Source organism: Pongo pygmaeus, chromosome 13 (genome assembly GCF_028885625.2).
Source record: "Pongo pygmaeus isolate AG05252 chromosome 13, NHGRI_mPonPyg2-v2.0_pri, whole genome shotgun sequence".
Classification (NCBI taxonomy): domain Eukaryota; kingdom Metazoa; phylum Chordata; class Mammalia; order Primates; family Hominidae; genus Pongo; species Pongo pygmaeus.
Genome location: NC_072386.2, coordinates 126,923,550 through 127,061,269, shown reverse-complemented (window position 1 = coordinate 127,061,269; position 137,720 = coordinate 126,923,550). Strand labels below are relative to the sequence as shown.

General features: G+C 58.2%; 3 protein-coding genes across 5 annotated transcripts; all 3 read left to right on the top strand.

The window, feature by feature from the left end:
* The first annotated feature begins 7,868 nt into the window (after positions 1–7,868).
* Positions 7,869–60,889, top strand: CCDC187 (coiled-coil domain containing 187). 2 transcript variants are annotated; one of them, XM_054500661.1, is made up of 27 exons: positions 7,869–8,278; positions 8,673–9,154; positions 11,814–11,912; positions 14,309–14,410; positions 19,271–19,405; positions 19,926–21,085; positions 21,518–21,612; positions 25,245–25,870; positions 26,352–26,445; positions 30,227–30,339; positions 34,972–35,048; positions 35,399–35,506; positions 36,676–36,800; positions 36,934–37,025; positions 43,465–43,541; positions 44,074–44,207; positions 45,500–45,587; positions 47,680–47,856; positions 49,015–49,166; positions 51,486–51,631; positions 52,300–52,385; positions 52,676–52,745; positions 54,828–54,964; positions 55,349–55,458; positions 55,934–56,010; positions 56,534–56,902; positions 57,440–60,889. In XM_054500661.1, exons 1-27 carry the CDS (start codon positions 8,136–8,138, stop codon positions 58,855–58,857), a joined length of 6,492 nt encoding a protein of 2,163 aa, XP_054356636.1. In that variant the 5' UTR covers positions 7,869–8,135; the 3' UTR covers positions 58,858–60,889. The 2 variants fall into 2 exon arrangements, with proteins under 2 accessions (XP_054356636.1, XP_063506121.1); XM_063650051.1 differs by having other exon boundaries at positions 44,080–44,207; positions 55,346–55,458; positions 56,534–60,889.
* Positions 60,890–65,024: 4,135 nt separating this feature from the next.
* QSOX2 (quiescin sulfhydryl oxidase 2) lies at positions 65,025–104,790 on the top strand. Its single transcript, XM_054501894.2, has 12 exons — positions 65,025–65,373; positions 83,975–84,075; positions 85,974–86,022; positions 86,760–86,865; positions 87,019–87,109; positions 88,940–89,085; positions 91,543–91,677; positions 91,899–92,028; positions 93,967–94,089; positions 95,399–95,549; positions 99,243–99,431; positions 101,416–104,790. The coding sequence occupies exons 1-12, from the start codon at positions 65,046–65,048 to the stop codon at positions 101,961–101,963; spliced, it is 2,097 nt and encodes a 698-aa protein (XP_054357869.1). The 5' UTR covers positions 65,025–65,045; the 3' UTR covers positions 101,964–104,790.
* A 1,337-nt stretch (positions 104,791–106,127) lies between these two features.
* On the top strand, positions 106,128–114,236 carry LHX3 (LIM homeobox 3). 2 transcript variants are annotated; one of them, XM_054501892.2, is made up of 6 exons: positions 106,128–106,206; positions 110,377–110,548; positions 111,319–111,521; positions 112,143–112,294; positions 112,382–112,550; positions 113,467–114,236. In XM_054501892.2, the coding sequence occupies exons 1-6, from the start codon at positions 106,128–106,130 to the stop codon at positions 113,883–113,885; spliced, it is 1,194 nt and encodes a 397-aa protein (XP_054357867.2). In that variant the 3' UTR covers positions 113,886–114,236. The 2 variants fall into 2 exon arrangements, with proteins under 2 accessions (XP_054357867.2, XP_054357865.2); XM_054501890.2 differs by lacking the exon at positions 106,128–106,206 and adding an exon at positions 108,075–108,168.
* Positions 114,237–137,720: the final 23,484 nt, after the last annotated feature.

Sequence of the window (137,720 nt, the reverse complement as noted above, 5' to 3'; positions counted from 1 at the left end):
AGGGCTTGCTGGGGACTCTGATGGCCCCGCCCTCCCCTGTTGTCCTTGGGTAACACAGCAGGGGCATGGGCGGGGTGCCCCAAGTGCGTGCCTGCCCCTTGCCAGCCAGGGTGGGGTCATTGGTTTTGCCTGGAGACCCTTCCCCTGCTCTGTCCCCCACGGCCCCTCAGGGCCTAGCAGGGTGGAGCGCCCCAGGTGTGTGCCCCACCCCATCCTGCCCACAGCAGGGCTGGGGGGCCGGGGGGCAGGGCAGCGTACAGGTGAGGCCCCTGGTGAGTGCTGGGGCTGCACAGGGCTCTGAAACTTCCGGGGAGGAGCCCGCACAGACGCCTCAGGGTTTCTCTGGCAACAACGTCCCTCCCCTCCCTGGAGGTGCCAGGTCCCAGGGTTCTTGTGTGCTCAGGGCAGTGGCCTTCGAGTCACAGGTGCCTCCCATGACGGACAGGGAGGCCTGGGCCTTCCAGCGGGTGAGTAGGGGGCTTTCTACCTGAGCCCCACCCAGTCCTTCCCAAGCACCAGCAGAGAGGCCGGGGGCTGGAGAGCCAGCGGGGTTGATGGATGGGGCTGAAAGGGGACAGGCTGGTGAAGAGGGGCTTAGATTTGCCTTTTCCAGGAACTTAGCCGGGAGAGACCAGCCCACACTCCTCCATCCAGCTCCCCTGGGTAGGGGAGGGGGTCTTCCCACCTAGGGGCTCCCTCTGAGGGCTTGGGGCCTCCTCAAGGCAAAGCCAGGCTATCCCCAGGAGAGGAATTTCTCCTTCCCCACCCACTGGGCTGCCCTGCCTCTGGGCTCAGGTCCCACGTGGGGCCCTGGGATGAAGTGGTCATGTAATGAACTCAGTTTCCCCATCTGTGAAATGGGGATAAACACTGCCCAGCCCCAGATGGCTGATGCCTGGTCCTGCATTTGGTCCTGCTGGGCAGTGTGTGGTAGAGGTGGGGGCAGCTGGCTGACGGAGGCTTACCGCTGTACCCCCACAAAGGGGGCCCAGCTGACCGTTCTGCACCCCGAGGCGGGGATGTCTGTGGCTCCTCTCCTGGTGGCATCCCATGCCGACCGCTGCCGCGTCTCAGGCTCCACAGCTGCATGGTTGCCTGGGAAACATGCTGGGCACAGGGCTGGGTGCCCGGGCCACGCAGGCTTGGGAGATGTTGCTATCCACAGCGGCCCTGGGGGGTGCCGGGCGGCCTGCTGCGGGGACTGCCGCCCTCACGCTTTGCTGCCGTGGCTGTGGCCTCTCCTTGGCAGGGGGTGGACGGTGTCTCCCAGCAGCTCTGAGCCACCCCTGTGTGCCGTAGGCCAGGGCCTTTTATTAGGGGCTGCCTCACCACACTTGGCGGCTGGCCGAGGGCGTTGCAGGGGCTGGGGCCCAGAGGGTGGGGGGTGCCGGCAGCTGTGACCCCGGGTCCTACCTGTCACTCCCCTGAGGGCCACTCTCCCTGTGATTTCTCTCCACCTCATCTCACCCCTTTCAGAGTTTCCGTCTGGCTTCCCCCATGGCACCCTCCCCTAGGGTCTTCACAAATCGCTGGCTGTTGTGCCACCTCCTTCCCACCCTTGCATCTGCCACCTCCATGTGGCCCAGTCCCCCCATGCCCGGCTGAGTCCCAGGGGAGTGGTTGGTGTGTGGAGCCGTCTACAGCGTCATGGGGCAGCCAAAGCTGGAGGGGCAGGTGCCTGGACTCAGTCACCCTAGCAGCCTGGGCTGGCCTTGCCTGCCCTGCAGACCCGGGCAGGCGTGTGTGTGTGTGTTGTGTGTGAATGTGTGTACGGTGTGTTTTGTCTGGGTATTCGCATTGTGTGATGTGTGCATGTGGTATATATGTGATGTGTGGTCTGTGTATCGTGTGCCTGTGTGTTATTTCGTGTGTGTGCATGGTGTGTGTGTGATGTGTGTATCTGTTTTGTGTGTGCACTGTGTGTCTGTGTATCTGTGTGTGTTGTGTTTGTGCGTCTCTGTGTGTATGTGTTTGTGTGTGGTGTGTGTGCACTGTGTGTGTATCTGTATTATGTGCGTTGTGTGTCTGTGTATGTTGTGTTTGTGTGTGGTGTGTGTACTGCGTGTGTATGAATCTGTGTGTGTTGTGTTTGTGTGTCTGTGTGTGTGTTTTTGTGTGGTGTGTGTGTACTGTGTGTGTGTATCTGTGTGTGTTGTGTGCGTTGTGTGTGTCGTGTTTGTGTGTGGTGTGTGTGCACTGTGAGTGTGTATCTGTGTGTTGGGTTTGTGTGTGTATGTGTTTGTGTGTGGTGTGCGTGCACCGCGTGTGTATGTATCTGTGTGTGTTGTGTGTCTATGTATGTGTTGTGTTTGTGTGGGTGTGTGCTGTGTGTTGAATATCACAGGGGGCATGTGCTTTTGGGTGTATGGGTCCCCAGGTGCCCAGGCATCCTCGTCCCCTGCGGATCATTTCCCCGCACCTGGGTCAGCCCCTGGAGAGCTGGCGCTGCTGGAAGGGCTTCTCTTGGGACGCTGGAAACCTGCCCCTTTCCTTGACGCCTGGTGGCCTCAGGGCATGGCTGAGGGTGGCTGGAGCCTCCGGCCAGCCTGGTGTGTCTGCTGCCGGGGGCCACTGCTTGGCACCCAGGGCTGGGGCTGAGGACGTGGAGGCTGGGTGCCATGCTGGGTGCCGTGCTCATGTCCAGGCCTGTGCTCGGCTGCCGTGGCTGCGGAGGGCTCTGTGGTCTCCAGCCCTGGGCCCCGCGAGGCAGGGGCGTGGCGGGCACCTCTCCTTCACAGCCCACTGGCTCCGTCCCCCGGGCCTGCCTGGGCCTGCCCGGGGTTTGCTTTTCTAAGGCGAGGCGGTGCCAAGTAAACAGTGTCACTAATTAGAGCAGAGCTGCTACCAGCTTCCAGGAGGAAGCCCCCCACCCTGCCACCCACCCAGCCCCACCAGCCAAGACCGCAGCAGTAGCGCGGCATATGCCACAGGCTGGAGAGCCAACAGGCTTCCATGGCGGCAGCCGGCTGCACTTGCCGTGGGAGGTGCCACCTGCAGGCTACATCTGTACGGAGCTGGGCAGAGGTGTGTTGTGTGTGTTGTGTGTGTTGTGTGGTGTGCCTGTTGTCTCTGTGTGTTGTGTACATTGCCTGCATGTGTGGTGTGTGTGTTATGTGTTTTTTCCATGTATTGTGTGTCCTGTGTGTGGTGTGTGTTTGTGTGTGTAATGTGTGTATAATGGATGTTGTCAGTGTGTGAGATGTGTCTTGTCTGTGTTGTGTGTTCTCTGTGTGTGTTGTGTGTGTAATGTGTGTTGTGTGTCTGTGTGTGTGGTGTGTGTATAATATGGATGTGATGTGTGTTGTTTGTGTGTGTGCATGATGTTGTCTGTGTGCAATGTGTGTTGAGTGTCTGTGAGTTTGTGTGTCTGCATGTGGTGTGTGTGTCTGTGTGATGTGTGTTGTGTATATGTGTGATATGATGTGTTTGTGAGTGTTGTGTGTGGTGCGTGTGTTGTCTGTGTGTTATGTGTGTAATGTATCTGTGTTGTGTGTGTTGTGTGTGTTGTCTGTGTATTATGTGTGATGTGTATTGTCTGTGTAGTGTTCGTATGAAGTGTGTGTATTGTGTGATGTATGTGGTTTCTGTGTGTTGTGTGTGTTGTCTGTGTATTGTGTGTGTGATGTGTATTGTCTGTGATGTGTTTGTGTGTTGTCTGTGTGTTGTGTGTGGTGTGTTTCTGTGTGTTGTGTGTGTGATGTGTATTGTCTGTGTGTTGTGTGTCTGTGTGTTGTGTGATGTATGTGGTGTGTGTTTCTGTGTATTGTGTGTAATGTGTGTTGTCTGTGTGAAGTGTGTGTTGTGTGTCTGTGTGTTATGTGATGAGTGTGGTGTGTGTTTCTGTGTGTTGTGTGTGTTGTCTGTGTATCGTGTATGTGTGACATGTATTGTCTGTGTGTTGTGTGTCTGTGTTGTGTGATGTGTGTGATGTGCATTTCTGTGTATTGTGTGTGTGATATGTGTTGTCTGTGTTGTGTGTATGAAGTGTGTTGTGTGTGTGTGTTGTGTGATGTGTGTGGTGTGTGTTTCTGTGTATTGTGTGTGATATGTGAAGTGTGTATTGTGTGTGCATTGTGTGATGTGTGTAGTGTGTGTTTCTGTGTATGGTGTGTGTGATATGTGTTGTCTGTGTTGTGTGTGTGAAGTGTATTGTGTGTGCGTTGTGTGATGTGTCTGGTGTGTTTCTGTGTGTTGTGTGTGGTGTGTGTTGTCTGTGTGAAGTGTGTTGTCTGTGTATCGTGTGTGTGATGTGGATTGTCCTTGTGTTGTGTGTTTGTGTGTTGTGTGATGTGTATGGCGTGTGTTTCTGTGTGTTGTGTTTCTGTGTGTGTTGTGTGATCTGTGTGGTATGTCTGTGTGTTGTGTGTGGTGTATGTCTGTGTGGTGTGTGTAAGATGTGTGTGTTGTGCATTGTGTATGGCATGTGGTGTGTGTGTTGTGTGTCTCTGTGTGTGATGTGTGTTTGTGTGTTGTGTGTGTTGTGTGGTGTGGTGTGTGTCTGGTGTGTGTTGTATGTCTGTATTGTGTGTGCTGTGTGTATGGTGTGTGTTGTGTGTGGTGCATGCAGTGTGTGTGTGCTTTGTGTGTGGTGTACATGTTGTGTGTGCTTTGTTGTGTGTGGTGTGTGTGTGCATGTGTATTGTGTGTGGTGCATGTAGTATGTGTGGTGTGTGTGTACTTTTATGTGTTGTGTGTGTGTCGTGTGTGTGTGTGCTGTGTGTTGTGTATCATGGGGAGGCATGTGCTTTTGGGTGTGCGGAGCCCACAGTGCCCAGGCATCCTCAACCCCTGCGCGTCATTTCCCTGTACCTGGGTCACCCCTGGGAGCTGGTGCTGCTGGGAGGGCTTCTCCTGGGCCCTGGAAACCTGCCCTTTTCCTTTCCTGGGCGCCGAGCTGCCCTTTGAGGACAGAGGTGCCGTCTTGGTCCCTCCCTGGCCTCCTTTCTTCCCCCGCCCCAGCCCCAGGGTGAGCACTGCGTACTCCACGTGTCTTCTGACCCCCAGGAGCCCTAGCAGCCAGGGCTGACTCTCCGCCCACTTTACAGAGGGGAGGACTCGTGCCCAGAGGGTTGAACGACTGGCCCGCCATCACCGGCCTCGGAGACAGCCGCGTGTCTGGGCCAGTCACAGCTCTTGGCCTCTGGGCCCCACCGTCGCTGGGAAGGGGAGGTGTGTGGCTGTGGGGGGTTTTCATCCCAGCCCCTCCCGGCCGCGGAGCCACCCCCATGCAGTGGCTCTGCGTGATGCTGGGACCCCAGGTGGCTGCTGCTCTTTTCTGGTCTTGGGGACATGGAGGGTGTGGGACGGCTTGGCACGCCCGGCCTTCTGACCCTGCTGGGACCCTGAACACATGACTTAGGCTGAGCCTCATCCCCTGGTTAAGTGGGGGTAGCACCTGCTTTTCTCTGGTGGGATTGCCCTGAGACGACGTAAGATAAGTCATCAAGCATTTGCCACGGCGCCCAGTGCACTGGGGGCCCTGGAACGCTCTTCCAGCGATAAGCATCTGCACGCCAGTGTGTGCCACGGGCAAGGCTACTTCCTGCCCCCAGGGGACCGTCCCCCCAGGGAGGGAGGCTCAGGAGGGGTGGCAGAGGTCCCAGGAGGGGAACTGCATGTGCCTCACTGAGCCGGACTGGAGCATGGTGGGCGGAGGTGGAGGGAGCAGTGTGGCTGCGGAGGGGCCAGGAGCCGAGGTGCAGGGTCTGAATGGGTACGGATCCAGTTAGGCCCGGAGTGGGGTGCGGATGTGGCTGGCTGGGCCTGGCTGCAGGGCTCCCGTGCTGCTGGGGACAGGGCGGGCCTGGCCTGCCCAGGGGATACCCCTTGACTCATGCTGCAGCCTCTGCCCAGTGGCCTTCTCGGAGCCTTGCTGCTCCTGCCCACCCCATGCAGAGTAGCCCCAAGCTTCATACCCCAGCAGGCGTGAGTCTCCTGGGGGCAGGGCAGGGGCGCCAGCCGGTGCAGGCTGTGAGCAGTCCCTGTGGCACGGACAACATCCGCAGAGGGTCCTGGACAGGTGGACCCGCCTTCGGGAGCTGACGTGCGTCTCCTGATTCAGAGCTGCGTCTAGAAGCCTCAGCTGGTGACCAGGCCAGGAAGGCAGACGCTCCGCTGTGCCCCAGGGCGGGTGGGGAGGAGCAGGAAGGAAGCCGGTGGTGGGGGCGACTCGCAGGACGTCGCGATGCTCTGCTCACTGGGTTTGCTTTTCTGCTCCCAGGCATTTGCTGTCATGATCTTGTTCCTAGTCACAGCAATGCATTTCCATGGCTGTGCCGCTGCATTTATGATGCAGCTTCTTCCAGAGCCTCCAGGCAGCTGCTGAGTGGCTGGGTGGTTTTCCTGCTCATGGGAAAAAGGGAGCCACCAGACTTGGCCTCTTCTGCTCAGGAGGACCCTGCCCCTGTCCCTTTATGGGAGCAGGGCTGAGAGCCCAGGGCCACAGCTGATTTGGGAGCCTAAAGGCCTGGCAGGCAGGTGGCAACCCATCGGCAGGGGGGCGGCAACCCATCGGCAGGGGGGCCAGGCCTGTGCACCACTTGGATGGCCCTGGGGTGCAGAGGCTGCAGAGGAGTCCCCGGGCAGGGCGAGGCTCTGTAGGAATGGAAGGAGGCTGGAAGTGGAGCTGCCTTCTGGGTGCCTGAGAACCGTCCAGGCTCCGACGGTAGGGGGACCCTGTGGTCACACCACTGGTTCCCTGAAGCTTCCTGTAACATCCCAGACATGCTCCCCAGGGTGTAACAGCCCGAGGCTCATCCTTGTCCCTGCCTCATCACAGGAACGGGCTCATGCCCTGGCGCTAGGAGGGTGCAGACAGGCCAGGTGGGGTTAGAGGTGCCCACACCTCACATTACACGCAGGGCCTGCCTGCCCTTGGATGACTCCTCTCTGCTTCCCCTCCGAGGCTGCCGGCGACCAGGGCCCCGTTCGGCTTGGAACCTCCCCTGGGCCCCGTGCCTATGTGGGGCTGGGCTTGGGCGGCGTCTCCAGGCGTTTCCCTGGCGGTTCCAGAGGACAGGTTCCATAGAGTGAGCCTGGAGGAGAGCCCTCCATCCTTCAGGCCTTCCTAGATTTAAGAGGTCTTTTGCCGCAGACCCCCCTTCTCTGGGGCCACTTGGGAAGGGGCACCTTAAGGGACATTCCTGGAACAAATCTGTGCTCATGATCACTGCAGCTCCGTGCCACGGCCACCTCCCTCAGGGATGGACTCACCAGGGGCTCACAATGGTGAGCAGTGGGGGAGGGTCCCCAGGCTCCGAGGTGGCACTGCCAGTGGGGGTGGGGAAGGAGCTGGGAGGGAACTGGGATCTGAGTCCGAGTTCCCCCTCAGGGACTGCAGAGCCATGTCCTCCCCACTACACTGCCCTGTCACGGCCCCACTAGGATGTGCAGGGGCCGAGGAGGCCAGCGGGGGCTCCTGACCTGGGGCAGCACCTGGCATCTCTGCCACTGTCACTGTGGGCAAAGGGTGTCTTCTGGCCTGCACCAGGGTGAGCCCAGAAGCCAGCGCCCCTTCCCCTGCCCAGCCCCATGGAACTGAGAGATGGTGGCTGATGTGTTTCTGTTGGGATGTCTGGGCTGGGCCCCACAGCTGCTGGGACCTCTGTGCCTCAGACTGAATTGAGCCTGACCCTGACCTGGGGTTAGGCCCCGCCCCCACCAACCAGAAACTTGCCCAACACTGACCCCACAAGCCCAGCCCGGCCCCATTCCCTCCCTGCATGTCATTCTGGGCCTGGGCGGACTGGGTGGGGCGCCACTGAGAGCCCCATCAGGAGCTGAAGGCCAGAGGCTCTGTCGCTGAGTGACAAGGTTATTATGCTGTCACGGGGCCAGCCGGAACTCTCCCCCACCCCACCAAGAGACAGCTCATTAGGAAGGCTCCCAGCTGTGGCCAGCCCAGGGCCGGGCTGCCCACCGTGCCAGCCCAGTTTCAATGACCCACCTGAAGGTTTCCATCGTGGGCCAGGGGACCTGCACAGGCGGGCATCCGGAGCCAGGCAGTGGCCAGCCCATCCCGGGCAGGGTCATAGGCGGGGCTGCAGGCCTCGAGGCTGTCATGTGAAGGCAGCAGCGACCCCAGGCAGGGCGGGCCAGGTTGGCCTTGCACCTGCTCTCCCCTCGGCCCTGCGGCCATGCCAACCCTGGTCGTGGGCACGCTGCCCACCTGCCTGGGGGACACACCTCAGCCCGGCCACAAGAACAGCCAGAGGCAGGGGCCCTTCTCCCATGGGGCCCCAGGGAGAGCAGCCGACTGGGAGGCTGTTGCCAAGCCCAGGTAGCATCTTCGTGGACTCAGGTGGGGGGCTGCACTGCTGACAGGTGCCATGCCTGCCCCTGGAGGCAGCGGCTCTGTGTGAGGTACAAGGGCGTGGGGTCAGAGTGCCGTACCTGCCTCTGCGCATGCCTTTGGGCAGGCAGCCCGGCCTCTCTGAGACTCAGTTTCTCCGTCTGTAAATCGGGCCGATCACATTACCTACCTCAGAGGGGTGTGGTCAGGGCTCGAGAGAGAATGCTGGGGCTGTCCTCAAGGTGGGGTGTATTCCAGGCCCTCCTCTCCACCTCCAGTCTGTGGAGCAGGAATGCCCGGGGAGGTGAGGCCAGTCTGAGCGGCTCTGCTCGGCACCTCTGCGCCTGCATGTCTGACCAGCATGTCTGCTGTTCCCTCCCAGGCTCCACGCACCTGCAGCTGAGGATGACGTGGCAGCCCTGAGGTGGCCCGGGCCCTCCCAGCAGCCGGACCCACCCTGGGCAGCTCCCCACGTGGTCGGGTCTGACGACCTCGAGGAGCCAGACCCCTGCGGGAAGGCCTGTAGCCTGCCCATGTGGTCCACAGGCCCAGAGGCCAGGGATGGGGACAGCTCGGTGTCATCGGGCCGCCTCTCGTGCTCTTCGGGGGGCTACGAAGTGTGTGTGTCCTGGAAGGAGAGGCCGCCCCAGGTGTTGGGGCCCCAGCGGAGGCCCAGAAAGAGTGACCCGCGGCTGGAGCAGCTGAGAGACAAGATCCGGGCCCAGGCGCGGCAGCAGGGGAGCTGTGCGTCCCTGGGCACCTCAGCCCCCTCCAGCGCCTCCAGACTCCATAAAGCCTCCGCGCTGGCGCTTAGGAGGAAAACCCAAGAGGCAAAAAATCCCTCTCCAGCCCCTGAATGCTCAGGTCAGTGGCCGCTTTGCCAGAGAGGGGCAGGAGGGCTGCGAGGCTGTCGGGAGGGTGGAGAGCGGGCAGGATCGGGCTGTGCTGGACACGTGGTGGGGGCCAGCCGGGTGTATGCAGCGTGCCCCCGGGGTGAGGATTAGGAGTCATGAAGGGGTGCTTCTGAGCTGGGTCCATGATGAGTATCCCTCCCTGGAGACTGCAGGGGAGCGGTGGAGATGCTAGCGCCCAGGAGGGAGGGGCACACAGGGCCTGTGGCGCTGGAAGAGGGAGCCTGGTCCCTGGACCTAGAGTCTGTGCCTTTGTCCCTGTAGCCCTGGGGGGCTGCATGGTCGATTTGTGGGGACTTAGGTCAGGAGCACCCTAAAAAGTCAGCCTGGGATTTGGAAAGTCTGGCAGCTTCCCTCCTGCAGGGACACGGGGTAGGAGTGTCGTGGGGGGTCTTGTCCTTGGGAGGGTCAGGGGTGGGAGGGGTAACTAAAGAAGTTTGGAAACGGCTTCCCTGTTGGAGTGATGTTGAGAGCCAGTCCTGTGGATTCTCTGTGTCCAGGTATTTAACTCTTTTCCTAAGAAAACAGGGAAGATGTTTTCCTCCTTTATTTTATTTTATTTTTATTTTTTATTTTTTTTGAGATGGAGTCTCTCTCTGTCACCCAGGCTGGAGTGCAATGGTGCAATCTCATTGCAGGTTCAAGCAATTCTCCTGCCTCAGCCTCCTGAGTAGCTGGGATTACAGGCACCCGTCACCATGCCTGGCTAATTTTCGTATTTTTAGTAGAGATGGGGTTTCACCATGTTGGCCAGGCTGGCCTTGAAATCCTGACCTCGTGATCTGCCTGCCTTGGCCTCTCAAAGTGCTGGGATTATAGGTGTGAGCCACGGTGTCCAGCCTCCTCTATTTTTAAGATAACTTCTGATTAAAAAAATATGTAGTCCAGGAGCGGTGGCTGATGCCTGTAATCCCAGCACTTTGTGAAGCCGAGGCGGGCAGATCACAAGGTCAGGAGATCAAGACCATCCTGGCTAACACGGTAAAACCCCGTCTCTACTAAAAATACAAAAAAAAACTAGCTGGGCATGGTGGCAGGCCCCTGTAGTCCCAGCTACTTGGGAGGCTGAAGCAGGAGAATGGCGTGAATCTAGGAGGCGGAGCTTGCAGTGAGCCGAGATTGCGCCACTGCACTCCAGCCTGGGTGACAGGGCCAGACTCCGTCTCAAAAAAAAAAAAAAAAAAGTAATGTATGCATAACATAAAATGTACCATCTTAACCATTTTAAAGTGCACGATTCCGTGTCACTGAGCACATTCACAGTCCTGCAGCCACCACCCTCCGTCTCCAGAACTCTCCATCTTCCCAAACTGAAGCTCTGTGCCCATGAAACACTCACCCCCGTCCCCTCCCAGCCCCAGGACCCTTCGTCCTACTTCCTGTCTCTGTAGCTCTGAGACTCTGGGGACCTCATATCAGTGGAATCACATAGAATTTGTCCTTTTGTGACTTTGTTTTTTTAAGGTAGTGCATGTTTTCGTGCGGGGAGAGGTATAATAAGCACAAAGAATGAATAAGATGGAATAAAAATCATTCCAATTCCCCATGTACCTTCCTCCCCCAAACTGCCTGAGTGAATACTTTGGGGTGCACCCCTCTAAGTCATTACTTCCCTTTGCAAGAACAGGAGTTGAAGCCCATACTGTGGTACCTCCTTCCTGGTGCTACGTGGTCCAGATCCCACCCAGGGCACAGCACGAGGGCGCGCAGGGACTGGCTCACCGCTGGTGGCTCAGTGGAGCCACTGCCAGAGGCGTTTCTGTGCGAGATGCCTGCGTCATGCCAAGCGCTGGTGCAGGTCCTGATGGGCCCCATTGGACGCATTCTCAGGCCTGGAACATTGGTCAGATGTGCTATTCAAAGGTTTTTGAGGCTGGGCATGGTGGCTCACGCCTGTAATCCCAGCACTTTGGGAGGCTGAGGTGGGCAGATCACCTGAGGTCAGGAGTTCGAGACCAGCCTGGCCAACATGGTGAAACCCCGTCTCTACTAAAAATACAAAAATTAGCCATGGGGCTGGGCGCAGTGGCTCACACCTGTAATCCCAGCACTTTGGGAGGCAGAGGTGGGCAGATCACTTAAGGTCAGGAGTTCAAGACCAGCCTGGCCAACATGGTGAAACCCCATCTCTACTAAAAATACAAAACATTAGCCAGGTGTTGTGGCAGGCGTCTGTAATCCCAGCTACTCGGGAGGCTGAGGTAGGAGAATCGCTTGAATCTGGGAGGTGGAGGTTGCAGTGAGCTGAGATCACACCACTGCACTCCAGCCTGGGTGACAGAGCTAGTTTCTGCCTCAGAAAAAAAAAAAAAAAAAGTATTTTGAAATACAAAAATTAGCCAAGCGTGGTGGCCGGCACCTGTAGGCCCAGCTACTCGGGAGGCTGAGGCAGGAGACTCTCCTGAACCCAGAAGGCAGAGGTTGCAGTGAACTAAGATCACGCCATTGCACTCCAGCTTGGGTGACAGAGTGAGACCCTGTCTGAAAGAAAGGAAAGAAAAAGAAAGAAACAAAGAAAGGCACTTGAGCTGCTGCCAAACTGGAACCTTTTCTTGGAAATTCTTTGTGGATCTCTCTTTTCACTCTGCCTTCTTCTTTTCACCCTGTTCCAGGTTTCAGCATCTTGAGTGCAGCTGAGCGCAGAGTTGAAGCCAAGGCATCCCGTGGCCAGGGGCGCAAGCTCTCCAGGGTCTCCCAGCACCAGGTTCCTGGTGAGCGGCTCTGTGACCGGCTGCCCTGGTGCTCCGGGTTAGATGCTCAGGCCATGATGTGGGCAGCACATGCTGGGCCACCCTCACAGACAAAGACACTGAGGGTCAGGGAGGACCCCAACTAGAAAGAGGCCAAGGGGGGATTTGGAGCCAGACTGCCATTCTCTGGAGCCTGTGTTCTAACCCTCTGCCTCTCCAGTGGGGCAGGATCCAGGCAGGCCCTGCAGGGGAGGGGAGCTGAGCAGGGGCGTTTTTTGTTGTTGTTGTTGTTGTTTGTTTGTTGTTTGTTTTTGCTGAGAGATCTCCTGCACAAAATAGGCAAGGAGTTTTCTGTGTGGCTGCATGCCAGCCACAGGGAGTGGGTCTGGGGCCCTCCAGGTCCCTGCCAGCTCCTGGGCTCGCTTTTCCGTCTTGTAGATGGGAGGCACTGCCCCCGCAGCCCACAGATGGGGAGACGCTGAACCGTTGGCGGGCTCCCAGGCCCGTGAGGAAGCGGCCGGGGCCAAGGCCCCACCAGGATTTTGCTCACTCATTTGCTCAACAAATAGGAGGAGTAGGATGGAGGGGGCAGGAGCTGCTGCTGGGGGCTGGAGGATGTGGCCTTCATCCCGGGCAAAGGAAGCCATTAAGGTCTAGGCGGGGAATGGCTGTGAGCTGGGCTTGGGCAGACTCACTCTGCTGCCAGGGCAAAATGGATGCAGGAGGCTCTCTTGAGTCCGGAGAGAGGCAGACGCCAGCAAGATTCCTGAGGCCCAGAATGAAGGATGGGGAGCTTGGGAGCAGAGGCATTTCGGGCTCAGCACGGGGAATCATGTGCGTTTTCGTGGGGACAGTTGTTGCCCATCCCAGCGGTGCAGTGCCGGCCGGGTGGGTCCAGGTTGGTGGTTTCTCCATGAGGTCTGGTTGGGCAGCAGCCATAGGCAGGCATTTGGGTGTGTCCTTCCCATGTGGTGTGTGAGCCAGTGCAGATGAGGGCGGGGTCCAGGGCTGGTCCCTTGGAGAGCAGGGGACAGAGCCATCTCCCTGACCCCACAGTTGCCGGGGAACTCCTGTCCGTCCAGATCCGGTTCCGCCTGAGCCCCGTCGTCAGAGCCACTTTGTTCCTCCCTCCTCCGCCTTCCAGGGGGACCCCAAAGGCATCAGCTTGGTGACCACTCTCTCTGCCCCTGCCCCAGGTCAAGTTCAGGGTCCAGCAATGGGTCACTCAGGGACCTCAGCCACCCCATCCTATCGGTCACCAGCTCCTGGCAGCCTCGTTTTCATGCTCCGAGTTTGAGAACTCTCCAGAAGAAGGCATGGAGGAGGCCTTTTTTTAAGTGCCGAGTTCAGTGGGGCTAAGCACATTCATAGCACTGTGCAGCCATTGCCAGCCTCTATCTCTAGAACTTTCCATCTTCCCAAACTGAAGCTCTGTCCCCACTTACTCTCCATCCCTCTCCCCCAGCCCCTGGCACCTACCTTCCTACTTCCTGTCTCTAAGGACCTAGTGACTCTGGGGACCACATAGAGTGGGATCACAGTCCATGTCCCTTGCAGAGGCCCTGGCTCTTGAGGATCCTCCTGTCAGCAGAGTTGGGGCCTGGAAAACCAAGAGACAGGCCCAGCCTGGACCAAGTGGCGTTTGGAGGCCCAGACGCCTTTGGGCCAGGGTCCTCTTCTGTGGGTCCCCACCCATGGGGACAAGGCAGGTTCTCACATGGCGGCTTCCCAGATACGCCCCCACCCCAGCTGTGCAGAGACTAAAGGAAGTCAGAGGCAGGGAAAGATGACCAGCCAGCCTCCGGAGGCGGGCCCTCTCGGTGGCCGCTGCACTCGCTGCGGGACTTTGAACAAACTCCGCCCGCTCGGGCTCTCCATCTCCTCCCCATCAGCAGAGGGGTCCACCCCGTGCTGCCAAGGCGCCCCAGGTCTTGCCCTCGCTCCTCCTGGCCCTGGTCACAGAGATGTTCAGTCCGGTCGCTGCCACTCTGTGCATTCACTTGGGGCCTGGCCTGTCCAGTCATTCATTCAGTCAGCGAACAGTCCTGAGTGCCCATGGCCCGGGCCCCCAGCTGGGTGCTGGATTCAGGGATGAGAAACTGGTTCATGTCCTCAGGACCTCTGGGCCTAGAGGGGAGGCCGCCAGACACTCGGGAGGGAATTTGAATAGGTATGCCTGCCTCTCTAGGGAGGAGTCCCCAGGCAGAGCACTGCAGGGGACGTGACAGTCAGACTGTGCCCTGTCCCCAGCGTTAGCTGCCCACCCTGGCTCTCGCCAACCAGGGAGCAGGACTGGCAATATTTATGGCTCTAGGAACTGTGTTTGCACAGGACTCCAGGGTAGCCTCGTGGGGGGCCTGTGTGTCATTTTACTGCTCACCCTCCCTCCCTTCCTTCCTTTCTCTTCCTCACTGAAGTTCTAAGGGAAAAACCCAAAAGGGTCAAGAGCAGTTCTTGCAAAAGAGAGAAGACCCCCAAGTCGCCCTCCCCTGGAAGAGCGGCCAAAGACAAACACAAAGGTAAGGTTTGCTATTTTGGGGCCCTGGCACACTAGGTGCATATGATCCTGGCACACTAGGTAGGCAGATGGCTTTCATTTCCGGGGCTGGGGCTGGGGCTGGGGCTGGGGCTGGGGCTGGCCAGCCGGACTGCCATGTGCACAGGGTCCTGCAGGGCACCTGGGATTGGCAGGCCCGGCTGGAGCGTCAGGGCTGGTGTCCCAGGCAACTGGTGGCCTTGGCCACCACTGGAGCAGCAGGCGGTTCCTGTCTGGGCAGGGGCGTGTCCCTTGAGACAAAGTGAAAGTCCACCAAACACCAGGCACTATTGTCCTCTCAACACCCGGAGACTGGGCAAGTCTAAAAAAACCGAGCTGTTCAACCACACTGTAGCATGCACTGGCAGCTCACGGTACCCGCAGCTCACACCACCCGCAGCTCATGGCACCCATAGCTCAGGGCACACACACCCCATGGCACCCGCAGCTCAGGACACCCGCAGCTCACAGCACCTGCAGCCCAGGGCACCTGCAACTCATGGCACCCACAGCCTACGCCACCCACAGCTCACGCCACCTGCAGCTCACAGCTCTTCAGAGCAGTAACAGATACTGGCATGTGTGCACATGCAGTGGGCAGCTCAGGGCACGCTTGGCCGAGGGAGCCGTGCTTGCTTTCTTTCTCACACGGTCACATTTAATGAGCAAGCCCAGGGCATCTCCTTCCATCTACACACTTGGGGGTGGGAAAGGGTCTTCCGCAGACCCCACTCCCTCCAGTAGCTTGGGGACTTTGCGCAGGCACAGGGGGTGTGTGAGTCAGCCATGTGCTTGTGTTACGATTAATTTCATGCATGTTTCCCGGAGAGTCCAGTCAGGTAATCCTATGGGTGGATCCCAGCGGTCACAGAGGAATTTCTGATCCAGGCATCTCCCCACTGAGGACTGGGCAGAGGTGTCAGTGCCCTGCAGAGACCCAGCGGCCCAGCCCGGGCGTGGGTTTCAGAGCTTGCAGGGCGAACCTGACAGCGGCCCCTGCCCTTGAGCGGGTGGGTGGCAGGCAGAGTCCCTCCGGGGCTTCCTTCTGGGGCGTCTTCGAGGTCAGGGGAATGGCCAGTGCCCGCACTCTGTGGGCTCACTGCAGCCTCCTGGTTCCCCGCCGAGGTTGGCAGTCTTGCTCCCATTTTGTAGATGAGGCAACCGAGGTTCACAGAGTTTCCACAGCCTGCCCGGGGCTGCACAGAGGCAGAGCCTCCCACCCGTCCAGCCCGAGGCCGGTGCTCCTAACCTGGAAGCCCAGCAGTGTGCACCTGGGGCCACGCCTGGGCAGCTTGTCAAGGCCACCCTCCAGGCGTGGATTCTGGGGCCACCGAACCACGGGGTTTTGGAGACACCAGCAAGAGCCCCCCGGTGGAGTGAACGCCACCCACTAGGCCGAGATTGGCTTTGTGGGACCCTCACTCCAAGTGTGAGCAGTGCCAGCTCACCAGCCACTCCTGTGATGCTCCATGCCTCAGTTTCTCCACACTGCGTGCAATCACAGCCCTGGGGCCGCGGGGAGGGGCACTGTGTGGCATGTGTTCTGTCCGTGCCCAGGTGCCTGAGCATCTGTCCCGTGTCATCAGTCGCCGGCCCCTCTGCTCCTAGGCAGAGCAGCAGCTTCCAGCCGAGAGTAAACGCCTCTGTGCCCACACCCAGGGAGGACACGCGGGCGAGGTGGGAGCTCAGCGGGGCCGTGGGGCCACCGTGTGCATTTAGCAGGGCCAGAGGCCGAGCAGGAGGGGAAGGCGATCTAGGGACCTGGGCACCAAGAAGGTTCCGGAAGGCCGTGGAAACATGCGTACAATGTAACAATTTTCTGCATGATCACCCCCTCCCTCCCCCAGGTCTTTGGTTTGTCTTATTTTAATGGCTCAGTTGAAAAATGACCTGCTTTCTGCCTGACACTGGGTCAGAGGGCATGCCACCGGCCGCATTCATCATCGTAAGCACCGTGTCACCCTGACAGTGTTGACCATTAGTTTCTGTCAGTGACGAAGTCACAGCTGGGCTAAGGAGAGATGAGTTTCGGTTCAGAGGTCAGAGCCACAGGACTTGGGAATTGGATGAATTAGAAATTTGCTGTAGTTAACAAAAAATTAAATCACAATAGTTATAAAATATTCATCCATCCGGGCCAAAGGAAAATGAAGCCTGATATTTAATTTCAGATTATATCACCTCACTTTGCATTTTTTATCATAGATTAGGTCGGCCCCGGAACTTTGACAGGGCACTTGGGGACTTCATCCATTTCCACAGATTAAAAATCCTCTCGTAAAAAAATTAATTGCCATTAAACTGCTCAGCAGAAGAAAAAATGTGCCCATCAGGACCCATTTATCGAGCGGGACCCTCTGGCGGGCTAATGGGGAAGTGAGCGGCCAGCGATGGTGGGGCCGGGCAGGCAGGCAGGCAGCCCCTCCCCAGGCGGGTCCCTGGCCCAGCACCCCAGCGAGGGAGAGCAGCTGTAGGGACTAGGATGGAGAAACCCCACCGGGGCTCCCCTCCACACTGGGTCCCCCCAAAACCCAGCTGTGGCCAGTTGGGTCACGCTGGCCTCAACTCCGGCCTTTGACACCACCCTGAGCCAGCGGAATCCTGACCCCCTTCCAGGCCTAACTCCCGCAATGATCGTGACTGCCCTTTCGTTCTTGTGGCCCTGTGGGAGGTGCTGTGAGATATGCACCCCATTTTACGGAGGGGGAAACTGAGGCATGGATAAGTGAATCACTTGCCTGAGGCCCATGGCTGGTGAGTGGCAGAGCCAGACTTAAACCCAGGTCTGAGACTCCTGAGACCACGCCCTAAACCTTCCTCTACCTCGGGGTCCTGTTCTAAACAGGGTGTGGCCTTAAGGGGTTCTGCCCTAAAGTGGGTGTGGGGCATGGCCTGGGTCCTGTCCTGGAGAGGCCATGGCTGTGGGAAGTCTGTCCTTGGGGACGTGGCTTTGGGAGGGCATGGCCTGGTGAGTGTGACCGTGTAGCCCATTCACCTTCCTGGAGAGGTAGCTTCAGGCCTGTGGCTGATGGCCAGGGGTCAGGGCAGTGTGAGGAGGGTGCCGTGTCTGGGGGGTGCTAGGGAAGTCCCTGACTCAGTCCACGAGCCTGCCCCTGGGTGCTCAGCTCTCTGGATGGTCCCTGCCCAAGGCACTCTCATTTGGCAGAAAGTCCCCCTTCATGGGGGCCAGGGTGAGCCCGGCTGAGACACCACAGTGGCCTTGACCCCAGGCCACGGGGTGGAACCGCCCTGGGCTGGGCCTAAGGAAGGGGTGTAGGGGCCAGGGACCCATGGCATGTGTGGTGTTGGCCCTGCAGAGCCAGGTGGAATCAGCAGTGTGTGTGAGTGAATGTGAGACAGCACATAAGGGCGTGTGTATATGAGCATGTGAGTGTGTGAGAGCACATGTGAAGGTGTGTGTATTTGAGCGTGTGAGTGAATGTGTGTGTGAGAGCACATGAGGGAGTGTGTATATGAGCGTGTGAGACTGTGAGAGCACGTGAGGGCACGTGTATATGAGCGTGTGAGTGAATGTGTGTGAGAGCATGTGAGGGTGTGTGTGTATATGAGTGTGTGAGAGTGTGTGAGAGCACGTGAGGGCGTGTGTATATGAGTGTGAGTGTGTGTGCGAGAGCATGTGGGGGCGTATGTATATGAGCATATGAGTGTGAGTGTGTGGGAGAACACGTGAGGGAGTGTGTACATGAGCATGTGAGTGTGTGTGGTTGTGTGTGAGCATGTAAGAGAGCATATGAGACTGTATGAATGTGTGTGAGAACATGAGTGTGTGGTAGTGTGTGTGAGTGTGACAGCATGTATGTCTGTGTGAAAGTGTGTGAGAGGATGAGACCATGTGTGAGCACGTGTCAGTGTGAAGTGTGTGTGCATGTGTGAATGCATGAGTGAGCATGTGAGAGCATGTGAATGTGTATGTGTGACAGCACGTGCGAAGGCATGCGTGTGACAGTCTGTGAGCATGTGAGCGTGCAAGTGCCTGTCAGCATTGGAGTGCAGGTGTGTGAGAGCGTGTGTGTGGGCAAGTGTGTGACAGTGTGTGAGCATGTGAGTGTTTGTGAGTGAGCATGTGACCCCAGGGCTGGCCCTGCTTCTGGCCTTTGCCAGGGCCCTCACAGCTGGGCCCACGGGGCTGGCGGGGCTGGTGTTGGCATCGGTGGCCGTGAGCTGGGCTGTGAAGTGCCACCTGGATGAGCGCCACTCACTGTGTGATGCCGTTTGCACACGAAGGCTCGTTTGTACTCGGGACGTGGGGCCATTTGCTGCCGCGATGCCCGGGACTCCCTGTCCTGCCAGCCGGGGAGCCTTCAGCTCTGCCCACCCATGTGACTGCTGGCTCTGCTGGCTTAAAAGCAGGTTAATCTCCTGTGGCTCTGCACACGTGGCCAGCGGTGACAGGACCTCCCGTGCTGCATGGAGCCCAATGTGCAGCGCAGAGCGGAGGACGCGGCTGCTGGCTCGCGGTTGTCACTCCAGCTGCTGCTGCTGCTCGGTGTTTCTTTCGCATGGGCTGTGTGCCCGGCCTGTGCTGAGAGCTTCACCGGCAGAGCTGTGGGGCAGGTCCTGTTGTCCACACTTTCCTGAAGAGGACTCTGAGGGTCAGGGAAGCCACCTGCCCATGGCCGCCCTGAGACTCGGCCTTGCCCTGTGCAGGCTGAGGGTCCCGCTCTGCCCAACACGGGCCTGGACGTGAGGGATACCTCCCGGTGCCTTCTGGGAATGTTGAGGTGGCCTCCTGGAGCTGTGCAGAGCCACCAACCTCCCCGTCCGGGCCAGTGCCCAGAGGGCCATGGGGCGCCTGGCTGTGTGTATGTTTTCTCTGTTTAAGATTCGGAGCTGGTTGGTGTTTACGCCTGGAGAAAGGGACAAGCTCTGGTGAGGTCGCTGCTTGGGCCGCCTCCCGTCCTCCACAGGCACCATAGCAAGGATCCCTCGAGAGACCTGGCTCCCACCGTGGACTTAGGTACCTGTGCCTCTGCTATGGGCTCTGTCCTGCTCTGCTGTGGCATCTGGGGGCAGGCGCAGAGGAGGAGATACCCAGGCTCCAGGCCACCTGGAAGGAGGAGGTGTCGGCGCCTCTCACAGCAGCCTGCAAACACCCTCCAAACCTGCCACCCATTCAACTGGGGACTTCAGGCAATAAGTGTTTTCAAAGCCTAAGAAAAGGGTTTCTGTCCCTGGGAGGCTCCATCGCCAGTTCCCGGGGCAGGCAGGCTGCCGAGGCTCTCTCCTGGCAGGAAAGCAGGATGGGAGCCGGCAGGGGCTCCCCAGACACAGGCACCCTCCACCTGTGCTTGGCTACTGTGTGCAGAGCAGCGGCTCATCACACAGGCATGGTGCCCACCCTCAGAGGGCTTCTGCCCAGCAGGGACCTGAGGGCCTCCTTGCCGCCCCCACGCTCCTTGCCTCCAGCCCGGATGGAGGAGCTGGCTTTGCTCTCCCCTCCGCTCCCCTCCTCACCCCTGACCTTCCTGTCTTTGCAGGAGACAGCGAGAAAGTCATAGCTGCCGAGTGCTCACCGGTTTGTGCCCAGTTGCCCGATGCCACCTCTGCCCACAGTGACCAGCAGGTGTCTGGGAACACACCCAACCTGGCTTCCTTTGACCAGCCGGCGACCATCCAGACGGCCATGGCCATCCTACAAGACCTGCGCCAGCAAATCCAGGCTGGGCTGGAGCTGGCCCAGGCCCGCAAGGGAGGGCAAGAGCTCGGGCCGTCAAAGCGGAGGCTGCAGGACGTGGCAGGGAGGGGCCCCTGCAGGGACCCCAGTGCCCAGGGCTCCTTCTCTAAGAGTCCCTGGGCCGTGACGGAGAGGAAGCTCTCCTCTTTAGAGAGGGCTAGGAGTTTCCACACCTGGGAGCCCTGGAGCTCCTCCACTGCACGGGAGTCCTGTCCGCAGACGGCCTGGGGGGCCCAAGGACAGGACCGCTCCTTCCAGAGGCCAGAGAGCCCCCATGAGAGGTTGGGCCACTTCTCCCAGCGGCCCTGGAGCGCACTGGCTGGGCAGGCCTGCAATCCACAGAGGGCCTCGGGGGCCCAAAGACAGGGCTCCTCCTCTCAGAGGCCTGGGAGCCCCCCTGAAAAGCGGAGCCCCCTCCCCCAGCAGCCCCGGAGTGCTGCAGCCACACAGCCCTGTCCACGGAGGGCCTGGACTGCCTGTGAAGACTCGGAGGCCCCTGGCCCCAGACTGTGGAACCCTCTGGAAAGGCCCAGTCCTCCAGCCCAGCGGCCCTGGAGCAGCTCCGGCGTGCAGAGGGCCGGCCCCCAGGGCAAGGGCAGAGGCATCGGCCCCCCTGCCTCGGCTGCCAAGCATGCCCTGCCAAGGCCCACCGGGAGCTTGCCTCAGAACCCACTTGGGAAGGTGAAAGACGCGCTGCGGCCCTGCCCCAGGTCCCGGGGGCTCCTGGGACCCTCGCACAGCTCCGAGTCCTTGCGGGAGTTCATGCGCCAGAAGGCGCAGGCCCGGCGGCGGCAGGCCCTGGAGGAGAAGGCCTCGGCCCTGCGCACACGGGAGCTGAGGAGCCGGAGGCTGCAGGAGGTCTACCGGCAGCAGAGGGAGGCCGTCCTCGGCAGGGCGGTCCCCGTGGTCTCCCGGACCACCCCTGGCATCGTGACCTTTGTCCCCAGTTCTGCACAGTCCGGGGTACGTGCCGGGGGTGGGTTGGGGGGACTCAGCTCAGCCATGGGCCCGAGGCTTAGGCGCTCAGGTGCTGCCTCCAGCCCCCTGGTGTCCTCCAAGGAGTGGGCGAGCAAGGGCTGCAGCTGGGGGCTGGGGACTTTGTGGTGTCGCTGCCACTGCCTGTAGAAAGCCAGCACTTCTGAGGATGCCTCCCTGGGGGAGGCCTTAGTGAGGTGCAGGGTCAGACCCAGGCGCCTTTTTCCCTGGGTGCAACGGGGCTCCGGAGGGACCCCCTTGCCTCTCACAGCCCCTGAAATGGGACCCCGATTCCTGCAAGGCTCTGGGGAAGCAGCCTGAGACCCCCAAGGGAGGTCAGGGCCTAGCTCTGAGGCTGACAGAATGCGGCGTGTGGTCTTCCCGAGCGGGGGGCTCTGATGGCATTGCCCTCTACTTTAGGGCCTGGAAGCCTCCGGGAGCCTGGAGTCCCCAGTGCTGGAGTGGAGCAAAGTGACCTCTGGCATGGTGCTGGGGGGCCAGGAAGCCCCAGGCAGGTGGGTGTGAAGGTGCGGGTGCTGCACGTGCCAGGTGGGGCCTTGGGTGGGGGGGGCCAAGAACAGTTCTGGGTGCGTTCTTGGGTCCTCGTGACATTGCCTCATGACTGAGAGGCTCCTCAGGTGGGGCAGGCTCTGCCCTGCCTGCCCACAGTGCCACCTGGCTGTTTGGAGGAGGCGGTCACCACTGTGCTTGTTCTCATGGAGCCAAGAGTCGCATCAAACTTGAATCCACCACGTTAAAGTGCACGTTCTGTGGCATTGAGCACCTTCACCGTGTGCTGTGCAACCATCACTTCTACTGAGTTCCGGAACATTCCATCTCCCCACGAGCCCCCACCCTCAGGAGGCAGCCCCTCCTGCAGCCCTTGTGGGGGGGCCATGGGGGTCTCCTTTCTGCCTCGACAGATTTGCCTATTCTTTTTTTTTTTTTTTTTTTTTTGAGATGGAGTTTTGCTCTATTGCCCAGGCTGGAGTGCAATGGCACAATCTTGGCTCACTGCAACCTCCATCTCCCAGGTTCAAGTGATTCTCCTGCCTCAGCCTCCTGAGTAGCTGGGATTACAGGCACCTGCCACAACACCCGGCTAATTTTTTGTATTTTTAGTAGAGACGGGGTTTCACCACATTGGCCAGGCTAGTCTCGAACTCCCAACCTCAGGTGATCCACCTGCTTTGGCCTCCCAAAGTGCTGGGATTACAGGAGTGAGCCACTGCGCCCCGCCCGGATTTGCCTATTCTTGACATTTTATCTAAATGGGATCACCAGGTACAGGTCTGGCTTCTCTCACTGAGGATAACGTTTTCCAGGCTCATCCATGTTGCAGCTTGAGTCAGAACTTCATTGAGTCTGTGGCTGAATAATGCCCGGCTGTGGGCAGGTGACCTTTTCTTCACAACCTCGTGGCCGATGGATGCCCGGGCTCCACCTGCCGCTGCCGTGAACGGGTGCTGGCGCCTGCTTTGGCCCTTGAGCCGTTTCTCTTGGGTGCACGCCTGGGAGCGAATTGCATGGGCACGTGCACCTCTGTGTGCAGCTTTCTTGGGAACTTGCACCCTGTTATCCACAGCAGCCGCCCTGGTTCCCATCCCCCGGCCGGCGCAAGGGTCCCCATCTCCCCACTTCTTCGCAGCGCTTACTTTTCGGTTCTTTTCTGTGTTTCTGTTTTGCTTTGACTACCGTGTATTTTAATTTCTGGAGGCCCCTCCCCCAGGGGCATCGTGAATCACACTTGGGGTCTGAAGACCTCCCCCCACTTTGCTTGGGGGAGTTGCGCCTGGGTCTCACTACAGTTTCCAGCCTGGCTCTCGCCCAGGAAGGGCTGTGGAAGGCCCCAGCTTCAGGCCAGTGGCAAACACTCTCTGGCCTGGCCTCACGCTAGGCACCTGTGAGGAGCTCACGGCCAGGCCTCCTGCATGCCCTGGGTTCCAGTGGGCAGGGGGAGCTGTCTCAGAGGACAGGGAGGGGCTCCCACCCACCACAGCAACCCACCCTGGACTCCCTCAGGGCTGCCCCTGGCGTATCTTTGGCAGCTGGTGTTGGGGGCTTCAGGCTGGCCCCTGGGAGCTCAGCTCCCACCCCTCTCTGCAGGACCCGACCCCTCCCTCTGGCTCCTTTTGGCTCCATTTTGTCTTGAAGGCGCTCGTTTTGGGATTCCTTCCCAGGAGTCTGGGTCACAGGGCAGCCCAGGGGCTGCATCTGTCAATGTCCAGCAAGACAAGGACGCAGGCCCCGAGTATGCCGCTGGGTGAGCCGTCCCATGCTGGCCCCACCGGGCCACCCCCTCCCCGAGGGCAGCCCCTCCCCCACGGGCCACCATCGGGCTCCGTTTGCTCGACAGCCTCCCGAGTAGCTGGCACTCGTCGTCTCAGGCAGCTGCAGGGCCTCATCTCACTTCATCATGTCCTTGTCCTTTTTTTTCCCCACCTAAAAAATTGTAGCCAGGCATGGTGGCTCCCACCTGTAATCCCAGCACTTTGGGAGGCTGAGGTGGGAGGATTGCTTGAGGCCAGGAGTTTGAGACCGGCCTGGACAACATAGTGAGACCCTATCTCTATTTTCTCCAGAACTCTTCATCTTCCCAAACTGAGACTCTGTCCCCATAAAACACTAACTCTCCATCTCCTCCCCAGCCCTTGGCAGCCACCGTTCTACTTCCTGTCTCTATGCATTTGCCTGTCCCAGGCCCTCATGTGAGCAGGAACACACCATGTTTGTCCTTTTTGTTACGGAAACACCAGGGGTTTGGTCTCAGTCTTGCTGCTTGCCACACAGAAGGCCAATCGCGGAGACAATGAGTATTGTCAGGGAAGAGGCTTTAATTGGGTGCCGCAGCCGAGGAGATGGGGGCTCGGTCTCAAATCCAACTCCCTGACTGACTAAAATTGGGGTCTTGCGTATCAGGGAAAGAATGCAGCTCTGTGCAGGAAACGGGAACTAGGGAAGGGTAAGGAAGCAAGCGTGATGAACGAGGAGTCTGGCGTCTCATTGTCCAGATGCGGTGATCTGGTGCGTTTCAGCTTCTTGATTCTATGTGGGAGGCCTGATGGTAGGTTTCCTGAGAAAGGAACTTAGGTAAGACAAATGAAACTTTCTCACGTGTTAAGACGGGCCAGGCTCATTTCTAAGTTTATTCAAAAGAAACCATGAAAACGTGAGTTCCAGGGGACCATTGGGCCAGTTTCATTTTGTGGCTTATTCTACCAAGGGTGATATTGTAGCCTGCGTCGGAACGTCCTTCCTTTTGAGGGCTGAATACTATTCCGCCATGTCGGTGGACCTCATTTTGCTTCTCCGTTCGTCCCTCGATGGACACTGGGTGGTTTCCACCTTTTGGCTGTTGTGAATAAGGCTGCTGTGAACATGGGTGACGTCTTTGAGACTCTGACTTCAGCTCTTCTGGGTGTGTGGCCAGAGGCAGACTTGCCAGACCCGTGGTTGTTCTATGTTTGACCAAACTGCCTCTCGCTGTGGCAGCACCGTTTTACACCCCACCGGCAGTGCCCGGGATCCAATTCCTCTGTCCTCTCACTCACGCCTGGCCCTGTTCTTTGCGGCAGCTGTGTGGTCTGTTGTGTGGTTACCGTCACCGCTTCCCTGGTCCCTGCGGACAGACACTGGGTCGGTCACAGATGCTGCTGTGATGCTCAGTCCCTGCGGACAGACACTGGGTCGGTCACAGATGCTGCTGTGATGTTCAGTCCCTGAGGACAGACAGTAGGTCGGTCACAGACGCTGCTGTGATGCTCAGTCCCTGCGGACAGACAGTGGGTCGGTCACAGACGCTGCTGTGATGCTCAGTCCCTGAGGACAGACAGTAGGTCGGTCACAGACGCTGCTGTGATGCTCAGTCCCTGCGGACAGACAGTGGGTCGGTCACAGACGCTGCTGTGATGCTCAGTCCCTGAGGACAGACAGTAGGTCGGTCACAGATGCTGCTGTGATGCTCAGTCCTTGCGGACAGACACTGGGTCGGTCACAGATGCTGCTGTGATGCTCAGTCCCTGAGGACAGACAGTAGGTCGGTCACAGACGCTGCTGTGATGCTCACACCTGCAAAACACACGTGCTTTCCATGCCCTGCTGGGGCGACCAAGCCTGAGCTGATCTGTCTGCGTTTCTCTTCCTGCAGCTTCTGCCTGTGTTTGAACAGAGCCTGGAACCATGCTGAGACCCTAGAGTCCCCAGGGAAAGGGGGCCCCCAAGATGGCCGGGATGCCCCCGTGCTGCTGTCAGCCTCACCCTCTCTGGGATCCCTGGAGCTCCAGGACCTGACCACCCGTTACCTACCCCGGGGGCTGTGCATCTACCTGGACCCGAAGGAGGCTGAGCACCTGGGAACTTCCAGCTCCCTGCACCTCCAGCATAAGCAGGCACGGCTGCAGGCACTAGAGACCACAGCCAAAGTCCTCAAGCAGCGGGTCGATAGCCTCACCGCCAAGCTGCAGGGTGCTGAGGCGCCGGACACCGTCAGGGACCCAGCTGTGGGCCTGCTGCGCTCGCACCCCCACAGCCTACCTGCTGCCCCCACGCTCGCCGCCCCCACGCTCGCCGCCCCCACGCTCGCTGCCCAAGCCTGCCCTGGAGCCTTGGGGCCCAACGGGGACAGAGGGGCACCTGGGGAATGGGTGAGCGTGCAGCCCCAGCCCCTTCTCCCCCCAACCTACTTCCTGGATGGCGAGACACTGCCATGGGGCCCCAGCTGGGAGCAACAGCAGAGTGTGAGCCCGAGGGCCCGCCGCGAGAGCAAGCCCCGAGGTAGGCCGGCACCCGGGCCACGGTGACCACTGGGTGGCCAGGGGGTCCTGTGGGCTGGGAGGAAGGGGGACCCCATTTTCTCCCTGAGCCTTGGTTTCCTTCCTGGAAAGGGGGCTAGGAGGACAACAGTCCAGGGGGTCTGAGCAGCATAGTATACGTGGGCTTTCCCGCGTGGCGTGCGGTGTGTGTGGGCTCTTCCTTGTGGGACGTGTGAGCTCTCCTGTGTGGCACGTGGCACCCGCAGCAGCTGTTGCTCCTGTCTTGTTCTCTGGCCAGAGGAAGGGTGAGGCTGCTCCCGTGGCTCCTTCCCCGCTGCCTCCCTGCCGTTCCTCCAGCAGAGGGGCCTGAGGGCCAGGGAGGCTCCCACACCCCCACCCCTGTCAGGTGTGGCTCAGGCGCCTCTCCTGCTGTGATGGCTTGGGTCCCCCGTCCCATGCTCCCAGCTGACCAGGGAGTGAAGCCAGGTGCCCCCTTCCCCAAGGTTTCCCAGAGGAGGGACACGTGGACGTGAAACTGGACAAAAGGCTGCAGAGAGGCGTGGCCCCCTTCCAGGCCCTCAGCCCCTCTGCGAGGAGGTAAGACCACCTGCCCGCCCGCCCGCCCACACTCAGGGGCTGCCTCTCACTTCACCCCCATGTGTCCCTGTCATGCTGGTCCAGAGGCTGCGGCCAGGGACCCGGAGCAGGTGGTGCTGGCCAGGGCGGGGAAGCCCCGCGTCAGACACTCCCCCCACAAATGCCCCCTGAACTGGCTGCAGGCCTCGGGAACGCCATTGGTGTAGCTCCCTCTTGCCTGCTGCTCCAGACTGAGTGCAGGGACAGTGACTCGGGCGGTCCTTGCCATCCGGGCCCGGTGACCCCACCTGAGCTCTCAGGGCCGCCCGTCCGCGGAGCCTCACACACCTTCTGGCTCCCATCCCCAGCACGGGCTGCAGCCTCCTCTGGGGCCATGTCACACAAGTACATCTGAAGCCCCTTCCCGGGGACACTGTGCCTGCCCCGCGCCCCCAGGCCCCTCTCAGCCCCAACTCCCTCCTCTCAGGGGAGCATCTGCCCTACCCCAGCGCCTGCAGCCCCAGTGAGCCCCAGGCTGAAGCAGAGCCCAGCAGGCTCGGTCCATGGGGCTTTGCAGGTGGAAACTGAGTTAGATGCTCGTGACAGAGGTTGCAGTGCACGAGGCGGTGGCTCCATCCCGAGCACCTAAGCCTCAGCAGCAGCTGTGGCCTCGAGTCCCTCCTGGGGATTTGTGAACACGTTTGGATCTCCTCTCCTGAAAAACCCCCCTCCACACCTGCCCCCCACCAAAAATCTTCCTCCGAGCCCACCACCTGCCCAGCCGGCCTCTCGCTCTTGCTGGGATGGGCCGGGATCCCTGTCCAGGGCCTCCTGGCCAGCAGTGCCTTCCTAGTCCCCACGGCTCCCTGCACACTGCATACTGCCAGGCGTTCTTGGGCCACTCCTGGCCACTCTCACCCCTCTGTCCTTGACGGAAGCACCCTGGGTGAGGGACCCTGGCCTGACCTGAGCAGCTGCTTCCCAGGCAGCCCCGGAACCCAGGCTCGAAAACTCGGCACCACGGGCGGGGCAGGCAGGAGGCCAGGCTGGCGGCCGTCTCTCGGGAAAGCCTCTGTGCATCCTCAACACGTGGCCAGGTCCACTAGGGACACCTAGACGTTGGCTCCCCGGATGCCAGGGCCTGGGTCATGCCACCCACCTCCACCAAGCTGTCCTCTGCTGGGTGGCCGAGGGCATGAGGGCAGACGCCACATGTAGCCCTAGGGTGGCAGTGGGCACCGCCGCAGAGGGGCTGTTGCTCAGAGTCCACGTGTGGGGGAAGGGGGTGCCCCTCCCCAAGCCCAACCTTCCCTCCTTTCCCCGCCCCTCCCCTCCCCTCCTGCTGGGACATTTCCTGGCCCAAGGTCTCCCCTGCCTATCCTTCCTAGGAAACCCCACCAGCTTCCTCTCCTGAAGCCCCCCCTTGCCCTCAGGGGATGGTGGGCTTGGTGCCTGTGCCAGGGCCTTTGGGTTGTGCCCCATCTCACTCCCAACCCCACCCGCTGCCCAGGCCCAGTCCAGCCCATGGAACTGAGCCATTGTGACCAGCAGAGGGCAGCATTGGGCCAGACCTCGCCTCTGTCACCGGCAATGCCCGGGACAACTTCTGCCAGCCCTTGAGAAGGGGTGGGAAGGCGAAGGCGGTGAGAATTTTTGAAAAGGTTAATTTCAGTGCCCCGGGCTCCCGGGGGACCAGCTAGATCTGCCCCCGGGGCCAGACCCAGGCTGAGGTCTCAGCGTTCCTGGCACAGCCTGGGTCCAGCCAGAGGGGCAGAGGTGCGGCCCGGGCTCCCTGTGGCAATGGCACCAGACATTCTCATCAGGGCCGGGCACTGGGCTGTGCCCTCCACCCCCACAGCCCTGCTGAGGCGGCGGAGCGACAGCAGGAGGCAGAATCATATTCATGAACCGTGGCCCGGAGGGACCCGGGCTGGTGGAGAGCAGGGATTAGGGAGAGGCTCAGAGGCTCGCTGGGCCCTCCCAAGGCTTCCGCCCCTGCTCGGGCAGCCAGGAAAGGGGCCTGTCCTGTCCATTGCCACTCACCACTTGAGGGGCTGGAACTTCAGGGCAGGCGCACACAGCCTCTGCTGGTTCCACCTGCTGCCATCTGGTGCGTTTCCCACGCTGAGCCTCTCGGGTGCCCCAGATCCCGGCTGGCTCTCAGACTGGTTTCTTTTTTGTTTGGTTTTGTTTTTATTTTTGAGATGGAGTCTTGCTCTGTCGCCCAGGCTGGAGTGCAATGGCTTGATCTCAGCTCGCTGCAACCTCCGCCTCCCAAGTTCAAGCGATTCTCCCACCTCAGCCTCCCCAGCAGCTGGGATTACAGGCACCCGCAACCATGCCCAGCTAATTTTTGTATTTTTAGTAGAGACGGGGTTTCACCATATTGGCCAGGCTGCTCTCGAACTCCTGACCTTGTGATCTGCCCACCTCAGCCTCCCAAAGTGCTGGGATTACAGGCATGAGCCACTGTGCCCGGCCTCAGACTGATTTCTGAGTTGGGGTGAGTCTGTCCCCTCTGTCCCATGGGAGCCCGGCACTCAGTGGTGGAGGCACTAGGGCTTCTAGCCACCCAGCCCGGGTTCCAGAACACTTCTCCAGGCCTGTGCTCCCAGGTGCCATGCAGCCCCTCACGGCCTGGACACACGTCCAGCTCCCCTGCAGCACCGGGAATGCGGGCGGGGGTTGGGAGGTGGGTCACCACCATCACCAGACCCTGCACAGCCCCTGCCCACAGCAGGTGTGAGACAAACACCTGTGGGCCCTGCGGGCTGCTGAGGGAGGGCGTGTCTACTCCCTGCCTGACAACCCCTGGGCCACAGGTGTGGGCAGCATCTTCAGCCACTCCAGTGGGTTCTGGGTCACTGTGTACCAGGAAGCGCAGATGGGGGCCCTGATGACAAATGCAAAGTGAGGTGAGCCGTGATCACAGATGCAGGCTCAGCACACGCCCTGGATTCAGGCTCAGCACATGCCCCACCCACATGCCCCGGATGCAGCACAGGCTCCACCCACAAACCCGTCTCTCTGTGCACCCCAAAGACCCCTCATCCCAGTAGCGCTGCCTCCCCGTGCCTGGCAGCTCTCCCTCACCACTTGGCCACCTCTGGGAGAAAGGCCAGCGGCCACACCTGGCTCCTGGCTGTCAGCCTTGCGTGCTGGCCAGCCTGAGTGGGGGCAGGTGTGTGGGTCCAGCTGTACTTGCCTCCATGGTCACAGCCCGGGTGCTCCCCAGATAGGTTGCCCTGCAGTCTCCAGTGCCAGGCTTGAGCAGTGGGGTGAGGGTCACAGCTGATGCGTGACCCCGTTCTGCTCTGGGCCTGGTGGGCAGTGCCCTTAGTAGATGGCAGAGATGGTCCCGATGACCACGCCGGCTGGGGAGACTCTGATCTTGGCCCTGGGGACCAACGGTGGCCACGGAAGCTGACCGTGCACACCCCTGTTCCCCCTGGGGTCCGAGTGCAGAGCTCTGAGCAGCCAGGCTTGGCGCCAATGCTTCCCAGATGTGGGCTGGTGGCCTTACCTCAGCCCACGCCACCACACCGGGACACATGCTCAGGCCCCACCCGCTCACCCCTGCCTCCCGCTCACCCCTGCCTCCCAGCTCCCAGGCCTCAGGCCCTTCCCCTGCCAGGCTTTTGGCCCTTGGGTCCCACCCTGGGCACACTGTTGGGGGTCTGAGAGCTGCTCCAGGCCACAAGAGCCCAGGTTCCTGCTCAATGAGGGGCTGTCCCCCGGATCTCCCTGCCTCCTGTCTCCTCCACGGGCCTGGCCCTGCCACACGTGTGCCTGTGTCTTCTAGCTCACATGCAGGCCCAGCCACGCTGCACCCTATCTGGGGCTCCCTGCGACTGGAGGAGACGCCGTCGGTCGGAGGGGCAGACTCTGTGGCGCCCTGCACCCCCCGGAGCTGCGGTAAGGGCGACCCTGCAGACAGGCCCTGGGCTGGCTGGTCGGGTGGCCAGGGCATCCGCCGAGAACCCCTTCCACTGCCTAGCACTCAAGCTTGGCCCTACGGGGTAGAGAAATCCTTCTCCACGTGGAGAGCATCCATGCCTCGTTATTAAAGGTTTTGGAGGCTTTCGGGACCCTCTGCGTGTTCTGTGCTCACCACACCTGCGGTGATGGGCGCTCGGTGGATGAGACCCACGTGCTTATTTCACGACAGCCATGCCCCGTGCCGCTGTGCCCAGCCCACCTCCTAGGGTGCTTCCTTATAGTCCCATCAGCCCAGATTCGACTTTTTCTTCTGCTACTGAGGGTTTTCATCCTGGGTTTCCAACGAGCAGTGCCCACTGCCTGGTGCCTAAGGGACCCAGCAGCTGCTGAAGCCCGGGCTTGAGGGCCTCGTGCTGGCGTGGGCTGCGCTGTGGGACCCTCCTGGCTGGGGGGCTTGGCAGGGCAGCTGGAGGGGCTGGTGCAGCCATGGGAACTGAGTGTGGGCTCAGAAGTGGGGGGCCCCCATTTGCTGCTTCATCGTTGTCTGTTGATTTTCTTCAGAAGAACAGGTTTTGAGCATTGGAGTAAAACACATTCATGTCTGGCTGGGGGAGAGATGGTGGGAGGGTGCATTCTGAGTGAATGGGGGCCCCATCCAACCCCTAACCCTGGATCACCACCCCAGAGCAGCCCCAGATACAACCTGCACCCTCCTTGGCTGGCAGCGGGGAGGCCTGAGGAAGGCCTGGGGGAGTGGGTGGAGCCCCAGGCGTTCCTGCTCTAGGGCCAGTGCCAGGGGAGGAGGAGGGTTCCAGTCCCTGGGCTGTGGATGCCCATGGGCTGGATTCAAAGCCTTGGGCTGCAGCCCTCCTGGAGGCTGCTTCCCCGCTGCAGGGGTGGGGGGCGGGCTCATCAAGTCCTCCCCAACTGACAGCGTCCTCCCAGGGCCCTGGAGCCACACCTGGCAGCTTCAGGGAAGCTGTTCTCTGTGGACCAGCAGAGAGGGTCCTGTGTGTGTGTGCACGTGCACGTGTGTGTGCATGCTTGCTTGTGTGTATGAAGGGGAGGGCCTGTCGGGCTCACACCTGGAGCCCTCTGAGGGAGGAAGGGTCTGCGTCTTCCCCACCCTGGCCCCTCCCCTGGGAGACTCTCCCAGTCTCCAGGGTGTGGGAGCCTCTGCAGCCCTGGTATGCACCTGCCCCTTCCTTCCACACACACCCTCTGAGCATCACTGCCTGCCTGGCACTGAGAGAGCAGGCCCCGGCCCTTACAGTGCCTGTGTTTCAGGGAAAGCGGGCAGTAAGAAGATGAGCAGGTGAGGATACACAGTGTGTGGGATCTGAGGCATGAGTGCCAAGGGGAGAATTCAACAGGAAGAGGCAGAAAGCGCATATGCCAGGGGGCGGGGTGGGGGGGCGGTTCAGAGCCAGGAAGGCCCCCGTGGGCCTCTGGCCTTGGTTGTTTATGCTGTCGTAACAGAATCCCAGAGATTGGATGATTTATAATGACCAGAAATGTATTGGCTCACAGTTCTGGAGTCTGGGAAGTCCAAGAACAAGATGCCAGTGTCTGGCGAGGGCCTTCTTGCTGCATCAACACAGAGAGAAAGGCAGGAGGGCAAGAGGGGGAGAGGGCGAGAAGGAGAGAGGATGAGAGGGGGTGGGACTCTTCCTTTTATAATGAACCTGCACCCACAATGATGGCACTCATCCATTCACGAGGGTGGAACCCTCATGGCTGAATCGCCTCGTGGCTGAATTGCCGCCTCATGGCTGAATTGCCTTGTATTTCAACATGAGGAGGGACAAACGTTCAAACCATAGCACCACCTTTCCTCTCCCCAGAAAGTGCAGCCCAGGGAGGTGCAGCAAGCTTCCCAGGGTGCCCAGGGATGGGCTGGGATGGGGCTCTGTTCTCCCACTGCTGGATTTGCTGACTGCCCTTCCTGAAGGCTGGATGGGCAGGGGCTGGCTGCTGTGAGTCACAGACAGTTCCAATTGCTGCAGGACAGCCACCTCTTGGCCAGGATCTCCCAAGGAAGTGAGGTCAGAGTCAGGCTCTGCCTCCTCCTTGGAAGGGGCAGCCTGAAGGGGCAGTTTTTACCCCTATACCTCATTCACCATCGTATGAGTGGAAGGTGCAGTAGCCCCAGGGGGACAGGCAACAGGAGTCTATTGGGTCTAGCTTTTATGACTGGAGGCAGCACTGTCTGAGAGAATCTTCTAGACATAAACACTTCCACCAGAGCTGTCCAATGGAACCTTCTAGACTTAAACACCCAGACCAGAGCTGTCCGGTGGAATCTTCTAGACTTAAACACCTAGACCAGAGCTGTCCAGTGGTACCTTCTAGACTGAAACATGTAGACTAGCTCTGTCCAATGGAACCTTCTAGACTTAAACAGACCAGAGCGGTCCAATGGAACCTTCTAGATTTAAACACCTAGACCAGAACTGTCCAATGGAAGCTTCTAGACTTAAATATATAGACTAGCTCTGTCCAGTGGAACTTTCTAGACTTAAACATGTACACCACACTGTCCACTAGAACCTTCTGCAATGAGGGAAATGTTCCAGATTCTGAGTTGTACAATATGGTAGCCACCAGCCACATGTGGCTGTCAAGCCATGAAATGTGGCCAGTGTGACTGAAGAGTGGCATTTTATGTTTTATTTTCTGTTAATTTAAGTTTAAATGTAAACGGTGGGTGTGGCTGCCAGCCGCCATGTTGGACAGCAGGGCCCTGGCTCTCAAACTCCACAGCCCCCACCGAGGGCAGGGGTCCCGTCAGCCTCATTCTGGTTTGAGGCTGTGACTCCCCGGGACCCAAGCCACATGACTGAGAACGTAGCTAGTTAACATCATCACTACCAGCAGTGACCCCAGCTGCCATGTGCCAAGATCTGTCAAACTGTCCCATTGCATCCTCACAGCTACCAGGGACTTTGGGGTGGCACGTGGGGCTAGACTTTTGGGGCTCCTCACCCATTGCTAGAGGAGTCAGGGCACTCACTGGGGTGACTCCTGCAGTCTCTGTCCAGCCAGGGCTGTGCCCAGCTCAGGTACAGCTCGCTTCCTCCTGGGTCACAGCTCAGAGCTCAGGAACAAACAGCTCATGTCCCCCCATGTCCCCTGATCTGTTGGGTGCTGACATGGCCGGTGATGACCAGGACTCCCCCTCCTCAGGCCACAGCTGGGAGATCTGTGGGGGCCGCAGGACTGTGGGGCTCCCAGGAGCCGGAGGGGCGTTTGGTGGGGCTGGGGCCCCTTCTCTGGCTTCAGCCTCTCTCAGGGCCATGAAACAAAAGCAAAGGATGGTTTCTTCCCTTTGCAAAAAAGGAATTTCAGCTCAGAACAGACGCCTGAACCCAAACCAAGAAGTGTAAGAGTGTCTTCACTTCCCATCATCACCAGTTAGATGGGGGCCACGGGGGTGACCCCGAATGCTCAGTGCACGCCAGGTGGCCAGGCGCCCCTGCTGCTCACCCTGTCTCGGTGCTTTGAGGCATCCTCTGCTGCTGTGGAAACGCCCAGGAACTGGCTTAGCTGTGGTTCATGGCTGAGCTGCTCCGTTCCGGGAAGGGGAGCAGTCCACTGGAGGAGCTGCTGGTTCTGGGACAGTCGGAGTGGGGATCCTGGTCTTGGCTCCGTCCATACACCAGCCAACAGTGACCAAGGCGCTCATCCACAAGCCATCACGAGGGCCCCACCATCTGCAGACCCCATTGCATGCAGCACCTCCTGGTGGCAGCCTCTGTGGGGCCAGGAGCTCCAACAGCATTCAGAGTCAGAGCTGGGACTTGGGGCCACCAAGGAGAAAGGGAAGCCCCCTCCGCTGCTACTGGGGACTTCACTATCCAAGGAAGAGGCTGAGGTTTTCATACCCATGCTCTAGACCAATCCCAGAAATTCCAAGGAGAGCCCTGGACTTGTGCCATGTGCTCACGTCAGCACCCACTTACCCTATGAGCACCCATCCACCCCCTCAGCACCTGCCCACCCCCTCAGCACCCATCTACCCCGTTCACACCCACCCCGTCATCACCCACCCACCCTGTCCACACCATCAGCAGCAGCTTCTACCTGCTGAGTGCACAGCCAGCCTGTACCAAACTATCTCCTTGGACCCTCACACAAGGGAAGGAGGAACCTCTGTGTCCCCACTGGGTTCTGACTAACAAGTGATTTGTTCAAGGTCACATGGCAAATGCATGACAGACCCAGTCTGTCTGGAGGCAAAGCCCATGTCCTGGGCCTCCGCCCTCCCCACAGACTCCTGCCATCCATCCTGGAGTTGATCCTGGCCGGGGTCAGGCAGAGCCAGCCTTAGCGGGGACAAGGAGATGCAGCGGGTCTCCGTGTCCTTCTGTGGGGCTGCAGCCCTCCCAGCCCTTCCTCGACGTGCAGGGCAGGGGCTCTTGTTGATGGAGTTGATGCCAGCTGGGCTCAGGACTCAGGCCACCTGCACTCCTGGCGTCTGTGCCTCAGTTTCCCTGCTGGTGGAGAGGCTGTATTAACCCATCGTGCCATGGTGCACCAAGGCAGCGGCGAGGGGAGGCCAGGAGAGCGGCCTGGACCACTCAGCTGCCCCCCTCCATGGTTCCACAGGTCAGCAGGAGGACCCATGTGTGAGACGCCTTCCCAACACCCAGCAGAAGACCTCCAGCTTTCTGGATTCTCTGAAGGTTTGCCCAAGGCCGATGACAGCTGGGTCCCCTTTCTGCTAGGTGGTGAGCTGGGAGCAGCCTCTGTCTCCCAGAGGCCAAGCAGAAGTGGCACTAATGTGCAGGCTACAGAATTTAGAAACACGGTGGCCGGGTGAAGAGGGAGGGGAGCACGCAGGTGGGAGGAACAGACAGAGGGCGCCTGGCCTTCCCGGGCTGATGGGGAAGCCCCTGGCAGGGAGAGAAAGTCGGTGGGCTGGAGGGAGGGGCCCTGCCCAGACATAGGATCCCTTGGAGTGACCCCCGAGGAAGGGGCCCACCCTCCCTGGCTGTGGGCAGCAGGAACCGTGAGCGGTGGGCTCTCCCTGCAGCTGGACCAGCAGAAGCGGGCGTTGGCCCTCCTTCGGCAGCGGGCGGAGCTGGAGGCCTGGGAGACGCAGCAGACCCTGGATGGGCTGCTCTTCAGGAGGCGGCTGGAGGTAGCGGCTGCTTGCCATAGGGGGAGCCCCTGTCTCTGCAGGAAGTTGGGTGGGAAGGTCAGTCACACTGGGCAGGAGTGTGGAGACTTCCATAGGAACAGTGGGCGCCCCTCGCCAAGAGGAGGCAAGCCAGAGGCTAGAGCTCCCTTTAAAGCAAAGTCTCTGTGCAGAAACAGGAGGTTTCAGCTACTTGTGTCCTGGGGACGCCGGCACTGGGGAGTGCCCCAGCGGGAATTAGAGCTGGGTCACAGATGGCCATTGGAGCCTCCCACCTGTCCGCGTCCCAGGCTTGGTAGGCCCCTGAGCCCTGGGCTCTCCATGGGAGCATGCGACCCAAAATGCATGTGGTGCTTACAACCCCGGCAGGTCTCTTGCCAGACGGGAAGGAGTTTAGTGTCTCCTGAGCCACCTCTGCCGGGCCATCCCGCGCCAACAGCGTCCCCTCCGATAGGCAGCTCCCACTGCCCGGGGTGGCTCAGCACCTGCCCCATGAGGGGACAATGTCACCCAGGCCTAGGAGTGGTGACCCTGGCAGGGGATTGATTGGGCGGCTGACAGCTGTGACCTGGCTGGAGGGGATAAACCTTCTGGAAGGTGGACCTTTCTTCTGTGTTTGGTTCAGGGGTCGATGGTGGGAAGTACATCCATGGTACATGTTGGGGGGCATCTCCAGGAGAGTGATGGAAGTGTGTGCGTGCGCGTGTGCACCTGTGTGTGCATATGGGAGTACACATACAGGCAGCCTCAGACCGACAGCAACACAGACATCCTGCCCCGCGTCCCTGCCTGTTCCCTCCCTGTTCCCTCCCTGCTCCCCGCATCACAGGCTTTGCTCCCCTCCTGTGCCTGCCCTCCCAGCACCCCTAGCCGGGACTGGAGCTGGGGTTTCCTTCCCACCTGTCTCCGTGCAGCTGGCCCCCCAGCTCCCACACCCTCCAGCCCTGGCTGGGCACTGGCCACCCCTGCTTCCTTGCAGTGGCCTCTCTGGGAGGCAGAAGGGGGCTGTCAGCCCCATTTGCAAGATGGACAGAGAGGCCCCTGAGGTTGGAGACTTGCCCAGCTTCAGGCTTCTCCCTGGGACTGGGCTTGGCCTGACCGCCCCGACCCAATGCCCACAGTTGTGGAGCCGCCTCCTGCGTTCTCTGCAACACACCTCCCACTCCTCACAGCAGCTGATAGAGAGACACTCGACCCAGGCCAGGCCAGAGGAGGCGTTGAAGCTGGAGCAGCCTCCGATTTGTAAGGACCGAGAGCCGACCACAGCCTCTCAGAGCAGAGGGACGGCCACACCCAGGTGAGGTCGGGGGCTGGGGCTGGCCACCCCCTCCCAATGTGGAAATGCAGGTTGTGGAGTCTCTGGGCACAGGCAGTGGGGTGGGCACTGCGGGCACTGGTGCTGAGTCTCCCTGGCATGTCCTCATCTGTAGGTCACACCCGCCTCTGGACGCAGATGCTGCCACGTCCTCCCAGGGTCCCGAGGACAGACCAGAGAGTGTGGTGGCCAAGCCAGCCTCTGCAGGTGACAGTGTCTTCAAAACCCCACCCAGGCCTGGAGGCAGACAGAGCCCTCGGCCACTGTGAACCCAAGAGGGGGGAACCGAGGCAGGTGCACAACAGGGAGGCCCAGAGGGCTACAGTGGCTGCCTAAGGCCATGCAGAGCGGAGCTGGGATCTGCAGCCAGGTCTGTCTGACTCCAGCACTCCCGTGACTAACCCTTGGGCAGCCCTAGCTCCTGGTATTCCTTGAGCCCGGGGAACTGGGTTAGACAGCTGGCGGACGCCATCTCCACCCACCCAGCCTGGGGGAGCTGAGTTGGGATCTCAGCAGGAAAGCTTCCCTAGAGCTGGGGGACCAGCCTGACACGAAGGGAGGTCCGCAGCCCAGGGAGGGTGAGCGCGGCAGCTCGGCCAGGTGAGCACAGGCTGCTGTTGGCCTTGCTCTGGGACAGAGGGTCTCAGCTCCTCTGAGCTGGCGTGACCCCAAGGCTGGCCTCCAGGTGGCTGCCATCTCCTGGAAGCCTGGGTACAACCTGTCTCAGCATCTTCGGGAACAGGAACCCTTCCCTGGTTCCAGGCCCATTGATACGCCCACATCCACTCCTTTGAGTGGCTTTCCCTGGTGGGAAAGCTCTCTGCACAGCCTCCCCAGCGTGGGCGGTGCAGAAACCTGGTCCAGACTCCCCTCCCGTGTGATGTGTGTCAGCAAACAAGGAAGGGTCTGCGTGCAGGTTGTAGGGATGGTGAGGCGAGACCACCACAAGCTGATTTTAGCCCTCAGTGTGATCATGGCAGATGCGGTGACTTCCCAGCCGGCCACAGTCGCCCCATCTCCAGGCTTGGCACCTGGTGTGCATTCCTAGTTTAACTTCATTGTGTTCACAAAACACATTTATGTGAACCTCACAATGTCCAGACTTGGGTTTTAGCCTGGAAGACAGTCTACGTCAGTGGGTGCTCCTTGAAAACAATGTCTATTCTGTTGTTGCTGGGGGCAGTGTCCTGTAGTATCACTTAGATCAAGTTGGTGGATCATGCTCTTCAAATATACTGCATCTTGGATTTTCTGCCTAACATTCCTATCGATGAATAAGAGACGGGTATTGAAATATCACATTGCAATTTGCCGAGTTCTCCTTGCAGTTCTATCCGGTTTTGCTTCATGTATTCTGAAGCTCTGACATCAGGCCCATAAACACTCAGGATTATTATGTGCTCTTGATGAACTGACCCCTCTATCATTATGCAATAATCCTCTTATCCGCAGCAGTATCCTTCACTTCAAAGGCTATTTTGTCTGATATTAATACAGCCACTCTGGCTCTCCTTCAACGGGTGTTTCATGGTATCTCCACTGCCATCCTTTTACTTTCCATTTATTTGCATCTTTGTATTTGAAGTGTGTTTCTTACAGGCAGCATAGAGTTGGATCTTGCTTTAAAAAATCAATCTGGCAATCTCTGCCTTTTAATTGAGGTGCTTACACTATTCACATTGAACGTGACGACAGATGTGGTTAGGTTTGAGTCTCACCTGGTTATTTTTCTTTTGTTCTATCTGTCCTTTATTTTCTTCTTCCACTTAGTTTCTGCATTCCTTTGGATTAAGCAATGTTTTTTGTGATTCCATTTTATCTCCATTGTTGGCTCACTCTATTATTTTAGTGGCTGCTTTAGGATTTATAATAGTATATACAGTCAACCACTTCAGTTCTTCTTTCCTGGCCTTTAGGTTATTGTTGTCACGAATTTTATTTTAAATGTTTTATTTGTTTTTTGAGATGGGGGTCTCACTGTGTCACCCACGCTGGAGTACAGCGGTGAGATCTTGGCTCACTGCAACCTCTGCCTTCTGGGCTCAAGCAATCCTCCTTCCTCAGCCTCCCAAGTCGCTGGGACCACAGGCATGCACCACCACCCCAAGCTAATTTTTTTTTTTTTTTTTTGAGGCGGAGTTTGCTCTTGTTGCCCAGGTTGGAGTGCAATGGTGCGATCTCGGCTCATTGCAACCTCCACCTCGCAGGTTCAAGTGATTCTCCTGCCTCAGCCTCCTGAGTAGCTGGGATTACAGGTGCGCACCACCACGCTCAACTAATTTTTGTATTTTTAGTAGAGACGCGGTTTCACCATGTTGGCTAGGCTGGTCTCTAACTCCTGACCTCAGGTGATCCACCTGCCTCGATCTCCCAAAGTGCTGGGATTACAGGCGTGAGCCACCACACCCAGCCATTTTTGTATTTTTTGAAGAGATGGGGTTTTGCCATGTTGCCCAGGCTTATTTTAAATGTTTTATAAACTCTGTGATACATTGTTATCATTTTGTTTAAACAGCCAATTATCTTGTTAAAAGTTTTAAATAATATATGTGTTTATATTTACATCTGCACATAGTCGTCATTTCACCATTTCTGGTGCTCTCCATTGCTTCGGGTAGATGTAGATCTCTAACCCGCATCCTTTTCCTTCTGCTGGAAGGACTTCCCTTAGTATTTCTGGTGGTGCGTGTCTGCTGGTGTCTTTAGCTTTTGGATGTCTAAGGACACCTTCATCTCATCTCTGTTTTTGACTCTTTCCTGGACGTAGAATTCTAGGTGCGGTTTTTCCCTTTCAGTACTTTGAAGACGTTCCATTGTCTTCTTGCTTGCATTGTTTGTGACAAGAAATTGATTGCCATTCTTCCTGGTTCATCGGTACATCACCGTGTCTTTGTTTCTCTGGCTGCTTTTGACTTTCTCGGCCAGGCGCGGTGGCTCACGCCTGGAATCCCAGCACTTTGGGAGGCTGAGGCAGGCGGATCACGAGGTCAGGAGATCAAGACCATCCTGGCTAACATGGTGAAACCCCGTCTCTACTAAAAATACAAAAAATTAGCCGGATGCGGTGGCGGGCGCCTGTAGTCCCAGCTACTCGGGAGGCTGAGGCAGGAGAATGGCGTGAACCCAGGAGGCGGAGCTTGCAGTGAGCCGAGATCACACCACTGCGATAAAGAGAAAAAAAAAGACTTTCTCTTTGTTACTGGTTTTGAGCAATTTTATTATGATGTCCTGTGTTATTGTTATTCTTCATTTTTTTATTTTTGTTTTTTGAGACAGAGTCTTGCTCTGTCACCCAAGCTGGAGTGCAATGGCGCAATCTCGGCTCACTGCAACCTCTGTCTCTCAGGTTCAAGCGGTTCTTGTGCCTCAGCCTCCCAAGTATCTGGGATTACAGGCACCTGCCACCACACCTGGCTAATTTTTGTATTTTTGTAGAGACAGGATTTCACCATGTTGGCCAGGCTGGTCTTGAACTCCTGACCTGAGGTGATTTGCCCGCCTCAGCCTCCCAAAGTGCTGAGATTATAGGCAGAAGCCACTGCGCCCAGCCCATATTTCTTGTCTTTGGGGTTTGTTGAGATTCTTCGACCTGTGGATTTTTCATTTGCTTTATATTTGGAAATAGTTCAGCCACTATTTGTTCAAATATCTTTTTGCTCTCTTTCTCTCACCTCTCCTTCAGGGACTCCAATTATGTGGGCAGAAGATTACCCAGGTGCCGAGGCAAGAGACTGAAGGCACAAACTGTTTCAGTATAATAAAGAAAATGGCTAGAATAAGAATAGTTATAATACAAATTAGATATAGAGATGATCATGGACAATTATCAATTATCAGTATAAACATTATTAATCATTAGCTTTTAATGTTACTCTGTTGCATTACAAATATAACCTAGGGATAACTGGCGGGTATAGCATCAGGTGCTGAAGGGACATTGTGAGAAGTGACCTAGAAGGCAAGAGGTGAGCCCTCTATCATGCCTGCATAAGGGCTGCTTGAGGGCGCCTTGGTCAAGCGGTAACGCCAGTGCCTGGGAAGGCACCCGTTACTTAGCAGACCGTGAAAGGGAGTCTCCTTTCCTTGCAGGAGTCAGGGAATGCTCTGCTCAACCAGCTTCTTGTGGAAGGCTGGATATTACCCAGGCCGGCCCGCAGTCATCCAGAGGCCTAAACCCCTCCCTGTGGTGCTTCAATAGTCACGCTCCTCGTCCACTTTCGTGCTCCTCCCGTACTCCTGGTTCCTCTTTGGAGTTCGTAGTAGATAGCAGTAGAAGAAATAGTGAAAGTCTTAAAGTCTTTGATCTTTCTTACAGTGCATAGAAGAAAACGCTGACATATGCTGCCTTCCCTCTCTGCTTCGGCTACCTAAAAGAGAAGGGCCCCTGTCCCATGATCACGTGACTTGCCTGACCTTATCAATCACTTGGACGACTCAGCCTCCTTACCCTGACCCCTTGTCTTGTATACAATAAATATGAGCGTGCCCAGCCATTGGGGGCCACTACCTGTCTCTGCTTCTTGATGGTAGTGGTCCCCCGGGCCCAGCTGTTTTCTCTTTATCTCTTTGCCTTCTTTATTTCTTACGATCTTTCATCTCCGCATATGGGGAGAACACCCGCTAAGCCCGGTAGGGCTGGACCTTACACAATTACACATGTATTAGGCCACTTGAAGTTGTGAGCTTACTAAAGCTCTTTGTATTCTTTTATTCTTTTTTCCTCTCTGTTTCCTTTTGGATAGTTTCTATTGCTATATCTTCCAGTTCGTTCATCTCTCCTTCTGCAGTGTCTAGTCTGCCCTTCATCCCATCCAGTGTGTTTTTCATCTCAAGTGTTTTAATTTTCATCAGTTTACACATTCCATTTGGATCTTGTCGTTTTATATCATCTGCGGCTCTACGTAACATCTTAAACATATGGGATACAGTTATGAAACTTACAATGTCCTTCTCTGCCAATCCTCACACCCACGTCAAGCCTGGGATAGTGTTAATAAATTATCCTGCTCATTATGGGTTGTGTTTTCTGGTTTTTTTGCATATCTTCTGGGCGCTGTGAATTTTACCTTGCTGAGTGCTAGATATTTTTGTATTCTTGTAAACATTCCTTTTTTTTTTTTTTTTTTTCCTTTTGAGACAGTCTCACTCTGTTGCCAGGCTGGAGTGCAGTGGTGCAATCTCAGCTCACTGCAACCTCCACCACCCAGGTTCAAGCAATTCCCCTGCCTCAGCCTCCCGAGTAGCTGGGACTACAGGGGCCCGCCACCACGCCCAGCTAATTTTTTGTATTTTAGTAGAGACGGGGCTTCACCATGTTGGCCAGGATGGTCTCCATCTCCTGACCTCGTGATCCACCCACCTTGGCCTCCCAAAGTGCTGGGATTACAGGCATGAGCCGCCCTATAAATATTCTTAAGCTTTCTTTGGGACTGCAGTTATTTGGAAGTAATTTGGTCCTTTCAGATTTTGCGTTAATAGTGTGTTAGGCCGATCTGGATCAGTGCTCAGCCTGGGGCTAATCATTTCCGACAGTCAAGGCAAGAATGTTCTGTGTACACTGCCTGCCCAGTGACCTGGGAGTCCTGAGGTCCTCCAACCTGACTACTGGAAACAGGTGTCATTCCCAGGCTTCCAGTCCCCCGGAACGCTTCTGTCCCAGCATCTGGTAGCTTCTTGACACGCATTCATCCATCAGTTCTCTACTGAATACTCCAGGGGGACACTTCATAGATCTCAGAGGTCCTCTCTCTGTGCGACTCTCTCCTCTCTGACACTCTGCACCCACAAACTCCAGCTGCCTTGGTCCCCCCAGACTCTCTGCTGTCTCCTCTACCCAGAGAGTCCTCCAGCTCAGCCAGCTTCCCCTCCCTCACCATAGCCTGGCAACTCTCTCAGGCAGTGAGTGGTGAGCATCGCAGGTCTCACCTCCTTTGTTTTCTGTCTCTCAGGGATCACTGTGCTATGTTGCCTCAAGTCCAGTGTCTGGAAAACTGTTATTTCATATGTGTGTGTGAAAAAAAAAAAAAAATATATATATATATATGTATACACACACATATCTTTATATAAACACACATATGTGTGTGTGTATTTATGTGATTTTTTTAGTTGTTGCAGATGGGATGGTAAAGCCAAAATCCAGTCCCTTTTGCTCTGTCTTTGTGGGGAGGGAAAGTCCTTAAGGATCATTTTAAGTACAGGCTCCTTTTTCCATCACTCAGGAACAGAAGCATGGCCAGCAGAAGTCGGCAGCAGGTCAGCTACTTCAGCTGAGGATCTGGGCTCTGCTGTCACCTGCCAGCTCCTTGGTGCTAGACCCAGAACAGCCCTTCTCCCTCTCTGGGCCTCAGTCTCCCCTCCTGTAGAAGCGGAGCAGCTGGGCTGTCTCCCTGAGCTCCCTCTACTTTTGGTCTGGTCTTTCCCACGATCAGTAAGGTCACACACCAGAACTTCACATCAGGAGACTGCCTGTCCCTTCCCACGTGGTCTTGTGGAGTCTGCGTGAAGCCCTGTGTGTCCAGGATGGGATGGGGGCACTAAACTGCCCTAGACCTCCTACTTTTATGAGGCCCTCCGGTAGAAATGGCCCCTGACACGGGGCACTTAGACCCCCTACATGACCCAACCATGTCGTTTCCTTCCTCAGAGGTGGTGGGCCCTGACAGAGCCCTCTCCCAGCTGCCCCTGGCCAAGCTCTTCCCTCCGGACAACCCCATCCACCAGGTACGTGGAGAGGTCCCCTGGGGGAGAGGCACAATTTCAGGGCCCAGCACGGCCCTGGTAGTGGGCCCTGGACCCAACTGCCCCTCCACTAAGAAGGGCCAAGGCAGGTCCTGGGTTGGGAGGTTCTTCCGGCCATCGCATCACCCGGTCTTCCAGCTGACAGCTACCCAAGCCCGTTCCTCCCGCCCTGGGTAACAGAGGGGGGCAGGCATTTCAACATGGTGCTTTGGGCAGGGTTAGCCCCCGCCCAGGTTGTATATTTTAGGGCAGGTGGCCTGGGCTTCCTGGATCAGGGCTGGTCGTGAGGCCGAGATGACGAAGATCCTGCCCCCCCCCGCCAGCTCACAGTCGGGGAAGCGGGGGCGGCATAGAGGGATGGGCGAGGCGGGCAGTCCAAGAGGGCTTCTCGGAGGCGGTGGCCTGTGCCAGGAGCGGACTAGAAGCTAGGCGGTGACGCGGCTCACCCTAGTGGAGCCCCGCGAGGCCCGAAAGCACCGAACCCAGAGCTTTAGGAGCCTTGGGCCGCTTCAAGCTGCAGATGCTGGAGCGGAGCCTGCGGGAGGAGGAGCTGCGAGCACAGCACCAGGCCGCGCTGCTGCGCCTGCGAGAGATGGCGCTCCAGGAGAAAACGCTCGCCGAGCTGGCCTGGCTGGAGCATCGACGAGGGTGAGCGCATGCGCCTGGAGCCTGCCCCGCCCTGTCGTAGCCCCGCCCCCTCCCCGGCGTCCGGGTCCCGCCCGTGGCCCCGACGGCGTTTTGAGAAACAAAAGGTACTGGTCCAAATAGTAGTAGGTGTTTGCTGAAACTTAGATAAGGCAGTAAAGTACCCAATACACAAATAAAAAAATACCCCCATCGTTCCAAAGGTGACCTCTGAGATCATCTTTGTGCATCCTTTTTTTTGTTTTGTTTTGGTTTTTTTTGAGACCGAGTTTCGCTCTTGTTGCCCAGGCTGGAGTGTAGTGGCGCGTGGCGCGATCTAGGCTCACTGCAACCTCCGCCTCCCAGTTTCAAGAGATTCTCCTGCCTCAGCCTCCCGAGTAGCTGGGACTACAGGCGTGCGCCACTAAGCCCAGCTAATTTTGTATTTTTGGTAGAGACGGGGTTTCTCCATGTTGGTCAGGCTGGTCTCGAACTCCCTACCTCAGGTGATCCGCCCGCCTTGGCCTCTCAAAGTGCCGGGATTACAGGCGTGAGCCACCACGCCCAGTTGCGGATACTCTGTTTTGGGGAGAAACACACATGGCTATTTCAACGTTGCAAATGGGCGGCACGTGCTGTTTTGTAACTTGCGTTTTCAATTTAAATGTCAGGAAAACCTTTCTATGCCGTTGCCTAACCGTTATAACACACAGGGCGCACCGGCGTAGAGACAGGGCTGTAACTGCCTTTGCTTGTCCCGGATCTCCGGGCCTCTAGGTTGTCTCCAACGTTTTGCCATTATTAATGAAGATAGATCATTTCCTTAAGGTAAAACCTTAGAAGTGAATGACCGGGTCAGTGAGAATGCATTTGGAAGCCACATTGGTCTCGGGAAAGGTGATTCCAGTTAACATCCTCACCCGGTGTCTGAGCGGGCCAGGCTGAGCGTGTTTATTCCATGATGGGTTGGGGGGGGGAGGATGTGGATGACCCCCACCTCCCTCCCCAGAGGACCCACTGGCCTGGGCTGGGTCTTCAGGGTGGCAGGGGTGGCTCTCGGCCAGGCTTTATCTCTTTAGACCCAAAAATCCAAAAGTGGCTGTGAGGGGTGGAAGAGTGACAGCCGGGGTTGGGGCCATCTGGCTACCCCAAGGCTGCCGAGCCTGTCCACGCATGGCTGCGTCCTCCCTGGTGCCCACACCTTGGGAGGGCATTCCAGGTTGATGTGGCCGACCAGGGCTGGCTGTGTCTGTGACTTTCTATATCTACTTGCACGGGCTGTCAAGATTGGCGGTGATGTTGCCACCTCCCCCCAGGTGCCTGGACAGCAAGAGGGACAGAGCTGTGCTGGCCGCGCTGGTGGAGAAGCAGCAGCAAGCCCTCAGCAGATTCGAGAAGGAGCAGGTGGGGCCAGCACAGGCCTGGTGGGTCGGGGTGGGTGGCTCACAGAGGCAGTCCTGTCATTTTCTTGCCTGGAATCTGAACATTCCCCAGCACCAGAGCTAAAGAATTCCCAAGCCCTTGCCACCCTCCAGGGCCATACAGGACCCTGCAGTATAGAAGGAGCGTCCACGGCCCAAGGGGGCATCACGGCCAGGGTGGAGCGTGGCCCTGTGGCCCTGGCTCCAGGCCAGGCTCAGCCTTTTGCTGGATGTCACCTCAAGCAAGTGGCTCTGTCTCTTGGAGCCTCGGTTTCCTCCTTGGAACTGGAGAATAATTGTGGTCTCTGTAAGCAGGGGGTTGGGAGAGTTTAGCGCAGCCAGCACTTACCAGGGGGGACGTGTGCCATGTACGACCTCAGAGGACTTTCCCGGCTGCCCCGAGCCCAGTTCCCTCATCTGAAAAATGAGAAGACTGATGTGCGCATGCATGGGGGCTGGGAGGGTGGCGCAGGTGAATCCCCAGCCGCGCTTGGCAGGGAGGGGTCTCCATCCATGGCTGCTCCTGCCTTCCTGCCATTGTTGTCACCAGGGCCTGGAAGAAGCAGACACCCAGGGAGAGTCGGTGCTGGGGGCACATGTGGAGGGGGGAAAAGCTGCCAGAGTCAGGGCTTTGCCTGAGGCAGAGAGCGAGGCTGAGGGGCAAGCCTGAGAGCCAGGACGAGGACCCTTGCCAGCCCCCACCCAGGTCACAGGCTCAAGGGCCCCACACAGGTCACGGCTGCTGTGCCCACATCCTCGCTTTAGTGCCCCCATGCTGTGGGGCAGGGGCTGGCGCTGACACCCTTGGTACAGATAAAGGAACCCCGGCTGGGCGAGGCGGTTCACACCTGTAATTCCAGCACTTTGGGAGGCCAAGATGGGAGGATCGCTTGAGCCCAGGAACGTGAGACAGGCCTGGACAACATAGCAAGACCCCGTCTCTACAAAAAATAAATCTGCCACTATAGGTGGCCAACGCCTGTAGTCCCAGCTATTTGGTGGACTGAGGTGGGAGGATTGCTTGAGCTCGGGAGGTCGAGGCTGCAGTGAGCTGAGATTGCACCACTGCACTCCAGCCTGGGCAATAGAGACCTTGTTTCAAAAAAAAAAAAAAAAGCTGAGCTGTGGTGGGGGACTTACTTCGCCCAGGACCCTCTGCTGGGAAATGGGATCAGTGCAGAATCTTATATTGACTGGAAAGCCCCGGGATCCCCACCCCTGCCCTGGATGCCCTGTACATACTGCGACCTGGGGTGTCAGGCGTGGGGCATTCCAGGCAAGGGAGCTGGGGGCAGAGACCCAGGCTGCAGACCCACGCATGGGCCCTCTCGGATATGGAGAAACAGGAAAAGGCAGGTACCACAGAGAACAATGCAAGCCGGGGAAACAGAAGGGGCTTAGAAGAGGTCTGCTTGTCACACAGCAACGATGGGGCCTGGCAGAACAGGCCCTGCCCAGGGAGCCCAGGCGGGAGGAGCTGGAGCTGGCCGGGGTCAGGGACTCCCAGCCATAGCCAGGCTGCATGTCGTAGACAGAGACGCCGTGGTGGAGGTGGGGTCTGGGACCCCCCCCAGTGGGGCCATGGACCAGACACCCACTCGGCAGAGCCTCAGTTTCCCGTCTCACCAGTGAAGCTGCTGTCTCCCAGGGCGAGTGTGCAACGGTCTGGGCCTGGGCTCCGTGCAAGGTGGTTCCGAGGGTGCGTCCACCAGGGACGCTGTGGGGAACAGAGAGAATAGTCGTAAAGGAGTGACGGGGTGGGGGCACTGCTTGGAGCCTGGAGAGAGGGACGGCGAGGCCCAGCCAGCCTGTGCCAGCCCTGCATGGGCCCCAGGGAATGAGTACCTGCCTCCCTCCTGCCGCCTGCAGCTACCTCCTCCACCAAGCCCAGGGAAGCCCAAGGCCATGGGGGTATCCTGCCTGACAGGAGGGGCGGGCAAAGGCCAATTGGAGGGAAAGGGAGGCCTCCCAGTGCGAGGGCCAAGGCGTCCCCCCAGACACCCCTTCCCTTTTGTTGGCCTTTTCCCCTGCTGGCTCCGGGGTTATGCTGGCATCTGCTTCTTTGGCCTGCTCAGAGGGAAATCCAATACCTGAGACACACGCAGCTGTTCAGGCACCGAGACAGGAAGCTGCTTCTGCAGCGTCAGAGGGACGTCATCTCCATGCCAGGGCCTGCGGACACCCTCCCCATCCCGGGGCCCACAGACGATGTCCCAGTGCCTGAGCTGCAGGCCCGGGCCAAGCTGCAGCAGGTGGGTGCTCTCGCCTGGGCTGGGACTCAGCTGCAGAAATGTTGTCCCCTGGCCGCTTCCTGTGATCGTGCAAGTCCCTTGTAAAAATGCCTGTGGGCCGGGCGTGGTGGCTCACGCCTATAATCCCAGCACTTTGGGAGGCCGAGGCGGGTGGATCACGAGGTCAGGAGATCGAGACCATCCTGGCTAATACGGTGAAACCCCGTCTCTACTAAAAATGCAAAAAATTAGCCGGGCAAGGTGGCGGGCGCCCGTAGTCCCAGCTACTCGGGAGGCTGAGGCAGGAGAATGGCATGAACCCCAGGGGGGCGGAGACTGCAGTGAGCCGAGATTGTGCCACTGCACTCCAGCCTGGGCGACAGGGAGACTCTGTCTCAAAAAAAAAAAAAAAAATGCCTGTGGCCCCAGGCAGACTTGCTGGGGGGTGGGGTGGGTGGGGCAGATGGAGGGAGGGAGGGGCCACTGCTGGGGGGCTGAGGACGCTTCCTGGATGGGGTGGTCCTGGCCAGGCCCTAGAGCAGAGCCAGACTTCAGGTGGGGACAGCAGTGGATGGGGTGGGGAGGATAAGCAGGACTGGGGATCTCATGGGACCCAGGCAGGAAGAAGAGTGTGGCTGGGAGCTCCTTGGGGAGGCCAGCCCCTCGGGGACCCCAAGCAGCAGCTGCATAGTTGGAGGGAGGCTCCTGGCCCCCATGTCCACCAGCAGACGGAGTGAGGAAGCTGTGTGGACAAGGGGTGGGGGTCTGTCCCCAGGCAAGCCGTGTGCCTTCCCCACCTGCACGTCTCCTCTGTAAGGCAGGGACGGCCGCGGGTTCACCTGGAGGGCGGGGATGAGGACTGAATGATCTGAGCTCTCTGAAGCTGCAGGAGAGGGGACACCAGCAACCTGATTCCAGAGCTGGGCATGGGGGTCTCTGGCCAGCCTTGGGCAAAAACTCCTCATTCTGGGCCTCCCATCCATACCTCTCAGTGGAGGTGCAGGACCCCTGCTCAAATGAGAGGTCCTGTCTCAGCCTGGCACCCAGTGGGGAGCAAGCAGCCCCGGCACTGCACCAGCCCTGCCACAGCCACAGCCACGTGAAGCCCGGCACCAGCTTTTCTGAGGAGGAAATGGGCAGAGGCGGCCATGCCAGGCTCTCCTGCACCATTTCTCACAGGGTTCCAGCCCCAAAGTCAAGGCCACCTGGGAAGGAGGCTCAGAGACAAGCCAGCAGCCAGAGGCCTCCCTGTGTCCCCTGACCCCACGCAGGCCCAGCAGCCCCACCAGCCATCGTCCCCGGAGCAGCCCTGCAAGCTCGAAGGCCACGCGGTCAGTTGGTTGGTCTTACGGGGTTAGGGGTCGGGGTCCGGACCCTGATGTTCCTTTCCTTCCCCGGGCGGCCGGCGCTCACTCAGCCCCATCCCCACCTCTGCCTAGGAGGATGGAAGGGGGTGGGCATTGAGGGCACTGAGCGGGGGGGCCTGCTGGCCCAGTGGGTCTGGGCAGAAGCCGGAGCTGCCCGGGACCCAAGGGAGGAGCCCCAGGAGCTGGCTGCACCTTCCCGGCTCTGCGGCGGCCGGAGTATGGCCACGGGGCGGGTCCCCTCTCAGTCTGTTTCCTCACCTGGGAAATAGGGACGGGGTACTCTCCCCCCCACAGCTACTGCAGGACGCGCGGTGGGGCATAGCCAGTGGATGGGCCTGGCTCAGGGGCCAGGGGTGGCACGTGTAGCCCTGGGAACCCACTCCCAGGGTGGCTGGGGGCTGTTCTGCCTGCTGGTGGCAGCTCAGCCTTCTCTGAGGCCTGGCCATGTGGCCGTTGGCTTTGGTTTGCAACAAAAGCGCCTCATTAAAGGGCACCAGGGCTCTGCCTGGACTGTCCCCATGGGGCAGGGGAGGGGGTGTGATGACCAGGGTCACCTGCCCGAGAGCCTGGCCGCTGCCCGAGAGCCTTGCCATGGGAGGAGCAGCTGTTTTTCCCATCAAGAGCCTCCGGGCTTCCTCATGCTAGGAACAGCTCTTCTTTCCGGGCTCAAAATGGCCCTGGAGGGCCGAGGAGGCCTTTTCTCCTTTGAGCTCAGGCCCCCGGGGCCGGCAGCCCTCAAGACTCTCATCACAGAACCCCTTGAAGCAGCAAGAGGGGGGCAGCGCAGACCCAGGGGAGCAGCCTTTGGAGGCCCCTGTCTGCCTGGGGGAGCGTCCTGTGGCTCTTTCCCAGCCCAGAGGGGCCTCTGCAGTGAGGGGAGTTGCTGACCACTTAGGCTCAGCCATTGGCTCTGTGGCTTCTCCTGAAGCTTTCAAATAAACTTAGGCACAGACTGATCTGTCATTCACATTGCTACCAATTGCCAGTCCCAGGAATCTCTGAAGAGGCTTCCAGGCCAAATACCGCCCCTTGGTCCCCAGGGTTTGCTTATAGGGCTGGAGGGGAGGGGCCGGTACACGTATGGTTGCAGACCTGGACCCCGGCATGGGGGTCAGCCCACCCTTCTGGCGGAGGGGTACACCCTATGCTCGGCTTGTCACACCAGCGATGTGTAGCCCTGTCCACAGCTAGAAAATAGAGAAAAGTGAGGTATTCACAGAGAAAACTTTGGCTCCCTGGGACCCCACCCATGAGAAGCTCGCCTGTGGTGTTTTGCTGGGGGTCCTGCCACACAGGAGCAGGTGCGCTTCCCTCCTTCATTGGTCGTGCGAGAGAAGCTCAGCTGCGAGCTGGGCGCCTTGGGGTCGGGGTGTGTCTGTGAGCTCCCAGGGGAGTGAGGGAGAAGCTGGACAGAGCAGATGGAGCTGCTGCGGGGTCCTGGCCTGAGACGCCGCGTGCTGAGGAGGGTGTAGGGGAGGAGAATGAATCCTTTAGGACATGGGAGTTCCTGTTCCCATTTTTATTCAGCCTCTTCTGTTTCTGGGGCGGCTGTGAGAGCACAGGGCCTTGGTCTGCTTTGCGGGCTGAGTGCCGGGCCCTGGGGGCACTGCCCTGTCTCCCTCCAGAGCCTGAGTGGGGCACACACTGGTGTCAAGGTGCCCTCCCAGTCCTGCCCCAGCGAGAGTGCGGGCTGCAGCCCCTCAGCCGCGTCTACCTTGGGATACAGGGTTTCCAGGCCCTTAGGGCCACCCTCCTCTGAACTTTCTGCTCACCCCTGACCATTTGTAAATCCGGGGGGAAATGCTCAGGGGCACCCTTGGGTGGGGGCAACAAGCTGTGCCCAGATGTGGCAGGTGCCCAGGGGAGAAAGGGAGGCAGACGACGTGTCGCCGGGCAGGCACCTGAGACAGCAGGAGTTTCCTTGCCACCCCAGCAGTGTGACCCAGGCAGAGTCAGACGGGGGGTGCCTGGAGGTCAGTGCAGGCCTGGGGTGGCACCGTGCTTCTCGGGGGCCCAGCATGTGCACCTGGGAGGGACAGTCCATCTCCAGGCAGAAGTCTCAAGGGGCCACACGCTGGGGAGACACAGGCCTCTCCCACCCACCTTGCCTGGGTGAGGGGGTCACAGTCCCGTCTTCTGCTTGGCCACCGACCACAGCCACCCCTGGATGTGACATGAGGTTGTTCCCAGGGAGAGGGTGCTGGTGGAGGTTGTGGCCAGGGCTGGACACCTGGGAAGGGGCAGCCGGGCGGGCGGTCACCTCCACTCTGCATGGCCGTGCAGCCCTCCCGCTGAGCAGCAGGATGTGATGCCGCTCCAGACAACCTCCGATGCAGATGGTCACCAGCATCCTCTGAGGCCAGCGTGGGGCGAGGACACACACGACCCCCGGGGCCCGCTGGTGAAGAGTGGCAGCCACGTCAGCCAAGGTAATGAGCAGCTGCGGCGACTGCCCAGGGTCAGACGGACGCTCATTCAGTGGGCCCTGGGCAGTGTGTGGTGGCATTAGGCCAGGGTTAGGCAGGCCTGTGTTCTGGCCTGCTGTGCCCCCCCGTGACCGGGCCACCCCGGCCTCCCCGTGTCTGCGTCTCAGCGCAGCAGAGCACACAGTGGGTTTGCCAGCAGGTGGGCCACCCCGTGCACAGGCAGCCAGCATTCCCAAGATACAGAGCAAGGGGTGTGCCGGCCAGGAAACCACTCAGACAGGTTCTGTCTGGGAAGGGCTCCTCATGGGGTGGCTGCTCAGAGCCCCTGGGCCACGTGCAGGCCTCAGACTGTTGCCAGGCAGGTCCCAGAAACACAGGCCCACAGAGAGCCCCTGGCCAGGGCAGAAGGAGGATTCGGCAGGGCCTACCCTGTGCTTGTCTCAGAGGCTGCCTTTCCCAGGCTGGGGCTGAGCAGACCCTCAGGCCTCCAGGCAGCGGACAAGCAGGGCAGAGAGCTGGATGTGCCCCTAGGCCGTCCCTGTCTCCCTCGAGGTTAGCTTGTCCCCGCCTCGCCCCCACCCGGCAGCTCCATTCTGCCCCTGCCTCCTTTCTTCTCTTCCCTGTCTCAGTCTGTGGTTGCCGCTGGTGACTCCTGGGACTGTGTCTTTCAGAGCCTGGGGAGCAGCCTCGGGCCCCTCTGCTGGGCCTGCAGCATGTGAGCCCCCCGGATGGACAGCGGCTGGGCCCAGCCTTTCCCGTACGCACACTCCCTGGAAGCCCTTTCCCCAGCACCGCCTGTTTCAGGGACTGCCCCCTCTCTGTGACTTGATCTTCATCTTGGTTGGGGCCCCTTGGTTCCTGTGGCCGGTCCTTGGTTCCTGCAGTGGGTCCCTGTCTGTCCCCGCCTGTCCCCATCTGTCCCTGTCCGCCCCCGTCTGTCCCCGTCCACCCCAGTCTGTCCCCATCTGTCCCCATCCATCCTGGTCTATCCCTTGGTGCCCTCCCTGCAGGGCCCTGTGCCATGTCCACTCCTGTCTCACCCCCCAGGCCGAGGAGGCGGAAGGGCACCTCCCCACAGCTCAGCGCAGGTCACGGGAGGCAAAGGAGCAGCCCCCAGGTAAGCACCCTGGAAACAGCACATGGGCCTCCACAGGGCTGGACGCTTCCCCCACATCCGGCAGAGCCTGTCCGAGGCTGGAGCTCAGCCACTGGACAAGGACGGAAAGCAAAGAAGATGGGCCCTGGTGGCCCCCTACCCTGGCCTCGGACCCCTTCACTGCAAGAAGAGTGGCCGGCTCCATCTCCTATCGGAGGTGACGCAGCGGCTCTTCTGGAGAAATTAAAAGTCATAACTGGCTGGGGTTGTTTTAATCGCAACTTCGTTCATCTAGGGCGGATTTTTAAGCGTTTGGAAGCCAGCACTGCCTGAGTGTCTTCAGCTGACAGAGGTTTTTGCACCGATAACATTTTTCTCTTTCCGAACCTTACACTTGGCTGGGGGCCTCCCCGAGAGCCAAGTCCCCAATTTGCAGGTGGGGCGGGAGCGGATGCACTCACAGTGTCAGGGAGCCCTGGTGGTGGATCTGATAGCCGCCGGCTGAAGAGTGGGGGGTTGTGTGCCCTGCGATGCCACCTCGGAGCTCCCTGGGTGCTGAATTCAGAAGGCCCCCACCCAGTGTCCATCCTCGGAAGCAGGGAGACTATGCCACCCAAGGGTCTGCCAGACTCGGGGGGTCCCTGCAGTTGGGGCCAGGGAGAGCAAACCTCAGGACAGACAGGTTGAGATGGGAAGAGATTAGAAGCACTTGTGGGGCTGCCCAGGAGAGCGTGGCTGGTGGGGCTCCCTGGAGAGGCCAGTGGCACTGGGAGGCAGAGTGAATACAGAGCGCTTTCCCTCTGCGTCCTGTGTCACCCCCGGGCCTGCACTGTTCAGGCTTCTGCGGCCACCGTGAAGCTTGCTTAGCCTGAAGCCTCCCTCGCCGCATGGCCACATGTACCAGCTGTCACCATTCGGGGGCCAGCCAGGGGCCTGTACCCACCATGGGTCCTCGTTGCCTCTGGAAGTGGACTCGCTCGTTATGCCCACGCTGCAGAGGAGGAGCCTGAGGCCTGACTTATGTTCTCACGTGGTCTAGGGTTCACCCTGAGTCTGCCTGACTGCGGTGCCGGCCGCTCTCTGATCAAAAGACTGCGCTTGCAGGGGCTCCCTGGGTGACGCCCCACTGTGGTCACTGGGGTCGCCCAGGGCCATGGACAAGAGGGCAGGTGTTCCCATTGATGGAGCTTCCCCCTCCTTGGGCTTTAGCCAAACAGCTCTGGTTCCCTTAGCCAGGTGGCCTTGGCCCTCAGAGTCCCCTGACCCCACAGAACGAAAGTCTAGGCAGATGGAGGTGCGATGTGGGGGGGGCCTGGTGCTCCTGGGAAGGGCTCTGCGGTGGCCCCACCCGCCCCTTTGTCCCCCTTTGCGATCCCCTGGCAGTGCACTGGTGACCTTGCTGTGTCCGAGGCCTGCCCCCCACCAGCCCTCTGCGCCACCCCTGCCTCGCACCAGTGTCTGTTGGATGGCACCGAGGGGGAAGAACAAACTCTGGCAAAGGGTTTCCCCCAAGGGAGGGAAAGAGGCCTCTAAATTATTATTATTATTATTATTATTATTATTATTATTATTTTGAGACAAAGTCTCACGCTCTCCCAGGCTGGAGTGCAGTAGCGTGATCTTGGCTCAGTGCGACCTCCACCTCCCGGGTTCAAGCAATTCTTTTGCCTCAGCCTCCTGAGTAGCTGGGATTATAGGCATCCACCACCACGCCCACCTAATTTTTGTATTTTTAGTAGAGATGGGGCTTCACTACATTGGCCAGGCTGGTCTCGAACTCCTGACCTTGTGATCCACCCACCTCGGCCTCCCAAAGTGCTGGGATTATAGGCGTGAGCCATCGCGCCCGGCCGGCCTCTGAATTCTAAACGAATTTTCTCTAAACTTTTGGCTGGGACTTCAATCACTAACTGTCCAATAACAGGATCATTTTAGGAGCAAACTACCATGTACGTTTCCGCCCTCATACTAACCAAGCACTGCAGAAAGGTGTACACCACTGTGAATTTTAAAATTTGTTTCATGTGGCTTCGGAATTCCTGGGAGCTGCTCCTGCTCCCTGCATCTGTCCCCACCAGTGCTGACAGTCCCTTTGCCCTCCAGGAGACCCTCAGACCAAGCCCGGCCCTTCCTTAGTGGGGAAGCCCCGGGCTCCGACAGACAGCCATGTGGGGAGCTTCGGGGAACGCAGCCGACGCTCCTGGGGCAGAGAAGGTCCTTGTGGCCCACAGGAAGCCAGCGTGAGTCGGGTGTGGCCGTGCACTTCCTGTGGGCTGTGTGGGGCCTGGCCTTGCTGTGTGGCCCTGAGGGGTCTCCTGGTCCGTCCCATGAGTGCCCCGGGGCCCTTCCCCCCAGATGCCTTCAGTTCTGAGGTTTGCCCGTTCTCTGGGTCTCACCTTAAGACTCAACACCTGGGCAGAAAAACAGACTTTTTTCCCATGATGGCAGGGCCCAATGGGAGGAGGGGAATCTGGCGAGTGGGGGTCTCCACGGCCTTCTTTTGGGTGGTATTTGTTCCTTAACTGTGGTCACTGGAAGCACAGGGGCTCCATGCAGCTACGGGAGGTGGACAGAGACAGCGGCCACACCCCAACAGTGTCATTTCTGCAACGTGTCTCCAGCAGGTGGCTGAGGACAGCATGAATGAAGAGGGCTCAGAATTGGGGCTGGATTTTGCTGAGAACCCCGTGGAGGAGTCCCAGGAAACTGAGAGCTGGCGATCGGGGGAGCAGAGGTGTGGGGCTGAGCTCCCTGGAGCAGGGGTGGAGCCTGAGGCATGGAGATGGGTTCAGCCAGCACTCCCTGTCCCCCTGCTATAGGGACCCTCACTCTCTCCTGGCACACCTGTGCTGCCGGGGCACAGCTCTGCACCCACCCTGAGCCCTCCTGGGTCTGACCCACTTTGGGAAATAAAAATGTCACCCATGAATCAGCCCAAGGTCAGCAGAGGGGCTTCAAACCCCCTGGGAGTGGCAGCCCCACCCCTCTCTGCCACCTGATCCAGTGGGACTGAGACTGGATGCCCCCAAAGACAAGCCCTCGGGGAGCCCTTGCCCTCAGGGTCACTCAGGTGGTGGCAGAGGACTGGCTGGGATGTTTTTTGAGTGTGGTCTGTAGACTGAGCCCGGTGGGGTCGCTGACAGTGGGCCCTGGGGAAGAGGCCAGGAGGACCAGGATCCCCACAGGGTTCTCCACGAATGTGCTTGCAGGACGGAGGCCTGTCGGCAGGAGGTCCCCAGCGTCTCCTCCACCTGGCTGGAAGCTGCCCAGGCCGCTGCCTCCCCAGGTAATGCCCCAGATCCCAGCCCCTCCCTCAGCCATCGAGTCCCCACTAAGGGTCCCCCAAGGCCATTTCTACGTCAGAGCCAGCTTCTCCCCACAATACGCAGCCCCTGCCTTCCCCACTGCCTAGCTGGGGGGCTCTGCCCACGCACCTCCCCATCACAGGGTTGCCGGGGGAGGTGAGTGACGGTCAGGGATCCTCTGTCTGGATCCACCCACATCCCTAATGAAAATAAAACAAGGCAGAGCCAACCAGTCAGTCCTTGAACCACAGCTGCGGTGCTATGAGGCCGGGTGCCCGAGGCTCGGCAAGGTCCCTGGGCATGACTCATTGCGTGTGGGTGGGGGTAGGCGTGGTGAACCCCTGGGTTGGAATCACAAGGGTCGAACACGCTGGCACCCTCGACGCTTTTCCTGCCTCTGTTCAGGGTGTTTCTCTGTTCTGACCTCCTGGCTTTGGGGGTCGTGGGATATGCATGGGGTCCAGGGTGCAGAGGGTGACCACTGTTGATTGTCCCCTCTCTCAGCAGCTCCTGTGGTCCCTGAGGAGGCGGCGCCCCCGATCCTGCACCAGGGCAGTCCCCTTCTCCCCACCACCTCCTCCTGCAGTCCAGGCTCTGAGTCTGCTTCTGGAACCTGCTGGGGGCCTTCGGAAGAAGCCACGGTGTCATCCCACACCTCCCCAGCAGGCTCTGTGAGCAGCCTGTCATGTCCCTCTCTCTGGGAGTTCCAGAAAGCAGCGGCTACCCTGATCCAGCTTTCTGGGAGCTCCAGCTCTCTTCCCGGCTTGGAAGCTGAAAACTCCCCATACGAAGGTTTTAGCTGGCCTGGAGAGCTCTCTGCCCGACACTCCTCGGAGGAAGCTGGCCTGCCTTTGTCCTGGCGGCCAAACCAGGGTGAGCCTCGGCCTGGCAGTGCTCCTGGGGGTGGAGGACGGGTGACCTGGCAGAGGCCCCAGGGCCGCGGGACCGGCCCCCTGCGTGGCTCCTCCTTGGACAAGGCCGTGGCAGAAGGTTCAGTGCCAGAGCAAAGCCCAAAGGCAGGCTGGCTACTGCCTTTCCCAGACATCCCCTCTCCAAGGTCAGGGTCAGAGCTGTCAGAGGCCTCCAGCAAAGTTTGGGAGGAGGACAGCGAGGAGGATCTGCCAGAACCCTGTACCGGGGCCGAGCCAGCCTCGGGGAGCTCCCTGCCTGCAGGTGGCTCATTGGGCCTTGGAAGCCGCGTGGAGCCCCAGGTGGCTCCTCCCTCCCCACAGCCCGGGGAGGGGCGGGAAGCTTCTGGGACCAGCGAGAGCCTGAAGGGGGTGTCAGACAGAGGAGAAGCCCTCCAGGCACCCCCTGAGGCCGCCGGTGTGGTGTTCCCGCCCCAAATCTCTTCTGCCGGTGACTCGGACTCACTGCTGGTCTTTCCTTCGGGGACCTCTTCGAGTGAAGGGGCAGATTTCAGCAAAGGAGGAGAGACTTCTGGCTACCAGGAGGGAACCCGGGATGCTGACCTGCGTCCGTCCACCAAGAGCAAACTCCCGCACCTCATGCCAGAGCCTGAGACCCCGGTGACCCTGCAGGCTCCTCCCGGGGACCCGGGCAGGCTGGCACCCCCAGTAGCTGAAAGCCAGGCGCCTGGGCCTGGTGGGAATGGGGCCCCCACCGTCCTGGAGGAAGCCTGTCCTCCACTTGCCAGTGACGTCTTGACTGAGATCCTGTCTCCCGTGGACGAGTTGCTGTCCTACGGCAGTGCTGACCTCCCGTCCTCCATCCACAGGGAGGCCCGCCTACCCCCACCTCCTCCCACTCCCCAAGCACAGAGTGATGGCGAAGACACCAACCCATGCTCAGATGCCTTCCCTTCCCCGCCCTCGGGGCCCCTCGGGGAGGACACCGCCATCACCACCCAGGATTTGTCCTCCTTGTCTGAGGATAGTCTGCCGGAGGAACTGTTTCCTGGGCCCCAGGGGTCCGCGGGAACCCAGGAGTCAGGGCTCTGCCCAGGGGTGCCTGGACCAGGTGGAAGCCTTCAGGACCAGTTGGGTAGATGCAGTTCTGCAGCAGGGAATGAGACCGGAGGCAGCCAGTGGCCTGAACCTGTCAGCTGGCCAGGGCACCCGTCATGTGAGGGGTCAGGCAGTGCCCCTGGAGGGCTCCCAGGGCCATCAGTGCAGCCCCCAGCTCCATCCAGAGTGGACTCTGTGGCCAGGGAAGGTCTGTCAGGGCTGTTGGCAGCTGGTGATGCAGACATCATGATTGGCAGTCCATCGGAGGACCGGGCTCCTGTTTTGGGCACAGGGTTCTGGGCTGATGTCGCCTTTGAGGAGGTCTTGGGCAGTCGGGGAGAGCCCTGGGAAGGAGCACAGAGCTCTGGGTGTGCAGAGAGCCAGGGAGGGGCGGGGCAGCTCTTAGTGGGTCTGGATGAGCTCCTAGACACTGCTTCATCTGCGGCAGGGTCCCTGGGCAGCCGAGCCTGCTTGGCCAAGACCCCCACCAGGGGCCAAGACCCCAAAGAAATGCTGGGTAAAAGCAGGAAGGCAGCCACACCTCCATGTCCCTGGCTGGCAGCCCCGGCAGCCTCTCCCCCAGGCCAAGTGCCCTTGGCCGCCAGTGGAAAGTCTGGGTCCCTTGAGCATGCCGGTGAGGACGTCGAGGGAGGCCTGAGCTGCCAGCTAGAGGACCCACCCAGGCCCGAGGGCTCACTGGGCAGAAAGCCACTCCTGGAGACAGACTCAGGCCGCTGTACCCATCTCCCAGGTGTGGAGAGAGACCAGGCAGTGGACTTGGCCTCCAGGCGGCTCACCAGGAGGGTCCTGCGCGACTCCTTAGCAGCTGTCTCCACACGGGCCCCCAGGTGCAGCCCCTAGGGAGTGTTTTCTGGATCTACAGAGATGCACAGGCGTCCACGATGTCATTGTGAGCTGTGTGTGGCACACACATGCACACGTGGGAGTAAGAACCTAGAGGCCTGGACTTACCCAGGGTGGACCGGCCAGGCGGCCAGCTGTGCGGGACGGTCCCCTGGACCTTCCCAGGGTGGGCCGGGTGGGCGGCCGGCTCTGCGGGACGGTCACCTGAAGCCGGGCCCGGACTGCACACCTGCTTCTTCGCATCAAAGCCACGAAGAGGCATCCAAGAAAAGGCGTTGCAGCCCAGAGGCAAGAACAGTCGGAGTTGCCAAGAGCAGGAACCAGGACGGGGCAGAGCAGCGCCTATGCCAGGAACGGGGTCATGGGGATCGGCAAAGGCCAAGAGAGGAAGAGAGAACATTTGGGGGAAAGAAGAGCTGGGGTGGGCCCGGCTGGTGCTGACTCACACCCCTGAACCCTGCTTAGAAGTCAGGGGCATCTGCCTGCTTTGACTTTGGAGGCTCCCCCCCAACACCCAAACTGCCGGCACATGACGTGCAGCTGGGTGGACTGGGCATGGGTGTCTCACACCTAAGCTGCACAGACCAGAGGAAGCCGTAGCTCAAGGGCCCAAGGTCATTTCCCCACAGCCCGCACAGCCAGGGGCTTGTCCTTTGGGGGTCAGTGGCCCAAGGTCTCTTCTGGAACGTGCTCAGGACTTGCTGTGCCTGGAAGGTCAGGGCAGCCGATTTCTCCTGGTGCCATGGGCTTTTCTTTGCTTCCAGAGGATTCGCTGGGACCCCTGTAATTTCTCTGGGACCCTTTTGAATTTGAGGGTCTCTTCTTGAATGGGGAGTTGATGAGCAGCGTGTTGGCCTTAGGGACATCTGTGTCCCTGCACTGATCCCTCCAGGATGTGGCTTCTCCTGTCCAGGGCCTCAGGCCTCCTCCACTTTAAGAGAGGAGCACACTCCAGACTTTATGCATGCAGTCTGGTGGGCGGCATCACAAAGCTGGCCTGGCAAAGCCCTAAGATGCCAGGTCACAGGACACACGGAGCTGCCAGGGCCCTCTACCCCATAGCTCTGGTGAGAGACCCCAGGCCCCTTAGAACCTCTTTGGGCCCCCTGCCGTGAGGCAAGAGCCCCTCTCCAGACACCCCTTGCCGGGCAGCAGCTGGACCCAGCCTGCCTTCTCCAGCCCCGGGGCGGCTGCTCAGCCCCAGGTGCCGTTAACAATGGCCGGCCTGTGTCAGGGTCCCCATTCACCGTGTGCACAGGAAGCCCAGCTCGGGCCACGCATCTGATTTTGGGCCGGCTCCTGCCCAGCCCGCCTGAGAATGCAGAGGTTTGGATCCAGTGGGGAATGTGTTCCTGCTCCGTGCTCTCAATTTCAGAACAAACTTTGAGCTGAGCTACAGCTTTCTCATTGATCCCCTTCTAGTCCTCTGAACACATTAGTCTGTGATTTTTTATTTTTTTCCATTTATTGCTGACCCTTTTGGATTTATGAGGCTGTGTGAGAGGAATTACGTATTTCACACACACGCATCTGGCATGACGATAAATCTCCCCCACCGAAGCCCCGCAGATTTGCAGCGAATCTGATGGCTCCCCAGCTCGCCGCCACATGGTTGGTGCTGACGTGCGGTGCGATGCGGTGGCAGCTGCAGTCACAGCTGGAACCAGAGTGACTTTCCCTGGGAGCCCAGAAGGTGCCTCGCGTCGCTGGCAGGTGGCAGGGTGCCCTTGAAGGGGGCTGGTCGTGAGGAACGAAGGAAAACCTGGGCCAGGGCTTCCAAGGACAGCGGCCCTGGAGGGGGCTGGAGCCATCAGGTTACTCTGACTGCCGGAGAAAAAGCCGCTCCACCAGAGGTGTAAACACATTTAATCTCCCAACACGACGTATACAGAGTGGAGGGCTTTGGCATTCAGATATATTGACCGGGCGAGATGGTAATCCAAGGTTCCTCCCCTTCAAGGTCTCCTGCTGTACTTGCCTGGGCTCTGATCTGTCGTCACCGCTTGGGCCAATAAATCTTGATACCAGCCTCCAGAGAAGTCATTATCTTTCATAGAAAATGATTATTTCTCAGTTAAACCCTACATTTAATTTTCCCGTGATCTGTCTCTTTCAGCTTCCCTGCTTAACGGTTCCCTCCCGCATAAAATGCCCATGAATGTGTCCACAGTGCTCCGAGTCCCAAATCATCAGAGAAACTTTACGAGTCCCTTTGATTCCCTGCCCTGCGTGGCCATCATGGCCACCCTCATAAAACACACATGAAGGCCGGGGGCCTTTATGAAAGGTGGCGGCCACACACACTCTTGGGAAGCACAGCCTCCCTGCACCCAGGGGGCTGGGAGAGCTCACTCACTGCCCAGGAGGAGCAGGGTCCCTGCGGGTCATTTTCTCTGTACCCAGGGTCAAGCCTGGCCCGTTCATGCCCAGCAAAGCTCAGGCAGCTTTGGGGTCCTGGAAGAGTGTTGGCAGGTCCCACAGCCATCCCATGGCGCCTTGTCCCCTCATGGGAGCATCAGAGCTGGGAGCGGAGGATGGGATCACACACACCCCCTGGCCCTGGCCCTGGCCCTGCCCCGGGGCTCCCGGCCGCCCTACCCCTGCCCGCCACTCACCATGTTCATCAGGCTGCAGCTGATACAGCACTGGCCACACTGGTGCTGGGAGCCAGCTCGGGCTCTGAGGCTGCCTGGGCCCTGCTCCACCTCTCCCTAGGGGTCTGGCAGGGAGCCCCTGCCCCCAGAGGTGCCTCCGTGTCCACAGTCCCTGGAGGGTGGCCACCCACCTCCTCATGGTATCCTAGTGAGGACATGGAGAATTGTTCCCTCAGGCACTGTCCCTGGCACATCGCCAGTGCTCAGGGGCTGGCACAGGTGTGCAGAATTTTTCCTCAGAAGTTTTCCCAAAATGGGTGGTGGTCGTAAGCAGCTGAGCCCTCCATGCCAAACTCCTGCTAAAGGGGGGAGACGTGGACGGCAGGGCCAGTCCTGGAGCCGGGGCCATTGAAATCCATCGGGCCTCATCTCTGCTCTCCTCATGTGGAAAGGGAGGCGGCTCAGAGCTGGGGTTCTGCCTTTGTCTCCAACGCAAGCATCGGAGTGGGCCCTCCTGGGTTCTGGGAGGCACGTGGGCCTGAGACCCTCCTCTCTGTCACATACATGCCATGTGCCCTTCACCTCACACAGTAGTCAGCCCTCTGAGCCTCAGTTTCTCCCTCTGTAAAACAGGAATATCAATACCTGTTCCACGATGGGCAGGCCTGGGCAAACCTGCCCCAAAGATGGAGGAGGCTGAGAGGCGGAAGAAAGAGGCTGACAAGTCCAGTTTCTCAGGAAGAAACATTTAGTAGGGACTTACAAATGGAAGCCACATCCGTGTCTCTGGAGGCACAGACAGACGGGATCCCGCCATCACCCCCAGGCCCAGGGCTTATCTGCCATAGGGGAGGCTGGTTTAGAAGCCACTTGCAGAAACCTGAAGCAGATAGCATCAGGGCTTTGTGCCCTAAGGGTGGGATTTACGGCAAGTACCTGCTCTACACAGGGAACAACAGATCAACTGGAAATCTTGGAGGCCTTCCCGGAATCAGGCTCATCAGGATCCAACACAGCAGATTAGGTCCAAGATGCTGCTGCCTCAGCCTGCACAGTGCCTTATCTCATCAGGTCTAAGATGTGATCTCCCTACATTTTGATCTCTTTGAAGCCAGAGCTATCTCTGTCAGGGCACCTGAAAATGGCCGCTGGCCGCGTGTGTTCTTGTTCCGTGGCACGCACGCTAACCGCGCCTGCGGTCACCTGGCCTTTGCCACAGCGACGTGCGATGCCTCTCCTGCAGGTCGGGGAGGGGGGCAGATTTCACGCAGGCTTTGGGCAGGATCTGGCTCAGCACAGACAGCGCTTACCTAGACTCCGAGATTCAATCCCAATCCCTTCCCCTCCCCCGCCCTGCCTTGGATAGGAGAAACTCTGGTTGTTTTGGGGTGTGGCCTCTAAGTGCTGGGCTGAGCTTGGTCCCAGGGGTGGCTCCGTTTCACCGAGCAGGTTTGGGGTGAAGTGTTGCCCCGATGTTCCGAATGTGCCCTTCCAGTTGGGCTCATGACGTCCTCTGTCTCAGCCAGATCAGGCTCCTTTCCTCCACTCCTTGTTCCCCTGCCACCTCGCTGCTGCTCCTTCTGGAGGCCTGGGGCTCGGCGTGTGGCCCTCCCCTCTGTCCCACAGCCTCCCCAGGGGACCTCAAGCAGCCTCAAGCTCTGAGCTCCAGACTCGACTCCCACTTCTAAACCCTGACCTGATACCTCCCTTAGAGGTTGAAAAGGCTGCTCAGATGTAACAGGTCCAAAGCAAACTCATGGCATCCTCCCCAGCATAGCTCTCCCATCTCGCCGCTGCAGGATTTAGTCTCAGCCGTAAGCAACCCCATTCCTCCGGTTGCTTTGGCCCAAACTCTGCGAATGTGACACCCTCTGCCTCCACCTAGGCTCGGCCGACCCCTCCACCAGCACTGCCTCTCACCCCTCCCCCAGAGTCCCTCTAGCTTGTGGAAGGAGGCGGCGGCCCCTCCCAGGTCCCCTGCTTCCCCTCCTGCCTCTCCTACTCTGCAACTAGAAGGGCAGAGCTGCATCCTTGCACCCATCCTCCTGTGGTCACCCCCACATTCAGCGTCAAAGTCCGAGTCTGAGGCCCAGGTTGTGAGAGCTCGGGCTCTCAGCTTTTCTTCCCTCCCACGCGTCCCCCAGCTTGCTCCGCTCCCACAAGGTCCGGCTCCTTGCTCTTCCTCCAGCATGCTCAGCACCCTTGTGCCCCAGGGCCTTTGCATATGTGCCTCCTCCCTCACCTCCTTCTCCATTCGGGTCACCTTCTCAAAGACCTCCCCACCCTCCTGTGTACGGCAGCCCTGCTGGCACCTGCCTCCATGTCCGGCTTCATTGCTTTTCATAGCATGCGTTGGCTGCTTTACGTGTTGGTTTGTTTTGGGTCTGCCCAAATGCAGGCCAGGGGCACTGGGGGCTCGGTTTTGTTCTCGCTTTGTCTCCAGGGCTTGGCACAGAGCAGAAGCCAGGAAACGTGAGTGATGGAAGGAAACGTTAACGGAGGACGCAGGACGTGAGGAAAAGGGAGCAGATGCCTTGGCCAGGGGCCCTCTGGGGAGAATCCTCTGATCTGGGGTTAACCGTTGTTAGCAGCAAAACCTTTTAAACAAAATCTTACACAGAACCCCACAATACAGTTATCTATTTATCTTGAGACAAGGTCTCGCTCTGTCATCCAGGCTGGAGTGCAGTGGCAGAGTCACGGCTCACTGCAGCCTTGAGCTCCCAGGCTCAAGCCATCCTCCACCTTAGCCCCTCAAGTAGCTGGGACCACAGGTGTGCACCACCATGTCTGGCTTTTTTCTTTTTTTTAAGAGATGGGCTCTCGCTATGTTGCCCAGGCTCGCCCATTCCCTTGTTTTGTTTTGGTCACACAGTTCAGAGAAAATCTTGACATGTGTAAAAATTAGGAATAGGAACAAAAAAAAAATCAGGTGTCCTGTTCAATGAAGCAAAAAAGTCATATGATTTCATTTCCAAACAGTGAAGCTGCATTAGACTGGAACACCCTAAAAGGTAGCACACAACACATCTGACTTTGAGTGGATGTTTTGCTGCATTTTCTAAGCGTTCAAATATCATATTAAAAAGTCGAGGCTGGCTTGCAGACCCTCTGAAGCCCCAGGTGGGGTTGCCAAGTAAAAGAACCCCGGAATAGTTTTTTACGTCTAAGAATGTCTTGTTAAATTTGTATTTCAGGCATGGCACAGACCTAGGCTGAAAAACCAACTCACTGTTTGTCTGAAATTCACGTTGAACCTGGCGTCTTGGACTTCCATTTGCTAAACGTGGCCACCTGGCCCGGTTCAGGGAAGGGGTTTAGGGAACGCTTGGCGGGGCGGGGCGGGGCCTGGGCGGAGCCTGCCACGCCTGGGCGGGGAGATGGCGTCATCAGACCCTTGGGGGCGGGGCTGCCACGCATGGGCGGGGGCGGGGCCATACCGGCGGGGGCGGGGAGAGAGGGCGGGGTCAGATTGCGGGGGCGGGGCGGAACAGAGCTGGGCGCGCGGGGGCGGGGCCGGGGCCGGGCGCGCCGGCGCACGTGACGGTGGTTGCCAGGGTGAAAGTTCAGCGCGCTGGCGGCACTTCCAATATGGCGGCGGCCGGGGCGGAGGTGGCGCGCAGCCCGGGAATCGGAGCGGGACCTGCGCTGAGAGCCCGGCGCTCGCCCCCGCCGCGGGCCGCACGGCTGCCGCGGCTGCTAGTGCTGCTAGCGGCGGCGGCGGTGGGGCAGGGCGCGGGCGGTGCGGCGCGGCTGTACCGCGCGGGCGAGGACGCCGTGTGGGTGCTGGACAGCGGCAGCGTGCGCGGGGCCACCGCCAACAGCTCGGCCGCGTGGCTCGTGCAGTTCTACTCGTCGTGGTGTGGCCACTGCATCGGCTACGCGCCCACCTGGCGGGCCCTGGCCGGGGATGTGCGAGGTGAGGCGCGCCCCCGCGCGGGGACCCCCGACCCCTGGACCGCGGCCTTCCGGGACCCCTTGCGACCGCCCCAGAAGGCGGGTCCCGGGGCCCCTCCCCCGTTTTTCTTTCCTTACCGCAGAGCCAGCCCCTGCCCCACAGAGGCACCCGACTCGGACCAACCCTGGCCTTTCCAGGGGCAGGGGACTAAGCCAGCTGCTCCCCATGTCTCCCCCAGTTAATCCCCGTTAGATCCTGACGAGTTGGGCTGTCCCAAGTCAAAATGAAACCATTCTCCCGCAGTCCTCACCGCACACTTGGGGATAGGGAAGCCCTCCCGTATCCCAGCTCTCAAAATACCTATGTTTTGAGCCCCAAGAACTTCAGTGACCTTCCAGGCCTCCTACCCTAGCTGTTTCTTGGCGTCCACACACCCCATCCCCAGTGCCCAGAATTCCTGTTCTCTGAGGATCCCTCATTCCTATTCCACACTCGTAGCCACCCCATTCCCTTTAAACCTTCATCATTAACTTTCTGGTTCGGATAGCTGGCCATATAGTGGGTGCTCAAAGTGAACCCACAACTTAGAAATCCAAATACTCTGGAGACTTCTCTATAATACCCCAAAACAACCTATAAAGCAATTTTTTTTAACTCTATAAAGCATTTCATTGGTGGGCTCCTTGATCACAGATGCACAGCCTTTGAGAAATCTTTCACCAAACTGCTGGTAGTGTTCCGCACTTTATTGTTTAGTGCTTTCATCTGGTCGCACGTTGTTAACCAGTCACTCGCGTGCTCTACAGGTCAGAGTTGGCGTGGGAGGGGGCATTCACAACACCCTTCCCTTAAAATGGTATTTAAATCACTGAAGTAGGAGGTCCTCCCGACCCAGTGAGGTTTGGCAGGACTTCCTGTGTTGTGCTAACCTCAAATTACATGTTTCAGTGGGCAAGATCTGTAACAAATTGCTCCTCTTTCTTCCTGCACCTTTGTTTTTATGTCTTACACCCAATCCTGCTGTATTTTTCTCATCGCCAAACAGATTTGTAAAGAAACTTTTTTTTTCAAGTCTAAGTAGGGCTTTTGTATGTCATTGTAAATGGTTATCTTTAAAATGCATTCTCCTCTTAGAGAGCTGGGGCCTTTTGATTCTGATGGATTCCTCCTCTTTGATCTCATGTTTTCTTATGTCCCTGCTGACCTGAGTCAGAACTGAGGTCAGAAACTGGAAGAGATGGACAGAAAAACTGTTCAGTGGGGTTTTTAGACACTGCTTTTAGGAAAACAAACAAGTAATTCAATCATGTAGGGAACCCTTCAGTTCTTGTGTGTTATTCAGTGGCAGAAACAGATATGTTCATTAAAATGCAGGTGGCCCTGGCAGGACTTGGTCACTTTTTTTGTGGGTTTTGGTTTTGATTTTTTTTTTTTCAGTTGAGTCGCTGAAGTCTAAAGATTGTACCAGATTCAAATATTGCAAATTCTGTAACTGAAGCAGCACATAGGCAGCCTTGAGAACTGTCCCTGGAGCTCACAAGGAAGGCCACTCCTGAGAGCCACATAGTAAAATCCATACCCAGTGGTGTGATTAACTCAACTCAGTAAGCCTTACCTTTAGTGGGTCTGACTGTGTTCCCAGTCACGGCGGGAAGAACAGGCTTGGGCCTGAGACTGAGACTGGAGGAGGATATGGCTGAAAGTGAAAGACAGCGGTGGCCTGAGCAGGCAGCAGGGAGAGGGCTTCAGGGAGCCCAGGCAGAGGGTCTTGTTGGCTAAAAAGCCAAACTATAAAATATTGAAAGAGGTTTGTTCTGAGCCAATAAGTGTAGTGGCCATGGCCTGGGGAACAGTGTCAAGAGGTCCTAAGAAAGTGTGCTCTAGGCAGTCACGTTAATTTGATTTTATACATTTTAGGGAGACAGAAGTTATAGGCAGAGAGATGTAAATCAGTACATGTAAGGTATAGGAAGGGGTAGGTTTACAGATCATAGGTGGATTCTGATTGGCAATTGATTGAAAGAGTTAAGCTTTGTCTAAAGACTTGAAGTCAGCAAAGAGAAATGCTTGAGTTAAGCTAAAGGGGCTGTGGAGGCCAAGGTTAAGTAGATGAAGCCTCACAGGCAGCAGCCTTGGGGAGAATAGAGGATAAATGTCTCTTTTCAGACCTGAATGCTGTCAGACTCGTTAAATGTCTCCTAGATCCAGGAAAGACCTAGAAAGGGAGGGAGATTCTCTACAGATGCAAACTTCCCTCACAAAAGACAGCTTTGCAGGACCATTTCAAATATGTCAAGGAAATAAATGTATTTGGGGGTGAAATATTTTGATTTCCTGCAGGGTGTGCTGTCTGTCATGCGGTGCTGTACCCGAGTCAGGCTGGAGCTTGGTGTCGTTGCTGCTGAGGCTGTGCTATCTGTCTGTGACCTCTGTTTCATTCACGCTGGTCAGCTCTGCCTAAACTCCAAAGGGAGGTGGTATAACCAGGCGTGTCTGACCTCCCTTGCCGTCAGGGCCTGGAATTTCTTTCCTCAGGTTGCCCTGGGGTCTCCTTAGCCAAGAGGGGGTTCAGTTCAGTCAGTTAGGGGACTCAGGATTTTCTTTTTGGTTTACAGTCCTGAGAGCCAAGCTGTGCCCATGAGGCTTGTGGGAGGTGGAGGCCGGGTAGAAAGGGATGAAAAGCCCTCGGCACTGAGGAGTCCCCGGAGCTGTTCTAAGGCTGCGACTCTCAAAGTAGGGCCACTTGGGGACTTGTTAGAAATGCCTGCTTCTCAACAGCCCCAGCCCAGACCTGCCAGGTCAGAACTGTCTGCTTGGCGCCTGGCTCCCTGTCTGTCATCCCTGCATGGAGGTGTCCCACAGGGATAGGGCGCCCATTGCCCGTGGCAGTGCAGGGGTCTGGCTGCATGCAGTCATTCCCGTTGTCAACATTCTCATGTTTTCTTATGTCCCTGTTTACCTGACTCAGATCAGTCACCTATGGCCCTGATCAATCACCTGTGACTTAGGTCATCCTGCTGATCCCCTGGGGGCACACAGGCCATGGCTTGGGCCCCTACTTCTACCTAGAGTGTCCAGCCACCTTCTCCCACCAGTCCCCCTGGCCAGCACCCGCCACGCCCTGCGTTCTCCATGCCTGTGGCTGCTGGAGGGGATGGTTAGGTGCGGGCTCTGCTTCCCAGGAGCCTCCAGCTGGACGGAGCAGGACAGGCCAGGGCACCTTTGTTTTCCTCAGAAATTTGGATTGAACTTTAGCTCTTGACTGGCTTTTTCAAGGTTGGGAAAATAAATGTTTTTTCTTATAAGAAGGTGGCTTAAGAAACAAAAGGTGTACTGTTTGGTGTGACCAAGTGTCATTCTAGTGTTTGTGGAGATTTGGCTTAAGCCTGTCACTTCTAAGTACTTTGCAGAACAAAACCTTGTTGAGTTCCTGGAGATCTGTCTGGCAGTGATGGTTGCTGGGTTTGTGATGGAAGATGAGGCACCGGGGCCTGGGGCTACACTTTGGCCCGTCTGACCGGTGAGATCTCCGAAATGCCTCTGCAGTCTTGAGTGGACAAGAGGGTGCACCCTAAAGGCAAGGCCTGTGTCCCCGTGCGCCCTCTGTGGCCCTGGTGCCTGTTCCCTCCTATCTCCTTCACTTGGTCAGCCTGAGAAAACAGGGCAGGCCGCCACCCACAACAGGCTGAGTCCTCCCACACCTGCCCTCAGGAGGGCGGGAACGCTTATGTTGCAGGTGATAGCAAGTGAGGTTGCGTGGGACAGGCCGAGTCCTCCCACACCTGTCCTCAGGAGGGCGGGGGCGCTCATGTTGCAGGTGATAGCACATGAGGTTGCGTGGGATAGTCATGGTCACGCAGCTGAGTGACAGGCCGGGATGGGTGTCCAGGTGTGGGTGACCTGGAGCTATGGCAGTTCATTCCTTTGTCTTTGTAGAGGACAGGTGGGGGTTGGGAGCCGGACACATCCGACATCTCCTGAAGGAAGGGTAGGACACTCTGTGATTGCTGCCAGCTCCTCTGTCCCACTTGGTCTGGTTTCTTGTCTACTTGACTAGGCTGCAGGCTTCTTGGAGATGAATTAGAACTTGGTGTTCCCCACAGGCTCATTATCTGTTTACTGGAAAAAGAAACAATAAGGGCCAGAGGGAGGGGGACATGCAGGTGTCAGCGGGCATCTGGCGGGGCTGACGGCCCATGAGAGCCGCCAGGTGCTCACTGGACTCTGGAGGAGTGGAAGGAGGAAGAATTGGGCAGTGAAGGCCTCCTGTCTCCTTATGGGCCCAGAAATGGCTTAATGCAGCCCCGCTGTGGCGACCACATGAGTATTTTACAGAAAGGATGGTGCATCGGAGCAGCTGGGCTCCACACTGGCCTCCCCAGTGGCTGTGGTTGGTGCGTCTGAGACTACACCGAGAGACCCAGGCCACTTACTTGTTGTTGAAGTAAGATGGGATGGTTCACTAAGAGGGCCTTACGGCCACGTCCAGGGAGCCGTCTCCGCTGTGTCATGCCGGTCGTCGTGCCATGGAGTGACCCAGGTGACCCAGGTCGTAAGCACTGCTTGGGCTTCCCTGATGGAGGACGGGCTGAGGGACTGTCATTTCCTCCCAAGAGATAAACAGCATTGGAATTGCTGTCACCTCGGAGCACCCTTCGAGGCTGAAGAACGTGTAGTTTTGGTTTACCAGAATTGAGTTAAATGCTGGGGATCAAGAGTCCATGGGACCCAGCCCTGCCCTCAGTCCCCAGATGAGGCGACCGTAGCGTGTGCCCGGGTTTTCTCAGACCAGCCCTTGGCAACTTCTAGGTGATTTGTGTTAGGCTCTCTTGGTTGCTAGGTGGGTTTCATTTCTACCCAGGCCTGTTATTCCAAACTTGTGCCTTGAACTTCGAGCTTAGCTAAGAAGAGCTTTGCTCAGCCAAGAGGGGGCTCCACCCAGAGAGGGTCTTCTCCAGGGACTGGTCTGCGGAGTTCGAGACCCCAGCATGGCCCTGACTCAGGAAGGAGAGGCTGCAGTGGAGCTCTGTCCCTTAAACACAGCTCTCTAGTTGCATTTAAACTTGGGAGATTATTTTATCTTTACTGTAATCATTTTCTAGAACTAATTGATACTTGACTATACATTAGACTTCTGTAGGCTTTTTCATTAGAACGTGACAAGCAGCAAAGAGTTAATCTTGTTAGATTCAGTATTAGAGTTATTTGACAAGCACACTTGAAATAAATGTTAGTCTACTATATATAGAAGCTTAATTATTTCCCAAGTATTTTTAAGACTGGAGTCCTAAAATAGCCAGGCTCTTGAGCAGAAGTGAGAATAGGCCTGCGGTCTCATTTCTGCCTCCCTTTGGAACCCCCTGGCTGTGCTGGTTGGGCACCCCCGCCCCTGCCCACACCCTGTGCCTCTCAGCTGGCTCTAACCCCAGAGGCCCAATGAAAGCAGGCCATTTGCATTCTGCTTTAGAGGTTCGGAGCTAGACAGGTGGGCAGAGCAGGAGAAGGGTAGGGTACCCGTTGAATGAGGCCCGTGCCCTGAAGCTGAGCCTATTACGTGTTTTGTATTTGATTGGATAAGATGGACTACCAGATCTTTTGTGTTGCCGTGAATACTGCCCATCTGCCGGGTCCTTGCCGGGACTCCTGGCACCTGTTCAGCTGCTGAGGGCGGCCTGTGTAACGGAAATTCTCCCTCATCTGCTCCGCCTTCCCTGAGCACACGGCCTGGCATTCTTTCAAGGACAGACAAAGGCGTCGTGGGGTGCCCGCATGCCCCTTCACCAGGACCGACCCTGAGTGGGGTGGTGTTGTCGGGAGCGTAGCTCTGCTGAGGCAGGTCGAGGTGCTGCCCCTGCGGACTGGTGGAGCTGGACTTCCCTCGCCCTGCAGTGTGTGCGGGGCCTCTGCGTGAATTCACGCTCCGGGATGAATTTGCGCTGGAAATTCATCTGTTGGGGGAACAAAGCAGGGAGGTCCCCGCCTGAGGAAGCCTGTGCTTTAGAGGGAGCAGCGGACAGTCAACAGGAAGACAAATAAAACAAGGAAGTGGCCGGGGCAGTGGCTCCCGCCTATAATCCCGGTACTTTGAAAGGTGGGAGGATCACTTGAGCCCAGGAGTTCAAGACCAGCCTGGGCAACATAGCAAGATCCCCACTCCTGTGGCCCCAGCCACTTGGGAGGCTGAGATGGGAAGATCACTCGAGCCCAGGAGGTTGAGGCTGCAGTGAGCTGTGATCACCCTCCTATACTCCAGCCTGGGTGACGGAGTGAGACCTGTCTCAAAATAAATAAGTTACCTATAGGTTGTAAGTCCTAGAAAAATGAGCAGACCGATTAGAAAGAAACTGGAGTGGCCCTGGGTGGTAGAGCAAGGCGTCAGAGGGCAGTGACTGGGGAGAGGAGCCGCGAGGTGAAGGCCCTGCCAGGGGCATGGCCAGCACAGAGGACCCGAGAAAGCCAAGACTGCAGTGTCCAGGGGACCTTTTGTTTTAGAGACCAGTCTCTTTGTGTGGTCCGGGTTGGCTTTGAACTCCTGGGCTCAAGGGGCCTTCCTGCCTCAGCGTCCTGAGTAGCTGGGACGATGGGCAGGTACCACCGTGCCCGGCTAAAAGGACTTTGATAGGGCCTTGGTCGCTCAAGGGGGCAACCACGAGGTCCCTGAGGGCCCGGCAGCAGGCAGATGCAGGCTCAGTAAACAGTGCTTGTCTTCTTCCTGAGCAACAGAATGCCAAAGAACGATTTTAAGCAGGGAAACCTGGTTTCTAGGTAAAAATCTCTGGCTGCTCTCTGGAGAACTGAAGGCCAGAAACCAGCGGAGCACAGTGGGATGTGTGGGAGAGGCCAGGCTGCGCGTGGCAGCTGGGGCCTGAGGGGCAGAGGGAGGGTTGGCACAGCCAGGTGGGAGGGGCTGCCCACTGGGCTTACTCAGGGCCCGGATTGCGAGGCAGGAAGGAGGCCCGGAGGCCCGGAGAGCATTGTCTTTGGAAGGCCAGCTCAGGGTTCCCTGAAGTGTGAGGGATCCTCAGGGAACAAAGGGGAAGTCTGTGCCTTCCTGGTGGAATTGTGGTTTCAGGTCATGTAGACAGTGTTTGGGCAAAAGTTACCTAAGGCCATGTCTTGTCTTCTTGGAGCGTGAGAGGGTGCAGGGAGGTGGGCACGCACCCGAGATGCGGAGCAGCACGTTTCGCTCCTGCCCAGGGCACGGCTCTTGTTCCTGCCCCCTGGCTGGTCAGTTTCCCCATCTGGCTAGTTTTCTGCATCCTGTTGCTAAGGAAATATTAGGTAAAACCTGGAAATAGGACAAAAAGCTGAGTCTTGTGTCCTCTCAACATCATGTTGGGGTATTGCACAGGCTCACCCAAGGGCTGTGACCTGGGGGACGGACGTCTGTGTGTTTACCCTGCTGTTCACTGCTGATTAAGGGCCCAGTCTCTGGGGTTACTCGTGAGCTCGCCGACCTCGTCTGTCTGGTAGACAAGGAAAGCCCAAAGGTTGTGGTTTTGTTGCCCCATAGGACAGTTTCTTTGCGCACTGTCCCTGGGGGCAGGTGGCAGTATTCTCTGTGCTCCTCACCTGGCCTCACCCTTTCCTTCAGCAGTCCCAGTGGAAGAACATCGTCGACGCACGTTCACTCTGCGTTCGTGTGAGAATCGTGTGTTTAGCTTTTGGAAAATTCTACTTGGACACTGGCACAGGACGGGCTCCAGGTGACACTGGCCCAGGACGGGCTCCAGGTGTCGCCGGCACAGGATGGGCTCCAGGTGTGACACAGGACGGGTTCCAGGTGACGCCGGCCCAGGCCAAGCTCCAGGTGTGGCACAGGACGGGCTCCAGGTGTGGCACAGGACGGGCTCCAGGTGTGGCACAGGATGGGCTCCAGGTGATGCCGGCCCAGGACGGGCTCCAGGTGTGGCCCAGGACGGGCTCCAGGTGTGGCACAGGACGGGCTCCAGGTGTGGCACAGGATGGGCTCCAGGTGACGCTGGCCCAGGAAAGGCTCCAGGTGTGGCACAAGACAGGCTCCAGGTGTGGCACAGGACGGGCACCAGGTGTGGCACAGGACGGGCTCCAGGTGACGCTGGCTCAGGACAGGCTCCAGGTGTGGCACAGAACGGGCTCCAGGTGACGCCGGCCCAGGAAGGGCTCCAGGTGTGGCCCAGGACAGGCTCCAGGTGACACCGGCCCAGGAAGGGCTCCAGGTGTGGCCCAGGACAGGCTCCAGGTGACATCAGCCCAGGACGGGCTCCAGGTGTGGCACAGGACAGGCTCCAGGTGTGGCACAGGATGGGCTCCAGGTGATGCAGGCCCAGGACAGGCTCCAGGTGTGGCACAGGACGGGCACCAGGTGATGCAGGCCCAGGACAGGCTCCAGGTGTGGCACAGGACGGGCTCCGGGTGATGCAGGCCCAGGACAGGCTCCAGGTGACGCCGGCCCAGGACGGGCTCCAGGTGTGGCACAGGACGGGCACCAGGTGATGCAGGCCCAGGACAGGCTCCAGGTGTGGCACAGGATGGGCTCCAGGTGATGCAGGCCCAGGACGGGCTCCAGGTGTGGCACAGGATGGGCTCCAGGTGACGCCGGCCCAGGACAGGCTCCAGGTGTGGCACAGGATGGGCTCCAGGTGACGCAGGCCCAGGACGGGCTCCAGGTGTGGCACAGGATGGGCTCCAGGTGACACCGGCCCAGGACAGGCTCCAGGTGTGGCATAAGATGGGCTCCAGGTGACGCCGGCCCAGGACAGGCTCCAGGTGTGGCACAGGATGGGCACCAGGTGATGCAGGCCCAGGAGGGGCTCCAGGTGTTGCCGGCACAGGACGGACACCAGGTGATGCAGGCCCAGGACGGGCTCCAGGTGTTGCCGGCACAGGACGGGCACCAGGTGACTCAGGCCCAGGAGGGGCTCCAGGTGACGCAGGCCCAGGACGGGCTCCAGGTGACACTGGCACAGGACGGGCTTCAGATGTGCACTCCTGATGCTGGGAATTCACCCGTTATTTTATTTATCAGAGGTGTCAAGGTGGAGTGTACCCATGTAAGTCTCGGGGCGCACGCTGGGTTTTGCAGCACCCGTTTGGCCAGGAGTCCTGTGGTTCAGGTGATGCTGCAGCGCTGGCTCTTCCTGCTGTCGTGAGGAAAGCCTCAGATTGGCCAAAACTCGAGGGAAAGCAAGGTGGGTTTTTTTTGTCTTCTTTATTTAAGCTGGTAGCTGCGGCCTGTTTCAGAGGGCGGGTTCCACCTGTGGATGTCCATCCAGTCCGGCTGAAGGAGAAACATCACCATTGCCACCTAGCATCTGCCCCATCTCCGCACACTGCGCATCTCCCCAGGGGCCGGCGCACAGCCCTCTGTCCTTGGGTGGCAGCCAGTCCTGTCTCCGGGTGCCCCATGGAGGAGAGCTGTCTACGTGGCTCTCTGTGCGGAGCAGGGAGTGGGGAGGAGGTGGGGAAGGTCAGGAGCATTGTGACGACACCTGGGACAGCTGAGTGGAGGTGGTGGGTGGCAGGTGGTTTGCAGAGTCTAGACTGGGAGAGGTCCAGGTTGACTTGGGGTGCAGCCCCCCTCCCGGCCCTGACCCTGACTGCCGGTGACTTCGGACCCAGAGGGAGACTGGCTGCTCCCTCAGCTAAGGTGGCTGTGAAGTTCCATACATGATCCTTACGATGGAAACTGCTCTCCACAGCCCAGTTCCTCCCGAAGCTGAGGCCAGAGAGCGTCGCTGGTGAAAATGTTTGTAGAGCAAGTGCCTGCGGGTGCTGAGCTGGAGAGACCCATGCCCTTCTGTGTGCACAGAGTCCGTGGCCTTGGATGTGGAGAAGAGACAGCTCAGCCTTGGCCCCCACTGGGCCATGCTGCCTCTGTAGCCACCAGAGCTTCACGGGTCGCCTGGGTGTGACCCAGCCCGAGGGTGAGGGGAGCAGGTGGTCTTCAGGGCTCTGGCTGATGCCAACGCTCTATGCTTGCTGGCCACCCAGCTCACTGGCCACCCGTCTTCCTTCACTCGGATGTCGTGGTGTTTATGAGTTCTCCACACACATCAGTGGCTGCCCATGGCTGTTGAGACAAAGAACAAAGTCTGCACCAAGATCTGCAGCCTTGTGTGAACCGGCCCGAGCCCCACTCAGGGCTTCCCCTCGTCTTCTGTATGACGATGCCCCTGACTCCAGATGCTCCCGCGGCCGCCTGCCCTTCTGCTCTGCCAGCCTGAGTTGTCTTCTCTCCTTCTCTCCTTCCTTGGTCGTCACTCCCGGTAAGGGCCCGGCAGTGTCCCTGGTCCCGCATCCCCAGCACACGCTTGTCAGTCCCTGCAGGTGTGGCCGTCGCGGGGGCATGGCCTTCGAGTGGGCATGTTGGTCCCGGCCCTGCTCTGGGGGGTGTGCTGTGCCAGCACTCGTGCCTTTGACCCGGCCGATCCTCACGCTGCCCTTGGGAGATGGGTCTTCCTTGGCCTCTCCATTTAACAGATGGAGCAACTGAGGCAAGAAGAGATTGTGACTTGCCCCAATTCTCAAAACCCAGTAAGCAGCAGAGCCGGCTGTGAAGCTGGACCGCCTGGCTGGGTCTCCACCTGGAAGGGAGGGTCTGCTGAGCACGGGCCGTGGGTCAGGGTAGACTCCCAGATGAAGTGGCATTCGGATGGAGACCTGGAAGGCAAATAGGAACAAGCCTGGTAAAGGGAGCGGGGGTCACACAGTCCAGGTGTGTGGGGACACGACAGAGCAAGACTCGCCTGTGGTCGCTGGGGTGTGGCGCGATGAGGCTGGGGCGGGCGCAGTGGAGCTGGGGGCCTCGTGGAGACCAGCCTTGCTCCCAAGCCGGGGGTGGCCATCGGGGCTTCCTCCAGGGCCCTGCTTCCGTCTCCGCCTGCTGGTGCGAGGTCCACAGGAAAGGTCTTAGTGACAGCAGCCTCACGCCCAGGAAGGCTCCTGGGTGCCAACGTGCTAGCCCTGAAGGGGCTATGTGAACTCGTGTCACCTTTTTCTCCACTAAGTGTCTCTGTCAGGCCAAAAAGAATTTGCCACCGTTGCTCTAGGTTGGTGCGTTGTCAACGCTGAGCTGGAGAAGGTGTGGGACGTCTGCCGGACGTCTGGGCAGCCCTCCAGGGGGTCAGTTAGAAGGGTAGCACTCCTGTTACGTGTGCAGTTGACCCTCAGACAACTTTGGGGCTGGGGGTGCCAGCTCCTGTACAGTCAAAAATGTGTATATAACCTGCGACTCTCCAAAAACGGAGCTCATAGCCCACCGTCGACTGCAAGCCTTACCAGTAACAAACGGTCGATTGACACAAACTCTGTGTGTTACACGTGTTCTGTACTGTGTTCTTACAGTAAAGGAAGCTAGAGAAGATGGTCGCACAAAAGAGAAGTAGGCCTTCTGCTCAGGAAATGTCCCAGGTGGAGCCTCATAAAGACCTTTGTCCTGCCCAGGCTGCCCCAGGTGGAGCCTCATGAAGGCCTTTGTCCTGGCCAGGCTGCCCCAGGTGGCAGCGGCAGAGGAGGTAGAGGCAGTAGAGGGGAGGCAGGCGTGTTGTGTGTCACTTCATGGAGGTATGTCGTGCCTTCTGTCTGGCTTTTTTGCTTTTTATTTCTCTAAACTGTTTCCGTGTGGTCCCAGTCCTCCTTCCACTGTTTGCTGTAGTTTTAGTGCCTGTTTTAGAAAAGGGTCCATGTCATAGAAGAAACCAAAAGCCGTCTTGAGTGATGAGAGCCCTGCCAGGTGATGTGGTGCGTTTGTGTTTGGCACTGGTTAGGAGGCACTTGGCTCCACAGCGTCGTCTTCTGTTCTCTTGAGTTTCTCCACAATTCGTCTCATGGAACCCTTCTTCCCTACCTTTTTGGCCACATCCACAACCTCTCATGGTTTCCTTGATTGGCTCTGTCATAAATCCTGTGAGGTCAGGCACAGCCTGTGGACAGTTTTCTCCAGCGGAAGTTTGTTTGGGCTCGACAGCCTTCACGGCTCTTCCCGTAACAACGATGGCGTCTTCAGTGGTGCAGTCCTTCCAGCTGTCATGATGCTCCCTCTGTGAGGTTCTCTGCCACCGCGTTGGCCATCCTGAGAGGACTGTATAATGAGCCCTAAAGGGCCTTAGGACCCCAGATCTAGAGTAAGGCCCATTGTGTTTGGGGAGCAGGTAGACTGATGAAGCCAGCCTTCGTTGTTGAACTCATGAGTTCTTCGTGGCCAGGGGCATTCAGCAAGATCAAATCACTGTAAAAGGCAGTCCCTTACTGGAAGGTACTTCCTGGCTTCAGGGACAAAGATCCGTGGAACCACTCCGGAAAAGTGTTTCTCGTTGCCCGGGCCTTCTCGTGCAACCAGAAGACTGGCAGCTGCTGTTTGTCTTTCTTGTTCGAGGCTCAGGGTTAGCGGCTTTATAGCTAAGGGCAGTCCTGCCGATACACCCGGCAGCATGTGCACAAACAGCAGAGTCGGCCTCTCCCGGCCAGTGCTCGCTCCTCTTCCTTCCTAATTCATGTCCTTTGTGGCATTTTTTTCCCGAATAGGGCACTTTTCGCCTGCATCAAAATACCTGTTCAGGCAGATGTCCTTTCTCCTCCATGATTTTTTTTTCTTTTTTTTTTTCTTTGAGACAGGGTCTCACTCTACCCAGGCTGGAGTGCAGTGGTGCAATCTCGGCTCACCGCAGCCTTGACCTCCCGAGCTCAAGTAGTTCTCCCATTTCAACCTGCTGAGTAGCTGGGACCACCGTGCCTGGCTAATTTTAAAATTTTTTGCAGAGACAGGGTCTCCCTATGTTGCCCAGGCTGGTCGTAAACTCCTGGGCTCAACTGACCCACCGGCCTCAGCCTCCCAAAGTGCGAGCATACAGCTAAGTCGGAGCCTCCAGGCCCCGACTTAGCTGTATCCTGACAGTGGTTTACCTTTCTCTCTACTGTGAATGGTGCTGTGTGTGGTCTGTAAGTTTTGTGTGTGTGGGTTTTGATGCATTGTAACTTTTTATAATAGATTTGTATATATTTTGTGGTAGTAATTGATAAAACAGCATCTACATATGGTCTCTGCATTCACGACATGCCTTTTCTTAATTTTTTGGATTTTTTTAGGCCATGTGGCTCATCCGCAAGTTTTTTCAAATTGTCGCATATCTCCAAAAAATTTCCCAGTACATTTGTTGAAAAAATGTGCGTATTTAAGTGGACACACGCAGTTTAAAGACATATTGGTCAAGGTGACCCCTTCCCGTGTGTCACGAAGAGGAGGGGACAGGAGGTGAGGGAGGCTGCCCGCCCTGTGCGGAAAGCGCTCACTGCACAGCCTCAACGGTTCCTGCAAACTGCCACGCGAAGCGCAGGGGAGACGGCAGGTCCTCAGATAACGACATTTCTGTCAACATCATTTCCTTATAACATGGATGAGAGAAAAAAACTGGTTTTGTTATGTGTCTTTCTGCTTCAAGCCACCGTTTCCAGGAGCCTGTCAGTGACATGAAGTGAGGACTTCTGTAGTTCCTCTGCCTCCCTTTTTATGTGTCTGAGGGTCAGTGGGTGGGACAGTTCCAGAGCAGAGGTTCCTCTTCGCTGGGAGAGCCTAGCAGACGGGACCCGCAAAGGAGGCGGAGAGGGTGGAGGGGGTGGAAGGGGCGGAGTGCCGGCCCTGAGGCTCACTCTCCCTCTCTCGGCCTCTGAGGGCTTGGAGCTCGGTGTCCTCATCTGCCAAGTAGGGGCGATGACATTCACACCACAGCCTTTGATGGAAGCTCAAAAGGAATGAGGTGGGTCCGAGTGCTTCTAAAGCGTTAAGGGCTGAAGAAACCTCACAGAGGCCGTGGTAGCAGGCTGGGTAAGGAGCGGTCACTGTGGGGCTGTGAGGGGCAGTGCCCTTCTGCCGCGTCGTTTCGCGCAACCCCCTGAGCACTGGCCAGGGCCCTCCTGTGTGTGGGGATGGGCTGCCAGGCTGATTGGACACGGATCCCTGCCTTCCAAGGGCAGAGCCCTCTGGTCTAGTGGAGAGACAGTGTGAAATATGTTGGGGAGATGATAATTTGCTTCTGCAAAGCCTTGGTTTTCTACATGTTGAAGGAGGCAGCGTGTCCTGCGGGAGCCTTTGTAAGGGAATTGGTGGAATGATTACTCCACAGGTGTTTGTCTCAGGGTGTAGCGAGTGCATGTTTGGGCTGCAGCATCTGACCTGCGTGACGGGGAGTCTTCATTCACCACGGTAGGATGGGGGCGTATTCTGGTCACACGCTAGTTGGAGTCGGGCACGCCTGTTAGGACGTTTGCCCTCCACGCTCGAGGTGTGCGCTCTGTGGACCTGACGGACTTTGGAGCCTTCCTCGGCCTCTGCGAGCATCAGCTTCCCCCTCTGTAGGATCCTGCATTTGTCACCAGGCCACTCCCATGGTAGATAATTTGGTCAGAAAGCTTTGTCAACTGTAAAGGGCTGTGTAAATTTACTTCCCATGGAAACAAGGCTGGTTGGAGGCTTTTCCTGCCAGTGAAACTAGGCCTGAGCAGGGGGTCAGGGAAGGCCTTGCTGAGGTGTTACCTGTGTTCAAATTGTGAAATAGATGGGAAAGCAACCAGGAACAGATCAGTGGAAAGAGTTCCACCAGGGAGGAGACGGGGCAGAGGCCCCGGGGTGGTGGGACAGAGGTCAGGCCCGTGCATGGCTGGAGGGGAGAGGAGACGACAAGTGAGTGGAGCAGTGCTGGGTCTGGCGGATCCTCCGGAGGCCGGGACTCTCCCAGGCGCCTTCCAGCTTGGTTCAGAATGTTAGAATTATGTACTTAAGTCTTGATTTGAATGTTTACTTTCTTATCATGGAAGACTAACAGGTAGAAACAACCAGCAGACGTTTGGTCTTGGGAATCTGAAGCCTCATTGGAGAGAGACAGAGCCTGTGAAAAGCCAGTGACGGGGTGGATTTGTGGCCCGACGTGATGAGGATGCCGTCACGGATGCCGACTACTGAGGCTCACGTGTTTTTGGGCAGCGCCCTGCGGTGGATGAGCTGGATGGGAGTGGGGCACAGGAATCAGGGAGCAGTTGTGAGGCCTGGATCGGATCGTGCCTCCGTTCCTCATGGGCTCAGCCCTTTGGCACCTGGGATTCTGCATTCCAGGTGTTACAGAGTTGTTTACTGCAGGGCTGACAGCCATTCCCACCAGCCACATTTGAACTGTTCACATTCTCTCTAGCGCTGCCTGAGATTCAGGAGTTATTTAATTTTAGGTTTTTTTGAGACAGAGTCTCGCTCTGACGCCAGGCTGGAGTGCAGTGGCGCTATCTTGGCTCACTGCAGCCTCCTCCTCCCAGGTTCACGCCATTCTCTTGCCTCAGCCTCCCGAGTAGCTGGGACTACAGGCGCGCACCACCACGCCCAGCTAATTTTTGTATTTTTAGTAGAGACGGGGTTTTACCATATTGGCCAGGATGGTCTCTATCTCTTGACCTCGTGATCCGCCCGCCTCAACCTCCCAGAGTGCTGGGATTACAGGCATGAGCCACCGTGCCCGGCCAGGAGGGTTATTTAAAAAGAGCAGCACCACCTGGCCTGGGCCCAGACTGTCCAAATGGCCTTTGCCTCAGGTGCTGGGAGAGTTCCACGGCCGCTGTGCAGGGCACTGTGCTGCCACCTTGTACCAGGATCCGCAGGAAGATAGAAACTAGGAAAAATGCAGGAGAGGTGGCCAGAGGAGAGCAGGGTGTGATGCGGCCAGTGAGTGCCTGAGGCAGTGGGGATGTGCTGTGTGTTTGTGTAGGTAACATGCCCTAAGACAAATCTGAGAAACCACAGATGGGACCAGACCCCACCGTGAAAACCAAATCCTGGCGAACATCTTGGAACGTTTTCTTCTTCCTGTCTTTTGTTTTTGCCGTTTCTAGGCCGGCTTGATCATGTCACACGGCCGTGATTCTGTTGTGTGTGCTGCAGTCTGGGCTCTCAGAGCAACTTTTTGTTTTCTTACGTGTTCTTTCTGGGCACAAAGGTGCTTTTTTTAAAAAAAGTGTGGAATAAAAATGTGTTATAGAAATTCCCAAAAACAGAATGAAACCATGTGGAATTGTGAGCCAGATAAAAGGCCACAGAAATGAGACACTTTGCCAGGATGCACACGGGCTGAGGAGCTGGGGCTGAGAAGGGGTCCGCCCATGAGCTGCCCACGGCGGGGCTGCTGGGAGCACCTTCTGTTTCCGCATCCCCTGCCGTCTGCTGCGCTCACTGGGTGAGAGCATGAACCCTTCTTCCTCAGTTCCATGAGGAAGGTGTGGCCAGGGATGCAGAGAGCTCGTGTGGCTTCTCCCTCATCCACTGAAAGTGGCCTCAAAACATGAATTGGTTTCACTTAGCCAGTGTAAGCAGGAACGGTATTTGGTCATTGTTTCTGAAAGAGGCTTCTTTTTTTTTTTTTAATTACAGAGAGAAAAGGCCAGTATCTTAAACAAAGCTGTGGTATATTACGTAGAAAAATAGCAATCTGAACCGCTAACACACACAAGCCTTCATATTTGTATGGAGTCTGGTAATATGTTCCGTCTCTTCCAGGCATGCTTTTAACAGAACCTCTGAAGTTTGAGATCATAGCTTGCTCTCAGAAAAGACTTCTTACTCTTTTTTACATGATTTATAGTCGAATCATTGATTTAGACAAGTAGTCAGAATCAGAATACAAGGCAACAGAGAGCTTCATCAGTATCTCAGTGACAGGCAGACATAACGTTCCCTCCCGTTCAGAAATCACTGGGCTTCCGGTCACAAGGCTGTGCCAGAGCAGCACCCCACGTGGCTGGCTCCATTCCTCCAGGCAGGTCCATTTGCTGGGCGCCTGCGTCTCGCCTCTGCATCTGCCCCTCCCATGGTGTGGCGTGCCCTGCCACACTGCCGAATGTCGAGGCTTCCAGGCTCTAGGATAGCCAGCGCCCTTGACCCAGTGGTACCCCTTTAGGCTGTCCCCTCAAAGTCTCAGGGCCTGGAAGGACCCCTACAGGGTGAGGAGCCAGGAAATATTTGTGAATTGTTGGCAGTGCAATTTTTACATCCCAGAGGAAGAACACAAATCTTTTAAAAAGAAAACCTCGCTGGTCAGCTTCGGAAACCATGACTTTGACACTGGTGACTGAAGCACGAGCCGGACACTCCCCTTCCTCTTGTGAGTCGTTCCTCTGGGTTGCAGTGAGGGCAGGTCTCTCTTTACAGAATTGTTCCAGCTCATCATAAGCAAACGGTGAGAGATGACACGTCACCATTTCGCTGCAGCCCTAGTGCATTAATGCATTTAGGTCGTGATCACTAAGGAGAGAGGCGTCGCTTGCCTACGGGTGGAAGCACGTTCCACTACCTGCTAAGTAATCTCACCAAACAAATCAGACAAGAATCTAGATCTGAGTGCCCTGTTACAGAAAAGCCAGGAGTCCGGGGTGTTGTCATTCAAACCCAGAGAAGGAAAGTGCCAGGACCCACCAGGAGTAACCGACAAGCCTCGCTGGGATCTTGATTCAAACAAACTTTAAACAAACGAACAAATAGGGACTTTTTTTTTTTTTTTTTTAAGGTGGAGCCTCCCCCTGTCGCCGGCTCACTGCAGCCTCTGCCTTCCGGGCTCAAGCAGTCCTCCCACCTCAGCCTCTCGAGTAGCTGGGACCGCATGTGTGCGCCACCAACGCCCAGCTAATTTTTTGTATTTTTTTTTTTAGAGACAGGGTTTTACCATGTTGCCCAGGCTGGTCTCAAACTCCTGAGCTTAAACGATCTGCCTGCCTTGGCCTCCCAAAGTGCTGGGATTCCAGGCGTGAGCCACCATGCCCAGTGGAGAGCCTTCATCTTTCAGAGGCAAAGCCTGGTGGATTTTGTGTGGAAATGACGTGCTGAGATTTGTTGTGGGACAGTTCTGGAAGTGGGTGGAGACTTTGACAAAAGAGGATTCACCTTGAGCTGATAATTATTGATCCAAGAGGTAGAATGTGTGAGATTTGTTACATTTTTATCTCTATTTTATTTGCATGTTGCAAAAACTTTAGAGATAGGAACAAAAAAATGTATGGCTCCTTTTAGCCCCCGCAAAATGGCATAGGTGTTCCGGGGTTTGCAGGCAGTGTCTGGGATGGTGTTGGAAACCACTTCTTATGTGTCTGTGCATGCGTCCTTGCCTTGAAAGACCCTGCTCACACATGTGTCTGTGCACGCGTCCTTGCCTTGGAAGACCCTGCTTAGATGCTGCCAGTACTCGCTGGAGTGAGAACACGGGAATGTTTTTGCCAAACAGCCTGGACCGTATCTGATTAATCTGTACATACTTGCTTGCTGTCCTGACTGAGTGCCGGCCGCTGACAGCTGCTTCTGTTACCAGCGCTTTCATCCATCAGGGTGTCATTTAATTAGGGGACCACAGCCTTGTCCCTGCTCTGTGATGTGCAAGTTCCGCACAAATCCGCTTGTTCTGTGACCATCTGTGGTAGGAGAGGCATCGTGCTGTTGGTGGAAGTTCTCTTTCCTAGCTCCACATAGAAGCTCTGTGTGGTGAGGGCCTAACTGATGACCTAGAGGGGGCAGGTGGGCTGGTCTCTCAGGTGGCCGCAGCCTGGAGTGGGGACTGCTGGGTCCTGGGCTTCCTGGGAGTCCAGTGCTCACCCCACTGAAGGTCGTGCTCCTGCTTTTCAGACTGGGCCAGCGCCATCCGCGTCGCAGCTCTGGACTGCATGGAAGAGAAGAACCAGGCCGTATGCCATGACTATGACATCCACTTCTACCCCACCTTCCGGGTGAGTATCACGCGGCTGCTTGTATGTTGAAATTCACCTTCTACCGCACCTTCCGGGTGAGTATCACGGGGCTGCTTGTCTGTTGAAATTCACCACATCATAGTGCCTGTGTTTTTTGGCTTCTCTGGCTCTCTCCTTGAAACTTCATAGGAATTGTAGGAGCTGATGTTTGCTGGGGGCAGCTCTTGTTCCACCCTGTTGTGCTGTGGAAGTGTCTGTGGGACTGTCCATGCTCACACAGCCCCGGTCACATGGAGGGGATGCGTGAAAAGACCTCCTGCAGCCTGCATGGCCAGAGGGCACAAGGCCAGGAGCGCGAGGGCTGGCACCCCAGCCTGAAGCCACGCGTGTGGTCTGTGTACCACGGGGGTCCCCTTGGTGGAACACACACACACATGCTCACTCACACATGCACACTCACATGCACTCACACGCACGCACACACACGCACAGGGCCTCTGCCTTCCCGAGCCAAGGTCAGCCCTGCAGACAAGGCTGTGCCCATTGCTCCCACTAGGGGGCAGAAGTACCTGTGACCCTGTTGCGGGCCCGTGCATAGCACGTGTGTATACGCGGGTGCCGCTGCCTCCTGCATGCCTTGACATGGACATCTCCAGACATGTGGGCGCCTTGGGCCCATTTCCCGGGAAGCTTTGTCAATTTGAGTTAAACTCCGTCCTTGTCAGCCCTGGTGCCTTGCTGTGTGGTGTGGTGTCACGTCATGGTGGCTTCCCTTGTGTTTTGGGGGCTGTTGTTTTCACTGTGCTGGCAGCACCTGTGGTCCTGCCCCAACAGGTGCCATGCTGGGTGGCACTGTTGTCAGCCCTGCCCCAGGGCCTCTCAGGGCCTGTGTCACACGCTTGCTTGCCTGCCCCTGCGTGTGATTACGTCAGGATGGCTTCCTGTTTTATTTTGTTTTAGCTTCAGACACAGGTCACACTGTTCTGTACATAAACTTTCGGGCCCTCTTTCTGTTACTTAAATGGGTCATTGCCCAGATCCACTACGATGCTCATTGGATGGGATTGTCCAGTGACGTCACTCTGAGAACCAGAACGCCCCTTTGCCAGGCGTGTGGGCTCTTCCAGGCTTTGGTGGCTTTGAACAGCGTTGCTGTGCACATTCCCGGGCACGGGGAGAGCTGAGGCTGGGAGAGAAGCCACTGGGCCGCGAACCGGGTCTGTGCACAACAGACCTGCAGGGCCAGCAGCGTCAGGCAGTTTTGTGCTCGCCCAGGGAGCGGTGCAGCAGGAAGCACTGGCGGCTTCATTTACATTTCCCTGGGGGCTGCGGTGCCAGCACATCTGGCTTTGTGGGCCATGGGTGTCACGGGTGAAGTGTCTTCCTGTTGTCTGCACATTTCCCTCTTAGCTGGCCAGTGCTTTTCTTACCAACCTCATCTTCACCATTCTGTAACCTTGTCTCATCACTGTCTTTAATGTACCCTTTGATGAAGAAAGTTTTTAATATTAACATAAGAACCTTATCATCCACTCAGAGATACTGTGTGGTGTCTCCTCCTCCTGCAGATCCTCTGTGTGGTTATAGCTAACGTTACAGCTAACCATTAAGACACACGCTCACTACCAAGTCCCGGAGAGCAGTGTCTTTTATGATTCCAGCCCAGTTGAACTGTCTTGCTTCTAGCCCTGTTGGGTCAGAAAATGTAAATGATAGGAATGCTGATTAGAGCTAACCTTGGCCCCCTCGTAAATCTGACAGGAAACACTAATATGCACAGAGACACGGAGAAGCATGTAGTTTGTCATCCATTTATGAAAACTTTCTGAAGGAAATTGAGTAAAGCTTCCTCTAAGGTGACGGGCGTTTTGTTTCTTAAACACATGCAGATGCCCTAGCAAGGCTGCCTCTTACTTGTTCTGTGTTTTTCCTCTTAGTACTTTAAAGCATTTACAAAGGAGTTTACAACTGGAGAAAATTTTAAAGGTAAGGACATAAGCATTGTATTTTAGTCCCTGAGATTCCCGTCATAACCTGCTAAAGACACACGGTCCCAGAGCCTGGGGAGCTCCCAGCCCGGGTCAGCACCTTTCCCTCTGCTGACCTTCCTGCCTGCTTTCCCTTAAGAGTTCAGACATTAATAGTTTCAAAGAGAAATTTTCGTTTTGTGCTTTGCCTTGCTTGGCAAATATTGTAGTAAAAACTTTTTCAGAGTAAATTTTTTATTGTAAAAATATTTGGAGATGTGCACAGATCACATGTACCCACCCGATGAATTTTTACAAATGATCCCACCCAGGCGAGCATCACCCAGAGTGTGATCAGACCCCGCAGGCCGCACCCTGGGGGGCTCTGCTTGTGAGTGACCCGGTAGAGCTGCCTGGCCTGCCGCACCTTGGTGGGGCTCTGCCTGTGAGTGACCCGGTGGAGCCGCCTGGCCTGCTCCTTGCAGCACCGTGTCTTGCATCTGCCTCTGTAGCCTGTCCCTGTGGCCCACCCATGCTTGTCTCATTGCCATGTGCTCTCCAGTTGTGTGAATCCAGCACTGTCTGTACCACGCCTGTGGGTGACATTGGCCACACCCACTGGGATTGCACATGTTGCTGCCACCTGCACCCTTGTCTTTGGGCCCCAGGCTGGGACGGGGCTGCTGTCCCTGGGTGTATGCCTGCCCCGCGAGGACAGCCGCACCCACAGCTCTGACCCTGGTGTGCTTCCGGCAGGACCTGACCGAGAGCTGCGAACAGTCAGACAGACGATGATTGACTTTCTGCAGAACCACACGGAAGGAAGCCGGCCCCCTGCCTGCCCGCCCCTGGACCCCATTCAGTGAGTAGCTCCATGAAGAAGGCAGCCGTTAGACTCATGTTGAACTGTGCAAGAAACGTAATAGGTTTCTATTAAGTGTTGTGGCCACTGGGATGTGGTGGCCAACTCGCTGCTGTTGACAGCACTAAAAGCCTCCTTTTTTTGTCTTGAAAGGCCCAGTGATGTTCTTTCCCTTCTTGACAACCGTGGCAGCCGTTACGTGGCTATTGTCTTTGAAAGCAACAGCTCCTACCTTGGACGGGAGGTACGGCCTCTGCGTGGGCTCCAGGTGTCACATGTGGTGTGATTGGGGTTGGCGGTGCATCTGTGATGAGATTTGCAGGTGCTGGTCACTGCGTCGGCATCTCATGTCCTGTCCGTGGCTTTAGGTCTTGTTCATTATCAGAAGCTTAGTTAATGTTACTCGGCAGAGTCACTGTTGTCTGGAGAAGACTGTTAGGATGAATGAGCTTGGTGGTGGGAGGGGTTCAGAAGGTGGCCTAACCCTGGGTTTGAAACTAAGAGATGGCTTTGCAGAAGATCTCATTTTTATGACATGCCCAGCTCACCTTGAGGTCATTCTGTATTTCGTATGCATTATTACTGAGATTTTTTTCGTTGCCATATTCTGAACTCTCAACATTTTTGCCAAATCCAAGATTCTGTAAAACGTCGTTTTTATCATTGTCATACTTTGATTTCACACGTACAGTTCTGAAGCCTTGCTTTTGGCCAAGTCTAAATAAGGTCCAGGGACCAGGTGCAGGGGCAGCTCACAGAGAGTCATTATTGCTGACAGTCTTCCTGGAGACGAGACAAAGGCCTCACCGCACATGCGTTCGCCCAGCACTCACCCTGAGCTTCTCCTCCTTCTCCTTGCAACTTGATAGGCGACTGTTTTTCTGTCCACTGGCGGCAGGGGGGGCGCTTGCGGTGAACGTAGGGAACAGCTTTGCCGCTGCGAGGGCTTTTGGAGACGCACTTGGGAAGGAAGCTGCAGACACCTGCACTGTGACCATCTGGCTTCGTGCCCTGGCTGCCCTCCTGGCACCCCAGCACCGCCCCCTCCAGGTTTGATGGTGATGCCAGGCTGCCTTCACATGGTTGGCCAGGATTCTCTGTGGAGGGCTGAGGAACTGCTAAGTGGTGTGTGGCTCTCCCAGACCCCTCACCCCGTCCCAAGGCCCCTCGTGCCCTTGCTGTCTTCGGCGGGGCCTCCACACACACAGACCAGAGGCAAGTGTTCCCCCAAGAAGAGGTGGGTGTGGGCCCGTCTTGGCGCCGGGCACGCTCCCCTACCTCCCTGGCATGCTGGTGCGTTCGGGGCAGCCAGGCTCCACCCGTGCAGGAGGAGTGCTCTTCGGCACAGAGTCACGGCATGGCCCAGACCAGAGACCAATGTGGCCCAGAGTAGCGATCAGCTCTTCGCAGACACACCCAGCTCAGGAGAGGCACGGCCACTCAGGGGGCGCCCAGTTCACACCTTTAGCCAGGGCCCTTGGTTTGAGGAGCAGCTGGTTTTGTTGCTCTGTTAAGAGAAGGGAAGACGTACGCCCGATGTGGTGGTGACGCACACGAGGTTTCTTCCGAAATCCTGAGATGCCACTCGTGTGGTCTCTCTGCCACCGAGACCCTGTTGCTGCCCCTTCAGTCTGAGCAGAACCAGGCAGGAGCACGGTGGCTGGGGAGGAGCGGCAGCGCAAGGCCTGCTGCCCTGGCCACGAAGCTTCCACACGCGGGACAGGAGTGCGAGGCCATGGGGTGTGGCTGCTGTGTGCAGGGACTCACTTGACCAGTATCAGTGTTGCGGGGGCGCACTGGTTTTAGAAAGTCAAGTGCAAATTCGTAGATAAGTGTTTTCTTTGATGGGTTTGTAAAATTGCCGAATAAGACCGTGGTTTCTGCTCATGGCATGTGTGCCGTCGGTTGCCTTAAAGTGCGATGAGAATGAAGATTTGAGTGAGGGTCTTGCCTGCAGGGGGACAGACTTCGTGCCCTTTTGTGAAAGTTTCCCTACAAGGCCGTGTATCTGCATGTCGTGTTTTCTGAGAAACCGCCAGCCCCTGTGGAAGTGTCATGTGTTCTCATCCCCCAGGTGATCTTAGACCTGATCCCGTATGAAAGCATCGTGGTGACCCGAGCGCTGGACGGGGACAAAGCATTTCTGGAGAAACTTGGTGTTTCTTCAGTCCCTTCGTGTTACCTGATCTACCCAAATGGGTCGCATGGATTGATTAACGTGTGAGTGCCCGGGTGGGATCTGGGAACCCCGTACCGTGTGGAGTTACAGGACAGAGGCTCCGAGTAGACAGTGCAAGTCTGGTGTGAGATCCGGGGAGCCCTGGCCCCTCCACCCCGCTTCCCTGGGCAGATTTGGGCCCTGGCTCTCAGCCCTTGGGTATTGCTGATCTGTGCTGTGTTTTCATGGATTTCTGTTTTCTCACTGCTGTGTCCCCGCACCTAGGAGGAGCCTGGCGTGGGGACTTACTAAGAGCCTCAGAGGAAACCGTGGCTAAACCAGCATGAGGGTTGCTGGGCCAGGGCTTCGGGAGCAGCAGATGCTCCTCAAACCCTGCTCTGGGTGGACTCTTGGGATGCAGTTTGGTCTGTGTCTGGGGCTGGCAGGCGAGCCCACATGCCCGCCTCTGCAGAATGAGAAGTTGGGGTGGGCGCCAGGCCCTGCCCCTCACGTTCTGCTCTTTCTGTAAGAACCGCAGAACCTTGGCAAGCCCTTCGCCTCTGCGAGGAGTGCCTGTGTGCCCTTCGGATAAGCCCTTCGCCTCTGCGCAGAGTGCCCTTATGCCTCTCAGATAAGCCTAATGAAAAAGTAAACAACTTGAATAAGGTTAGAGAAAGAACAGTGAGAAAAATGAGGCTGGGCACAGATGAATCATTTGAGTCTAGGAGTTCAAGACCAGCCTGGGCAACATAGTAAGACCCCATCTATACCAAAAAAAAGACTAGCCGGGCCTGGTGGTCTGCCACTGTAGTCCCAGCTACTCAGGAGGCTGGGGTGGGAGGATCGCTTAAGCCTCAGAGGTCAAGGCTGCAGTGAGCTAAGATCCTGCCACCGCACTCCATCCTGGGCGACAGAGCCAGACTCCGTCTCAAAAAAAAGAAAGGAAACGAAAAATGGTTGAGAAAGTTAAGTAATGTCCTGAGGCTGGAGGGCCCCCGGTCTCCTCCTCACCTTGGGTAGAAGGACAGCGTGAGGCCAGCCTGCCCTACACTGGGTGGCCCCTTCCCCTGGCCTGAAGCCGCAGCACCTGCAGCCTTCCAGCATGTGCTGGTTTAGCCACGGTTGACTCTGCGGCTCTTGGTGACTCACCACGCCGGGCTCCTAGGTGCAGGGACACAGCAGTGAGAAGACAGGACATGTTTCCTGTCTCTTGGGGCTTCCAGTTTAGCCTCCTCAAAGATCAACTGGGGCATAGAGGGCGCCTTACAGAAGCCCCAAACACCGCAGCTTCTTAGGTATTTTTCTGTCCTTTTGAAAAAGAGGCCAGGCTCACACCTGTAATCCCAGCACTTTCGGAGGCTGAGATGAGAGGATTACTTGAGCCCAGGAGTCTGAGACCAGCCCAGGTTGACAGTGAGACTCCAGCCTATGAAAAATAAAACATTAGCCGGGTATGGTGGAGTGTGTCTGTGGTCACAGCTACTCAGGGGGCTGAGGTGGGAGGATCATTTGAGCCCAGGAGGTTGAGGCTGCAGTGAGCTGAGATTGCACCACTGCACTCCAGCCTGGGCAACAGAGCAAGATCCTGTCTCAAAAATAGATAAATGAGTGAAAATAAAAAAGATAAAGCTGGAATTCAGGGTAACCACAGAGGCCATTGAGCTTGTTGGGAGATGCTCTGAGTGCTTGGGGGCCCGGCTCTGCCGACGAGGTGGCCCATTCCAGGCCTGGGGCACAGCACTGCCCTTGGCAGAGCAGTCTGAACCACTGCCAGATGTTTGTTTAGTGTTAAAAGTATCATCTAGACAACTTCTTAGTGTCAAATAATGTTAATATTTTTATAGATATTTAAATATTTTTGCAAATATCACTGCTACATTCTATCTTTGGAAAGAAGCTCCACGTCACACTGAAGTGCTCGATAATGGCATTGAGGGTGTCCTCAGAAGGCAGCTCCACCCTATCCACACAGCGTGGGCACACAGGGGGCTCAGCTCCACCCTGTCCCCACAGGGCGGGCACGCAGGGAGCTCAGGGGCCTGACATCAGGGAGGGGCTAACGTCCACCCTGGGCCCCGACTTCCAGATGCCCCACTCAGGGCTGGCAGATTGTGGGCGCGTCGGTGAAGGCTCTTAGGCATGTTGGAAATCGCAGTCAGAATAAAGCTGATCTTGGCAGATGCTCAACCCAGCTTTACAAAACGCCTTAAGGTCCCCACAAACATAAATGAGTCATAGTACTTATTACAACTGGAGCTGGTTGTAAATCTGTGGATTTGGTGTGTCTCCTTTCATCCCCCAGGTGGAAGCTCAGCCGGAGCCCAGGCGGGGTGTCGGCTGTTCCCACTGGCCCCCATGCCCCAGTAAATGCCCGAAGGGTGAAAGGGGTGGCCCAGAGCTGTCCCGAATGCCGGGGCTCCTACTTTAGGATTTTATAAAGGAGGCTCTTCTCACCTTTGCCCTCCCCTTTCTCACAGCGTGAAGGGCTCTTCTCACCTTTGCCCTCCCCTTTCTCACAGCGTGAAGCCTCTGCGGACCTTCTTTTCCTCTTATTTGAAGTCGTTGCCGGATGTGAGGAAGAAATCGCTTCCCTTGCCTGAAAAGCCAAACAAAGAAGAAAATTCAGAAATCGTGGTTTGGAGAGAATTTGACAAGCAAGTGTTCCTCTTGAACTGAAGCCCCCGGAGACAGTGCGTGTAGACTGAAGGCTGCGTGCTTGCAGGGCGGGTTCACTCAGAAACCCACCCCAGCCGCTGAGGGCCGCTCAGGAGCCCTCCCGGGGGCCCTGGGAGTCCGTGGGGAGGAGCCAGGACAGGGAAACTTACTGTGGAGGGAAAGAGTGGGCATTCCCTGACGCTGCCATATCCCGTCCTAGGTCGAAGCTGTACACGGTGGACCTGGAATCAGGGCTGCACTACCTCCTGCGAGTGGAGCTGGCAGCCCACAAGTCCCTGGCCGGAGCAGAGCTGAAGACGCTCAAGGACTTTGTGACTGTCTTGGCCAAGGTTTGGGACGGTGCTGGTCTGGGCTGCGTGTGGGAATTTGGCCCTGCACAGGGTGGGCCCTGGGGGGCGTCGGACACTGCGGGGGCTCTGCCAGCCCCGCTGAGGTGCTCTCCACCTTGCTTTGTCTGTCCAGGCCCGCGCCCCAACTCATTCCACCCGTTTCCCGAGTGCCTCCTGCGTCCAATGCTGTTCCCAGCACTGGGGCTGGGGCAGTGGATGTAGAGAGGGGCGGGGGCGTGAGCCAAGCACCTGTTGGAAAAGCCCAGCTCTGGCTGCCTGGAGAGTAGATGGAGGAGGGACCGGAGGCCCACACCTCAGCTGGCTCTCAGAGGAGCAGTGCACAGGGGCTGGAGGGAGAGGGAGAGGCAGGGGCTGTGCAGATCCAGGTGGGGTGTGCATCTGCTGTGCCAGCCAAGTTCAGGGAGGGGTCCTGGGGGCTTCACGCTCAGCACCATCACCAGCACAGATGTGGTGTCTGAGACCACTGAGGGGGTCGCCAGGAGCGGGCGGAGATGCAATCAGAGCTCAGGCCTGTCTGTGCCCAGGGTCAGGCTGAAGAGCACCAGCCGGGGAGGTGGCCAGGGATAACTCCATGAGCTCAGTTGCTTGTTATTGTCTAAATGACAAGGAGGCTTAGGCTTAAAATATTTCTTTTGCCAAAAATAAGATGCATGATAGAATAATTGATAGCACTTTGGATAGAGTTTACTTACAAAATGATTTGTGAAAAGTACAGGAAACCTTGAAGGACTGGAGGTGCCTCAGATGAATGTATGAACATTGCCCAGGCAGGTTTTTACCCCACGGTGCCATCCAGAGTTCAGAAATCTCTAGCTGGCCTCATTTCCTTTAAGAAAGTGTCCTGCTAATCTGTCCATCATATTAGTGGAGGACAGTGTGGCTCTTAGTGGTGGTGGCCGCCGGCCAGCTAATTCGCTGGAGTCGCACAGCTGTCGCTAGGCAGACCTGCTCTCCTCTCCCCACTTCTCCATCTTCCCCTTAGTCTAGTTAGGCTTGGAGCTTTTACACTTGTGCTCTAGGTAACCCCTGAGGCCAGGGTATTGATAAGTTATTCTTAATATTTTTCTGAAGTTTGCTTGGATGTCCAAAATAAATTTGATTCTGGTAAATTAATCACGGCACTTTTTAACCTACGTGGGAGAAAATATATTGGACTGAGCTGAAGATGCCGGTGTTTCTGGTCTGGCATTGCCACCCATGAGCTTCAGCTCAGGTTTGAGGAGCTCTTTTGGTGGCCGGTGTTTCTGGTCTGGCATTGCCACCCGTGAGATTTCAGCTCGGGTTTTCAGAGCTCTTTTGGCAGCCTATGTTTTGCACAGTTTGTGGTACAGCAGCTGATCAGAGTTTCTCCTAAAAAGACAGAGCCCTGGGATCTTCTCAGCCAGACGCCTCCCCAAGCTGTGTTGATGTCGGCCAGCCTCACGGCCCACACGAGCCCATAGGCAGTTAGCCCCGGCTGCCGGCGCGTGTGCACTGCTGCGCGCCCTTCACACAGTTGGTGACGGCAGAAGGGAAGCCCAGCGGGCGGGCAGGTGGGGTCAGCACAGCTCCTCGTGAGGAAGGCAGAATACATCAGCAACCCCCACCAGCTCCATGATGAGTCACACACCGTGACCTTGCCTGTCACCTGGCGGGAGCGAGGCCGTGGGCACAGGTGGGTGAGCTGCAGGCACGGGCTAGAGAAAGGCATGGCCGTGGGCGCAGGCTGTCCTGAGGAGAGGCGCTGGCTAGATGCCCACCCCATGGCCCCTTGGGTTTCCCGCCTCCCATCAGAGAAACCCGAGTTCTGAGAGGCCCCGTCCTAGGTTCAGCCCCTCTGCGGATGGAGTGCTTGTCTTCGGAGGTGCTATGCCCCCAGCGGTGGGGGCGGGCCCGGGTTTGAGTCTGTAGCTCTCAGGTGGCTCCTTCCTCATACAGCTGTTCCCTGGACGGCTGCCAGTCAAGAAGCTGTTGGAGATGCTGCAGGAATGGCTGGCCAGCCTTCCCCTGGACAGGATCCCCTACAACGCCGTGCTCGACCTGGTCAACAACAAGATGCGGGTGAGCCCCAGAACCCTCGCCAGCCACGCTGCGCCCTCCTTCCCTCGCCTTCCTTCCCTCGCCCTTAGCTGGTGCATCTCCCTGCTGGGGGCCCAGACTCTGCTGTGAGGAAGGGGAGCAGCGACTTGCTGTCTCCATGACAGCATCGTGGCCATGGCCTCCTGTCTGCCTTGGCAGCGTCATGCTGGGGCTTCAGTTTAAGGACAGCTCACCAAAAGTGCACTGTGACCACCTGTCCTTTGGACAAAATGGGGTTTTCTCAAGCAACGTAGTACTTGGGCTTTTTAAATTTTTAGTAAGCCAATCTGACAAAAACTGATGTATTCAGTTAAGTGTGGCAGCCCTGCCAGAGCTTTCCCCAAGACCAGGTGCCAGCAGGTGCCAGTCTTCGCTCAGGGGACCAGCACCCCAAGAGGGAGGTACTCCCTCCTGCCGTTCCCTCCTTAGTCCAGATCAGCAGCTTCTCTGTGGCCCCCAGAGCATTTAGTCGCAGGCAGTAAACCCAGCGTGCTGCTTGTCCGATGCCCGCATGGCCGGCGTGGTCAGCGGCGCACAGCACATCTTCTGGGAACCCTATAAGGTGCACTTGTCGTGCCGTGATTTTGCCAGCTTTGTCATTTGCTGGCTGCAGCTGAGAAGCAGACGGTGCCGGGCTTCTTGCCTGAGTCTGTCTTCCACCTTGACTCCACTCCGAGCTCGCAGTCATGGGAGCACTCTCACGTGACTGCGACGTGTGACATCTCCCTCGAGAACACATCCTGGGCTCAGGAGTCCTTAGGGAGGAAAAGGGTGATGAGACACGAAACCAAACCGAACGGAATCTGTCCGGGGCTCACAGCCCTCCCGGGCCAGCAGTCACCTGCTCCAATGGCCACCCTGTTGCTTCTTCAAAGTGAACGCACCTTGTTTGTTCTGGCCGAGAATGATTTGACGGTTGAGCTTTTTTATGTTGTTAGTTGCCTTTTCTCTTAATATTGTCCTTACAACTAATTCTAATTTAAAAGAAAAGGTGGATACATTTTATGCTTAATCTTACTGGTTTATCAAGATACAGAAGAACTCTCTCTTCTCTTCAGAGATTGGCTTGAGAGCTCCTTTAGTAAAGGAGACCATTTCCTCTCTTTTGTTTTATTGAATTTAAATTTGCATACAGTAGGAGGCACAGATCTTATGTGTACAGTTGATACAGCTTCAGTAAACCACACCCCCATTATCTACCCCCCTAGTCAAGAAGGCAGCTGTTGACTGTTTTTAATTTCAACAATTATCTTTTATGCTTTGGGTTTTTTTTTTTTTTTTTTTTTTTCAGATTTCTGGAATATTCCTTACTAATCACATAAAGTGGGTTGGATGTCAAGGAAGCCGATCTGAGTTGAGGGGTTACCCGTGTTCTCTCTGGAAACTGTTCCACACTTTGACTATTGAAGCCTCGACCCACCCAGATGCACTGGTTGGCACAGGTAAGCTGTCCCTGTACGGGCCAGAGGGGCCGATGGTCTGCCTAACACGTTAACCCAGCTGGTGTGTGTGAAGGCGCGTACTGCTGTTTGTGAGGCAGCATGTCGCCAGGGCACTGAGGCAGGGGAACGGCACTTCGGACTCCTCCCACACGGGCAGCTCACCCAGGGCTGTGGCTGCGGGGGCACGAGTTCCCCTTGTCAGAACTCACAAGGATGTGCATGGCTAACGTGCAGGAAATAAACCATAAGGAAGAAAAAGAATGCTGGCTGGGAATTTCCCTGCAGTGTAAACTCCCTGTTTTTTGCTTTAAAAAGACACAATAAGTGAAATCTGTTTGGAGAGGTGTTTTCATTATCAGCTGTTGTATAACAAATCACCCCGAAATTTAGCAGCCAGAACCACGGGAACCACTCATGGTTATGAGCTCACGGTATCTGAGGGTCGGGCATGGCCTCATCTGGGTCCTCTTCTTCAGGATTGGTCAGGCTGCAATCGGAGTGTCAGCTGGGCCTGGGGGGTCACCCGAGGCCCACCTGGGGAGAGTGGCTTCCCAGCACCCTCACGGGGCAGAGAGCAGAGCATGCCTCCTTGCACGTGGCTTGCCTAAGGCCCTGAGCTCCATGCTGGCTGTTGACTGCAGGCCACACTCAGGGCCTCTCTGTAGGGCGGCTCACATCATGGCAGCAAGCCTCATCAGCGAGCCAGTGAGAGGGTGCCCATCCAAGGATGACATTCCGTCACCTCTGTCAGATTCTGCTTACTAGTCAGTCACCAGGCCCAGGCCACTCGCAAGGGGAGGACATTACAGGAGGGGTGAGTATAGGTGGTGTGATCTGTGGGGACCGTCACAGAGGCTGCCCACCATAAGGGGTTAAAACCTATAAAACTTTGAAGTTGGATTTAATAATCTTCAATTACTAGGAAATAGATAAAAAGAAATTTTCTGTCCTTCACAGAACACAAAAGTATGTATTGGATTTTTTATCCCCCCTGAATTTTGTTGTGTGTGTGCTTCCTAGTTGAAGCAGTGATTCAGGTTCATTAATGTTTAAAGCCAAAGTGGAGTCTTGACTCACACAGTTCAGTACTCTTTCCAGTAAGATTCTCAAATTCTTTTACAGTTATTTTTTGCCACATAACAAACTAACCTAAAATGCTAGGGCTTAAAGCACCCACCATTGTGTTTGCTTATCATGCTGTGGATCAGCAGTTTGGGCTAGGCTCGGTTGGGCGGTTCTTCTGTGAGTTGCTGCTTGGGCTCACTCGTGTGTCTGCCTTCATCTGGTGGCAGCTGGTCAGTCCAGGGGACCTTGGAATGCCTCGTACTCCTGAACGTGACTTCCCCACCAAGTAGCACCAGGTTCAGGCAGGACCCCCTGAGAGGCCTCAGTGTGGAGTCACATAGTATCACTTCCGCCACATCCTGTTGATCCAGCCTAAATTCGTGGTGAGAGAAATAGATTCCACCTGTTAATGGGAGAAGCAGCGAAGTCACATTGCAGGAGAGTATCCCAGGATGGGGGCACTATAGCAGCCGTCTGAAAATCTGTTTTGGCCCTCCTCAAGGTGACATTGGATTACTGCTTCTTGGGGGTCTGGTTGGGGGAGAGGGTGGGTTTTAACCTCAAATCCTTTTCATAATCATACAGGAAAAAAGAGTAGTATGTTTTTGGGGAGAAACCTTGGGAGCTGTCCAAACAGAAATTGAAATCACAACATCCACACTGCCTGATCTAATGCCCAGCTAGACCATGTAAACCTGATTCTGAGCTGTGCACAAGGCTCACACCTGTAATCCCAGCACTGGAGGTTGCAGTGAGCCAAGATCATGCCACTGCACTCCAGCCTGGGCAATAGCAAGACTATCTCAAAAAAAAAACAAAACAACAACAACAAAAAAACTGCTCCTGAAACGTGAGCCTGAGTTAGGAAACCTCACGTTTACACGCGGAAAATTCTGGTGAGGAGATGAGCTGACATGCCGTCCCTCTTTCCGTCTGCTCTGATCACACGGGCACACGCGGGCATGAGGAACAGCTCATTGAAGGCAGTGTGGGTACAGTGTTGGCTGAGGGAAGAAGCTGAGTGACCAGGGTATTTGATTTTAAACTCTTCTAGGACCAGCCCTAGTGTAGTAGAATTGTAAGAGCAGCGTGATGGCAAAGCATACTGCTAGCAAGACCCTCAGCGCTCCTTCCTCCCATCAGCATATTGGAAGCAGCCTCCAGGAGTAGCCTCCTGCCAAGAGAATTGGGTCAGAGGCAACCACGGGATTAAGTCTTGGAAGGTTTTTCTTCTCTTTACTCTATGTTTAAGCCCCATCTAGTAAAATGCCTGCGAAGGCCACTAATCCCCCCACAGGTAGAGGTTTATGGTTCTTGTCCACTTTAAAGATTAGGGTGGCCCTGCGCCTGCGGTGATGTGGGGAAGAGGAGGGGGATTACGTGGAGATGCAAGGCAGATGTCTGTGGAGCCCTCCCGGCAGGAGAGCAGGGCAGACGGGCTGGGTCACAGGGCCAGCGCCTGCGGTCCCATCTGAGACACCACCTAGCTGCCCGTGGACACGCTCAAGGCTGAGGAGGAGGTGGTCTGCTCTGCTCTGCTCTCACCTTTCTGAGTGAAATAAACAAGAAGTGTCGGGATTCGGGATCGACCAGGACGCTGAGGTCAGGGCCTGCACGCAGCTGTGCTTTGCAGGGAGCCACGACAAGCGTCAGGCCTGTGCTCGCGCAGGAAGCTCCCCCAGGGCCTGCTGTCGATGAAAACGGATTCATTCGCGAAAGCATGTCTTTTTTTAATGCTGACATGTAATCTGTTTTAATCTCATGGGTCTCCTATCTGTGCGTTCAAGCTCCTGTGTCAGTCGTCTGAGCGGGGATTGCCGAGCCCCGACCCGCCCTGCCCCGTGCTGCCCCCTTGGTTTTTTTAGGGGTTCCCCTTGGGTGCGGTGCTGGCTGCTTCCTGCCACCTGTGGGCAGGCGTTGCTTTCTTGAGATGTGTGTTGTTCATTCACAGTATCTGCGCAGGCGCCCCGGCCTGTCCATGTCTGTTTATACGTTCGGTGGCACAAACTCTGGCTGTGGGTGCACCCGTCCCTGTGCCTGCCCACCTGCTCCACATCCTCACGCCTGTGGCTGGTGGCAGCTTAGAGTCACTTCCTAAGGCCGTGTCCCCACTTGGGCTGGTGTCCTGCAGGGCTTTCAAACACGACAGCTGCAGGTTTAGAATGAGCAGCGTCATTGCCCTGGCAGCAGCCTCTGAGAGTTGCTTGTAAGGCAAGAGAGACTGCACCCAGCTGGCAAATCCCAGGGAAGAACGGCACTCCGGGCGTTCTGGCACAGGCGGCCAGAAGACTGGTGGGAGGTGTGAGGCGCCCCTGGAAGGGCTGCTTTGGGTCCTGGCGGCCAAGTCCCGTGGCTCATCCTCCTGGCACCGGGGCATCTGGGGAGCGCGTCCGCCCTCTGGGCTGTCCACAGTCATTGTGTCTCCAGAGCCTGCAGCACCCGTGGGCGTGTTGGACATCTTGGCAGGTGCTGGCTTCTGGTCTGTGCCCACAGCCTGAGGCCCCTGGGGAGACATGAGGTGGCTTCCCGACGTGTCAGGAGCGGTTTCCCTCCAGGCTCTCTGGACAAGCGTGGGGTCAGGTGATCCCCACGCACCTGCCGTTGTCAGCAGTGTTTCTTCCCCTGCAGGCTTTGAAGACGACCCCCAGGCTGTGCTGCAGACGATGAGGAGGTACATTCGCACCTTCTTTGGGTGTAAGGAATGTGGTGAGCACTTTGAGGAAATGGCTAAAGAATCCATGGACTCGGTGAAAACCCCAGACCAAGCCATCCTCTGGCTGTGGAAGAAGCATAATGTGGTGAACGGCCGCCTGGCAGGTGAGAAGCCCCTGGGCATGGGGGGCTCAGCATGGGCGGAGGGAGGCCCTGGTGCTGGGACAGCAAGGACGGCACGGCTGCGGTGGGGCTTGTCCCTGAGCTTTGCGGCCTCGTGCCACCTACTGTGCTGACGGGATCAGGACTTGGGTGGCTGGGAGCTGCCAGAGCCACAGCCTTTCCCAAGCTGCTTCTGTCCCTGGCTTTCTAGATGGTTCTCTCACTCCGGGGGCTCTTGGACCCTCGTGGAAATGGGTGTGGCTCTTTCTTCCCCCATCGGTACCCACTGGTAGCCCGTTAGACTCTGAAGATGTTTTTGACTCTGGAAAGCTTGGAACATAATTAATTTTTGATGAGGAATTTTAGTGGTCTGAAAATCTGTTGTCCAAATGTAAACCAAACCTCTCAAAGTGCTTTGTTTTGTTAAAAAAAAATAATTAAATAGGGCACATGTATTTTCTCAGAGTTAAGTACTTCAAACTGTTCCTAAATCAGTGGCAGATTAAAATTAGACTTAAAAATAATTCCACTGAGAAATCTTAATAGAGATGAATAGAAAATGCCACTAAACTGTTGGTTTTTATTTAATCCACTGTATTAGAAAAACATATTACAGCTGAAGCACTAAAGAAATTGGTTTTTCTTTGCCCTGAGCCTGACTGCCGGGGCCGGGGTCATGTGACGAAGGCGCTGCGTGTCTGCGGGGTTTGTTCCCTCGGTCAGCGCAGCTTCTCCGTCTCTCCGCCCCGGCAGCCTCTGCATCGCCGCCGCCCACAGGGCTCCCTGTGCTTTCCCTGAGCCCTCGGCTCTGAGGCAGTGGGACCAGGACCCTCGCCAGGCCTGCCTGGACCTGGAGCCCCTGCTGCTACCTGTGGCCCCAGCCCGCATGTGCCCCCACTACCCCAGTCATGAGACTGCAACAGAAAGGGGCCTTACAGCCCAGTGTGATTGTCACTCCTGAGATTCCCACTCCAGTCCTACCTCCAGCCTGTGCATTGAGACCCAAGCTCCTGGGAGGCCCCTCGGAGATGTGCCTGGGGTCTTCTGCCCAGGGCTGGCGCCTTATTTGACAGTCCTACATGAGGCTCTGGCAGCTTCTGACCAAGCGCCACTGGTCTGTGCTTGTCCCTTCTGGCTTCACGTGCAGCACCTGGCGCCGGTTAGCAGGATAAGCGCGCAGTCAGTGACTGGCCCGAGTAGGGCATCTCGATTTCAGGCACGTCTCAAGTCCCCCAGACAAACGTGGTTGTGTTTACATTCACTTCTGGAAGCTCTGTGAGGGTGGCCAGGTGTCAGCAAGTCGGGTCGCAGGGGCTCCGAGAGCTGGGAGGCGCCGTGTGCCGCGGCTTCTGCATGGTGGATGCCTGTTGGGCCCGGAAGTGAGCACATGTCACTTCGGAAACGAGTTTTGGAGATCTTGAAGGGATTTGTAGTCCGGAAAGGGTGAATGTACCTGAAGTGCAGTGGAAATTCATTGCCGCCCCTCTGCCCTTTCCTGAAGGTGCACCTAAGGCCCACTGTCCATAGATCCCAGGTGGCCAGGGCACCGTGGGTAGTGGGCCTCAGGGCACCCTCAGGAAAGGGCAGAAGGACAGCAATGGGGGGAGGGGCACACAGGCAGCACTGTGCGGACAAAGGCCTCGAGGTGAGAGCTGCATGCTCCGTTTTGGAAGTGGAGTGCTGGATGGTTTGGGACAGGTGTGGTCTGGGAAGTGGTGGAGGCAGAGCGTGCAGCGTCTCCTTACTTGCAGGCATGGGAACCGGCAGAGGGGAACACGTGCGCAGGGGTCTGCAGAAGCAGGATGTTATCTGGGCCACACTGCAAGGGACGGGTGGTGGGAAGGGCAGGGAGGGAGGCCTGGCAGGACCCTGAGCCGGGGCAGCGGAGGCCTGTTGTGGATGGGAGTGGGAGTCCGGTTGCCCTACACTGCACATGGCTTCACAAAGCCGCCTTCCCTCTGGCTCTCCCACTTCCTTTTCTTCCTAGGCCATCTGAGTGAGGATCCCCGGTTTCCAAAGCTTCAGTGGCCCACTCCGGACCTCTGCCCAGCCTGCCATGAGGAAATTAAGGGCCTGGCCAGCTGGGATGAAGGCCACGTGCTCACATTCTTGAAGCAGCACTACGGCCGCGACAACCTCTTAGACACGTATTCTGCAGACCAGGGGGATTCCAGTGAAGGAGGAACCCTGGCCAGGGGTGAGGAAGAGGAGAAAAGACTCACTCCCCCAGAGGTGTCCCATGGAGACCGAGACACCCAGAGCGTCCGTCCACCCGCTGCACTGGGCCCCAGGCCTGCCCTTCCAGAGAGCTTGCATCACAGCTTGGACGGGAAACTCCAGAGTCTGGATGGGCCCGGGGCCCACAAGGAGATGGGCGGGACCGCACCCTTCCTCGGGGTTGACTTCTCCAGCCTGGACATGAGTCTCTGTGTCGTGCTGTACGTGGCCTCATCCCTGTTCCTCATGGTGATGTACTTCTTCTTCCGGGTGAGGTCCAGGCGGTGGAAGGTCAAGCACCACCACCCAGCCGTGTGAGTGCCCGGGTGCTGCCAGCCACGGCGGAAGCTCCCTCGGAGGCAGCCCTGCCCCATGCCACCTGCAGCTTTAATATTTATGATCAGGGATTTTATAAACATGCGGGCCTGGTTTCACATCGCATGGCACCTTTTGGCTTCAAAGTCCTGGTTTTACAAACGCTCTTCTAACAAGGGAAGAACATGGGGTAATTTTGTGGGGATATTTGCATTCCTGGCGTACTCAAGTCTGTTCGTGCTCCTTTTGCAGGTCTTACAGCAAAAAGACTTCTGTATTTTTACTCTTCTAGATGTGAAAAGAGGGTGCAGAGTCCAGGCCAGATAGTATTCCCCACACACTTTCATCTCGTTTCCTGGACTCTGCCCCATCCTGCAAGGCCTTGTTTTTTTATTTGGAGAACCGCGCCCCCCGCGGCTCCCGGCTCCACTCCGTGATCCCCACTCCCCCCAGTGGCCTTCCTTGCACTCTCTATTCCCCTCACTCCTCCTCCCCCCGCACCCCCTCCCCCTCCCCCCGCACCCCCTCCCCCTCCCCCCACACCCCCTCCCCCCACACCCCCGCTCCCCCTCCCCCTGCACCCCCTCCCCTCCCCCCACTCCCCCTCCCCCTCCACCCGCACCCCCGCTCCCCCTGCACCCTCACTCCCCCTCCCCCCACACCTCCGCTCCCCCTGCACCCTCACTCCCCCTCCCCCCGCACCCCCACTCCCCCTGCACCCTCATTCCCCCTCCCCCCGCACCCCCGCTCCCCCTGCACCCTCACTCCCCCTCCCCCCGCACCCCCGCTCCCCCTGCACCCTTACTCCCCCTCCCCCCGCACCCCCGCTCCCCCTGCACCCTCGCTCCCCTTCCCCCCGCACCCCCGCTCCCCCTACACCCTCACTCCCCCTCCCCCCGCACCCCCGCTCCCCCACGCCCCCTGCTCCAGGCTGCCAAGTGTTTTCCTTTAGCCGGGCGGAGACAGAGCAGAGCCGGACAGAGCCGGACAGAGCCAGAAGCACAGTCAGCCTCTGCAGCCCCCCCAAGCAAGTGCTCCAGGGACTATCCTGTGCTTGCAGCTGCTTCCCTAGGGCAGGTTCCTGAGGGTTCTCCGTGCTCCTCCAGGTGTTTCACACCAGACGTGGGGATTTCAACAGGGGAGGAGCCAAGGAATCTGTGGCTGTGCTGCGTTTCAGAAATAACCCCCAGAGGCCTCGGGCTGTGGACTTGGGGTTTGGAAGGATGGGGGCTCATTTAACCCTCAGAGGCAGCACCTTTGTCTATCTGGTGATGAGAGAGACAAGTAAATGGGGGCCATTGGGCTGGCGGGTCACTGGAGGGCAGCTGTGGGCTCAGCCGGCAGTGCTTAGAGCAGAGGCCCCTGTGTTGGGGGTTGGGGAGGAGAGCGGTCTGCCCTTGGGAGCATGGGCCCCGGGGAGACTTCTAAAGCCCCCTCTGTCGTCTGCTCTGCACCCAACACCACAGAGGCACCTGCCACACACATAAGCATCTCACTCTGGGCCCATGGAGGGGCAGGGGTGGCAGGGGCCTGCGCCAGGCTTCCTTTGCCTGAAGCTGTTTTGGGAAGGGTCTCCACACAGGCACTGATCTCCCAAGCTTTAGTCATGATTTCTTTTACCATTTAATAATCTTAAACATTGTTTTTAAGCCCAAAACATTTAGTGGTCAGTTGCCTCTGAAGATTTAAACAAACAAATACACAATTTCAGGGAACATTTATGTTGAGATTCTTTGTGGCTATTGGTGTGTCTCACAGGCAAAATTTGATTTGGTTAAAATAGGTTCAGATGTATTTGTGTGCCCGTGTGTGTGTGTGTGTGAGAGAGAGAAAGAGACTTTGACAGTTGTAGATATTTTTTCCGCTTTGCCTACTTTATGTTGTATACTCATTTGTTTACTAACGAGTTGATCACATGGATGTATTCATAAGACCATGTAGTATTGATGTGATCGTTGCCGCTTGAGAAAAAAAGGCAACAACTGATTCCTTAAACAACTGTCACAGAACGGCTGGGCTGAGAACACTGCCCAGGGCCCTGCAGCTGGCGGGAGAGGTGTCTGGTGGGAGCGGTGTCTGGTGCCTCGGCCTCCTGCTTCATGTCTCTCACTCAAGAGTTGCTTCTGGTTTCACACTTTTTAACCCCTCTGTGCTTTAGCAGCCGTGACCTTGCCTTCATTGCTTCATCCAGTGCGGGCCTGGGTTATTGAAGACACCAAAGTATTTCTCTTTCAGTTTGAAAACCAGGCAGGTTTACACATGGGTTTCAGTGTGTTTGCCTTTGAACCCTTCAAACTAAACTTCAGCCTTTTGGCTGGTGTTGAATGTCTTTAGCTGGGGTGACCTGGAGTGACCTGGGACGGTGTGGTTTACCGTCTCCAGCTTCAGCCTTTCCAGAAACCCTTGTGGAGGGCAGTGTTGGCGGCAGATTTCATCATATTGCAGTTTGAGGTCACCACTATTTGGGGAACAAGCTTGCGTCCTGCTGAGGGGCAGGATTTTCAGCAGAGCGTCAGTGGTGGGGCTGGGCCATCGTGGAGGTGCCCGCAGGAGTCGTATGGCCTGCTCAGAGCTGGATGCCACCTTTAGGCAATGTTCAGAGTCTATTTTCTAAAGTTTTAAGTATTTTAAGAGGTATTGAGACTAATGAATATAATAGTTCAGTAATTTAAATTCTTATTTATTTTCAGTGGAAGGATTTTTATTAAAAAGAAGCTAATTGACATGGAAATGTTAGTGAAATTTCTTACCTGCAGGGAAAGTGAACATTTTGTATTTAAGTAAACTATAATGTGCACATTTTAATAAAGAAATCTGACATTTGAAAAAATGGTGATTCTTTTGAAATGTGAACCAGCTCTACCAATGGGAGTTGTGGTAGAGGCAGTGGGTGCAGAATGGACCCCTCTTTCTGTTCACGTACTGGACATCTGAAATCCTAGAATTTCTCCTGTTGAACCATTGGCTTTTGGGACACAGCCCAAGGGTCGGATGGAAAGTGAAAGATGGAAAGCAGTGATAGATCATCTCCCTGGAGCTGATCTGGACGAGACTCACAGGACAAGACCCTTGATTTTACACAGATTAAAGGGCAGCTGAGATGCATGTCAACTACACACTTCAAAGTGCACGCGTGGCAGCCCAGCCTGAGGGCACCTCAGAGGACCCCCAGCTTGCGTGAGCGGCCATCCCTCTGCTTCCTGGGTGTGAGTGTCCTGCTAAGGCTGTTTGTGGTGTTCTGTGGGGTGCCCTTGACCCCTTGTTGTCTTCTGCCCCTCCCCTTCTTTTGTTGTGCCAGTGGGGGAGTGGTCTCTAACAGTCTTGCCTGTGGCTTTGGAGGAGTCCGGTTGGCACCTCCCTGGCCAGGCTGTGCAGAGGCTGGCAGTAACTCAGTCACTCATCAGGCACCGAGCAGACGCCAGCCTGGATGTGTACTGGGCGATTCCTTCAGGCCCTGCCTATGCCCAAGGTCTTGAGTCCTCAGCAGTGCTTTTGTTATGGGGGACTGCAGGTGCCTCTCCTCCTGGCAGCCTGGGGGTGTGCGGGCTGAGCTCCTCCCACAAGTTGGGGGTTGAGTCCAAGGAGGTTAAGAGTGGAAAGTTCCCTGACCAGCGAAACACCTGCAGGAGGGTGCCCCAGTGAGCGCTGGGCTGGAGGTGATCAGGCATGGGGCCGCCCCGGGGCACGGCCTGGGCACTGCCTTCCAGAGGCTGCACGCCAGAAGGGTAGGGTCAGTGTCCTCCTGCCCTGCGGCTGGACGACCCGCTTGCTGCGAAACTCGGCGAATCCCAGCGCCTCAGCGGGGCTTGGAGCTTAGGGAGGAGCGGGAGCGGCCACCCTGGGTCTCAGCCGAGGGCGGGTGCTGCCCCGAGTGCGGCCCAACCCAGCCAGGGAGGGAGGTACGCCTGACGCTGCCCGCCTGAGCACTGGGGAGGGGGGCAGAGGCGGGGGTGGGGACCGGGGCGGCGAGAGGGGCCCCGGGAGGTGGGTGGACGCGCGGGCGGGGCGGGCAGCGGGCGCCTCCTTCAGCACCGCGGACAGCGCCCGGCCCTGTGGCTCCCGGGCTCCCTGCTCCGCACCACCCGGCGGGACTTGGGAGCCGCGAGCCCTCCGGGGGACGCTGACCTAGGAGGAGCGCGGCTCGCGCCACTCGGCCTGGTGGCCGCGATGCTGCTGGAAACGGGGCTCGAGCGCGACCGAGAGAGGCCCGGGGCCGCCGCCGTCTGCACCTTGGGCGGGACTCGGGGTAAGCCCCAGCAGGACACCGAGGACAGAAACGGCAAGGGCAGCAGAGGCGCGAGGAAGGGGGTGCGTGCAGGGCCAGCGGCCAGGCAAAGAAAGTCCCGCCGCTCTGCAGGCGGGACACAGAGATGGGAACAGTGCAGAGTGAGTTTCCAGATCCCAGGGTGGCGGGGAGGGCCTGAGGCTGGCCTGCAAGAGTGCGGGACAGCGGTTGGAGTGGAGGCCCCTAGAAAAAAAGGGGGCATCGCAGGCACCGCTGGGGGACGATGGGGCCGACCAAGGGGTGCCAGGTTCCCCCGGTGACCAGTGCCCGTCAGCTCTTACACACAGCCCGGCCCAGGCCTCTGGACCCCACAGCAGGGGACCCAAGCCTGGGTCTCCCGCCTGAACCACCCTCCCCAAGGGCCATTCCATCACCACGGACGCTGGGAAATAATGGAGGCATTGTTGGAGGGCTGGCCAGATGCCAGCAGGGTGGGCCGCCTCCTTGACCTGCCGCCGCCCCTTCCCCAGTCCAACCACAAACGACCCCTGATCCCTTCGGCAGCAGCTGACACTCAGCCACCTGCACCCAGCACAGCCCCCACACACTTGGCTTTGCACCCGCGTGTCCTTGCCCTGGCCCTTCTCGGGTAACAAGTGCTGTGCAAAGTGAAGGGGCAGAAAGCTGGCTGCACGGGCCACTGCTCAAAACGGACACATCGGACGTGCTGGGAGCTGGGAGGGAGGGACTGTGGTTTCTTGTACCCATCCTTCTGGGCCTGGGCCCTTAAAGCTCACAGTCCAGAAGCCATAGGCAGAGTGGACAGAGTATTGCTGTGAGACCCACAGGGAGAGGGACCTGGAGGATGTCATCAGCCCCTGGTCCCCCAACACTTCCTGTGTGTTTCTGCGCGCTGCCAGAGCCCCCCTGCCTTTGCCATGTCCTGTGCTGCTGAGGGCCACCCACTGCTGTGTTCTTCCCGGGGTGGCTGCCCAGGGCTGGTGCTGGCCCAGGGCCCTCTGGGCAGGGGTGGGTGCATCCCTCTGCCTGCAAGGACAGGTAGGTTCTGGAGAGCTCACCTGTGTGGACTGGGGCAAGGGGCTGAAATATCAGGTATGGGACCGTGTTCCGATGGAGCCAGAGTGCTGGGGGCTGGAAATGGAAGGTGTGCCCTGGGGCTTCCCCAGCTCGGCCCCCCACGACCCGAGGTCTTGGCTGCGTGTCCAGGACACAGAGCCTGTTCTCTCTCAAGGATTGCCCTTCCTCCCTGAGCCCAATCCGGGGCCGCAGTTCCAGGGGTGGAGCCCAGAAGCCTGTTAGCATCTGGGATCGGTCTGGCACCTTGCGGTTCCGGTACGCAGCCTTCGGCGCCACACTCACCCCTTCTGCGTTTCGGGTTGAGCTCCTGCCGACCATCTGCTGCTCCCGAGGCCAAACCTCAGCGACGGGAGGACCCGGCTGCCTTCTCGACCGCTCTCCCGGGAACCTTAGCCCTCCCGGCGTGTGCTCCAGCTCAGGCCTCTGCCTCCGGCCCGCTCCGGCGCAGGAAGCTGCGGGGCCGGGACGAAAGCTGGCGGGAAGCCCGTCCTCGGGCCGGGCACGCGGGGCGGCCTCTGGGCACCGCAGGTCCGGGCGCAAAGGCGCGCAGAGTCCGCAGTGGCCCTGGCTGGTCTCCGCGACCCCCAGCCCCGCCCCGCCCCGCGGCCCCGCCCCCCGGCCGCTCCGCCCTCCGCTTGGCCAGAGGCTCCGGGCCCCAGGGCGGCCCGCGGGCGCAGCGCCCAGCAGCACCCGGAGTCGCTTGGACGCTGGTTCGGGGCTATTGCGGGGTGGCGTCGCTGGGCCCGGGAAAGTTCGGGACCGGAGAGTGGCGACGCCGGGCGGCGGGACCCATGGAGGCGCGCGGGGAGCTGGGCCCGGCCCGGGAGTCGGCGGGAGGCGACCTGCTGCTAGCGCTGCTGGCGCGGAGGGCGGACCTGCGCCGAGGTGGGTGCCCGGGCCCAGCGGCTGCACCGGGGAGACCCGGAGATCCTCAGGCTTTTCCGGGCCTGGCCGCGGAGGCTGGCAGGAGCTAGAGGATCTGGGCGGGAGTGGGTGCGACGACCCCGGAACGTCCGCGCCTGGGCGCCTCAGCCTGTATTTGTTTCGGGGCCCCTGGCCTGGGTTCTCAGGGAGTGAGTGAGGTTGTGGCACTGCGCTGCTCCGGCCGGGGAGCTCTCGGGGGTCCAGGGTGGGCTTAGGAGACCTCTGCAGCCCTGAGCCAGCTCCCTGGGCTGGAAGAGGCGCAGGGAGCAGTGGCGGGGCAGTGACCACGGGACAGGAGGGTCCCCAAAGCCGCCCCACCCGGATTCTTTCCACGTTCCAGCGGAACAGAGTCAGATGCAGGGGCCAAGGTCGAGCTGAACTCCGACCGTCGGTCTCCCTGAAGTCAGGTTTCAACGTCTGCGCCCACAGACACCTGCTCGGTTTATCCCCGCTCAGGGCCCGTCTGTAGGAAAAAGCCTCTCTTCTCCAGGCCCCCCAATTTCCTGGTGGCACCCCTCTAGCTCCCAGCACTTTGGTTCTTAGAGAACCTGGGCAGTTCTCCTCGACTCCCGGGCCAGCTGGAGCCGCAGGGTGGGGAAGGAGGCCCCGGAGCCAGTGGGGAGTGACAGGGACCGACCAGCGGGAAGGGGGTTACATCCAGGCTGTGGGGGCTCGCAGTTCCCTACTTATTTATTTATTTATTTATTTATTTTTCGACGGTTCCTGGGAGGGGTTGGCCGCGGGGGCTAGGAGGCGGAGAGAGGGAGGGAGGAAAGAGGACTGCGCACCCGCGCTCAGGAGAGCTGGCCGGAGCGGGCGGGCTGGCGTCCAGGCTCCGCCGACCCCGCCATCCTTGACACAGGAGACCCCGCCGGGGCTGGAGTCGCCATGCAGCGTAAGGCTGGGGTCGCGGGCGCGGCGCGGGGTGGGCTGGGGCCGCTTTTGCCCGACGTGGGCTCCGGCGGCGCGCTGCGGCCGAGGAGCTGTCCGGTCCGCCGTGCTGAATCCGCTCTGTGTCGGCCTGTCGGGCCGCCCCTCTCCATGCCGGGTCCTCGCCGCCCTGCGATCGCTGCCCACGATGGGGACCCCGGGCGCGCAGCGGGTCCTCAACGCTCCGCACCCGGAGCTGTGGTTTTGCCGGATGCGGGGCGCATTCATCGCCAGTTTCCCGCCACTGCGGGGGGAGGCGGAGCCCAGTTTTTTCCGCCGGAGGTCGGGGGAACCCCTTTCTGGTGTCTCTCACCCACTGGGAGATGGGCTGGAGCCGGCGGGGTCCACAGCCAGGGAGGCGGGTGCAATATGTCAGTAGATCCCGGTCCCTTCAGCGGGCACTCCTCTCTTCCAGAGACTCTTTCTAAGTGAAGAGGGAGTCCTCAGCCCTTGACACCTGGAAAACCCACTCACAGACTCAAGGCTCCCACAGGGCACCCTTGGACCTCCCCAGCGTGGTTCCTCCAGGGGGCCTGCAGTCCCGAAGTGGGGTGTGGGGGGCAGAAGCAGCGGGAAGCCAGACGTTTGAGTAACTCTGACGGTGTTGGGGGCACCCATGCCTGACACAAAGGCAGTGGATCGGCTTGTCCAGTCCACTCATAAGTATTTTTGCGGCTGCCCAATGATGGGGAAGGCATCGATGTTTACCCCGGAGGCCTGCAGACAGGGCCACCAGGCGGGGCAGCCACATTTGCGAGGAGTCCCTAGAAAGAGTGGCCATGACGCTTAACATGAAGGAGACACCTATGGGGTGCCCCAGCTCCGGGTGATGGTGAAGACCCGTTTCCCTATGTTTCCTGCCCGGCTTCAGTGAGCAGATCCCCCTGGGGTGGGGTTTTCATTTGAGCTCCACATGCACCCTTCTTGGCACTGGCAACATTTGTAATTGAGTATTCAGCCTCGTGAAATGGCCCGGGCTGCTTTCCTGCTCACACACACATTTTTAGACCGATGTCAGTTCCCCCTTGGCTCCTGCCATAGAATGCGGTGCCTGTGCACCCCCGGAACTTGCAGGGCCACTTAAGCTGGCTGGGGAAGAGAGTGTGTAGGGAAAGGAGGACCCCTCAGCAGCCCTGAGTCCTGCGGGGCTGGAGGGGAGGCTGGCTTGCTTTGGGGTGGGAAGGTGGCTTCACTGCCTCCTGGTCTACAAGGTAACCCAGAGCTTCCTCGTGCCCACAGAGATCCCGCTGTGCGCTGGCTGTGACCAGCACATCCTGGACCGCTTCATCCTCAAGGCTCTGGACCGCCACTGGCATAGCAAGTGCCTCAAGTGCAGCGACTGCCACACGCCACTGGCCGAGCGCTGCTTCAGCCGAGGGGAGAGCGTTTACTGCAAGGACGACTTTTTCAAGTGAGCCCCGAAACCTCACCTCGGTGTGGGAGCGGAGGGCACGCCCGCCCCAGGGAAAGGCGGCCTGGAGTTCCGCCACCCCAGGGCCTCGGTGTGTGAGCAGAGGACACACCTGCCCCAGGGACTCCTCCCCTCACAGTCACCGAGGCCGGGCCCTCGAAGCCCGCGTCTCTCGCAATCCCAGCCCTCTCCTGTCACCCAGGCAGGGCACCCTGCGGCCTGGCCAAATTAAGGGTGGGGCCTCTCCATGGGTGCTCCCTGGGTGGCTGGGCCTGGCTGGGACATCAGCAAGTATTATTTGGAAAAAAAAAGCAATTTATTACCTAAATCACAGAAGCAGTCATTAGAGAAGATACACCCATATTTGTAGGATTCTACCGGACTTAGTCCCTCCGAAATTGGTGATGTTTTAGTTCCTAACGCTGGCACCCGGGGGCTCCAGCCCAGAGACCCTCATGGCTCCAGCTGTGGGGTGTGAGAGACTGGCCCCAGATAGGTCCTCTCCCTCCGGATTCACCTTCCCAGATCCAGCATGGGTCCTGCAGGCAGTGGCGGCCGGGCTCCCCGAGGTCTTTCTGAGGTTGAGGTTCCCTTCTCAGTGGGAGTGGGCAGCTCTGCCCTGGCGTCCAGGCTGGCGACCACCCTGCAGGGCCCGACAGAGCCTTCCTCCGGGGCTGCCTTCCCAGGCAGCCGCTTGCCGCTCTCTGACCCGCTCGGGGCGAAATGAGCCTTGCGCTTCCGCGCTGAGCCCGGCCCTGTGCGTCCCGCAGGCGCTTCGGGACCAAGTGCGCCGCGTGCCAGCTGGGCATCCCGCCCACGCAGGTGGTGCGCCGCGCCCAGGACTTCGTGTACCACCTGCACTGCTTTGCCTGCGTCGTGTGCAAGCGGCAGCTGGCCACGGGCGACGAGTTCTACCTCATGGAGGACAGCCGGCTCGTGTGCAAGGCGGACTACGAAACCGCCAAGCAGCGAGGTCAGCCGAGGGGACGACGCTCCCACCTTTCCTGGTCTGAAAAAATGGGGCTGAGGCCAGGCCCGGGGGGGCGTCCGGGGAAATTCTTTCCCCAAGCGCTCACTAAGGGGGCCTGGGCTAGGGCGACGTGGGCAGCGGGAAGCCGAGGCCGGGAGCGGCGGAGTCAGGGACCGACCCGCGCTCCGAACCGCTTCGTTCGGTCCGAAGGGTGCGGCTTTTCACCCCTGGTCGGAATTATTGCCCTAAATTCTTGGCCGCGAAGACTGGGCCATACCCACACCCTTGGAATAAAGGGGAGCCCGCGGGGAAATCAGGGTGCTTGGAGTAGGGAGCCAAGGCTGAAGGCGGGGGCGCCATGGAGAGTGGTGTGATTTTAGGGAAGACGCCTTCCCCACCCCCGCAGCAGAACCCGCCCCCCGCCGGCGCCCCCTCCACCCCGGCCCGGGTGCTGCCCGTTTTTGCCAATCGCTCCCAGCGCCCGCGCGTTCCGAGAAGCCTGTGGGGCGGGCTGGGGGTGGGCCCCTGGGGCCCCGACGTCCCCGCGCCGGCCGGGGTGGGAGGGCTGGGGATCCGGCTGGGGCCGGAGGGGCTGCCCCGCCTCACCGCTCGCCCGCCGCGCAGAGGCCGAGGCCACGGCCAAGCGGCCGCGCACGACCATCACGGCCAAGCAGCTGGAGACGCTGAAGAGCGCCTACAACACTTCGCCCAAGCCGGCGCGCCACGTGCGCGAGCAGCTCTCGTCCGAGACCGGCCTGGACATGCGCGTGGTGCAGGTCAGCGCTCGCCCCCGCTTCCCTCCCGCCCGCCGCCTTGGGGGTCCCCGCAGAGCCGGGCGGCCGCTCACCCCGCCCCGCCCCCAGGTTTGGTTCCAGAACCGCCGGGCCAAGGAGAAGAGGCTGAAGAAGGACGCCGGCCGGCAGCGCTGGGGGCAGTATTTCCGCAACATGAAGCGCTCCCGCGGCGGCTCCAAGTCGGACAAGGACAGCGTTCAGGAGGGGCAGGACAGCGACGCCGAGGTCTCCTTCCCCGGTAGGCGGAGGGATCGCGGAGCTCGGGGAGGGACGAGCGCGCATCGGAGGGGTCGCAGGGGTCGCAGGGGTCGCAGGGAACCTGCGGATCTGAATTTCCCATGGAGTTAGTGGACTCCTTAAGTTCTACTTTCAAAAGCATTTCACTTACAGAACCTGCTCCCCCAGCACCCTCCCCGCCCTGGGTGGCCTGCGGACCACTGCTTTTCCCCTGGTGGGGACACAATCCCTGTGGCCCGACCTGTCCCCAAGCTGGGCGCCTACGGGCTTTCTCATGGGGGGGTGGGCGTGTCCAGGCCGTCTCTCTGGTTCCTAGCCCTTGCAGTGATTTTTTAGGAGAATGGGCAGCGCATTTCGGGAAAGACTGAGTCAAAGTCCCAGCTGCTTGGAGTTGGGGGAGGGGGCTACCTGGGGTCAGGGAGAGAAGGTTCCATACCCTTCTGTGGGGCCTGGATTATTTATTTCATTCTCCCGGCACCGGGGATGCTGCGTCCCCATCCGTTGATGCCCATCCTCAGAATGTAGACAAGACACTCTTTTGGGCTGCCTTGTGACTTGGGCTACTCACTCAGCCACTCTGGAACTAAATATCCTTGTCTGCAAAATGTGGGTGGTGGTATCTGTGCCCCCTTCCTAGGCTGCTGTGGGGCTGGTCCTGAAAGCCTGGGCCCTGGCTGGGCTGTTCCTGACTCTGATCCCACCAGGCCTGAGACACCCGGGCTGAATCAGGGGTGAGGGCAGTGCAGGGACAGGGGCAGCCATGCCTTCCAACAGCAGAAGGGGCTTGTGCTGACCTGTCATGTGGTGTGGGGCAGCCACTCCTTCTCCGGCCCAGGGGTGCCTCCGCCTGCAGGATGGGACTCTGAGGGGCCGCAGGTGGAGGGCAGGCGCTGACTGAACCTCTGCTTCTGTTGCAGATGAGCCTTCCTTGGCGGAAATGGGCCCGGCCAATGGCCTCTACGGGAGCTTGGGGGAACCCACTCAGGCCTTGGGCCGGCCGTCGGGAGCCCTGGGCAACTTCTCCCTGGAGCATGGAGGCCTGGCAGGCCCAGAGCAGTACCGAGATCTGCGTCCTGGCAGCCCCTACGGTGTCCCCCCATCCCCCGCCGCCCCGCAGAGCCTCCCTGGCCCCCAGCCCCTCCTCTCCAGCCTGGTGTACCCAGACACCAGCTTGGGTCTTGTGCCCCCGGGAGCCCCCGGCGGGCCCCCACCCATGAGGGTGCTGGCAGGGAACGGACCCAGTTCTGACCTATCCACGGGGAGCAGCGGGGGTTACCCCGACTTCCCTGCCAGCCCCGCCTCCTGGCTGGATGAGGTGGACCATGCTCAGTTCTGACCCAGGCCCGGCTCCACCCTGCACCGGACACGAGGGAGCTGCCCCTGAGTGGGTGGCTCGGGGCTGCTGGAGTTTCCGAGGAAGTGGGGCCAGGGTGTCAAGGGAGGGCTGGTGCCTTCGGAGCCTCCCACTGCCGACCGCACAGCTCCCTCCCTGGGGGCTGAGGGATCCACCTGGCCCCTTCTCTGACACAGGGCTGGCCCGCCAGGTGGCCTCCCAGCAAGCCGGCCTTTTTTGTAAGCAAATTTCTCCCCTTTATTGACCAATTAACTGAGCACTTGCTGCTATTTCTAGACATAAAATGTCACCTTGCTGAGGCGCAGCCCAGCCCAGCATAGCCTGAGGGCTGGAAAAACACTTTCATCTCTAAAACTGAGAAATCATAATCGTGCTTTCACTTCCCAGGGTCTGTGTGTCTCGGAGCCGTCATCCTGAGGCTCCCTCTTTAGGTCGGAGATTGGCCTTGCCTGTTGAGGCAGGAGGCTGCAGAGGCGGGGACACACCTGTGTTCTCTGGGAGAGGCCTCCTCCCTCCCCAGACCACGGGGGGCCTCCCTGCCTCCAGCCCCGCCTTCCCCGGGAGCAGATTTCCCCAATCCCCAGGTCTTTAGATCTTTCTGTTCTCGAGTATCCTGTGGAGGAGGCAAAAATGCCTGGGGCCCCTTCTCTCCAAGCTCAATTCTCTAAGCCCCTCAGGGTCTCCTCCTCACCCCACCCCAGACCCTTGGTGTCCAGGCTGCACCCACAGATGTCCGTTGCCAAACAGCCTGCCCGCCCTGCCGGAGCTGGCTCTCCCAGCCCCAGATTGGGAAGTCTCCCCGCTGGAGAAGTGTGGGGCTCCCCTGAGCCTGCCCTGCCTCCTCCATCAGATCCTTTGGGAAGAAGTTTCTGGGAGACGCCTGCAGCTGTGCGTGCCCCAGACACAAAGGCTGGCCTGTGTGTAAGTCAAAGTCACTCCCGCAAACCTGAATCTCGAGCTACCTATTGGTTCTGTGAATGTTCTGTGTCTTTTATTTATTCTCGGGTGATCAGCTCTTTCCAAGACTTCAATAAATTTGTCAGTTACAGTCAATGGAAGGCCCGTGTTTTTTTGAGGCTGTGGGGGTTGGGGAGTGTTGGGTGTGGGGAACATTTTGTGAATGTTGAGAGGCAGCCCTGGAGGGGCCCTGGGTCCCCCTAGTTCGTTGCTTGGGCTGACACCTAGTATGAATTTGGGCTCTCTTTACCCCTGGATCTTGGCCATGCTCATGAGCACTGGAAGGAGGTGGGGGGAACAGCCCGTCCATTCCTGATGGAGGGGAGGGGTTGGGGGTCTCCACACCCTGTCCCTGGGAGAGGCAGGGGTTGGGATGTCCAGAGAGCATGATGGGGGTGGGGGGTGGGCCATGTTTGCCACTCACAGCTTGCAGCTGGCACCAACCCCAGGACATAGGCTGGTAGAGTGACCAGGCTCATGGTCATGGAAGTCTCTCCAGCTTGGATTCCAATCCTGGCTCTTCTAACTTGCTGTGTCACCCTGGGCTGGGGGCTCGACCCCTCTGAGCCCTGCTTCCCCGTCCCCACCCCCGCCGTAAAGAGAAGAGAGTGATGACAGTCCCCTCAGAGGGCAGAAAGAAGTTGTATGCTCCCCACCCCCACCCCCAGGTGAGTGCTCCTGTAGGGGCAGTGGTAGAAGCAGGCAGGGTTGGCCCTTCCACCTCGGCCTTTCCTCCTGCAGGATGGGAGGGCTGGGCCTCCTTCCTGAGGGTCTCTTCCTCTGAGGGTCTCCCTGGAGCAGAGTAGGGGCTGAAGGGAGGAGCCCCCTTGGAGCCTGGGCTCCCTATTTCTCAGTGGAGGGAGAGGGAAGGTGGAGGAGCCGGGGAGTGCCTTTCATGGGGACCTTTGCACTGGCCTCAGTTCCCCCAGTAAGGGTGGGGAGGCCCCTCCAGAATGTGGCCAAGGGAAGCTGCTCTGAGCTGCAGACCCCCAAGTCTCTCCAGGACCAGCCATCTTTTGGGGGGAACTGGTTGGGACCAGGTGTGTGTGTGTGTGTGTGTGTGTGTGTGTGTGTGTGTGTTTTTAATGGAGTTTTGCTCTTGTTGCCCAGGCTGGAGTGCAATGGCGTGATCTCGGCTCACCACAACCTCCGCCTCCTGGATTCAAGCGATTCTCTTGCCTTAGCCTCCCAAGTAGCTGGGATTACAGGCTCGCAGCACCATTCCCGGTTTTGTATTTTTAGTAGAGACAGGGTTTCACCATGTTGGCCAGGCTAGCCTGAACTCCAGACCTCAGGTGATCCACCCACCTTGGCCTCTGAAAGTGCTGGGATTACAGGCGTGAGCCACCGCACCTGGCCAAGGGAACAGTTGTCTTTTAAGGGACGTCCTTTTCATCGTTTTGGGATGTGTGTCAGGCACATCCTCTTCTGAGTCCCACAGCGGCCTCTCCCCTCAATCTCACAGAAGAGAAAGCTAAGGCCCGGGAAAGGGGAGGGAAGGGAGGAGAGGGGAGGGAAGAGGGAGAAGGGGAGGGGAGGAAAGAGTGGGGAGGGAGGAGAGAGGAGGGAAGAAGGGGAAGGGGAGGGAAGAAGGGGAAGGGGAGGGAAGGGGGGAAGAGGGGAGGGAAGTTTGGGAGGAAAGAGCTGGAGACTGTCCTCAGCCATGCAGGCTTGGGCAACCCTGGGGTCTGGGAGTGATGGGGCTGGGGCAAAGGAGCTCTGAGAGACATCGCAGGGAGAGGGTCTGATGTCCAGTCTGCCCTGACCCTGACCTCTGCTGACCTCTAGGTGCCCACAGACCCCAGGTCTGCAGGGCTAAACCGGGCAGGGGCTCTGGCAGGCTCCTGGATCTGTTCATTCCATAAACATTTCTAGAATTGGCTGTGCTCTGCCCAGCGACCTCTGCCTGTGGGGAGACTGAGGCCCAGAGGGGGAAAGGGCCTGTCCTGGCCTTGGTCCCCCCCACCCCCCCAACCCTGCTGTGGGGAAGGAGGGTTGCTGCCCAGGCGGTCAACGGGGTTTCTGTCGGGTCCTCCCAAGCCCCACCTGCCCCAGCACCACCCCCACTCCCTCCCTCCCTGTGGCGCATGGCTTTCGACCCCCAGGCTCTGGCAGCCACTCTGTGTCTAAGGAGGCACCGGGCACCCCTGGGAAGCGCAGAGACGCGCGGATCACCAGGGCGGTCCTGGGAAGGGAGAAGGGCCCCGACGGCCACTGGGAATGGAGGCAACACCGGAGCCGAGCGCGGAAGCAGATGGGGTTGGACGCGACGATGGCGCGTGGGGACGGCGACCAGTGCGAGCAAAGGCGCGCCGTCGGGAAAGTGCGAGGTTCGGGGCCGGCCTGCGGCGGCGGTGTCCCCAGGGCAGAGACTCCAGCCAGCGGCCCCACGGCCAGGGACGGGCGCTGGAGGGACGACCCCGAACTCTCCGGGGGCAACGGGCAGCCCGCGGGGGAAAGCGGCTCCGGGCCCAGGTCGAAGGCGGAATTCAGGGAGGGGGCGCGGCCGCCGGGGTGCAGCGCGGGCTGGCGGGGGGCAGCCCCAAGGAGGGGGCGCAAATCCCCCAGCCGCGCCCCCACCCCGCCCCGGCCTCCGGCCCCTCCCCCAGGCCGCCCGGGACCTTTTAGGCGCTGACAGGTTAATAAAGTGCCGACTGTTCCCGCGGGGACCCCGCCCGCAGCAGCCCCCGCCCGGGCCCGCTCCAGCTGGCGGCGCGTCGATAATCCCGGAGCCCGTGGCCGCCCCCGCTTTGAGTGGGGGCGGGGCTGCTCCCGACACCGCCCTGGGAGCCGCGGGGAGGGGGGCGCGGCGGGATCAGCGCGGGGAGCGGGGCCTGCGGGGGCGGCCTCCGCGATGGGAGACCCGCGGTGCCCTGGAGAGCTTGTCTGCGTGACCTCGCTGGCCTCAGGTTCCCGATCGGAACACAGCGCGCGCCGCTCCGGCCGTACCCGGTTCCGCCCCGCGCGGGCCTGGGGGGAGCCCTGTGACCTCCCCGCGCCCCAGGGACAGAAACGCGGGCTCCGACCTCCTCCGGCTCCTGCTCCGTACCCACGAGGGCGAACCCAGAATCAGACTTAGGGCCGCGGCCCCCACCTGGACCCCCGCCAGGCCGGGGGGCGCCCAGCTAGAGCTGCAGACCTCAGGCGGAGAGAGACCTTGGGCCGCGGGGCTGTCTGCGGGCTCTGGGCTGTAGCGAGGTGAGGGGAAGGAGAAGGCGACCCCTCATCCTCCCTGGGTCCGGCCCCCTTCCTTCCAGGGTGGAGACGCCTTCTCGCGGACGGTGGAAGCTTTAGCTGCGCGCCTTCGGGTTGTCAGCCCCGAATTCGGGGTTCCTGGCGCCCAGTCTCCCCGCGGAGCGGGAGGTGCGGGGGCAGGTCGAAGGCTGATGTGCCGCCCGCGGCTGGGGTCTCCCGGTCTCGGACCCTGGTGGGGCGGCGGGTGAGGCAGGGCCGGGGCCGCAGTGGGAGAGGGGTCGTCCGGGCGCGGGGAAACCCCGAGATGGGACCTGCCCGGCTCTGCTGGCGTCACTGGCAGAGGGAACCCGGAGGGCGAGGGCTCTGTGCAGCCGGGGGTGCAGGGAGCCGGGGCCGGGGTCGTGCTTCCCGGCACGCGTTTTGCCATTTTTTTTTTCCCCGCTCGTTGGGGTCCCGACCCGAGAGGCAGCGGGGGTCCCTGACCAGAGGGGACCGACCCTTGCCCAGGACCCCATCCCCCTTGCAGCGGGGGCGGGGGGTGGGGGGGACACAGGGCTCTGGGTAGCGTCCTCTTGGCGGGACGGGGGAGGGGCTTGCTAACTTTGAATCTGGCAACTGTATTATATCATCCAACTTAAATATCTGAATAATAAAATAATTTCAACCAACACATTAAAAGGGATTCTTTTCTCTTAAATATGAAATTCACACGAAGAGCTGCTTTTAGCCCAAAGGACCTTCCCGCATCAGGGGATGCCTTAGAAGTCACAGAGGCACCCCTCCCTCTCCCTAAGAGCAGGGACACCCCCTGCCCTCCCCTCCTCTCCCTCCTCACCATCTGCCGGCAGGTCCAGCCCCCTCCCCAAGGGTGGACAGGAGCGGGTGGGGGCCCAAATCCCCCGGCTTGCCTGGTCGAGTAGCAGCCCTGATAAATCAGAGGTTTTTCAGGGGAATCAGCCTGCAGCGCTAAATCCCACGGGCTGTAATGATCAATTCTTTAAGCCCATAATTGTTTAAATTACTCTGAGCAACATAAAACATTAATTTTAAGAAATTTAATAGAAAAAAGCTCTTTAAATCCACAACGAGATAAATGACACCCAGTATGGCGACCTTTTTCCATACCTTGGTGACATTGAATAATCTGAAAGTTATTTACATTTTCATTCTTCGTGGAAAATGTTGACAAGCTTTTGGCCGTGGGCGAAGTGCACGGTGGCGCCGGAGGGCCCCTCCCCCCTAATTAATGGGGGAGCAGCGACTTCATAAGCAGAATTTTCATCAGTCTGCCTGTGCGACCTCGGGTGACGGCTCCCACCCTCCTGGAGCTGATGCAACTGCCGGTCATTTTTTACCATAAAAATATTCCGTCCTGACCAGCGGAGCCCCCTCTTGGCATTCAAAAGTAGGTATGAGACGAAGATGCAGCTGTCACGTTCAGGGTGTAGGATGGAGCCCAAGGCCAAACCTAGGAGAAGACTCCGGATTCTGCAGCCCCCAGGCAGAGTCTGCCCTGCCGGTGCATGAGAGGATGCAGCGCTGTGGGGGGCGGCCCTGCCTGGGAGCCACAGGCCCCAGCTGCCACACAGCCCTCCAAACCCAATTCCACACACTTCCCCCTACACTATCCTGGGGTGCCATCTCAGGAGGGCTGGGGTCCCCAGGTCACATCGTCGGGGCTGGGTGGGTCCAGGAGCTGGGGAGCCATGGTGGGACGCCCTGGGCAGAAAAGGCCCCAGAGCACTGGCTCGGGAGAACTGGCCCCCCCATCTTTCTTATCCATGCTACTCACCGGCCACACTGTGTGACCGTGGACGAGCCGCTCAGCCTCTCTGAGTCTGTGAAGAGCAAGTACAATCTCCTTCCCAGGGTTACCGTGGGGCTCGCCGAGGCAAAGCCTGGGATGGGTGGGTGAAGGGCACACCCACTGCGACCTGCACACCCACATCTGCTCATCCACACACTCATCACTCTCCAAGAGGTCACACACCCACTGCACAGTACACACACAAACATCCCCCACGCTCTCCCAGAGCATAGGTGCGGGAGGTTGTGGCTGGACTGGAACGAGACCGTGGTGATGGTTGCACAGGGCTCACTTTAAAGTGGTTCATTTTACGTGATGTGAACTTTACCTCAATTAAAATTAAAATTACTCCCTCCCAGGCCGCCCTGGAGGATGAGCCTGCCTCCCAGTGGGAGAGGCAGACGGGAAGTCTTGTGGTTAGCCTGGTGCGGGCCACATCCCACCTGGCTCCAAAAGCTGACATCTCTGGGAGCCGCTCCCCGCCTCACCCCTCCGAAAAGTCTTGGCCCAGGGCAGCAGGACTGAGCCTCGCTAGCCTCTCCGGCACAGGTCAACCACGTGGGTTTGGCCTGTGCACAGGGCTGAGCCGTGGGCAGCAGCGTGTCTGTGCCCAGCACCTGATCACGGCCGGCCTGTGTCAGACAGGATGTCCTTACCCACCTCCCGCAGCCCCTGGGCTTCCCCGGAAGGCTTGTGTCTCCACAGGTTTGCCTTGACTTGGGAGAGCCCAGCCAGGTGGGCAGGGAACTGGGGTCCTTGGGGCCCAGCAGGGATGTGCTTCTCCAGTGCCCCCAAACCCACTGACTGCCTGTGCCTGGTGGTCATTTATAGAGTGGCTCTGTCCTGTCCTCAGCCAAAAGCTCTGCAAGAGCTTGGTCCTCAGGCTGGCCCGCCCTGACTGCCGGCTTTGTCAGACCTTCAGAGAGGTCAGAAGTTGAGACCTGTGATGTTCTAGGGGTGACACCATGACTCACGCCACCCTCCCCATTTTCTTCCTCTGCTTGGGGAACAACGCTGGCTGCAGATATGGTGGGTGGCTGAGCGTTAGGGATGGCCACACTTGAAGGCTCAGCTAGGTCTCCCAGAGGAGAGGGGTGGCAGGACCAGCCAGACGCCACCGGCTCTGAGCCCGAGAGGGCTAACCCTGGGATGAGGCAGGGGGAGGGGGAGGACGGCAGAAAGGGCGGTGGGTCATCCAGGAGCCCCACCTCAGGCGGTTCCTTACAGCACTTACTCCCCTGGGTCTGTCCCTGGGAGACGGCCACCCCACTCCCCGTTCAGCACCCTAGAGGGGTGTGGCCAGAGGGCCCTTGAAGTCACCTCTTCAGGGCAAAGGCCCTGGAGCCAGGCCCCTCCTGGGGGCTGCCTGGGGATCTAGGGCCCTGAGACTCCTAGGCCTGACGAAAGCTCCTTTTTGGCTGTGGCAGCGAGGCCCGTCGTGGTTTGTGCCCAAGACACCCAACGCGTCCTGCGGGGCAGACAGCAGCTGACACCAGGGAGCTCCGGGCCTCTCCTAGGGTGGGGCTCGCTCCTCTTCCTGGCGAACACTTTGTTCAGAGCTCAGTAATCCCCGGAATGACAAGGTTTAAAATTTAATTAGCAGGCTCCTCTTATGCAAATTCTCCTCATTAAACTAAGTGTCCCATTAGTCAAAATGAAACTTGATGGTGATGGGATTGGGATCGTGCTGGAGATGGATAAGGCAGCCGGGAATTTTATGGGCGGGCGGGCGCCTTTCCTGCCGCCCAGGCTGGCGTCAGAACACGGGCAGGCGGGGTCCCCCTAGTCCTTCAGGTGACACGGCCTCAGAACCGAGGGAGGGCTGGGCTGGCTGTGGCAAGGCTCTCGGGGGGCTGAGACATTCAGGCCTGGGACCTCTGCAGCAACGGTGTGTGGAGAGGCCACCGCCTGCAGAGATGATGTCGCCAGTGGGCACACCGAGCCCTGACCCCACCAGGCATTTGAAAGGCAGCATGGCTGGCAGGGGCTGCCTCCTTCCCCACCGGGGCTCGGGACAGAGAGACCCGGGTGGCCGCTGGGTTCCTCCAGTCCCATCTCCCAGGGTCCTGGCTGGCCTTGCTCAGTGTGTATAAACTCACGCGCATGGCTGATTTTTTGTTACGAAGATAACATATGCTTATTGTGGAGAATTTGGAAAACAGAACCCCGACACGGCCACGCAGGTCCTCTATCCAGACCCCATTTGCTGATGCTCCTTCCAGGCTTTTCCTACGTGGTGTACACGCATATTTTGCCCAGGGTGGGTTTATCTTTTTAATTAAAAAATAATTTTTTATTTTATTTTGAGACGGAGTCTGGCTCTGCCCCCCTTGCTGGAGTGCAGTGGCGGGATCTCGGCTCACTGCAACCTCTGCCGCCTGGGTTCAAGCGATTCTCCTGCCCTACCAAGGCCTCCCGAGTAGCTGAGACTTACACCCGCCAGCCTTCCAAAGTGCTGGGATTACAGGTGTGAGCCACCGAACCCGGCCCAAAATTTTATTTTTATTTGCTTATTCTGAGACAAGGTTTCACTCAGTTGCCCAGGCTGGGGTGCAGTGGTGCCATCATAGCTCACTGCAGCCTCCAACTCCTGGACTCAAGTGAAACTCCTGTCTCAGCCTCCTGAGTCACTGGGACTTCAGCAACCACAGCTGGAACCACATCCGGCTTTTTTTTTTTTTTTTTGGGTGGGGGTAGAGACGGGGTCTTCCTTTGGTGCCCTGGCTGGTGTCCAACTCCTGGCTTCAAGCAATCCTCCCACTTTAGTCTCTCAAAGTGTTGAGATTACAGGCAGGAAACACCACGCCCCGCCCCCACCTCCCCTGCCCCCAGGGTTGGGTTTCTAGGAGATGTATTGCTTTGTTTTGAGACAGGGTCCTTTGTCACCCAGGCTTAAGTGCAGTGGCACGATCTGGGCTCACTGCAGCCTCCACTTCCCAGCCTCAAGCCACCCTCCCAGTTCAGCCCCTCCTTCCCTCCAGTAGCTGCAACCACAGGCACACGACATCACACCCAGCTCATGTTTTAAACGTTTTGGAGAGACAGGGACTCATTATGTTGCCCAGGCCAATCTTGAACTTCTGGCCTCAAGCGATCCTCCTGCCTCAGCCTCCAAAAGTGCTGGGATTCCAGGCGTGAGCCACTGGGCCCGTCCAAGATGTACGGCCTTGAAACCTACCTCTTGGCTTGATTGTCACACTATGACCATTTCCCGGGCCATCGGTGACCCTCCAGAGATGGGGTGGCAGAGCCTTCTGAGGTCAGGCTGGCCCTTTAGGCCTCTCTCATTGTTTCTACTGGACAGTCATGGTCCACGTCCAAGCTGGGCGGAGCAGGGGCAGCTCGTCAGGCCAACAGGGCCATGTTGGCAGCACCTGAGCTCACGAGTCCCCCACCAGCACACACAGACCCAGACACACACAGCCTAGAGTCTGGACGGACGAGTCCCCACCAGCACACACAGACCCAGACACACACAGCCCAGAGTCTGGACGGACGAGTCCCCACCAGCACACACAGACCCAGACACACACAGCCCAGAGTCTGGACGGACGAGTCCCCCACCAGCACACACAGACCCAGACACACACAGCCTAGAGTCTGGACGGACGAGTCCCCACCAGCACACACAGACCCAGACACACACAGCCTAGAGTCTGGACGGCCCAGGACTCACCCCAGGGAATCAGCATCTCCCCTCCCCAGGGGCACCTCCCTGACCAAAAGAGCAACCCCTCGGGGAGGACTCTTCACATTGCAGCCTTCTTCTTCATTTCTAGAATGTTCCCGTGCCCAGGCCTCTCCCCCTCCCCATCTGTAATCCCCCCTGTCACTGAGGGGGCCTCTGAGCATGTGGGGACCCTGTTCACGGTTGCCACTGTGGCTCTACCCGGCCCCCGCTCTCCCTCCATCCCTGTCCTGGTTGGGTGACTTTGAGTTTCTCACGCTGTAGTGAAGGGGCCGTCGTTCTCAGCGCATCCTGCGTGCTTTGCCAGAATCTTTAAAATTTTGTGTTTTGGAGTTGACCCTGCCTGTGCGTTTAGAAGCACTTGAGGGGCCAGAAACAAATCGCGTGGCGGCGGGGACCCTCCCCCAAGAGCCCCAGGTTTGAGACCTGGTACCCGGGGTTCCTACAGCTCCCAGGTGCCAAGAACCCCAGGTTTGAGGCCCGGTACCCAGGGTTCCTACAGCTCCTAGGTGGCAATGAGGGTGGGCTGGACGCTGGACAGCGCGACGGGCATGGACTTCTCGGGTGCAACGATGACACGGTTGATGGAGGAAGGAGCCTTCTTGTCACTGAAATGAACGGTTAGTTGGAATGCAGTGTTCTGAATTTTAGCCAAAGCTGTTTTGATTTTATCATTACCGAAGGCCACAGGCCCGGGGATGTTCACCTGCCTTCTGATTTTCACATATTGAAATTATAATAAAGACAGCTGAGGTCAGCTTGGAGGACCTGAGAAAAGTTTCCCTCTGAAACACTGTCCCCACCCCCATTTCCGGGAGAGTCGAGTGGGCCTGGAGCCCTCATGATTTATGGATGCACCGCAGAGCAGCTGACCGGCTTCCATCAGCACCAGAACTCTCTGAAGCCCCATTCTCTCACCTGCAGTGTGGGGTCGGGAATACATTTATCTCGTGGGCCTGTCCTTAGGGTTAAGGGAACAAATGCTGTTCCCAGCCTAGGGATTGACCTTGAACGAGGCAGCAGGGTCCCTTCCAGTGTCAGAGGTCAGGAAGGAGTTGAGCTGCAGTGGCAGCGGTGACCGAGGAAGGCTCCTCTGAGAGGCCGTGCTCCCACAAGGTCTGAGGCATCCCCACCTGGGAAGGGCATCCCAGCGAGGGCTGATGTGGGAAGAGCTCAGGTCCAAAGAGGCTGAGCCAGGGCTGGGTGGGGGCCCTTGGGTTGCCCAGAGGGCTGCCTGCCTCCCTCAGGGGGCTCAGTCCAGGGCAGCAATATGATTAGGGACCAGCCGATGTCCCTGGCGGAGGCGGTGGTGGTCGGGGCCTGGGGTTAGGTGCGGAGGTAGAGATGTGGGAGGATGTGGTCACGAGCTTTTGAAGGCTTTGGGGGGCAATGAGAGAAAGTGAGGGTCTCTCTCGGGGAGGGAGCAACTGAAGGAAGCCCCTTTTACCCATCGTGGGATGGGGGACTGGGAGGGGGGTGTGGCGTGAAGAGGTGCCCCGGGAGGGGGGTGTGGCGTGAAGAGGTGCCCCGGGAGGGGGTGTGGCGTGAAGAGGTGCCCCGGGAGGGGGGTGTGGCGTGAAGAGGTGCCCCGGGAGGGGGGTGTGGCGTGAAGAGGTGCCCCGGGAGGGGGGTGTGGCGTGAAGAGGTGCCCCGGGAGGGGGGTGTGGCGTGAAGAGGTGCCCCGGGAGGGGGGTGTGGCGTGAAGAGGTGCCCCGGGAGGGGGGTGTGGTGTGAAGAGGTGCCCTGGGAGGGGGGAGGAGGGGTGGGGAGGAGGGTTGGGCAAAAGGCAAGTCCCAGAGAAGGAGGAGAACCACGTTGTGTGTCCCAGCAACCCAGAGAGGAAGCTTGGAAAGGCTGAGGCCTAAAACCGTTTCCCGCAGTAACGGCTGGAACAGCGGCAGCTGCTGTCCATTGTTGCTACCAATCCTATTCACAGCGCCAGCGCCACCGCCACCACCGTGCAGTGCCAGAGCCCACTTGTCCTCCTGCCGTGCAGAGCTCACCTCCAGGCTCTGGGGCCCTTGCTCCGTCCCCTCCACCCCAGGAGCCACCCTGGGTGGCGCCTCTGCCACTGGCCCCGTTCCCCCTCCTACCCTGAGGCAGGTGTGTGGCTGCCCTGTGGCACCCTCGGGCAGCAGGCCAGGGAGGGCACCCAGTGGGCCTGAGGAGCTGGCTCTGGAGGTGGGGCTCAGTCACCTGCGGGGCAGGTGCCGCCTGGGTGGCCCAGGGACGTGGCCGGCCACTGCGAAGAAGGAAGGCCCCTGGTGGCCGCCTGGACCATCCAACCCCACGCCCATCCCTGCCGCCTGCGCGCCCATGCCTGCATCTGGCCATCCATCTGTCCCTTTGTGTGCAGGCCCCGGGCAGGCGGGCACTACACGAGGATCTAGAAGGGTCGGACCCCCAAGGCCTGCCCAGACCCGCCCCCTGTCACTGTTCCTTAACAAACCCTTTGAGGAATTTTTAAACGGAACTGTCGCCTTTGACTCCCGCAGTCATGGGGCGGCAACAGGAGGTGTTAATGGGCCCAGGGTCGACGGGGACAGCTGTGAGGGATTGGGGAGCTGAGACAGCCGGCGAGACCCTGCCACCCCTTCCTCCTGTTCCCGGGGATACCTCAGCTGCCCCCAGAACACTGGGGCACTCGGCTTGTCCTCCACTGAGCTCCCACCGAGCTGACATCTAGCGTCAGGAGTGCCGAGTGCCGTGCAGGGGTAAGGAGGGGCCGGGAGATGACCAGGGTGGGGGGGTCAGGCTTTCCAGATGGGGGAGATGTTGACAGAGGTCAGGGCTCAGGCAGCAGCAGCTCGAGTGGGGAGGTGGCGTTAGGAGATGGCCAGGCCTCGCACAGGCTGTTACTTCTCACAGGCTGTGACTCTGCATCTGGCCTGGGGGTTGGGGCCACATGGTCCCCCCTAAAACAACTCCTCATTGTTTCATTTGGAGTAGGCATAATTTAACTCAACAAAACGGAGAACTGGTTCTAGGAATGTCGATGCATTTGGGGTAAAGGAACCTGCCTGTTTGCTCTCTTCTGTTTTTGTCTTGATTAAAGTAACTTGGCCCGTTAGTCAGAAGTTAGCTGCGATTCCAAAAGGAAATGGTTAATTCATTGACTTAAGCTGTTAGGTCAATCCATGATCAACTTTGTAAACTAGATCAAAAATATAAGAGGGCTGAAGAGTCTTTATGTTTGCAAGTTTAATGTGTTTTTAAGATATGAAAGAATGGTCCATGTTCATGAGGCGTTTGCTTTATGTCCAACAACTGAAGCGATTAAAAGGGAAGCCAAATTTTTTTTTTTTTTTTTTTTTTTTTTTTGAGACGGAGTCTCGCTCTGTCGCCAGGCTGGAGTGCAGTGGTGCAATCTCGGCTCACTGCAACCTCCGCCTCCTGGGTTCAAGCAATTCCCCTGCCTCAGCCTCCCAAGTAGCTGTGACTACAGGTACCTGCCACCATGCCTGGCTAATTTTTGTATTTTTAGTAGAGACGGGGTTTCACCATATTGGCCAGGATGGTCTCGATCTCCTGACCTTGTGATCCGCCCGCTTCGGCCTCCCAAAGTGGGGAGATGACAGGTGTGAGCCACCACACCCAGCCAGGAAACCAAATTTTAAGTTTAAATGTTGAAGGAAGTTTAATTGAGTAGTGAAAGTTCCTTCACATTGTTCTTAAAATTTACTAAGATTCCTAATGGAATCATATTTGTAAACTGAACATAAAAGCTTAATGAACAACTAGAGTTTTAAATTAATTGAATATTTCAAAAACCAAAATAACTATGCTGAATAATCTTTTCTATGCAAAAACAAAAACAAAAACAAAAGCATTCAAGAGCATGGAATACTGATATTTAACAAATTACATTTTTCTTTCTTTTTTTTTTTATTTTTGAGATAGAGCTTCGCTCTTGTTGCCCAGGCTGGAGTGCAGTGGTGCAATCTCGGCTCACTACAACCTCTGCCTCCCGGGTTCAAGTGATTCTCCTGCCTCAGCCTCCCGAGTAGATGGGATTACAGGTGCCCGCCACCATGCGCAGCTAATTTTTATATTTTTAGTAGAGATGTTTCATCATGTTGGCCAGGCTGGCCTCGAACTCCTGACCTCAGCTGATCCACCTGTCTTAGCCTCCCAAAGTGCTGGGATTACAGACGTGACCCACCCCATGCCCGGCCAACAAAGTAAATTTTTCTCACGCAACTTCACACTTGGGCTATTGGGTGCTCTGAGTGTTCTGTGGGTGTGAGATGACAGGCCCCCCATTCCTGCCCCCAACTTCCTGTTAGGGGTTGAACTGTGTCCCTCAAAAAAATATGCCCACGTCCTAACCCCCGTCCCAGTGAATATGGCCTTATCTGGAAATATGGTCTTTGTTGATGAGAGCAAGTTGAGATGAGGCCATGCTGGAGTAGGGGGCCCCGATCCAATGCGGATACTTCTCAGACTGTCCTTGCCCCGGATCCAGGCATGTCCTCTTCTTAGAGGGGGATTTGGACCAAAGGAACATGGGAGGCGTGCCAGAAGGCCAAGTGATGGCAGAGGCAGGTGTGGCGGAAGCCAACGGGCAAACGCCAGCAACCACCAGGAGCCGGGAGACAGGCGTGGGACGGGACGATTCTCCCCCAGCCCTTGGAGGCAGCCACCCCAGCAGGCCACCTTGATTTCAGACTGCAGCCCGCAGACTCCAGCAGGATGCCTTTCCGTTGTATAAACTGCCAAGCTGGCGGCACTTTATGATAGCAGCCCCAGGACACTAATGCGTCTCTGAGGGGTGTACTTTCGGCTCCCCCTCCCCGGGCCGGTCCCTGGCCAGTGCTGACTGGTCCCGGGAGGTCTGGCCAGGCCCATGGGCATGGTGCACTAGGGTCCCTGCTTGGGGCTGGGCACACAGGAGAGCAGGGCCCGGTGTGGCCCTGAACAAATCAGCCTGGGTGCAGGCTCCAGCCCAGGGCACCTGCTGGGGCCTCACCTCTCCAGGGCCTGGGGCTGCTGTCCAGCCTTGGCAGCAATGACCAGCCTTGGCAGCTCTGTCCAGCCTTGGCAGCAATGACCCCTGCCCCGCCACCAGCTGGGGCCCTTCCTTCTCACCCTTCACCCCGGGCAGGCATCTGCAGCCCCCGCCCACCACCCCTCGGTGCCCTGACTCTCCCAGCAGCTTTTCATGGGCTGCGGGTGGTTGGGGGGGCAGGGAGGGGTGCCCGGCCAGTGCCTTGGCCACTCCCTAAGGGCCCCCAAGACCCTACCCTGACCTCCTAAATCCGCCAATATTAGAAAGGATTTGTGTCCTCGATAAATAATGCAAAGTTAAATTACATCCGCTGAGGCTTAAAATTTCATATTCCTATTTCTCATCTCCATAAAGAAATTCCACTCGCGGGCCTCACCGGTTGGCCTCCGCCAGCTGCCGCGGATACTCCTAATGAAATTGCTCCTCTGGGTGGGGCGGCCCGAGGTGCGTGCAGGGCGGCCGCCCGCAGGGGAAAAGGTAAAAGGCCAGAGTTCAAATTATTTATCTCCCTAATAACTTAATAGATTACATGCATGATGTCAGAGGCTGGCAGGCAGGCAGGCCTCCAGCCAGTCGGGGTGGGTGATCTATGAGGAGGCGGGAAGGGGGACCCCACCCCAAGGGTACAGCTAGGGCGTGCCTGCAGAGTTGGGGACCCCTATGTACACGTCCAGGAGAGGTGGGTCCTGTGAGCTCTGCCCCTACAGTGTCCTTCATAAAACCCCGCATCCTGGGGGTTGTGGCTCCTCCTGCCCCGGATGAGGCGGGGCTGGCTTCTGCAGACTTTCTAATGCTTTCCTGGGACTGGGATCCAATAGGTGCTCAGAAAATGTAGGATGAACCACGTCACTAGCCCAGGGCTGTGCAGGCCGCAGGGAGAAAGGAGCCCCTGGGCCTGCCTCAAGGGTCCTGAGGTCCAACAGAATGAGCTGGAGTCCAAGGCAGAATCAGGAGAGGCCCCGAGGATGAGGGTGGGTCTAGTGCAGGAGAGGGAGGAGGTGGCCTCTGCAGGGAAGTAGCCCCAGGAAGGAGGACAAGCCAGGAGACCAAGGCCCAGAGAGGAGCAAGCCTGCCTGCCTTCCTTCTTTCCTTCCTTCCTTCATTCCTTCCTTCCTTTCTTACTTCCCTCCCTCCCTCCTTCCTTCCCTCCTTCCTTCCTTCCTTCCTTCCTTCCTTCCTTCCCTCCTTCCTTCCTTTCTTCCCTCCTTCCTTCCTTCCTTCCTTCCTTCCCTCCTTCCCTCCTTTGCTCCTTTCCTTCCTTCCTTTCCTTCCTCCCCAAGCAAATAAATACTTTTGTTAACATGGTAAAGTTTTTTTTGTTTTTTTTTGTTTTTGTTTTTTTTGAGACGGAATCTTGCTCTATTGCCCAGGTTGGAGTGCAGTGGCACAATCTCGGCTCACTGCAAGCTCCGCCTCCCAGGTTCATGCCATTCTCCTGCCTCAGCCTCCCGAATAGCTGGGACTACAGGTGCCCGTCACCACGCCCGGCTAATTTTTTGTATTTTTAGTAGAGATGGGGTTTCACCGTGTTAGCCGGGATGGTCTTGATCTCCTGACCTCGTGATCTGCCCTCCTTGGCCTCCCGCAGTGCTGGGAATACAGGCGTGAGCCACCACGCCCGGCCAAAAACATGGTAGGGTTTTGACCTCAGATATTTACCTGGTCTGTTGCTCATATGAACTTGTAGCTGGACATGTGAACCTTGAAGATGCCGCTTCCAGTGCAGCTCAGGCTCCAGCACAGACAGTCTCTACTCTCATCCCCCGGCCCCCTTTGCACAAATCTCTTCCGTTTTATGCCGAGTTCCCTGAAATGCATCAGGATATCACATCAACTTGTACAGAGTAGCAAGATCTCATTCTCTACGAGAGGACAGGACAGGCCTCCGAGGCCCCGGAAACCAAGCAAAGAACTGTGGGTAAAATTTAAATCATTTTTAATGATTAAAACAAGTGATTTAGTGATGAAAATCATCTAATTGAATGATTAAAACCCCTCCTGGTACGCCCTTCCAGCCTGCAGAACGTTCTGGTGAACGGAGGTGAGAAGGTCCCTCTGACGCTGCAGCTCCTGCATCCCAGGCCCCTCTCCTCCCAGGACCAGGGTCTCTCGGCTGTTTCCAGCCTCCCCAGGCCTTGGTGGCTGTCCCTCTGGGCTCCCGTACCTCTGAGCCCGTCAAGGTGGGCCAGGAAGGCCTGCATTGGGCTGGAGGCAGCGCCTCAACCTGCCCTACAACTTGGCCTTGCACCCCTGGCTCCCCCATGCCAGATCCAGCCCCTCAGGTGACCCCTCCCCTTGGGGCCCCCAGGGAAGCCTCCAACTCTGATCAGACCCTCCAGGCCTCCTGCCTCCCTCTGGAGGTGCCAGGTACCCCCTCACCTCGTATTTATGGCCACTTAATCTGTGTGAGCAGCCGGCCCCCAATATATCTCCAAGTATTGATCAGCTTTGGGCTGATAGAAGTTCAAGCTCACAAGGTCTTGCTCTTTGACCCCCAAATAGGGTATGAATCTCAATCGAATAGACAGATATTCACACGGCTCCTACCCCGGGCTGGAGACCGCAGGAAAATCAATGAAGAGTGTTGGTGACTCACGATTTATAGAACGCCTGCCATTTTAATATTAGAATAAATGTTCTATTGCCCAGGGAGGGGGTGCAGAGGGTCGCATGGCAAATATTTCTTACAGAGTCTTTTCTGCTGGAAAATGATGTGCACGGGATTTTATGAAGTCAAATTTATAGACCTCATTTAGGCTTATAATTTAAAACTCCTGATGAGAAAGACATTAAGTAGAGTGCTTGGGGGGCGGGGGGGCACGGGCTGTACAAGTGGGTGGTCCCGGAGCTGCAACCTCTGGTGAGGGGAGACAGCGGGCTGCGACCAGGGGCCGGGCTGCAGGTTCTGCCAGGGCCTGGGCAGCTGGGCACTGGGGAGGCCCTGGGCATGGGGAGGCTTGGTCTGCCCAGGGGCCCATGGGTGACTCACAGCAGGGGCTGCCGGGTTGTCTCAACCCTGGGGTCTCAGGGCTCTGGAACCCCGGAGCACCAGGCCTGATGCGGGAGGGCCTCAGGAAAGTGAGGCTGCCCACAGGTATCCATGAACACACCAGGCAAGTATGCTGTGTGTGCACACACGCGCTCACGCAGGGGGCTGCCCACCCAGTGCGGGGACACACGCACACAGCCACATTGTGCTCAGTTACACGCATGCACACGTACACAAACACTGCACACAGGTGTGCACGCTCACACACGTCTGTGCACACACACATCTGCTCCTTGCCAGACCTTGCTTGATTTCCTCTCTCCTCCAAGGCCACTTCTCTGATTTCCCTGCTGAAGAAAGTTCTCAGCCTGAACTTCCCGCTCCTGGAGAGACCCAGAGTCACATGTGTCCCAGGCTGGAAAGGTTTGCCCCCAGCATTGCTGGATAAACTTGCAAGAAAGCACCACTGGGCCACGGAGGTTAGGGGGACAGTGTCTTATTTTTAAAATGTATTTATTTATTTATTTTACATGCAAAAATACACATTGCAAGGGGGTGCTGTTTTGTAGAAATTAGCTCAGGCCAAAGAAAGGACTTCACCGTTTTGTCTGATTCTGGCAAGGAGCAAACATCCCACCTGGGAAGCAGGACAAAGGGCAGGTGGCCCCTCCTGAGGCAGCCTGACTTTCAGCGGATGGGTCCCTACTGCAGGGTGGCTGGGGGAATAACATAACAAGGAGACATGTACGGGGCCCCAGGGGGTGTCTGGGGGACACTGGACCCATCCCAGCCGGCAAGGGTGACCCGAGGGTCTGTGGTCTGTTGGAGGCTGGCTGGGCCCTCTGTGGGCTCACTACCTCCCCTGTGTGAATCCCTTCCCTCCCGGCCTGTTTCCCCAACTGTAACTGAAGAGGTTCGGGAGTCTGTCTTTCCTTGCCAGACTGTCCAAGGTCCGGAGATTCCAGGCCCCAGTTTCGGACTTTGGAACCTCCCAGGGGGGCCCGTGGCCCTGCCCTGAGCCCTCACAGTCCCTGCTGGAAAACACCCCTGCTGCTGCTCAGTCCTCCCTGGAAGTGGCAGTTTGAGGGAAGCCCTGAGGCTCGGGAGCTGACACTGCCCGAGGGGTGGATTGAGGCTGAGTGGCACAAGCTTAGCTTATCTTCTAAGGATGTCATTGTCCCAGACAGGAGAGCCAGGAACGGGGAGGGGGCCCGAGGAGGGTCCCCCCAGCTCTGGGGCTCTTCACTGAGGACTCGGGGGATTTTTTCAGGGTTGGAACTGTGGCAGCTACAGAGGGGGACAAGCCTGGGATGGGGGTGGGCAGCCCTGCTCCTTCGGCCAGCTCGGCTCTGTCCCCTCCTGGCTTTGGCGCCGGGTCCAGCAGGGGCCGCTTTTGATCACAGGCTTGCCCATGCTCTCCGCAACGCTGGGAAAGGGGATCCCTTACCCCCTACAAAGATCTCAATGCCCCAGGCAGCATCGGGGGCTCCCGCGGACTTGAGGGGCATCTGGGGTTTCCTTGCCCCCAGCTCTGCCCACAGGGTCAGGGCTGACCTTCCATGTGTGACTGAGCCCCGGTGGGTTGGGGTTTGTGTATGAGTGGTAGTGTTACCAGCTGGGGACCTGAGGAGGTAGAGTGAGGAGCCGGTGGCGGGGGCGTGCAGACTTTGGGGTCTCAGCACCAGGTGTCTCTGCCAGTCTGAGACTTGGCATCCTTGCCCATGAGCTGGGAGTAGGAAGAGCCTCTGATGCCTGGTCACCAGGATTTCGGGGACCAGACATCGTGAAAAGCCCAGCTCGGGGCCTGGAGGCTCCATGAGCACGGGGGCGGGCTCTGTCGATTGTGAAGCCTACGATGGCTGCGCTGATCCCAGATCCCCCAGTGCTCCCCTACCCGCCACGGCCACGCTGATCCCAGTTCCCCCAGTGCTCCCCCCACTCTCCACGGCCACACTGATCCCAGTTCCCCCAGTGCTGCCCCCTCTCTCCACGGCCACACTGATCCCAGTTCCCCCAGTGCTGCCCCCTCTCTCCACGGCCACACTGATCCCAGTTCCCCCAGTGCTGCCCCCTCTCTCCACGGCCACACTGATCCCAGTTCCCCCAGTGCTGCCCCCTCTCTCCACGGCCACACTGATCCCAGTTCCCCCAGTGCTGCCCCCTCTCTCCACGGCCACACTGATCCCAGTTCCCCCAGTGCTGCCCCCACTCTCCACGGCCACACTGATCCCAGTTCCCCCAGTGCTGCCCCCACTCTCCACGGCCACACTGATCCCAGTTCCCCCAGTGCTGCCCCCACTCTCCACGGCCACGTTGATCCCAGTTCCCTCAGTGCTCCCCCCGCTCTCCACGGCCACGCTGATCCCAGTTCCCTCAGTGCTCCCCCCGCTCTCCACGGCCACTCTGATCCCAGTTCCCTCAGTGCTCCCCCCACTCTCCACGGCCACACTGATCCCAGTTCCCCCAGTGCTGCCCCTGCTCTCCACGGCCACGTTGATCCCAGTTCCCTCGGTGCTCCCCCCGCTCTCCACGGCCACGCTGATCCCAGTTCCCTCAGTGCTGCCCCCGCCCGCGACAGCCTCGCTGATCCCAGTTCCCCCAGTGCTGCCCCAGCCTGCAATGCAGGAGCTCTTCCTCCTCGTCTTCCAGGTCTTCTAAAGGCTGATCTTCGGGGCACCTCCTGGGCCCCAGCACCTTCTCGGCACCCGCGGAGTACCACTCTCCCCACCGCCACCCCCACCAGCACTGCAACCCTGGCGCACGAGCCCTGGCCCAGGAGGCGCCTGCCGAGTTCTCCGTAAGGAGATGACGGTCATGCTGCCTCCTCCATAAACTCAGCCACGGGGTCCACGGCGCCCGGTGCAGGACGGGGCATATTTTACATTTTCAACTTTATTAAAGGAGCCAGGTGGGCCTGGGAAGGCTGCCTTCCCTCTGTGGTCAATTCTGCCCCTGGAGGTGATAAATCTCCAGGCCTGTGATTTGTGGCTCTGCGCTCCCAATAAATTAAATCTTTCCTGATGTAAAGGTTGGAGTGCCCGGCTCTGCTTTAGGTCACTGTGTTTGTTCAAAGTAAGCTGAGCAGGAGTCACCCAGCCAAGCCCCGCTGCCCACCCCACCGGCTGCCCTCCCTGGAGCACAGGGAGAACACGCAGCTTCCTTGGCAGAGCTGGGCCCTCCTCAGTGACCCACTCCCGGACCCTCCACCACCAAGGGCATGGCAGCTCTTGGTTGAACAGTCCCAGAAATCTCTGTAGCAATAAGGAACGAAGCCATCCTTGCCCACGTCAGATGGCAGAGATGGGGACACTCAGGGCCTGGGCTGGCGAGGCCCCTGGCAGCACTATCCAGGCCCCGCCTGTGGGGCTGCCTGAGGACTGTGCTGGACGTGAACTTCTGGGTGACATTTGTCCCACGTGAGGCCATCTGGAGGTGTGGGCAGAGGTACTAGGTCGGAGCACTGGGCTGAGGCTGGCTCCACCTGCTAAGGCCTCCCCTGGCCACTCTCAGAGTTCCAGTTCCTAATCAGTGAAAGGAAGACAAGACCACCTGAGAGAGCTGGCCCGGGGCCTGGAGTACGGGGGAGGGTGCTCATGGCCGACGTGCTCCAAAGCTAGGACTCGGAACAGAAGCAACAGGGTTGGGGATCCTGCACCCTGTGCGGACGGAACAGAGCCAGCAAAGCCGCAGCCCCCTGCCAGCCCCACTCGTGGTTAAAGTTGGAGGTCTCTTGCTGGGCACGGTGGCTCATGCCTGTAATCCCACCACTTTGGGAGGCTGAGGCAGATGAATCACTTGAGGTCAGGAGTTCAAGACCAGCCTGGCCAACATGGTGAAACCCCATCTCTACTAAAAACACAAAAATTAGCTGAGCGTGATGGCGGGCGCCTGTAATCCCAGCTACTTGGGAGGCTGAGGCAGGAGAATCGCTTGAACCTGGGAGGCGGAAGTTGCAGTGAGCCAAGATGGCCAAAAAAAAAAAAAAAGTTGGAGGTTGGTGCCCAGGACAGCCTGGCCCTGGGCAGAAGGTCTCCTGGTGCCCTCTCAGACCAAGAGGAGCAGGAAAAACCCACATCCCAGGTCCAAGGTTGTGGCCTTTCCACAGACGGCACTCTCCATGGCTGGCACCCCACAGAATCACTCAGGACGTTAAGTCCCACCTCCAGGACCCTCTCATTTAATTTACTGCAAATCTGTGTCAGAAACCAAGAAGAATGAGGTCTGCATTTTGGAACAAAAGATTGACAGCCCTGGCTAACACCTGATCCCAGGGAAAGTGCCCAAGAAATTGCTCTGCTCGGAACAAAATCTTGCAGAGCCTGGGAAAAGCGGGGGCCTTGGCCCTGGAGCCAAAGTCAACCTAGCTGAGCCTGTGGCTCTGGTTTCAGGGCGGTGGGGTTGGGCTGGGGTCCAGGGAGCCCACATTCCTGCCCAGGGAAGGGGCTTAGGCGCTGGCATCAGAGACAAAAGCCCTAACCCTGAGCTTCCTCAGACAGGGTTGCAAAGCCATTAGGCTGATGAATGAAATCGTTTCCAAAGCTCTCAGCCCTTTTTGGCTGATTGCATTCGGGAGAGCCCCTCCTCGAAGGCCCCTCGGAAGTCCCATCTATTGATTCAATTTAAGTTTTGGTTGGGAGGGGGTGAGGAGCCACCTCCAGGTCACCCCAGGCTAAGGAGGACCAGCCTGGGAACGGGAAGGCTGATGGACGTTTAATTGCTGTCTGGTGTGAGCCTGAGAGTTTAGCATCAATTTTCACCCGCTCAGAACAAAGGCCTTAGCCCTGCTCTGTCGTGTTGAACTCAGGGAGGAAAAGGAGTCAGAAAGTGGAAGTGGTCCTGGAGAGGATCAGGAATGCATTGGGTTCCAACTCCTCCTGGGTTTGCCCCCAGAGAGCTGCCCCAGCTGAGGGAGGGTCTGTCCAGGTCGCTGGAGCCCAGGCCCCTGCATGGCTGCCTCGAGGTAATCAGGAAGGCTGGACTGCAGCACCGCCCAAGCCAGCTGGGGGGCACCCTGGCCAGGGCTTTCTGAGCTGTTCTGAGCCATAGGGATAGGCCTCAGAGTGAGAAGAGCCACGGAGAACATGGGGAGCAGGTGCAGAGAGAGGACCCAGCAGGCTCCACTCTGTCCCCTGGACCCTGTTCACAGCTGTTACCTTGCTCATCCTGGGTAGCGTCAGCCAGGCCTGCCCAGCCCACGGGGGCTCCAGGTTGGCAGCAGGTTAGCAGCAGGGGACAGCCAATGTCCCTGCTGTGCACAAAACTCTCCCCTAGGGCAGAGGCTCTCCTCCCAGTTCTCCACCCCTCCTGCCCCAGCCCCTCTAGCCCAGCCCAGAAATCCCAGACACCCCAGAGACTCCAGACACCCCAGAGACTCCAGAAACCCCAGACACCCCAGAGACTCCAGACACCCCAGAGACTCCAGACACCCCAGACACCCCAGATACTCCAGACATCCCAGCCCACCCCAGACACTCCAGATACTCCAGACACCCCAGACACTCCAGATACTCCAGACACCCAAGATACTCCGGATACTCCAGACACTTCAGATACTCCAGACACCCCAGATACTCCAGACATCCCAGCCCACCCCAGACACCCCAGATGCCCCAGACACTCTAGACACCCCAGATACTCCAGACACCCCAGATACTCCAGATACTCCAGACACTCCAGGCATCCCAGACATTCCAGACACACCAGACACCCCAGACACCCCAGATACTCCAGATACCCCAGACACTCCATACACCCCAGACACTCCAGACTCTGCAGACTCTCCAGACACCCCAGCCCACCCCAGGCACTCCAGACACACCAGACACTCCCTCCTTTCTGAGTCTGCAGCCTCAGGGCCTTTGCGCCTGCTATCTCCCAGCTGTACCCTCTTCTCCTCCTGCTCCCTGAGATCCTGCCCCAGGCCTCCCTGATGTGGGGTCAGTGTCTGTGACCTGCCTGGACCCCTTCTGTGTGGCCCGCCTTGGGTGGAGTCACTCGAGTGTGCCGGGCCTGGGCTGTGTGGCCAGGTCCCATGGGGTCACAGTGGAAGATGCTGCAGCAGGGAAAGGGCTGAGGAGCAGAGCAGAGCTGCTGCGGATGGGAAGGCAGCGCTGGCTGGGGGGCGACAAGGAGCAGGGATGCGTGGCCTTAGCCCCATGCCCGGGTCTGTGTCA

Bases quoted from the DNA above. Each gene is read 5' to 3' on its own strand.
- CCDC187 (XM_063650051.1), top strand. From the start codon at position 8,136: ATGCCAACCCTGGTCGTGGGCACGCTGCCCACCTGCCTGGGGGACACA. The intron at 9,155-11,813 runs GTCAGTGGCCGC...ACCCTGTTCCAG, and splicing joins TCCAGCCCCTGAATGCTCAG to GTTTCAGCATCTTGAGTGCA. The intron at 56,011-56,533 runs GTAATGCCCCAG...CCCCTCTCTCAG, and splicing joins CCAGGCCGCTGCCTCCCCAG to CAGCTCCTGTGGTCCCTGAG.
- QSOX2 (XM_054501894.2), top strand. From the start codon at position 65,046: ATGGCGGCGGCCGGGGCGGAGGTGGCGCGCAGCCCGGGAATCGGAGCG. The intron at 65,374-83,974 runs GTGAGGCGCGCC...CCTGCTTTTCAG, and splicing joins CCTGGCCGGGGATGTGCGAG to ACTGGGCCAGCGCCATCCGC. The intron at 86,866-87,018 runs GTGAGTAGCTCC...TTGTCTTGAAAG, and splicing joins CCGCCCCTGGACCCCATTCA to GCCCAGTGATGTTCTTTCCC.
- LHX3 (XM_054501890.2), top strand. From the start codon at position 108,075: ATGGAGGCGCGCGGGGAGCTGGGCCCGGCCCGGGAGTCGGCGGGAGGC. The intron at 111,522-112,142 runs GTCAGCCGAGGG...CCCGCCGCGCAG, and splicing joins CGAAACCGCCAAGCAGCGAG to AGGCCGAGGCCACGGCCAAG. The intron at 112,551-113,466 runs GTAGGCGGAGGG...CTTCTGTTGCAG, and splicing joins CGCCGAGGTCTCCTTCCCCG to ATGAGCCTTCCTTGGCGGAA.